The 144,179-nt window shown below is 34.5% G+C and overlaps 8 protein-coding genes, 3 long non-coding RNA genes and 1 pseudogene across 18 annotated transcripts in view; 6 read left to right on the top strand and 6 right to left on the bottom strand.

Annotated features, from left to right (window-relative positions):
• Positions 1–10,341: 10,341 nt before the first annotated feature.
• LOC125664950 (uncharacterized) lies at positions 10,342–17,981 on the bottom strand. The gene is made up of 7 exons (XM_048897734.2): positions 17,878–17,981; positions 16,442–16,489; positions 16,247–16,312; positions 15,768–15,833; positions 12,879–12,950; positions 12,483–12,532; positions 10,342–10,829 (listed from the first exon to the last, which is right to left on the bottom strand). The coding sequence occupies exons 1-7, from the start codon at positions 17,896–17,898 to the stop codon at positions 10,811–10,813; spliced, it is 342 nt and encodes a 113-aa protein (XP_048753691.1). The 5' UTR covers positions 17,899–17,981; the 3' UTR covers positions 10,342–10,810.
• Positions 17,982–19,912: 1,931 nt separating this feature from the next.
• On the bottom strand, positions 19,913–25,356 carry LOC125662809 (uncharacterized). The gene is made up of 3 exons (XR_007365539.2): positions 25,262–25,356; positions 25,098–25,145; positions 19,913–20,075 (listed from the first exon to the last, which is right to left on the bottom strand). It is a non-coding gene; the product is annotated as an uncharacterized LOC125662809 (long non-coding RNA).
• A 7,370-nt stretch (positions 25,357–32,726) lies between these two features.
• On the top strand, positions 32,727–34,590 carry LOC125666269 (uncharacterized). 2 transcript variants are annotated; one of them, XM_056149871.1, is made up of 4 exons: positions 32,727–32,966; positions 33,293–33,426; positions 33,682–33,920; positions 34,264–34,590. In XM_056149871.1, exons 1-4 carry the CDS (start codon positions 32,869–32,871, stop codon positions 34,342–34,344), a joined length of 552 nt encoding a protein of 183 aa, XP_056005846.1. In that variant the 5' UTR covers positions 32,727–32,868; the 3' UTR covers positions 34,345–34,590. The 2 variants fall into 2 exon arrangements, 1 of the variants encoding a protein (XP_056005846.1); XR_008798713.1 differs by lacking the exon at positions 33,293–33,426 and having other exon boundaries at positions 32,731–32,988.
• On the bottom strand, positions 34,498–37,013 carry LOC125647604 (uncharacterized). Its single transcript, XR_008798715.1, has 4 exons — positions 36,795–37,013; positions 36,027–36,185; positions 35,750–35,860; positions 34,498–35,559 (listed from the first exon to the last, which is right to left on the bottom strand). It is a non-coding gene; the product is annotated as an uncharacterized LOC125647604 (long non-coding RNA).
• A 7,356-nt stretch (positions 37,014–44,369) lies between these two features.
• LOC130047792 (uncharacterized) lies at positions 44,370–45,709 on the top strand (annotated as a pseudogene).
• Positions 45,710–47,819: 2,110 nt separating this feature from the next.
• Positions 47,820–75,129, bottom strand: LOC125655334 (conserved oligomeric Golgi complex subunit 7-like). 4 transcript variants are annotated; one of them, XM_048885595.2, is made up of 25 exons: positions 75,042–75,129; positions 72,822–72,914; positions 72,664–72,708; positions 72,370–72,425; positions 72,071–72,155; positions 71,889–71,978; positions 71,563–71,631; positions 71,293–71,328; positions 70,935–71,138; positions 69,362–69,472; positions 69,105–69,260; positions 67,949–68,003; positions 67,651–67,784; positions 67,421–67,495; positions 67,243–67,308; positions 65,854–65,992; positions 65,546–65,660; positions 64,947–64,985; positions 62,051–62,089; positions 53,220–53,323; positions 52,406–52,536; positions 52,022–52,105; positions 49,974–50,088; positions 48,672–48,803; positions 47,820–48,077 (listed from the first exon to the last, which is right to left on the bottom strand). In XM_048885595.2, the coding sequence occupies exons 1-25, from the start codon at positions 75,042–75,044 to the stop codon at positions 47,911–47,913; spliced, it is 2,343 nt and encodes a 780-aa protein (XP_048741552.1). In that variant the 5' UTR covers positions 75,045–75,129; the 3' UTR covers positions 47,820–47,910. The 4 variants fall into 4 exon arrangements, with proteins under 4 accessions (XP_048741552.1, XP_056005871.1, XP_048741561.1 ...); XM_056149896.1 differs by lacking the exon at positions 64,947–64,985; XM_048885604.2 differs by lacking the exon at positions 62,051–62,089.
• On the top strand, positions 61,556–64,454 carry LOC125652942 (uncharacterized). Its single transcript, XR_007361768.2, has 3 exons — positions 61,556–62,003; positions 62,873–62,958; positions 63,063–64,454. It is a non-coding gene; the product is annotated as an uncharacterized LOC125652942 (long non-coding RNA).
• A 202-nt stretch (positions 75,130–75,331) lies between the features above and the next one.
• Positions 75,332–87,157, top strand: LOC125652916 (HAUS augmin-like complex subunit 4). Its single transcript, XM_048882401.2, has 9 exons — positions 75,332–75,430; positions 75,745–75,881; positions 76,717–76,848; positions 77,101–77,238; positions 79,377–79,479; positions 83,500–83,636; positions 85,194–85,324; positions 85,496–85,564; positions 85,801–87,157. Exons 1-9 carry the CDS (start codon positions 75,343–75,345, stop codon positions 85,982–85,984), a joined length of 1,119 nt encoding a protein of 372 aa, XP_048738358.2. The 5' UTR covers positions 75,332–75,342; the 3' UTR covers positions 85,985–87,157.
• LOC125655327 (uncharacterized) lies at positions 86,426–93,758 on the bottom strand. 2 transcript variants are annotated; one of them, XM_056149916.1, is made up of 4 exons: positions 93,234–93,758; positions 91,456–91,522; positions 88,173–88,367; positions 86,426–86,562 (listed from the first exon to the last, which is right to left on the bottom strand). In XM_056149916.1, exons 1-4 carry the CDS (start codon positions 93,651–93,653, stop codon positions 86,522–86,524), a joined length of 723 nt encoding a protein of 240 aa, XP_056005891.1. In that variant the 5' UTR covers positions 93,654–93,758; the 3' UTR covers positions 86,426–86,521. The 2 variants fall into 2 exon arrangements, with proteins under 2 accessions (XP_056005891.1, XP_056005898.1); XM_056149923.1 differs by lacking the exon at positions 93,234–93,758 and adding an exon at positions 92,579–93,100.
• A 601-nt stretch (positions 93,759–94,359) lies between these two features.
• LOC125652901 (SUMO-activating enzyme subunit 2-like) lies at positions 94,360–117,575 on the top strand. 2 transcript variants are annotated; one of them, XM_048882381.2, is made up of 18 exons: positions 94,360–94,519; positions 96,557–96,640; positions 99,461–99,531; positions 99,708–99,772; positions 100,842–100,942; positions 101,781–101,902; positions 104,625–104,692; positions 106,006–106,130; positions 106,243–106,342; positions 106,847–106,989; positions 107,095–107,188; positions 108,044–108,156; positions 108,441–108,596; positions 110,957–111,014; positions 111,190–111,228; positions 111,330–111,435; positions 111,744–111,862; positions 117,118–117,575. In XM_048882381.2, the coding sequence occupies exons 1-18, from the start codon at positions 94,379–94,381 to the stop codon at positions 117,258–117,260; spliced, it is 1,848 nt and encodes a 615-aa protein (XP_048738338.2). In that variant the 5' UTR covers positions 94,360–94,378; the 3' UTR covers positions 117,261–117,575. The 2 variants fall into 2 exon arrangements, with proteins under 2 accessions (XP_048738338.2, XP_048738345.2); XM_048882388.2 differs by lacking the exons at positions 106,847–106,989; positions 107,095–107,188.
• Positions 117,576–122,520: 4,945 nt separating this feature from the next.
• On the bottom strand, positions 122,521–135,118 carry LOC125655313 (TBC1 domain family member 20-like). Its single transcript, XM_048885568.2, has 8 exons — positions 134,889–135,118; positions 130,080–130,253; positions 129,574–129,654; positions 128,162–128,348; positions 127,679–127,780; positions 127,314–127,455; positions 126,842–127,029; positions 122,521–124,898 (listed from the first exon to the last, which is right to left on the bottom strand). Exons 1-8 carry the CDS (start codon positions 134,998–135,000, stop codon positions 124,697–124,699), a joined length of 1,188 nt encoding a protein of 395 aa, XP_048741525.2. The 5' UTR covers positions 135,001–135,118; the 3' UTR covers positions 122,521–124,696.
• A 143-nt stretch (positions 135,119–135,261) lies between these two features.
• LOC125652879 (diacylglycerol O-acyltransferase 1-like) overlaps positions 135,262–144,179 on the top strand; it is a 13,153-nt gene continuing 4,235 nt past the window's right edge. The window contains exons 1-7 of one of the 2 annotated variants that reach the window (XM_048882358.2): positions 135,262–135,426; positions 136,756–136,843; positions 141,646–141,686; positions 142,656–142,741; positions 143,003–143,055; positions 143,229–143,331; positions 143,908–144,054. In XM_048882358.2, coding sequence (XP_048738315.1) covers positions 135,290–135,426; positions 136,756–136,843; positions 141,646–141,686; positions 142,656–142,741; positions 143,003–143,055; positions 143,229–143,331; positions 143,908–144,054 — 655 coding nt within the window. In that variant the 5' untranslated portion in view covers positions 135,262–135,289. Of the gene's footprint in view, positions 136,351–136,755; positions 136,844–141,645; positions 141,687–142,655; positions 142,742–143,002; positions 143,056–143,228; positions 143,332–143,907; positions 144,055–144,179 lie in introns of both variants that reach the window. The other variant, XM_048882349.2, reaches the window with a different exon arrangement.

The raw sequence follows: 144,179 nt of genomic DNA on the forward strand, positions 1-144,179 counted from the left end.
ATCAAAAGAGTCCGTTGCAATATCCTCTACGTCATCTATCACAATAAATGCTGCCGGGGTAGGAACGGTTTCTATATCAACATCACGGGAAAGCTTTGTGGTGGTTGGGGTTTCGTGATTGTTAGCCTTTTTAGTTGGGGGTTTTCTCAATGGCTTTCCCTGGGATGACGATCCTGCAATAACCGGATACGGATATTTCCCTGTAGGATGACCTTCCACAAAGTGCTTGTTGCATACGAAGGCATGTTTGTTTACGTTTTTCACAGTGAATTTTTTCCAATTGCATGCTTTCACCCACACTAAAGTTTCGCGTAATCATGTTTTGGGCGTAGGAATTGGCCAGAAAGTCACATTTCTCATTATATTCCTTGTCCTTGTAGAGCGAATCACTGTTACAAGTGCCCCATGCACATGGTTTTACTTTCTTTTATTTGTACTTTGTATTTACACCGCCTCAAATGTCGGTTATCACGTGATTAGTAGCTTACGTACTTATAAAAAGCCGCTTAAGATATGTATAATTGGAGGAACGACTTTTGAAATATTGTACAAATATCATTACTGATACACCTTATGCATGAGAATTTACTTTGTTTTTGTTTTTTAATCAGCTTGATTTTGTTTTCGTTTTACACATGCCACTTACATTTCTGACATTTTCTCCAAAAGAATTTGGTTCATCTCGATATGAAGAGTTATTGTATGATTTCGGAAATAAATTTTAAATATTGTATTGTAGTAATATTACCATACTTTATATATCGGACTGTGTAGCTTAGCGGTTAGATCATAGAGAGAAAAAGATAGCCTAACAAGTAATGCAGGGGTCCCGGCATCTTCACGAGCCAAGGCTGACGACTTTTGAAAGAGAAAACGTGTATCGTCACCCTTGGCTAGCAAAGATGGGGTCCCGGGTTCGATCCCCGATTGTTCCAAAGATTCTTACCCTTTTTTTGCTAAAATAACTTTTTTAACGGCCATATATTACCGAAGGACCACCCCATTTAGTCGCCTTTTACAACAAGCAAGGGTTACTGAGGACGTATTCTAACACGGGTACCCACTGGATTCTATTTTGAATATTATTATTATTCATCTGTGTGTTAATTGAAGTCAAGTTTAAGGAAGTTAGCTTTTGAACACAACTGCGCAGGGTGCTACAACTAAATATTTTGTGGTTCAATATTGCTCCCATTGGTGCAGACATATTACACATCTATTACTGAACCCTCTCCAATTGAGAGTTTTCGTGATGGTTCAAATTTTGAAATGGTTTTGCAGGGATTATATTTTGCAGCGGAAGGATTGACATGGTTAATGAAAAAGTTCTAAATCTGCATGATATTACAGTTTCTGTTTCATCCAATATATCTTCTATTTTTATACTCCTATACAGTGGAGCCTCGGTAATCCGGACGCCATTAATCCGGACGCTTCACCTTCCGGACGATTTTTCTAGGGAACGGAATTTTTATACATTATTTTGCATCATTAATCCGGAAATTCGCGTTCCGGATCCGGACGGTCACTTTTTACTACAAAACGTTATAATGCATTGAAAATTGTACCGTTAATCCGGACGGTCATTTTGTGTAGGGAAGGTCTGTGTCGGACAATTTTAGCAAGATGTAAATTATAAAGAAAACAAGCCAAACTGTCTAATTGAAGCGATTACCTGTACCCTGTCAACACCTCCCTCCAATTAGGTGGTGTGTGATGATAAGTCCGTTAGATAGCACGTGCCGATCGAGACATTGTATTGCCAATTTTCGCACATAAGATCTTTATTGCGTGTAGTGTTGAATTTTGTAAATAAATCTGTAGCATATTATTTTATAGTCTTGATCAATACCCTAATAGTATTAATAAATTAAACATCATGCCGTAATGATAATTTTTTTAACTGCTACACGTATCAGTTGTACTGATTCGTAAATTCATATCGGCTTATTCAAATCTAAAGAGTGTAGATTATACTTCTAGATTCTGGATTTTATACTGTTGATTGGCGTGAAATATACATGTATGTTCATGCACATGTATATATAGTATGATTTTTTAACGTTTAGAATGTCGCGCATGTAGAATGTACCTGTGTACGATTGATTCTTCTTACGATGTTGTAGAGCTTTATTGCTTTTGATTTTGTTCTCCTGATATTGTCTTGGATAATTATAGAATAAAAAATATAAAGTCTGGCAGATTGAATTTTGGTTAAAGAATGTTGTCAACTGACATGATAAGCACGAAATTCTTATATCAAGTTTGGACGATGAAGATTGTTTTAACAGACCGCCGAACCCGTGAATCGTGACAGATGGAAATTACCGGCCTCTTTAAGAAGTAAAAGTGTGATGAAATGTTTGAAATGTAAATGATTATGTTAGTTACTAAAGATTTAATTACTTATAGTTACATAAAGTGCTTCATTATTTATTTTAGTGCATACGGTACACAGTTTTGTATATTTTTTTTTAGGGGTCATATGTATGTACAATGTAAGCACAGGCAAATACACTGAACACGTACATTAAATTTTAGTGCTTTGAAATACATGTAAATGTTAACATTATCATAATTTATTTACTAATGCAAATGGTTAAATCCAATGATAGAATGTGTTTAATTCACTATGCATCAATAAAGTAGGCACATATTGGCTACTTATGCAAAGCTAGAAAATATGCGATTCAATCATCCGGACGCTTCATTTATCCGGACGATTTTGCTGGGAACCAAAGTGTCCGGATTAACGAGGCTCCACTGTACGTGTATATTTCAGTTTCATAATTTATGATACAAGTAGTTGAGACTTGGAACTACATGTAGTTCAAATGACGTAATTTATCAAATTTAGTTGATTTATTTTTCAAACAGAGCACCGATTCTTAAAAAAGTTTAAATTAATTTACTCGAAATTTTGTGTAAAAATTCAGTATTTTCTCCATTGATTTAGAGATTTGATCTCTAATCCCCACTTTTTTTTTTAGTTAGGGCCCCGCATGAAATGCGGGAAGCCCTGTAGTAATCACATTGTCTGTCCGTCAACACTTTTCTTTGTGACACGATAACTCTAACAGTTTTTATCGTAGAGTTTTCAAATTTTGTACAGAAATAATTTACAAACAGAGAAAGATGCGTATAGATTTTTGGGTCATGTCACTGTCTGTATGTCATCATCTTTGTTATTATGAACACTTTCTTTGTTACACGATAACTCAAACAGTTTTCCTTGTACAGTTTTCAAATTTTGTACAGATATAATTTACAATAAGAGGAAGACACCTATATATTTTGGGATCATGTCACTTTGTCTCTCTGTTTGTATGTCATCATCTTTCTTATTATGACTATCTATATACCAATGTCTAAGGGAAATAATTCAATTTGAATTATGATATGTATTGTATTGATATACAAAAAAATATCTCTACAACATTGTGTAGGGGGGGGGGGGGGGGGGGGGATGTGTGATATAAGAAATGCTTGATGTTCCATGTATATTGAATTAACACGTCATTCCCAGGCAACAACTCTCGATTGAGATCGGAATACGAAATTAAATTTTTTATATCCGGTTCTTTATCCTTCTGCATCCGGTTGCAAAGTGAAACTGCTTCATAGAATTATGTATAATTGCACGTTACACATTAGAGAGCTGTTCCTTTTAATAAAGAAAGTCACAAAATAGATACAAAAGGAGTGTAACTTATTCATTACTGCTACCGAACTTTCGTCGGTGAAAATCTCGAAATGGCGTGTTTCACTGCGCTTGTTGACGGTGAGGTCAACATTTTCTATGTGGGTATTTTGATATTTGCTGATGATTTGTTTTAGCACATACATGGTGTATCTCGGCTAGGAATAATGGAAACTGTCTCGCCTATGTATGTAAAGACATATTCTATAGATTTTTATTTTTAAAAATGTAGAACACTTTTATCAAATGTGTTTGAAAACGCTTAGACCCCCAATGTCAGAATTTCCTTTTCCTAAACATCAATATGTCAAATTCATAATCCTTTTCGATTAGTAAGTACCACATTTTGTACCAGTTATCCATTATGAATCCTCTATTATAATGGGATTTAGTTACACTCTGTTGTGTATGAGTGTGTGCTAAACAGAAGTCTCAGTGCAAGGTGAAGATAACGAACAGTGATCAATCTCATAACTCCTATAAGCAATACAAATAAATAGTTGGGCACACACGGACCCCTGGACACACCAGAGGTCGGATCAGGTGCCTAAGAGGAGTAAGCATCCCCTGTTGACCGGTCACACCTGCCGTGAGCCCTATATCCTGATCAGGTAAACGGAGTTATCCGCAGTCAAAATCAATGTGCCAAGAACGGCTTAACAATCGGTATGAAACACGTTAGACAGCATTTGACCCAATGATAGGTTGTATTGATGAACTAGATCGTTATAACAACCATAGAATTTGCGAAATGCTGACTTCAATTGAGACTGTTGAAACCCCTGTACCATCAACTTGTTTGTCAGTAGCTTACCTCGATTTAAAAACTGACTATACGCAAAACAAGCTCTTGCATATCGAATCAGTTGAGATATGTAAACACCATATGCAGGTGATAATGGAATATTGCTACATAAATATGGGAAGTTGACGATGGAGAAGCTGAAATCATCCCGTTTGTCATACAGTTGAGTTGTCAGTTTGCCGTTAATGTCTACTTTCAGTAAAATATCTAAGTATGAAGCAGAAGTGGACGACTCTGTGGTGTCCTTTATTTCGAGCTCACAGGGATATATCAAATCGACATATGAATGAAAGTTATTGTTAATAAACAAAACGTCATCGATATATCGAAATGTTTTCTTCTCACGTAGAAGTTTTTGAATAAATTCTGCTTCATATGAATATAGAAACAGGTCAGCTAACAAAGGAGCACAATTCGTGCCCATGGGAATTCCAACAGACTGTTGGAAGACCTGATCACCAAAGACCACGAAAATATTGTCAATGAGGAACTCTAGCATATTTTTTATTTCAACTTCAGAGTACTGGAATCAGAGTGGTGTTTAACAAAGTAAGTTTTTGAATGACTGATCACTAGATATGAATATTTCCGTTTTCCATTTTTGTTGAAGAAGCAACTGTCTATGATATCAAAAGGTCTAGTCTTTAATTTATCGTGAGGAATGGTCGTGTATAGTGTTGAAAAGTCATAGGTTTTAATGTTATTAGTTTGGGGAAAATTCTGCGATTTCAAGTTTACTAAAAGTTCTTTAGAATTTTTAGGCTCCACATTTGATTTACCACTTCTTGCATATGTAGTTGCACAGTAAGCTTGAAGTTTCTCCTTCACAGCTGTTAACATTTTCGTGAGAAGCAAAGACAGGGGCTTGGTAGAGCACTTACCGGATCCAGCAATGTATCTTTGTAAAGGGTTTTTATGCAGCTTAGGAATCCAGTACAGGTACGGTAACTCATATTCACTCGACCCATTGACTTTGATATTAAATGTGTCTAAAACTGAAGCATGGTTTTGAAGAATTTCATCTTTTGAAAGGGCAGTTGGAGTATAAGTACGATTACCAAAAGTGGAATTAATGCCAAGTTCGTTGAAAATACAGTTGTAATAATGAACCTTACAAACAAAGACAATGTTGTTACTAGCTTTGTCAGCTGGAACCAAAACATATTCCTCGTGTAACCTATCTAATTCTTTTATCACTTCTGGTTTACTAAACACAGAGGGATAGATAGTACGTACTTTTGTTTTCATATGTCGAATGCGGGATTTTAATATTCCTCTTATGCTTTTAACCCATTCTGACAATGTAACAAGTTCTTCTTTTTCATACTTAGCCCATCGTCTGGCATAATCTTCGACAGAATTCATAATAGAGATGAAGTTCTGTCGCCAATTAAAAGACCGAGGTTCTCTGTATTTAGGACCTTTTAGAATAAGTGATTTGAGGTCCTCATTTTCAACTATTATCAACATCACCAGTAATTACATGTCCAGCTGGACTATAGTTGAAAGAAAATGAAGAACAAGAACACGTTGGTGGATTACGTATAAGATGGTCTATATTTAGGCACTGCAAAGTTTGTTGATAATTAAAAAGTTTGGATGCAATAGTAGAAATATAGCTGTAGGAAATACAGGGTGTAGACTTGAACTTGAAATAAGTTGGAATACACGACTGAACCCTTTTATGGCGAAGAATGTTGCTTATGTTGACGGCATCTATCTACGGCATTTAGTCTCTCATAAAAATGCTTCATGGTTCCTTTTTCACAATTTGCATTCCAATGTATCTTTGAATATTATTAATTCAAACACATATACCAGTCCCACACATTGCTATATCAAATACAGGTGTCACTCTTCTCTAATAACCCTCAGCGGGGCCCTTCCTGACCGTGTATGTTTTCTAGTTCCATTTTAAGTTTTGAGACAAGACCTTGGAAATTATGTGAAATTTTAGAAATTTACATTACTCCTAATACGTCCTTTTAAACTCTGAAATTTGATATTATATCAAGTGCAAAAAGGTCATTATTTATTTCCATTACTTGTATTTAATTTTTATGCCCCCCCCCCCCTTCAAAGAAGAGGGGCATATTGGTTTGCACCTGTCGGTCGATCGGTCGGTAGACCACATGTTGTCCGCTCAATATCTTGAGAACCATTCACTTGATAGTAATGATATTTCATATGTGGGTTGGTTATGAAAGAGGGCCCCTATTGTTTTTTAGGTCTAAAGGTCAAGGGTCAATCTACTTTGGACATAGGAATATACTGTCCGCTCAATATCTTGAGAAGCCTTTGCTTGACAGACATCAGACTTGGTACACTGGTACATCTTCAGGAGAAGATGACCCCTATTGAATTTGAGGTCAAAGGTCAAGGGTCAAACTGGACATAGGAATATACTGTCTGTTCAGTATATTAAGAACCCTTTGCTTGACAAACATCAAACTTAGTACACTGGTACATCATCAGGAGAAGATGACACCTATTAATTTTGAGGTCACATAGTCAAGGGTCAAACTGGACATAGGAATATACTGTCCGTTCAATATCTTGAGAACCCTTTGCTTATTAGACATTAAACTTGGTATATCATCAGGAGAAGATGACATCTATTGATTTTGAGGTCGCGTGGTCAAGGGTCAAACTGGACATAGGCATATACTGTCCGCACAATATCTTGAGAACCCTTTGCTTGACAGACATCAAACTTGATACACTGGTACATCTTCAGGAGTTGATGACTCCTATTGATTTTTTAGGTCACATGGTCAATCCACTCTTGACATAGGAAGATATTGTCTGCTCAATATTTTGAATTAAATGATGTGTGTGTGTGTATAACCCTTAAAGTTTTCAATTTTGCACCGGGGGGGGGGGGGGGCATATGTGTTTCACAAACATCTTTTGTTTTATATGTATTGTTGGAAGACATGATTATGTATCTATTTTATGTAATGATTGATTTGTGTTGACACGAACAGACAAAACAAGTTCAATTGAATAACTTTGAGTCAGTTTTAAGTGCAAAAAGGTCATGTTTAGAACACTGTAGGTCAACAACAAGCATTGCGAACCCAGGTTTTTCTTTTTAATTTCCTAATTTTCCTTCAATGTAGAAATCAAAAACACACTTCCCAAAAAACTGATATTACTCTAGATCTCAGGTGCGAACCTCGTTTAAAAAAAATGAACCTAGATAAGAATGTACACATATTTAGTAAGTTTTTACTTACTGTAATGTAAAACTTATACAGTACCAATTTTGATGCACCAGATGCGCATTTCGACAAATAATGTTTCTTCAGTGATGCTCAACCGAAATTTTTGAAATCCGGAATAAAAATAAACTTTAAGAGCTATTTTAGGGGAAAACAGAGTACCAAAACGTGGAGTTAAATTCGTCCAAGGATAAGAGCTATGCATGAGGGAGATAATCCTTAATTTTGAAATGAATTTCTAAATTTTATCACAGCAATTAAATATACATCCTTATTTTCAAGCTAGTAACGAAGTACTTAGCTACTGGGCTGTAGAGACCCTCGGGGACTAACATTCCACCAGCAGAGGTAAGAAAGGGGTTTGAATAAGAATTCAAACATATAATTTAAGGAATACATATTGCAGCTACATGTAGGTCCTGTAGATTCAGATGGCATATGGAGAGAACAAATATATAATTTGCAAATATGATGTATTATATACAATACAATGATATTCTCTTCAAGTTGATAAAGATGAAAATAATCATAACTTACGTTTGTGCTTTTGTAATTTGATAACAGCCAATAACAATTTTTATTCAAACATTAAATAGAAATTACACACCATAGCTTAATTTTGAGAAAGCATGATATAGATTAATACGGAGAGCTTATCTAAACAAAATTCTAATCACAATCAAGCAATATATACGGTATTAAATGGAACATAATATTTTGATATACTTACATATATTCATCTTGGTATTTATCATATAATAAAGTTAACACTATTTATTGATTTTGTAGAAAGTATATTGTCATTTTGGTGGAGCCAAGTCCTAATCATCAGTGTATGTTCGATCCTTATGTTGCTTCAAAGACATGAAAGGGTGTGGTTTATTTACCGGAACGATTTTTTATCAGGACAGCAGATCACATTATTTTTTATTCGTCTCTATGCCATTGAGAAGACGATTAGCTATGATGACTTTAATTATATGCGCAAATTAGAAGATGAGAAAGATTGCGTGTGATCAGGTTTTGTTTATTTTGTAATACATTTGTATATAATTCTAAAATAGAGGTATGACATATATAATCATGGTAATATGATAGGATTATGAAATACCCATCAGATATTAAAGATATGGACTTTCCCAGCATATCAAATGACTTCAATATAACCATTATTGGTATGTTACAGTTACAAACCAGATCTTCTTATGATTTGAAATGGACTGGTTCAGGATTTTTGAAAAACATGTTTTTCATTTTTTATGTCAAACATTAAAAAAATAACTGATTAAATGTTGACAGCCAAAATTTTGAACTTCTGAACGTAAGAATAAAAGCAATATTTTAACCTTAAATCTGTGTTATGTAAACAAAGACTCGAGTCTTTTTATGTAAACAAACAAACCAGTGAAATATCAATTTTGTAATATAAAGCATCTTAATTTTGCATAGTCACAAATTTTAACTTTTAGATGACACATTTTACCCGAAGAATGCTTGAAATGTGAAAGATATAATAAACTTAGATCGATATCCATTTCTTCTGAAAATTTCATAAACAATAACATAACGCAATCTTTGTGTACAAAGCAAATAATGAACTCTCTAAAAGAGCTTCTGTGATAATGTATAACCTTAATTTTTATGTGAAATCATTTGAACACATTAGGCAGTAGAAGTGAAAAACAATATTTTGGGGGAAATCGTGAATCAGTCCCTTTAATATTTGATGTAAAATTTCAAAAATCAGAAGTCTCTACAGCGTGATATGCAGAAACTATATACATATTAGTTATGTTATGCCAATATATGGAGTGGTAGAATAATTGAAAATTTCACCAAATATCGATCGAATTTGCATCTTTACGTGTGGTTGCTGAATATTGTTGAAGTGTTCACCTATTTATAGCATAAACTGCAAGGTAATGATATTCCCGCTCACTCTTACTCGTTCACCGTGTTGCGTCTAGATTTATCTATATCGCTGTAACCAAGCAAAATATGTCAACTTATCTAGTAAAACACGCTTCGAATTCTGTACCCGATTAGGTCACTATTCCGCACCCCCGAATGTGGGGTTGTATACGCTAGATTCATTTGCGCAGATTTTGTCTCCATTTTACGACACAACTTTAGTTACTACCTCACACAGGGCTGCGTTCAAGATCGTAGCGGCTAGTCTCGGGACTAGGTATGGTGGCTGATTTGTGCCATGTTACAATGTGTTGTCTTTTCGTTATTTTGAGGCGAAAAGTAGCTAATAATATCATCATGAATCCCATAGAAATCAGCCGCATTCTTCCATCTGTGGACAATTTGAGATTACTCCTTTGGTGATCACGATCCCATAACCGGGATATTTGACCTGTATCTTTTGTCCAATCCACAATGCTTCATTTTTTCTGACCAATCTCATGTTGTTCTCAGCAGAGACACATTACATATTCAGAAAATCAGGGTAGTTTTTGATGGGGTGGCGAGGAGAACGGGGCTTTCATATATATATCTAAAAGGATGGCTTGAATTCAAGCATAGTTTTAGAAACATAATTCTAAGATTTTTACCTGTAGGGAAAAACAAGAAAAATTCGATTACATGTAACACATTTATTTCAAGCATTACAAAAATATATTTTTGAGACAACAAAGGAGCTTTAATTCATCTCTAAAAGGATGCAGCAGTTATATTTTCATTCTCTTGGACAGGGACCCCAATTCTTAGTTGCGAAATGGGCATTCCCTAGATGGCCAAAAAGTTATGAAGTGGCATTGCTGTGGTAATTCACCACAGCGATGTCTCGCTAGCCTCGTTACCAGAAAATATCAGCCTAAGTAAATTTTGTCAGCAATGTTTGCCTCAGATGTATTTCTGAAACTTACATTTTGGAAAAATTCCCATAAAATACAAAGATCGAAAGATTAATGGAAAAGAGTTTATATGCAAACCAAACAGTACAATGGCTCGGGTGTTCCCCCTTTTGTTCAAAGGATTTGTGGATAAAAATCAACTTTTAAAAAAAACATACACTGTACAAAATTGTATCAAAATTAAATGTCTGGTGGTTTCAAGTCCTGATCCTTTTCTTTACTCATAATGTTCATCTCTGCAATCAAAGATAAAAGAATATAAATGAAGCTATGAAAGAGAGAGTTTTCATAATTTTGCATTTTTAATACAGAAGCATTATAACAGGCAACAAATGATTATATCTTGGGTGAGAATTGTGCGTGGATCTAAGAATTTTTGAGATAAAAGTAGGTTTACGATTCTATGTTACAGGTATTATTATGTTGTGATTAATATTCATATTGGTAATTTTAGATAGTAGTTTTGTTTAATGTGAAAGGTGAAGATAACGAACAGTGATCAATCTCATAACTCCTATAAGCAATACAAAATAGAGAGTTGGGCACACACGGACCCCTGGATATACCAGAGGTGGGGTCAGGTGCCTAAGAGGAGTAATCATCCCCTGTCGACCGGTTACACCCGCTGTGAGCCCCAAATCTTGATCGGAGTTATCCGTAGTCAAAATCAGTGTGCCAAGAATGCCCTAACAATCGGTATGAAACAAGTTAGACAATATTTGACCCAATGATAGGTTGTATCGGCAAGCTAGATCGTTATAAAATACCTTAGAATTTGCGAAATGCTGACTTTAAACGAGACTGTTGAAACCCCTGCAGCATCAACTTGTTTGTCAGTACCCTGCCTCGATTTAAAAACTGATCATACGCAGAGCAAGCTCTTGCGTTAAGAGATATAAACACCATATGCAGGTTGTAATAGAATATTGCAACATAACTATGGGAAGTTGACGGTGGAGAAGCTGAAATCATCCCATTTATCATCAAAGTTATTTTTATCTTCTTTTTTTAAAAATAGCACTATAGTAATATATCGCTTTAGCGTTCTTCGAATATTTCTCAGTTCTTTTAATGATTTACAAGAAACGTTATGTGATATGCAGGTTCCTGTTTCACCGAAAAGGACAATATCAGGAATGAAACTTCACCTCCCAGAATTCTCTGACGCGCAAGCACATTTGAAATTTGAACTCTTTAATTAGTCAGCCCGCGAAATTGACAATTTCTACAGTGGTCTGCGTCATTGAAATGGTAAAAACATTTATTCAAAGGTAGACCAAAATCCACCATTCATGTCATTTTATTGATTTAGCATGAGATGATGTGCTAAAATTTGATTCCATGTCCGAGTTACGGTCTACGTTTAAAGGGATAATTTAGAATTGTGTAGGTGGAAAAATATACGGGAATGGATGTGCACTATCGAAGGCTAAAAATATCGTGTTTCCTCACAAGAAAAATATATCGATACATAATAATACACAAAATATTACTTATTGGAGATCTTGACTTCGTGGTCCAGAAAAATCTTCATTCGTTATAATTCACTTCTACATATCGCGGATGATTTAGATTCAAATCCCCACAAAGGATTCTGATTTAATGTGTAGATAAACTCTTTTCTTTTTTGTTTTTCTTTTCCCCGAGATATTTTCTTCTTACATGTAATTGTTAGAACTGAATGATAAAGATGTATATGGTGGAAAGAGATCTGTATTAATAATGATAGCCTTTATTTATCCAGGATAACACAAATTAGCATATAGCTAGTTTCCATTGTGGACCTGCATTAAAACATATACACAAACATAAAATTAACATCTAAAATTAGTATCTAAACATGAATACTATATAAAAGGAAAAGGGGGGGAAATTCTACTTCCACTTACCTAACACAACAGAATAGACGTCTAATGCGTCTTTTCATTCTTTTCAATCTCTGAAAAACAAATGATTTACTAATAAAGTACGTGTTAACGTTCTAATTTCTGTAATTTCAAATACTAATGATAAAGCTCCACCGATTAAAATTTGTTATTAGAATTTGAGGAGCCAAAATATGCTCTTTGAAAAAGATGTAAAATTTCAAGTTATCACAAGATATTTCTTACGAAATTGAGCTCTCTCTCTCTCTCTCTCTCTCTCTCTCTCTCTCTCAATTCTTTTCATGATCATGAGGAATTTGAGGAGCGAATGGAACGAACAACATTTTCGGGTATCAAGTCATAATACGTGACACAAATGTTTAACCAGTGGTCCTGATTTTTTGTGACTTCTAAACATACCCCCTCTGGTTTCTTTTTTACATCTACTTTCATCTTATCATACTCCTTCCTTTTTTTCTGTACTTCTTCCTCCTGAAATTTACATAATAAGATACTAGTACTGTAGAATGAATATATTTCACCAAATCTCCGAAGTGGACAAAAACAATTCATATTTCTTCTGTCTTGTTATTTTGATTGGAAAATTGTCCTTTTATGATACTTCACTTTTGTTGATACTCTATACCAAGAAAAATAGCAGTTTGTTAGTGTGTTTGGAGTTGCTCTTTAAGACCGCGAGAGAGAGAAAAATCGGGGCCATTTTAAATTTAGTATATCCGTCGGTCTTTCAGTCGCAACTTTATGGGTGGCCTCAAGAGATTTAAGTGTCCTACATATATTTGTATTGTGATTATTCTAATGAAATATTGGCCTCAATTGTCTATCTCAGGTCCCGAGGTCAAACGCCTCATACTAAATATAGATATTTCAAATTAGATTCTAGAAATAAGTGTTGAAAAGCGTTAGGACTTTGTTTAGATTTGCACCATAGGTTGGCTTAATGCTTGTCAGCGATTTCCTCAGGGGTACATGTCAAAGGGCACGCCCTCTATTACTAAAGATATATATTCATAACAGTATTTCACCGTGTGTTTTGCACGATAAGAAACCCCACTGCTACAGCCATGCATGGGTTTTTGACACACCTAACCTTCAACTAGTGACGTCCCTATATACGTTTTTTCTCCTCGAACTGACGTAAAACAAGAAACAACAATACACAATGGCAAAAAATAATCCCTACATTTGTGTGGGATAAACAGTACTAGTTTTCTGTAACATTTCTCTATACCTCAGCGTTCTATACAATAAAGTCAGTGTGCTACAGAATAATGTAAATTCTATAAGCTCTCTTTATACCTCGGTCACTAGTCGAGTTAGAATACTTGAGAATAATGTAAATTCTATAAGCTCTCTCTATACCTCAGTCACTAGTGGTGTTAGAGTTCTACAGAATAATGTAAATTCTATAAGCTCTCTTTATACCTCAGTCACTAGTCGAGTTAGCGTACTAGAGAATATTGTAAAAACTTGAACTGATATTAATTAACTAGTTTCAATCAGACATGTCTTCGGTCAAATATTTTTGCATATATCTCAAAGATGATGCTATTTCGCCGGATATTTTACCCTTTAATTTTGAGAATTATTTATCATTTTTAAATTTCTTTTTCTTTAATACTTTTTCTTGTTAGTGTTTATATCCAGAATGATATGCATCGTGCTGATCCGCTGCTGAAGGTGTACTCCGGAAATGTGTACAGAATTTAAAATGTTGTAATCAATTCATTGATGGATACGCATAGTATATTCCGTCATTGAACTCAGTACCTGTGCGCAAATCCATTGAGAAAATATAGTAAAAATATTAAAAATTCATGGATCATTTGATGATTAGCTTCTTAAAAATCAGTAACTACGATGAAACAACCACTACCCCTCTCCTGCACCTTCTTTAAATGATCTTTCATATTCTTTAAACCGAAATATTCGTAATATTGACCATATTTTAGCGGGAGAGTGGTGTTTATTTTGGACTTAATTTTTAGTCCCTACTGACGAAATCAAAGGGAACTTTAGGTTTGCGCTCCGTCTGTCGTCTGTCTGTCCATCAGTTTTCCACCCTTTTTATGCACCCGAGATCGAAGATCGGGGGCATATTGTTTTTGTCCTGTCTGTCATTCTGTAATTCTGTCTGAAACTTTAACCTTGCTAATAACTTTTGAACAGTAAGTGATAGAGCTTTGATATTTCACATGAGTATTCCTTGTGACAAAACCTTTCCTTTGGTACTAAACCTTTTGACCTTGACATTTGACCTACTTTTTAAAAAAATTGACATTGGTCATAACTTCTAAATGGTAAGTATTAGAGCTTTCATACTGCACATGAGCATTTCTTGTGACAAGATCCTTCTACTGGTACCAAGATATGTCCTTGTGACCTTTGCCATCTTCGGTATTGGCCATTAACGGGGGCATTTGTGTTTCTCAAACACATCTTGTTTTTCTCTGTTCTTGCAAATATCTATTTGATATTTGGTATATTACTTTGCCATATCAAGTTAGAGATCAAGTTCTAATTTCGTCTCGGTCCGTTGATTTTTCACTTAGTTATGGCCCTTTAACTTAGAAAAATAGCGTGAAATATCAGTTTTCCAGACTTTTTTTTTGTGCTTGCAGATATTCATTTGATATTTGGTACATAGCTTTGCCATAACAAGTTACAGATCAAGTTTGAATTTGGTCCCGGTCCATTGATTTTTCACTTAGTTATGGCCCCTGTATTTAGATAAATAGCATGAATTACCAGATATTCATTTGATATTTGGTATATTGCTTTGCCATAACAAGTTACAGATCAAGTTCGAATTTCGTCTCGGTCCGTTGATTTTTCATTAAGTTATGGTCCTTGGTAGCCCAATTTGTTTGTTTACATCCAAGTTTCTTATTTCTGTAGATAAGAGTATAACACTCATTAAAACTTCTAGCATAGTAATACAACAATATTGCTAAATTATTCATGATAACCTATATTTCACAGTTTATTGACTTGGTTAAAGACCTAAACCTAATTATAAATTTGTCTTTTTTCCTGGTCTAGTCTCTACTTGAATAGTAGTTGATTTCCAACCATTCCTATCCTGGTTCCCCAATTTTCCCTTTTACCATTACCTACATAATGAACTTTGAATATTGTTGTGGCACAGTAATTTTTGCAACCGGTAGGGGACTATGTATTGCCATGCAATACTCTCAGAATGCTTGTTTTCGTTTTGTTTGCGTGTGTCTTGGATGACAGACAAATCAAAGAAATTCAGCCCTCAGTTGATAGATATAGGAAACATACCTCGCCTAGTTCTATTGCCATCCTCTCTTTCTCCTCATCCAAGGAAGGGACGGCCTGGACTTTCAACTGTTAATTAAAAATAAATATAATTTTAGTTTTTCAAATACATGTAAGCTCTCTATACCTCGGTCACTAGTCGAGGTAGAATGCTACAGAATGGAAATTCTAAAAGCTCTCTATACCTCGGTCACTAGTCATGTTAGAGTTCTACAGGATAATGTAAATTCTAAAAGATCTCTATACATCGTTCACTAGTCGTGTTAGAGTTCTACAGGATAATGTAAATTCTGTAAGCTACAATGTATCTCTATAACTATACCCTGTGTTAGAGTACCACAGAACAGTGTAAAAACCTGTCCATATTTTAGCGGGAGAGTGGTGTTTATTTTTGGGGTTGAGTTTTGTTTTGTTTGCGTGTGTCTTGGATGATAGACAATCAGAGAAATTCAGCCCTCAGTAGATCGATATAGGAAACATACCTCGACTAGTTCTATTGCCATCCGCTCTTTCTCCTCATCCAAGGAAGGGACGGCCTGGACTTTCAACTGTTAATTAAAAATAATTTTTTTTTTACACCTTTAAAGTGTTTTCCAAAGGAACAATATACAATGTCAAAATTACGGCAAAACACATGTAGTCAGAAGATCATATAGGAAGATTGAAAATCTACTCACAAGCAATTCTCTTCGAACGTTTTTCAACAAAACGTTCATCTCGTGAGTCTGTGAATACAATGTTTATAAAAAATTATATATCTTTCCATACTAAGAGAGCTTGTCAAAAGGAGTAGCCTCAATAATTCTTGTAAACTTATACGATGAATAGTCATGGATTTATAATGATATTATGCCACGTAAAAGTTAAACTCTGGAAAAAAGGAAAGATTCCATAAGACAATACCAAAGATTTGTTGCACGTATCCATGCGTTATACGTGTATGAAAGACGTGACGTGTTGATAAAATAACTAAAGTTACGATCGACAGAAAGTCATCCGATAGAACCCACTCCAAAAAAAACTGTACCATAGTTTGGTCTAATGCTTGACGGCAATTTCCTTTGGGATACATGGTCAAAAGGCACGTCCTCTATTACTAAAGATACATGTATATATTCATAATGTTATTTCACAGTGTAATTGGCACAAAAAAACCCACTGCAACAGTTATGCGTAGGTTTTGACACACCTAACCTTCAACTAGTGACGTCCCTAAAGAAGTTTTTTTTTCAAGCTGACGTAAAAGAAACACTACAAAATGGCAAAAATAATCACTACATTTGTTTGGGATAAACAGTACCAGTTTTCTGTAATATCTCTCTATACCTCAGTCTGTTCAGTCAGCGTTCTATACACTGTAGTCAGCCCGTCTTTCATAGAGTGTTACAGAATAATGTAAATTTCATAAGCTCTCTCTAAATTTTGGTCTCTCAGTTGTATTAGAGTACTAACAGAATAATGTAAATTCTATAAGCTCTCTACACCTCGGTCTCTGGTTGAGTTAGAGTCCTACAGAATAGTGTAAAAATTGAACTGATGTTAACTAGTCTCAATCAGACATGTCTTTGGTCAAATATTTAGCTTGTACTTCATAGATGATGCTATATTGTCGGATTTCCCCCCTCTAATTGAGAATTATTGATCTTTTTTTTTTCTTGTTAGTATTTATCTCCCATTTATCTATTTGTACAATAATGTAGAACGATGTGCATCCGTGCTGATCCGCTGGTGAAAGTCTACTTCGGAGATATGTAAAGAATTTAAAATGTTGTAATCAATTCATTGATGAATACGCATAGTATATTCCGTCATTGTACTCAGTACCTGTGCGCATATTCATTGAGAAAATAATAGTACATATATGTAGATAATTAAAATAAGCAACTACGATGAAATAATCACTACCCCTCCCCTTCACCTTCTTTAAATGATCTTCCATATTCCTGACACCGAAATTTTCGTAATACCAACCATCCATGAAAACCAGTCATTGACCATATTTTAGCGGGAGAGGTGTTTATTTTGGGGTTTATTTTTGTTTTGTTTGCGTGTGTCTTAGATGACAGAGAAACAGAGAAATTCAGCCCTCAGTAGATAGATATAGGAAACATACCTCGCCTATTTCTACTGCCATTTTCGCTTTTTCCTCATCAAGGGAGGGGACGGCCTGGACTTTCAACTATTGATTATCAATAAACATAGTTTAACACCTTTGAAGTGTTTTCCAAAGCAACAATATACATTGTACAATGTCAAGGTTACGGGAAAAAATATATAGTCAGAGGATCATACAGAAAGATTAAAAATCTACTCACAAGCAATTCTTTAAGAACGTTTTTCATGAAAACGTTCATCTTGTGTGTCTGTGAATACAATATTAATAAAAATTATATAACTTGGCATAATAAGAGAGCTTGCTAATTGGAATAGCCTCATTAATTTTTGTAAACATATAATTTTTGTAAACTTATACGATGAATAGTCATGAATGTATAATGATATTACCACGTAAAAGTTGCACTCTGGAAAAAAGAAACATTCCATAAGGCAATACCAAAGATTTGTTGCACGTATCCATGCGTTATACGTGTGTGAAAGACATGAGACATGTTGATAAAATAACGAAAGTTAGGAACGACAGATCGCCATTAGATAGAAACCATGCAATAAAAATTTGATGTTTAGATATGCACCATAGGTTGGTTTAATGCTTGTACGCGATTTCTCATGGGTACATGGTCAAAGGGAACGCCATCTATTACTCTCTCTCTCTCTCTCTCTCTCTCTCTATATATATATATATATATATATATATATATATATATATATATTCATAATGGTATTTCACCGTAAATTTGGTACGATAAGAAACCCCACTGCTACAGCTATGCATGGGTTTTTGACACACCTAACCTTCAACTGGTGATATCCCTATATAAATGTTTTTTCCAACTACATAAAACAAGAAACAATACAAAATGGCAAAAAATAATCACTACATTTGTTTGGAATAAACAGTATTAGTTTTCTGTAATATCTCTCTATACCTCAGTCAGTTCAGTCAGCGTTCTATACATATAGTTAGTCGTGTTTCATTGTGTTCTACAGGATAATGTAAATTCTAAAAGCTCTCTCCATACCTCAGTCACTAGTCGTGTTAGAGTTCTACAGGATAATGTAAATTCTATAAGCTCTCTCTATACCTCAGTCACTAGTCGTGTTAGAGTTCTACAGGATAATGTAAAATTTATAAGCTCTCTCCATACCTCGGTCACTAGTCGTGTTAGAGTTCAACATGATAATGTAAATTCTAAAAGCTCTCTCCATACCTCGGTCACTAGTCGTGTTAGAGTTCAACATGATAATGTAAATTCTAAAAGCTCTCTCCATACCTCGGTCACTAGTCGTGTTAGAGTTCAACATGATAATGTAAATTCTAAAAGCTCTCTCCATACCTCAGTCACTAGTCGTGTTAGAGTTCTCCAGGATAATGTAAATTCTAAAAGCTCTCTTCATACCTCGGTCACTAGTCGTGTTAATGTTCTACAGGACAATGTAAATTCTAAAAGTTCTCTATACCTCATTCACTAGTCGTGTTAATGTTCTACAGAATAATGTAAATTCTAAAAGTTCTCTATACCTCATTCACTAGTCGTGTTAGAGTTCTACAGAATAATGTAAATTCTAAAAGCTCTCTCCATACCTCGGTCACTAGTCATGTTAGAGTTCTACAGGATAATGTAAATTCTATAAGCTCTCTCTATACCTCAGTCACTAGTCGTGTTAGAGTTCTACAGGATAATGTAAATTCTATAACCTCCCTATACCTCGGTCACTTGTCATGTTAGAGTTCTACAGTATAATGTAAATTCTAAACGCTCTCTATACCTCGGTCACTAGTCATGTTAGAGTTCTACAGGATAATGTAAATTCTAAAAGATCTCTATACATCGTTCACTAGTCGTGTTAGAGTTCTACAGGATAATGTAAATTCCAAAAGATCTCTATACATCGTTCACTAGTCGTGTTAGAGTTCTACAGGATAATGTAAATTCTGTAAGCTACAATGTATCTCTATACCTATACCCTGTGTTAGATTACCACAGAATAGTGTAAAAACCAGTCCATATTTTAGCGGGAGTGTGGTGTTTATTTTGGGGTTGATTTTTGTTTTGTTTGCGTGTATCTTGGATGATAGACAATCAGAGAAATTCAGTCCTCAGTTGATAGATATAGGAAACATACCTCGGCTAGTTCTATTGCCATCCTCTCTTTCTCCTCATCCAAGGAAGGGACGGCCTGGACTTTCAACTGTTAATTAAAAATAAATATAATTTTAGTTTTTCAAATATTTCATTTACCATTGACCTTTATACAATAATTTTTTAAACTGGTCTAATACCTGGGCTATAGATTTTTATGCAAATAGATTTTACTAGAAAGAATATTTACTTTCTGAGATTCAGTTTGGATATGGCGGTGAAGCAATTAATCAACAAACAAAATTCTCATATTCACTAAGACCTACATTTCCAGTCTGATGATTCTTGGTCCAACTACTTTAGTATTAGGTTAAATCTATTTGATCATGTGACAGTTGTTTACTGGAATTTCTAGACGGGAGAAAATCTTGACCCACCTCCTCCCCTTCACACGCCGCAAACAGCAGATTGTGTATATGCCGGTTTCGAGATACGTCCGAGTTATTTCCCTTTGAGAACTCTCGTACATAGTAAGGCGGGAAAGAATTTGTTAACACGCGGGAGTGGGACAGATATTCATCACAGTGTAAGTGAATATACCCTCAGTAAGTTTCTCATACGCTGTTTGATAACCCGAATTCGACTGATACACAAACTAAGTTAGTGATAAGTATTTAGGGAGTAATTAAATACATATAATTCTTATCCTATCACTTTATTTCGCTGGTCATAAGTACCATATCCAAGATATTTCTTGCAAATATGACATTGTTTGTATGTTTCCACTTCGGTAAAAGATTTCTTTCGATAGCATTTTGTATTTCTCACATTTACATATTTAAAGAGAAGCCGCTTTTAATACATTTCATTGTCTTTCTCGTTAGCTGTATATCCACTCTGTCCCACTTAGGCATTCAAAGTTCCACTAAATGCACCTCCTATACAGAAGAGTTCGTATCTCGAAACTGGCGTATTCGTTGAGTGTATCTTTCATGGTATTATGTTAGTGAAAGGTGAAGATTACGAACAGTGATCAATCTCATAACTTAGTCTCATGGCATATTCTAGCCCTTTCTTTTTGTTTTCATTATATAAGGTGTACCTTGTAAACTTGTAGATGAATGTACTTTTTAATTTGTTTCTTAATAGAACAGTTGCAATGTATGTTATTTCCTATTACACTGTTCAGTGATTTCTATTGCTCTTAAACAACATAACTTGAATTACTCTTATCCTTTTGCAAAAAGCAAAGCAGATTTTGGTAGAGAGACTTTATCACTGTTTGTGTTGTTAACTATCTGAGATGATGGTGTAACACACTATTGTTTGGCAAAAGGAACGACTACCAAATACATTCAATTTCAAAAAATTTGAACAGTAAAGTGTAGTTCTTAAATTTCTCGGTATCAATTCTACTCGCAATCATTTGTTAATTACAACTCCGATCAGCTGTTTTGTTGGGTAGTCTGTCCACTCAGTTATATACACATATCATAAAATGATGTATTAAACCAAGTAAAGCCTACGGAAAGGACAACCATTTTGGTATTCCAATGCAAAGTATATTTACATTTTAGTGTCTTCGTCCGTGATAACAATACAAAATAGTATTGCGTCTATGTGCCCAGGGAATACACACTTTTAAATTAACTCGTAGGAAAATGGGCGTGACAAAAATTTTGAACAATGCACGTGATGAAACGGTCTAGCTCAGACGTTACACAAATATGTTCTTATAAATGTACATTTGCCTAGGTAATATATTTACCAATTGGAGACTTTAAGATATGTGCCAAACGACGGTTTATTTAAATGACAAATTAGAATATATGTCAAACGACCGTTGTCATTTGTGGCGTAGGGCGCATACGCAGTATGAAAATTTTAACTGTAATATGAAACTTCTACTAATTTGCCAGTGAGATAGCTTTCCTAGTGATGTCGAAGACTCTCTCTCTCTATCTTTCTCTCTCTCTCTCTCTCTCGAGCTCGATCACGCAAATTAATCAACGGCGAGCGTGTTCAGACTGCTACACGTACAAAAATGGTGGCAGCATAGTGACTCTGGTGTTTAGTGGGAGGCTTGCTTCAGGTAGAATCTCTTTGGAGCTCTGGGACTTTGTGTCCACATATTGACATTGTTTCGTCCGGAGACGACGGTGGTTGTCGTTGTAAACGGTGGATGCCGTTGCTGAAGAGGTGCCGAACAATTGGAGAAGACCCATGCTAAGCTTCGGGATGAACAGGGGGAAGTGTAGCGGACAGTATATATAGGGAACATTTACTGCCTCGCAAGTGAGCTAGCTCTTCTAGTGGTGTGGAAGTGTCTCTCTCTTGATCACGCAAGTTAATCAACGACGAGCGTACTCAGATGGCTGCAAGTTACAGTATCTTGTATGATACACTATCTTGTGACAGCATAGCGACAATTCCATTGTCATCGAAAGCAAGTTTTAAGACTTGCCTGGATGGTCGAGCGGTCAAGCGCTCTGCTCCCAATTTGCTAGATTTGGTTCCGCAAGTCGCAAGTTTAACTCGGGGTAGGAATGAAAGTGGGTATCCATATATAGTCGATTTCTCTCTGGTTTATAAATGTGTGTGTGCGTGCAAGCACGTGTGTGTGTGTGTGTGAAACCCAACACACGATGATAATCACAAAGATTAGCACACTTGTATCACTTGCAAAGTACTAGTAATAAAGACGTAATAGCCAGTTCTGTCGAAGGTTCGTCTCACTATTAAAGGGACTTTCTGAATATTCAGCTGAATTACGAAAATTGATTTTCATTTGAACATCATTTGAACATCATTAATTGTGGTCTTGGATCATGCAAAATAGTTATGAATATTTCATGCAAAAACCTCGACCAAACTGGGATGTCGGTCTGCTTCGCGAAGCTTCATGTACAATAATACTATAACTGTAGTTGGATTACCAGTCCAATATGTTCCATCATCGGAAACCCACAGTTGATTACGCTTCGTTCCTCTCTCCATCAAAGGGCCTCGGTGGCCGAGTGGTTAGAGCATCGCGCTCAAAATCACACGGCCTGTTACCTCTGGTCGGCGCGGGTTCGAATCCCGCTCGCGCCGGTAAGTGAGAAAGTTTCCCAGTTTACTTTCGGAAGGTCGGTGGTCTCTTCCCAGGTACATTGTATCTGGGTTCTCTCTTCCACAATCGTTGAGTGTGGCGAAAAACATCAAAACAATCAATTAATCAATCTTGTCAAACAGTTAATTACATTAATGTGAAAAAAGTCCCCCCCCCCCTTCCTGACCCAAAAAGGTTATTTGAAAAGAAAATACTATGTAAACTGTGGATCCATCATCGTAACGACAAGTTGAGGTTTGAGACATGTACATGAAGAAAAGAGTACCATCTGCCTGGTCTGCGACTCGACTGAACGTCTTCTTTTATTAAATTCCTCTCGCAAAAGAACTCTCAAATCTATACGACTCCAAACTTAACTGTCCATGACTTGTCATGTTTACAGTGCTGCTGATGAAATAAACCGGAACCGAGGTGTGACGTAATAAATTAAACTTCAATAGCCGCTCTCTTAGAGGTGGGTAATTTGATTGATTGATTGTATCTTGCTTAACGTCTCGCTCGAGAATTTTTCATTCATATGGAGAATTCACCAAGTCCGGTTAAGTGCTTCAAATTTAGGCCTATGCTCGGCGCCTACGGCCATTGAGCAGTGAGAGCTCCTTAGCGTGCCACACCTACTGCGACACGGGACATCCGTTTTTAAGGTCATCTCCGTGGACCCGTGACAGTCACACCTGATGCCGAGCGTTTGGCGATGGAACTGTCACTACATATTTTAACGACTTAGGTCTGTCGCGGCCGGGATTCGAACCCCGGCCTTCCGGTGAAGGGCTGCGGGGCGAACGCTCTAACCTCTCGGTCACCGCGGCGGGTCATTTGAAATATGATAGATTAATATTGATTTTATTGTTAAGCAAGGATTTTTGTTGTTAAAGACTGACATTTACGATATCAGTAAGTAAAACTTTATTCATAAAGGCAACAATGTGGTTAGGGGTTACCTTTCCCTTTAAGCTACCGTTAAAAACAGAAGAGTTCCGTTACTATAACGATTACTTTCATAGGACGATATTTTCAAATAATAATTCGTAAGAATTAGCGAGTAGGAATGAATGGACCCACGGGTGATGAAGAGAGGAACGAAGCGTAATCAACCGTGGGTTTCCGACGATCAATAAGTTCAATGCATCAGGTTTAAGCCCCCGTATATTGATTATATATTGTTGCAATGTCCCTCTTGAGAATATTTCACCCATATGGAGACGTCACCATTGCTGGTGAAGGGCTGCAAAATGTAGGCCTATGCTCGGCGCTTACGGCCTTTGAGCAGGGAAGAATCTTTGTCGTGCCATACCTGCTGTGACACGGGTCTCGGTTTTTGCGGTCTCATCCTAAGGACCGCCCCATTTAATCGCCTCTTACGAAAAGCAAGGGGTACAGAGCGACCTATTCTAACCCAGATCCCTACGGAAAAAACCCCGTTGAGAATTAAAACTATTCTTATCGTTCAACGCCTCGAAAAGTTTTTTTTGGTATACAGTATATATGATAAAGGAGATCGGTTTGCGATGAGAATTTGAGGATATCGTCTTTTTTTTTTTAAGCAATCGTTTCGGGAAACCGTGGAGATCACTGCCGGGGGGGGGGGGGGGGGGGGGGGGTACTGAGAGATCATGGCGATGGCTGGGCATCCGTTGAAAGATCGTTAGAGAGACCTGACCAATTTTGCTTACAAAAGTCACCATCTTTGTGTAAAGGGGTCTTTAGTGTGTCAAATTACTGCAAAGTTTGAACAATTTTGAATGAAGAAAATGAAGCAAATCAAGTTCCTTCATCTGCATGGCAAGGCATACATGAGTAAGTTATTTGATAGACAAATGAACAACATAGACAAAGTGAAAAGGATGTTATCAAATCTGTCAAAATTAGAGAAGATGAATTTCAATATCTGTTCAATCACTGATGAAAGCATCTGTAATTTTCCGTTAAAATTATTACATTTCCATTAACACAAACTAAGTACCCTGTACAATACGCCCTGGCAGAAAAGTTTCAATCATAGTAAAAAACTGAACTTACAAGCAACTCTCCATGCATTTTCTTCTTCCGGTGTTGTGTTTTCATTTTCTGAAAAACCAATTGTGAAAATGAAAACAATAATGAATACAAGTAACATAAGATATATACCAAGGTTTTAGAGATAAACGGATTGTTCTGTATGGAAGTTATAATGGTAAGCTTACTGCCATTTCGTTGACTGCCCATTTCCGTACACGGGAGTTCTCCTGCACGGAAAGCTGCTTCTTCACTGATCCAACGACCAGTTTAATTATTACCTACACATTAATATGTTGTTAACTAAACAGTCGTGATAAAAGGAAAAATATACAACATTGTCTTTTCTAATATATTCCATGTATTTACATGTAAATTTGAATAGATATTATAAAAGTAAAGCATTTGATATCCTTCATATTGATAACTATTCTAGATGATAAGTTAAATTTAACTGCAATTTAAGGTCTGTATTCCACACAAAGATGTAGATATTTGTCAGTGAACTTTTTAAAAATAACAGATTCTTGATCTGATGATTAATCAATCGTAATGTAAGAATTCACAAAATTGTTCAATGCAATAGGTGCAGTGTAATACATATCACAGTCACAGAAATGTTTTAAAAATCGTACCTTTGCTCTCTTTAGTAACTTTTCGTCATTTGGCGAAAACTCTGTCTGTCCCTGCTTTTAACGAATATAGTATATTAGTATAATGTATTATTATAAATATATCATCGTGACACACACACACAGATATATATATATATATATATATATATATATATATATATATATATATATAGCCATCTCTGTTATGAGCAGTCTATTTGAGAATGAATGTTTGGCTAATTGGCTGTAATCAATAGGAATTTATTTCTCTTCTTATTATCTCTTGGCAACAGGCGTTGCAGTATGTAACATTCTTTGGTCAGAAAGTTATATTCCAAAATTTATTTTGCGTCATTTAGGATACCCCCTTTCTTGCTCGCAGTAAACTTCCAAGGTAGCTTCTAGAGAACTTTATGGATTAGTCCGAGCTCTTGTTGAAATAATTTTGAAGTTTCCCCTCATAATTTTAGTATAGATCTACCTACCAACAGGATGTCTGTAATATTATTTCTGATCGCTTCTCTCAGTTCTTCAGGGACTCTGTCCTCTTCTTTTGAAAAGCTGTTCAGAACCATTCCCTGCAATTCAAAACATGATATGAGATACAAATGTTTAAACAAGTGATACATAAACCTAAACGGTCTCCTTAGTAATATGCATGACAGTAAAAAAACAGACTGAGTGACTCAGGTGACCTAAAAACATTTTCGGGTAGTGACATTTTGAAGTTTGGGCCACTTCTTTAGTCGCCAGAGAAATAAGGTCGATATCCACAATTTTTCTGCTCTTTCCCATATTAGTCCAGTCAATGAACGCCAAAATTTGCAAAACTTGAAAGAAGAATAGTTGTTTAATATATCAAGTGGTACTCATACGACTTAAAAGTAGACGAACGGCTCTCTAGAATATGTTTTGAAATTGATGAAAGTAAAAGTTTACCAACCTCAAAAGTGGCCATCAAACAGTTGTCATTCTCCTGGATGGCTTTGTGTTTCCACTGAATGAATAGATAAATATATGATTGAGTGTACAGCAATATATGTTTACCTCAGCATACTTGAGAGTCTACCGTATCATATATATATATATATATATATATATATATATATATATATATATATATATATATATATATATATATATATATATGATCTCCCATGCCATGGTTTGATATGATTTATTTTCAACGAGTTGTGTTCCAATCCCCGACCCTTGGCTCGGTGATAGAAAACACCCAGCAAGTTTAACTGGTAAACCTTTACTAGATTTTAAGCCTTTTCTATGTCTTCTCGTCTGAGTTTGTCCCTAACACTAGTACTACAGCCATATTTTTCAAGCTTTTGCTACAGTGTAGCCTAAATCTCTGTTTACAAAATTACCCTTACTTTTTTTTTTTTTTACATTGACCCTTATCTGACATATCCAGCAGGACTGGGTTGCTCAAAACCTTGGTTAAATTTAACCACTGGTTAAGCTAACCACTGGTTAAATTTACTATCCACTGAGTAACTAACCACTGGTCAAAATTCTGTTGCTCAAAGTGAGTTTAGCCCTAGGACATACTAAACAACGGTTAAGTACATTTAACTAGTGGTTTGTATCCCATAATTCAACAATGGTCGTCTGGACATGTAAACAATAATGGCTGCTGCAAATGTTAAAGCTGTATGGTCCGAATTACAATATTTTTTTCCATCTCGTAAAAACGCTATTAAATCATCGCACGTATGTAGTTATGAGACTGTACGACCTATCATAAATTATTTCACCTGTTTTAACCCAAATAATTTGATTTTAAATCGATGTTTACAAATAACCACGTCACTCTGCCATTTCAAGTGACAGTCAAGTGACCAGTTCAAACTTTCAAATCATTGGTGGTCTTATCTGTGTAAAGCTGTGTATTTTGTTATAACAGTACCGTACCATATAAGTTTAATAGAAATAAAAATATTAAATACCTCTTAGTAATTTGTTGTTTTACGCTCTTTCAGCCTTAAAACTAGACAGTTGCGTATGAGTTAATACACCATGTTGGGATTCCCCTGACGCGCGTGGGTCTATTTATAGACGTCTATTCTGGGATGATTTATATATGTAGCCACAATATTTACTTTCTAAATAATATTCGCACTGTTTTCTTTTACATGCAGATGTTTTCAAGCATGTAATTAAGGGAAAGTTAATAACTTTATAAAGTAATGAATCTGCTTTAAAGTAATTATGTACAAAAATAATACATGAACATCGGGTCATACAGCTTTAATGAAGCGGACAGAGAACTTTTCACCTAATGAAACACTATTCTTACAGTACAAGTTATATTCTGAAGTCAACCAAGGCTGTTAACTCGAAAAGGAAAGGGGGGAGGGGGGTAAACAGTTGAAAATGTGAAAGAGATGTACAGGAGGACTTGTTTGAAAGCAAAAGGAGAAGAAACTGTATGCAGAAAACTCACTGAATATAAACTGGAGGGGGTCCACCTCCTTTGTTACTCGACCTTGTCTCATAGAAAATTATTTAGATCCACCGTGACTTTATTCATCGGGATTTCAGGAGGAGTTGAGGATAGAGGCTTCGATATTCACGGTAGGCCTACAGTGTACATTATTGTATTATTTAAACTCAAGTAAACCAAAACTGCACTTTTCCTAATAAAAATACTGAGAATTGAAATACATTTTAGTCAGAGGAAATTTGCAAGTTGAGTATTTCACTTGCAAACTGGCTTCCAAATTGTTTTTCCTCTGGTACACCCAACACGAAGTTGTAACTTTTAATCCAACAATATAAATTTTCAGTGAAGGCATCACATAAAGTAGGCATAATTAAAATAATCTGCACACGTACATGATAATGTTGGAATAGCTAAAACAAGTCGATCTATTCTTAGCCCTACCCACAATGTGAAGGTCACTGTATTAAATTTAAGAAATTAGCTCCTGTAGTGTTTGGGTCCTCATACAATTGATTCAATCTCGACAGTAGAAAAATAATTTGCATAAATTTTAATAGATTGAATTCGATGTTTTTTAACTTAATCCCATTAAATTATTTCTACTTGACATAACATATATGCAATAAATATTCTTCAGAGAAACTATTGCCTCTACCACTTTTGACCCCATAGATAATTTGTCCACATACATGCCAAGAAATCCCGTCCGGTCTGAATTTATAACGGGTTTTTTGTACCGGAGATTTTGCTAAGAATTTCTTGGCATGAACATCATAAATTAAAAAGACATATTGCATATAAAAATGGTGAACAAGATTTGTTTGACACCTGCTGGACTCAATTATTTCACTGAGTGTTTGGGTTTAGTTTTTGTTTAAAAATATATATATATATGTATAAATTTCAATATATATGTACCGGCGTTAATATTAGATGACTGAATGCATCTCTCTCTCTCTCTCTCTCTCTCTCTCTCTCTCTCTCTCTCTCTCTCTCAGAAAGAAAAGAATACATGTATATACATATACCTTTGATAGCTTCTTATAAACATTTTGTACAAGTTTCTTTGCAGAATGTATGTATATATATATATATACTGTATGTATCTTTTTAATATATATATATAAATGAAGAAAAAAAGGACCATTGTACTGTACCCCTACCTCTTTGATCATCATTTAAAGAAATAACTACATGCACATGTAGTTATCTTATATAATATGTGTGTTATTTTATATCAAGTACCTAGGATTTTTAGGGGTGGGGGGGTGTTTGTTTTTTCACAAAAGTAAAAAAATATATATCCCTATGGATTGTGACAGGATTGATGATTATTACATTCTTTCACGTATTATTTCTTTAAGTTTTACTTAACTTAGACAACGACTTGAAATTCTCAAGTTCTCAACTCCACCTGTCCACATTGTGTTTTTTACACTTATAATTAAATGATCACAAGTGTATAACCTGTTTTTAATTATACTAAGACTTGTTTGCTTTCAGTTAATTTAATCGCATAAATAAAATCCTAATATCAATGTTTAATTTTCTTTTTAAAATATTAAAGATAAATAAATGGAACTGATAAAATAAATAATTATCTATGTACAATACAAAATATGTGTGTATATGATTAATAACTCCATTTAGCTTAAATTAATTTAATTATCAATTTATCAAAAAATTGTGTAGTTTTTAAAGTTGTATTTGTTTGGGTTTTTTTAAATAAACAAATAAATATGTGATTTGATATGTTCAATAAGCTGAATGAAATGGGTATATAAATAAACAGCTGACTATAGCGTAGGGGGGGGGGGGGGGGCAAATATAAAGGCATGGTTAGGAATTGGTGCATTGCGGTTAAATATGTTGTTAAAGAAAGAGATGCATTGAATTACATGATAATTATAAGTTTTCTTAATGTTGTAGGAAACCAAACAATATCTTACAATGAAAACATGGTGAGATGGCACAGTTGGGGCTCTATGAGATCTTTTAGAAAATATTCAACTTTCTTTTTACTCTATTTCAGTGAAATCATGATTAAAATGTCTCCAAACTCCCCTTTTCTTGTGTTATTTTCTCATGTTTACATAAAAAAAAATTAATTAGGCAGTCATGTTTAACCACTGGTTAAATGACTTAACCCACCTCTGCAGATTGGTTAAGTTTGGTCAATATTTAACCATTGGTTAGGCAATTTAACCACTGATCAACTTTTGAGCAACAGAATTTAACCAATGGCTAAAAGTTAACCGGTGGACAAGGGATTTAACCACTGGTTAAGCTTAACCAAGGTTTTGAGCAACCCAGTTCTGGTTATGTGTAAAACATATTCATAATTTTCCGTGTTCCATGTTTTATTTTTATTTTATTTTATTTTTTCATTTTTACACATGTCTGATGTTGATTTTACGTCATAAACTGCTTATTCTTTGTGGGGTTTTTATTTAGTTGGTCCACATTGTTTATTTATTTATAAATAATTTATCAGATACTTTATGTGTATATGTGTGAGCATATATTTAAATGTCTGTATGTGTATATACATGTATGTGTATAGATATGTATGTATACTTTTTTTTTTTTTTTTGATCCCCGAAATGTCTCAGTTTTAGTAAAGTAGATTTTTTCCTCGAGCGTGTTGCCATGTACTAGTTTTCACAAAAGCACCAACTGATTCTATTCAATATACCGATGTGAAGCAATCTGGTATTAAAATCAAATGCTTTAACCCCCCACCCCCCGGAATATTATGTTGCTTTGTAATGCGACATAATTTTACCGAAGCAAAATTCTGATGTACAGATAGGCCCTAAGACTGATAGACATTAAATGATTTGTGTTTCTATCACTTCTTGTCAGCAGAAGTGGGTTGGACCCCCAGGTAAATTTTGCATTGAGTGATACAGACCCACTCCCCGATTCTAAATCCGCCCAGATACATGTATACATTATGTACCTGCGCTCATCCTAACGGTAGCACAATCAACATATCTTTGTGACAAAACTTTGGTAGATTACCTCCGACGAGACCTGCATCAACTCAGTCATTACGTCCTTGAACTTTTTCTTGATGTTTCTCCGAACTGTAATTGGATTCAATGACTGAAAGGAAAACAATATACATCTCAGGGAAAATGTCTTCTATAATTGTGATATTCGCAAGGAAAATATTGCAACACTTACATCATACGCCATATTCATAGACTAGAAAATAGGGCCAAGCAGATTTCTATATGTAGATTATAATAAAATGCTTCCTGACAACGTCGCAATGAAGCTTCAGATATTGTGACATCATAGAATGCAGCGTCAGCTGTGGGTTGTGACGTCATGATTGCTTCTCCTAATCAACGCAAACTCTCCCGTCGTGCCCTCATATATAGGAAAACAAGGTGTGTTTGCGAAACACTGATGTCCTTGTGTGACAGCACACGAGTTTTAGTACAATTACATGTATGTTTATATTTGTAAGAAGTACAACCATTTCTTTTCATGACACCTCTCTCAATACAATATTTTTCAGTCACAAATGAAACAGGATTTGATTTACTGACACTAACAAATAAAAACCAAAAAACGGAACAATTCATCACTATCTGTACAAACCAATCATTTAATATCAAGAAGTCAGAACATTCTAAATGAAACCCGCAAGTCTGCCACATTTTACCGACGTTTATACAAGTTAATTTACTTGGACGACGAGAAGTATTGATAAAAAGAGCAAATTAAAATTGCTGTTTTCAAATAATATATATATATACATGTACTTGTTTTCTCTTCATAAAGGTTTCAAGAGCGAAATACACGCGGACATGAAACAGATAAACACATTACTCCGGATTTATCAAAAGAATTCACCACAGACAGCTAAAGAAATACCGAGATTTAATCCATTTTTTAATGAAAACGTTTGAAAGATTATTACAAAAACCAAATTTGTGTGGTACCCCTCTGGTGAGCGAATGGTATGAAATACGTTACACGTTTCTCTTTTGATATGCTGAAACTTTTTTTCAGTAGAATGAGTTAGTCTATGATTAGACTTCCGCAGCGCATGCGAGGTTATCCTATAGTGTATCCGATATTACGGAACAGAACATATCTATTTTTCCAATGAAGGGCCCTCAAGGGCAGCCGCATGAAAATATACATACAAATACTGTATATATATACAATGTATGCATACATAAGTAAAGACAAAAGTGATTACATAACACAAAGTTACATGTAAATACATGTACACTGTTCAAAATAAAAGGCTTCTAGTTATATTTAGAATAGACAGCTCTTCAGAACATAACATGTAAATGAATTTTTGTTAAAGTTAGTAAAACTACATGCACATCTCAGGGAAAATGTCTACTATAAATGTGATATTCGCAAGGAAAATATTGTAACACTTACATCATACGCCATATTCATAGACTAGAAAATAGGACCAAGCAGATTTCTATAATGTAGATTATAATGCTTCCTGACAACGTCGCAATGAAGCTCTATATTGTGACGTCATAGAATGCAGCGCAAGCTGTGGATTGTGACGTCATGGTTGCTACTCTTAATAGGGTCTGTAAGTCTCGTCATGTGATTGCCGAGATTTAGCGAGATTATTAACTTCCGGGTACATCAACATCTCAGATTGCACTGTGTAGAGAGTGGTATACATAGATATAGCGTTATCAATCGATTATGTGGAGGTTTTAACGAGATAAACATGGGAATTGAAGCATTAGTGGAGTGGTCGAGGATTCTTCGCTTCGTGCTTGACGAATTACGTATTAACCGCCAGTGTACAAGCATCGACGAGGCCGGGTACGTCTTGCAGAAAGAGCAGGTTGGTAAAAGCATAATCTATGAACTAGAGAGATGTACGATACGTTTTTATATTCTCAAATCATTCCAATTGAAAGTATATTAATACTTGAAAATAAAAACGGATTATGCATAAAACTTGCTTTGTATTTATACGAACGTACTGGGGGGGGGGGGGGGGGGGGGGGTGAACAACGAAACTACATTTACGCACCTGCAGTGTACAGTTGTATATTCAATAAATAAAGCGCATTAAATATGCCTATCTATATCAGTTACATCACAGATGGGTTAAGATTGTTTAATATTTTTAAAATATTTTATAGATATGCCTTGAATCTGAGGATAAAGGTGTTGTGCATTGTGCATTCATCATTAATGTGGATGTCTGATGCCAGTATGCCCATAATGGGGCAGTATAAGTGTCGATCTTCATATGACAGCAAATTTTCAAAGGCAGGTACACAATTTAAAGATAAAATGATGTCAATACATGTTTGGATCTATATCTATTATGATTATAATAATTATAAGTTTATATGTTGTAAACTTTCTTTCTTTTTAGAAATTTCTTTCTTTATAAACTGTCTTGCTGTTATGCCCTCTGGGCCCAAAATTGGAATAAACTTATCTTATCTATACCCAAAGTAGGTAATAAATGGGTTCGAACTGTGAAGATAAAATTTTTACATGTAGATATATTGGAATTTTTCAGATATAAGAAGGCAAATAAAACTGTTCAATGTAAAATACGCCAGTAGTTGGATAAAACATCCAAAGTCGACACAGTCGAAGTTCACAACAACAATGAAGGAATTAACTGCATCCTCATTCCGCAGGGCAACAGGCCATTTTCAGCAACCCCTGAAATTCTTAATTGAGGCTAAGTGCCCATTTTCAGCTCGAACAATGACAATTAAAGAGGCCTGTGCAAATGTTGGGATTTCCCTCTTGGTAAGTCAGCATTATAGATTGAACAATTATGTGTATGTGTACCCAATACATGTACATAAGCTGTACATATATGTATTCATATATATCATTATGGATGTATCCAAGTTTATTATAACCTTAAAGTAACATTTTATGAATGAAATACAAATACTACTTAGGCTTCATTGTGATGTTGAACTGCTAATGTTCTTTATAAACTTTACTTGCATCAAATTTTGAATACTGCAGTACATCTATGTCAAAATAAGTATGCATATTACAGTATAATACTTTCACCACTAATCAGAGCACTTGTAAATCATGTATATTTTATCAATACATGTAATGACATTTGCCATTTTAGAAAGTGATGCAAGGGATGGTTCGCTGCACCTCAAAACAAAATATGAATATTGGCATCAAATTCAAGGACAACAACACCTGAAAGACACCCAATGCTGTGATTTGCTAGTGTGGATTCCTAGTGACACTCAAATAATTCACATCGACAAAGATGTATTATGTCAACCTTTCAAGCGGGATAGAGTTTAATTATAATAATGAAGTATTTTTGCAGTCTAAAACACACACACATAACCACATGTACATATACTTTATTATGATATCAGTGGTGCATCTATCAAAATTATGTAATTACATGTATATTTATTGAATAAACATTATAGACAGAGTTTTTCTTATTTTAGATGAACCAAAATACATGTATGTATAGACACAGTGTCCAGCTTTACAAAAATCATTCAATTACATGCATTTACTAAAACAATGGATTTTACTTCTTTTTTAATAATGCAGATTTGAAAACCTTCAGAATGAGAACAAAAGGCTTTATGTTTGATTGTATATTGTTTAACATTCCTCTCGAGAATATTTCATTCTGATGGAGACGTTCCAAAGGGCTTTATATTCATATGAATATAAAAGGCTTTATATTTATATAAATATGTAGACAAGTTATATTGCATATATGGTATTCATTACTTTTAACTTTAAAAATTCAATGTGGCAGGTTTGTGCAGATTTAAGGTATATATATACATGCAATTAATCTAATAAGTTTGTAGGATTTATCTGCAATCTCCTTCAAAAGGGGAACCTGCAAATTCACATGATCCACACAAATCTGAAATATTTTGTCAGATCAATATCTTGACTATGATAGAATATGGCTAAGGAATTTAAAAAAAAAAATTATTCTCTCATTTTCCCATCCAACATGGATTCTGCATCTGGAAATTTTATAGCAAAGTTGTGCATCCTCTTTTGAGAAGTAGGATTTATTTGTAAGAAAGAATGGGATATTAAGTGTCATGTCATTTGGAAGTTTGTCAAATATACAAAATCTTTTGTCCGCCAGGAATATATCACCAACTTGCAACTTCTCTAAAATGCCACAATGGTTCACAATTGCCAAATTAGATTTGTATCCAGCATACAGATTGGAAATAAGCTGCATTAGGTGTAATACACATTAAGGTCTTTTCTTTGTGGCGACTCTTGTCATTACTGCATGCGAAAAACTGGCTATTCATATCAATTTGGTCATATTAGGTCACTTCTGTTGCATCCATTGCAATCTTCAATTCTTCTGACTTTTATATTTCAGTTGAATGGACACTCCCAACAGTGTCCATGATCCCTTCAAACAAAATTTCAAGAATATATGAAAAATATCCACAGAAAATGGTGTATACCGCAACATTTATACCCCCCTAAAATTACTAGGTAATTGAATACTGTGAAATCTGCGCTGACCTGTGAAATTGATAACTAGTCAGTGTATAGAAAGTGCATTGTTCATTTTTCCTTAACGAACCGCTAAAACATACCTTTCCAGGGTCTTTCAATTATGATGTTCCCAATTGTCAAGGATGGTTTCCTTTAATTAAGCAGGTATATTTCTCATTGCAAGTTTACAACATCATAGTCTTCAAGGGAAGCTGTAAGAACAAAAGCAATACCATTATAGTATTTGGTGTGCATATAAATTTAGATAACACTGAAATGAGAATGAAGAAAATACAGAAAAACCACCTGACACTAAACTTAACAACCGTTGTAACTTCCTGGTTTGATGTACTAGAATACTTGTATCGTACACTGTACCTTTTTAAATGTTGGGGGTTTGGTGCTGTATACTCGTGATCATGTAGATGCACTTCATTGTTGTCTGGTACAGATATATTGGTAGCAGTATCAACTTCGGTTCCTACATGTACGTTTGAAGCAGATGCTTCTGCTTCAGCAGGTTTCGTAACTTTGTGTCTATGAAAAAAAGTAATATACCATAAGTTGCTGTTTTTATTGACTTAAAGTGGCTCACTTATACACAACAAAGTTGTAGTTTCTGAAATAAGCACAGAATATGAGTGTTACAATCATTCTTTTCAAGGCCATGCATCACTTTTACATAATTATACAATAAAGATATATGCCAGTTCTCTTGAAACACAATACAAAAATTAATCATGCAGGAGCCTATATAAAGGCAAGTAGTATCAAGAGTGTCCTGTCAACCCTTTCCCCTTTTCCTAGCAAGGTTATTTTTCTATATTGATACAATAAATAAGTGTTCCTTGCCCTCTTCAGACAGAAGGGAATTATGTAGTAAAAGATGTTAATAAATGTTGAAATCGATAACGAAGAAAAACTTACCCCCCCCCCCCCCCCCCCCCCCCCCCCTATTTATGAAATTGTAGTACATGTAATTTTTTGCTCTTATTATTTTATTTTTATCAGTTCGTCTGTCAAAATCTTTAGTAGGCCTACCCCCTCTGAAATATCTAAACAACACATCCAGTATATTCTGTCAGTTTATACACACGTGTGTTAATTTGACATGATTATTCGTTGAATTGTGATAATATTACGTACCTACATCTTTATATCCACCGCTTCCTTACTGTAGCATCGACTAGGAACCTAAATAAACTACATGGCAGGGTTTTTCCAGTCTCATGTATGCAGCCGATCGCTTAACAATACACCAAATTACATATTGGCGCCGATTCTCTGTTACGACTTTATATATTCCACATGTTGTTGTACCCGCAAGTAGTAAAACCGAAAGTGAAACCAAACGAGACTTACAGACCCTATCAACGCAAACTCCCCCGTCGTGGTCTCATGTATAGGAAAACAAGGTGTTTGTGAAACGCTGATTCCCTTGTATGTCAGTTTTAGTACAATTACATGTATGTTGAATTAAATAAAGTTGTCAAAATTATGTTTAACGTATGATGACCCCCCCCCCCCCCTTAGGAAGACCAGGTTACTTCAAAAAGTATCAATTTTTGTAAAAAGTACAACCATTTCTTTTCATGCCACCGAGAAGATTTTTCAGTCACAAATGAAACAGGATTTGATCTACTGACATTAACCTAACAAATAAAAACAAAAATCAAACGGAGCAATTCATCACTGTCTGTACAAATCAATCATTTGATATCAAGATGGCAGAACATTCCAAATGGAACCCGCAAGTCTGCCACATTTTACCGACGTTTATACAAGTTAATTTACTTGGACAACGAGAAGTGTTGATAAAAAGAGCAAATTAAAATTGCTGGTTTCAAATAATATATACAGTATATACATGTACTTGTTTTCTCTTCATAAGGGTTTCAAGAGCGAAATACACTGGCACGCGGACAGGAAACAGATAAACACATTACTCCGGCCTTATCAAGAAGATTCACTTCAGACAGCTAAAGAAATACCGAGATTTTATCCATTTTTTAATGAAAACGTTTGAAAGATTATTACAAAAACCAAATTTGTGTGGTACACCTCTGGTGAGCGAATGGTGTGAAATACGTTACATGTTAAATTTCTGTTTTGATATGCTGAAACTTTTTTGCTGTTGTAGAATGGGTTGAGTGGAATAATGAACCTCCAGATATCTATTTCCATGTATTCATTTTTGGGACTGATCGGTTATTACCGTAAGTTTGTCCCCAATTTTGCTGTTGTTGCTTGTCCTTTGACTGATTTAACTAAAAAAAAAAGGCATTCCAAACAAGGTTGAGTGGCGCGATGAACACGAAAGGTCTTTTAATGATTTAGAGTCATTGCTCTTATACGCCCCGATTCTTAGACTCCCAGACTTTAATTTTTAAGGTGGCTCATTACACCCAGAAGTAGTTTCTCAAATAAGTACGAATTGGTTTAATTATAAAAGATATGATGATATACAATAAGTATATAAGCCCAAAAGGCAAAAATATATACAATTTTGGATAAAAACATGATTTTAAAAAAAAAAAAAAATTTCAAGACTGTGGGGGATTTGAACTCTTGATCTGCGGTTCACCAGCCCAATGCTTTTTTTTTTATCCAGCCCAATGCTTTAACCACTGAGCTACGGTGATAGACAAACAAATCGATCGAGTCTTGAAGCCTTTGAAGTAGAGCCAACCCTCTTGCTCACTGCAAATAATTTCACAAAACATTTAAATCGCCATCTTGTGACGTTGTGTCATACAGAGTATACGCTTTAGTGTAGTGAGCTACATTAACAAAGATTTCTTTATCAGAACAGATGCTTCCGAACACGGAATAGGAGCAGTTTTATTGCAAATACATGAGAAATTGTTTCCAATAGCTTATGCAAGTAGGAAGTTGAATGAAAGAGAGAAAAATTATTCTGTGATTGAAAAAGAGTGTTTAGCAATAATTGTGTGGGCTGTAAGAAAGTTTCAAGCATACTTGTACGATAGGACTTTCATCCTTCAGACAGATCATCAACCATTGGTGTATCTGAACAGAACAAAAGTTTCAAATGGTAGGTTGATGCGTTGGGCCATCTTTTTACAGTCTTATAATTTTGTAGTTCAAGCAATCAAAGGTGTTGACAACATTGGTGCAGACTTTTTGAATCGCCATGTTTTGTAGATATTGTCGTTTCATATTAACGCTCATAAATATGATTCCCAATTTTGAAACTTGAAAGGGGAGGTATTGTCACAATTTGAGTTTGTTTTATTATGTTTGTTATGGCGTTCCATAGTTTGTTCTCACCATATAGTCGTTACGGATAGCTGGTCACAGCTGTCAGACCGGTTTGTAAATGCTTGCGTGTTAGTTCTGACCAGGCCGTGGAAGTGGGAAGTTGTTTCCGCCCAATGTGTGAAATGATAGACCCGTGTGGTCGAGAGTTTTACATATGTGGTTTACTGGGCCTGCATTGTATGTACATTTAGTACGGGTGTTCGAATGATGTTCCTGTGTGGAAAGTGAGAACACAATTTTGAGCATTTCGACAGAAGTGAATGTGAACTGTTTATTTTTGTTTAGGTTAGGAAATTTTGTCACTTTTTAAAATGTGTGTAACCAGTTTATTTGTATTACACAAAATAATCGACATATTCAAGTTTTCGGTGTATATAGTGTATACGTAAACACCCCGACTGTTACTGTGTAATTATGGGTGACCAGCTGTGTGTGTTATTGTATGGCTCGAGCAGGTGCTCGCAACATGTATAACATGGCGTTCTGAGATATTTGAACAGCGTTGAAGAACGACCTACAGAAATACAAGAAATACGTTTACGGCTTCAGAAACGTTGAGCGAGTGATGGACAAAGTGTCACCACGTGTCTGAAGACAGCCAACGACTGTTGTGTAAAGTGTGGTAACTCTTTGGTCAACGTATTTTGTTTCGCCATCCCGTGTAACCTATTTCGAATTCAAGAGACAAGTCTGCTGGTTTTTCTACATAAGGCAACACAACTTAACATTTAGCTTTGGTCGGGTACACTTGCAATCGTCTGTAAATTCATATTTTTTTGTTTTGTTATATATATATCGTTGTGGCCGAGTGGACTTGCTAGGCGGTGGGTGCCATACGTCGCTGGTTCGACCCCGGGCTGGGGCGAAAATTTTCAGTACCTAGTTGTGATTATTTAGTGCTTTATATATATATATATATTATATTTGGTTTTGTTTTCTACGAATGTTGTGTGCATGCGTGTGTATGAACGTAGATGTTACTTGCTAAATTAGTGAGCACAATAATAAACTTATTTGCACATACTCTTTATCTTTCTTCAAAGAACGGTTTGCAGCGAGGGATTATTTCCATGCCATTATCACAAATTGTGACAATGTACATGCACATGTCTGTGATTAGACTTCCGTTGCACTCGCGCATGCGAGCTTATCGAATCCAATATTATGGAATGGAACATAATCAAGGGCATCATTAAGTGTAGTAGAATTCTCTATAACATCACAAAAATATTTTCTTTCATCAACAAACTTTTCACATTTAATCAAAAAATGAATCTCATCACCTAATGAACCGGAGTTGCATTTGTTACGAATTCGTTCATTCTTAGTAATACCAGAATATCTACCAACTTCAATCATTTTATGAGCAGATATCCGTAATTTACAAATAGATCTTTTAATGTCAAAATCTTTCATTTTATTAAGATAATTTTCAAAACCAAAGTATTCCTTAAGTTTAGAATAAGTGCACAATTTCCCATCAATTGATTTCGATTATTGTACCAGGTTTCAGTGTATTCAGGTTTTCAAGTCTGTGCCAATAACAAATGATTGATGTCAGAATATCATATTGTGGAGGGAATCTCCGTAATTCTGACAGTACAACGAAATTTGTACTTTCGTATGCACACCAAGAATACATTTAGAATATTTTTGATGACGCTTCTCGGTGATTGATTCATTGTATCTTGTTTAAAGTCTCTCTCGAGAATTTTTCACTCATATGGAGACGTCACCAAGACCGGTGAAGGGCTCCAAATTTAGCCCTTTGCTCGGCGCTTTCGGCCATTGAGTAGTGAGGGTTCTTTAACGTGCCACACCTACTGTGAAAAGTAAGTAAATTTTATTTAAAGTCGGAACTGTATACAATAGCAACAAATCATATGAGTTCTACAGAGCTCTTAAACCGTCTATCACAGACAAAATAAAATATCACAAGGTAAGCATACAAAACAAAACACATATATACATATTTACACGCATACTGTATAGCCAGACAGTCTCAGAAGTTAAGAATTAAAGCTGACATGAATTAATAAATACGTACACCTTTCTATGGAATCCGGATAGGGCCACGTAGTTCACTATCGCACCATCGAGGTTTGGGTCGATGGTGCGATAATGCGATGACGATGGCGCGATAACGGTGGTGCGATACTACGATGACGATGGTGCGATAACGCGATGCTGGCGCAATGACGATGTAGCGTTATCGCATCATCGACATCGTAGTATCGCACCATCGTATCGCATTATCGTACCATCGTCATCACGCTATCGCACCATCGTCATCGCGTCATCGCATCATCGACCCGAACCTCGATAGTGCGATAGTGAACTACGTGGCCCTATCCGGATTCCATACGTTCTTGAATTTTTTCTATTTTTTTTTTTTTTACAATTTTGTTCACTACAAAAGTGCCATACCAAAGGACAATAACTAAAGTTTGACATGATAAAGGAATGGTAGATAGTGAGTTTGTCCAACCTACAAAGATGTTTCCCATATACGATTTATCTGCTTTCTTACAAATATTTGAAATATGGGAATTAAAATTCATATTGAAATTGTGACACGGGACATCTGTTTTTAAGGTCATCTCCAAAAACCCGTGACATTCACACCTGATTCCGAGCATTTGGCGATGGAAATGTCACTACGTGTTTAAACGACTTAGGTTTGTCGCGGTCGGGATCCGAACTCCGGCCTTCCGCATGCGGGACAAACGCTCTGACCTTTAGACCACCGCTGTGGTTTCTCACAGTGAAGTGTTTTAAAAGTTTGTCTGGATCAAAAAGTGGTGATTTTAATTTATTTCATTAACGTATGTATCCACCCAATATTTCAGAAGTATATACATGTATAGGATTGGATTTTATTGTGCGCTCAAAGAGATTAATACATGTTTTAATTCCGGTACTGAATATAGAGGGGTTTTTTCAATTCATAAAATCCTTTTAGTTTGTGTTATATAGTTCAGATTTAACGGTACTAAAACTGTCAGATGCAGAAAAAAGGTACCCAAGTATTCATAATAAGGTGTACATTCAATATGATTATTCTACACTGCAGCCATGTTAAAGACAATAACTTGTTTTCTTAACATTAACTTTCAAACACCAATCATTACATTATGTTTCTAAAATGGATATTATCTATTGTAAAACCTTCTGGTGATGTCGACATTATTACTATATCGTCTGTATACAGTAAACAATTTAGATTTTAATTTTGAAGTGATATGGTATTTATACATTTTTTTTTAAATTTTATAGATAGATAGATAGAGACATAATGGAAATCATTGATAAAGATTTTGAACAGAGAGGGACTCAGATACTCCCCCTGACTTACACCAAGGTTAATTTAAAATGGATCAGTAAGATTATCTCCGATTTTAACACATTATTTGGAATTCCTGTACATATTATTGATGATGTTATGAAAATAACAGCCAATATTCATATTCAACAATTTCAGTTTCAAACCAATATGTATTACACTATCAAAAGCCTTACGGAAGTCAATGAAACATGTATAAAAGCCTACCTTCATTGGTATTACAATATTAATATATGAAAGGTTTGAAGATGAAAGCATCATCAGCAGTTTGTACATGTTTTGTAAATCCTATTTGGGAATTATGAGATAGATTATTCTTCCTGAAGTAGAGATATAATATGTTATTAAGTGTAGCATTAAATAATTACCAATGCAGCTTATATAGTTTGCTGGGTCATTAGCTTTATAAATTGAAGAGATATAGTCTTTAGGGCCACACCAATTTGTAAAATAGTTCTTCGGATTTTCAAACAAAAAAAGTGAGGCGAGAGGGCGAAATCATTTTACAAATATTATTTTTAATTTTGGAGATAAAAATTATGAGGCGAGCGAATACAAGAAATATAAATATTTTTAATTGAATTAAGTATGATTTTAAAAAGCGGGCGCCTAAAAATAAAGATCTAAAATCATCAGATATCATTTGTTTACCACATAAACTTAATATTTTTCAACTTTGTTGATATAGTTTACAATAAATAAGAAGTATTTCAGGTTTCAAAGACTTATTTTCTGTATACCTAATACATGTACTTTGCAACATTAACTGATAAGGTCTTTTTGAAGAATTTTATTATTTTGACCATTGGGTCAAAGCAGTTCAAATTTACATGAAAGCTTCCTGACATGAGAGTAGATTCAAGTTCAAATCATAGTCCCCGGGCGTAGGGTGGGAACACAGTAGGTGATCAAAGTTTTATATATATACTTTTGTGTATGTAGTATATACATACACACATATATATATGGTATTCATTATTAATTTGTATTCACCTGAGGATGGATGATAAAATCCAGAAAGCGCTAGTGATTTAAATGTATTTTGGAACTGTATATTTTCCTGCTTTTTTATTGAATTATTTTGACTGATATCAACTCTTTCTATTTGGAATATATATATATATATATATATATATATATATATATATATATATATATATATATATATATCAATTGCTTTGTTATATATTTTTTATTCTTATTTCAGAAAAAAAAACCATCAAGTGAGACGTACTGGTGGTGTTCCGTTCGTTCTAAATCCAACAGATGGCCCGCAACAGTGGTACAGACTGGAACCTCCGTCGAGCCTGGCAACAGGGACCACAACCACCAAGGAAAACCTGGAGCCATCATTGCAGCCAAAATCAAGCAACAGGTATGGGAAATTAACGTATTTGCATTGGAATTTACAGAAATGAAGAGAAATTTTGATTTGTTAATTTTCAGAATTCATAAAGTTTTAAGAAGAAAGTGTAAACATGATATCATATGCTGAGATAACGTTGCAATTCAGGTGAGGTTTGTTGCCCAGGACAATGTTTTTACATCAGCTCCGTCCATTGTGTGTTCCATGATGCAGAAAAATGTGGATCGTCGGATGTCCGACACTAGTCGACCGAAGACCTCCAACCTGGTGAAGATGGCCAACTATTCAAGACAAAAGATGCGTTCGGAGGAATTAACCGAGGTCACTCGATTTTGAGGTAAGTGACATTACATTGCAATATTTAAGTATGCTCCTCTTATCAAGAAAGAGTTTGTAATTTCAAAGTACTGGTACAAGGTATACCAAAATATAGTAGTAAATATAATTAATTAGAATACATATGATTATATATGATTACACTACAGGGACTGAGATATACTTTTATGGCATGATATTCATTATAGCCCATGCATTCAAAAGTAACAATATTTTGTTTCTTTCAATTTGCCACCGACTTTTCTACAGGGACGACATCCGAGTGGACGATCGTCGACATCTCTTCGCCACAGACGAACAGCTGGGTACCCTTTCAAGAGCTAAAAGCTGGTTTTTCGACAGGACATTTGTCCAGCTCGTATCTATCCATGCCTTCATCCGTGCCTACGACATGATGAAACAGGTCCCTTTGGCATTTGCCATGACGTCCGGCAAACGTGCAAAGGACTATAAGATGGTATGATATGCAAAACTTATTATAACGTACCTTGTAATTACAGATTAGAACAATTTTTTTTTTAAAAATCTATCAATAAAAAAATATATTCTCAATAGAATTGAAACAGTGTTTTGATTTGAAACGACCTACTCTTTCTCTCCCTCTCTCTTTTAATTCATGATTTTACCCCTAAGGTCTTGCGGACCCTCATCCAGCACCTTCCACAGGAACCTACCGTGCGTTCATTTATGGTAGACTTCGAAGCGGGGATATAGAAAGCTCTGAGGCGTGTATTCCCCGACACCTCTATCACAGGATGTGCTTTTCATTGGAGCAAGGCAGTGTTCAAGAAAGTGCTGAACTTTGGGCTCCAAGTATGTTAATCCAAAATTCTTCGCAACGGAAATAAATCTAATTGGAAATAAAGTAAAATATTTGAATAACCAATTAAATATATATAGATTACATTATTTTATATTATTAATGACTGTTTGATTTCTTACAGATTCCATGCCAGGAGCGGATGACGTAAACTAGTTTTCCGTAAGGTGATGATTCCCCCCCCCCCCCCCACCCACACACACTCCTGCCCGCAGAGCACATTCAGGCAGCGTTTGGTCACCCTGTCCTGTCGGACCTCCTGTGCTATGTGGAGGACACCTGGATGACAAACACCGTGTGGCCCATCGAGTTCTGGTCCGTATATAAGTGAACTATCCGGACCAACAACGATACAGAGGGATGGCATACCCGGATGAATGTAGACATGACACTGGTAGTCGAATTTTGAATATATTGGAGGAAAAACAAAGCAATTATTGTAAAGAACACTTAATAAAACTATAGAATATAGTGGAATGCACCCGGCAAAGGGTAACAAACTTGATAATTACTTTCAATTTTATTTCAGGGGCGCGTCAGCCTGTATTTGTTGCTATAGCTTCTTAGAAAGGAAGCCGATCTGCTCCCTCTGCAGAAAAAGTTCGTAAGTGAGGGGAAACTGTCCAGGTACCAACTGAAGTCCGTCAAGAATCTAATCTTAATGTGTACATACATTTCATATTTTCTTTATAAATATACTGAATATTGTTATCATAACGCGCGGAGAAACAAATGAAAACTACTTTGTTAATAGTTAATTATTATTGGTTTTGTTGTGTTCACTATAGTCATATATTGCTTCAATTTTACAGATTCACGCCAAGATCGTCGAAGTATGGGAAAAGTACGAAGAAGGCGGTTTGTCAACGGAATCCCTTCTGAAAAAGCTCGGCCACGTATACTCCCCATGTTAGGACTACTGCTAAACTATATGTTCATTTATATATATATATATATATTGTTACCCTGTAAGCTTAGTTTGTATGTGTAGTGTATACATTTGTCTTGTTGACTGTGTAGATCTGTATAGTTTGTCTGACATTTCTCTAATGATTTGTTTCTTTTATATGTACATGTATATATTATGTTTATCTATAGATATTTATTAAATACATGTATATCATATTATAATATTGTGTTATCTGCTTCGTACTAAAGAAATCTAGGTACAAGTTCCCCAGGTCCATATTTTTTAGACAACCTTCAGTTGCTATTTGAACTGTAGTTTGTTATTATACTTATGTCCTTTCTATGTATTTAATTATTCCTAAGGGTTGTTTTATATGTTATTAGGTAATTATATCATTACATTAGGCGCTATATAATAATAATTATGCATTTTAATTCTGACACTATGAATATTTTATTCACGTGTACTTGCACTTCGATTTTACATTATCTTTCTTGTTAAGACAAATTTACTATGACAGGCCTTACCCATATAGAAATGTCAATATTCAAATGATATTGCTTTCCTGTTGTGTTCATTCATTGTGTTCAACATTGTTTATTATTGAATATATCAGTGAAATCAAAAGTTTCGAGGATACATAAAGACAAAGCATCTATCCACTACATACCTAATGAACAATCAGAATTTGATACAAACTATGCATATGCGATGCGATATACCGGTAGAAGTTGATACTAGTTCCTGCGCCTTGTGAAATTACAAAATTTCCATATTCTTTGGTTGATCGATTTCTACCATTCATTGATTATCAAGAGCTAAGTATACACTGCATGCCATGGCACTTTAAATATGTATCAACTGTGTGATGCTTTATGTTGTAAAATTCCATCATACTAAGTGGTGTTATATATGCAAGACTCTAAAGTGCGATGGTTGCTTCAGAGTGCGATGGTCTGCGCCAAAGTGCAATGGTTTGACGTTACAGATGCCAAAGTGCAATGGTCACGCCAAAGTACAATGGTTCCACTCCTATGGACACGTTACACCAAAGTGCGATGGTCTGTCACGCCAAAGTGTGATGGTCTGTCGTGCCAAAGTGCGATGGTGCAGTAACGTTTGTGACATTACGTTATGACGTCATTCGTAACGTCTTCAAAATAAATCTGAAGAAATGCAACATCAGTTGGCCCCCAACAAAGGTTATTTCTGCTGGTACCAACATCTCCGGGATATTATAGGAAAGCACGGGTGATTAAGATCAACATGGACGATAGCAAGGGCAAGATTTACACTGTTAAGGACTGCAAAAACAGTAAAGTACATTTGTTGTTGAAAGATCTGCTTTGATCGAGCATGCTTTGATTCATGACTTGTGATGTTCATGTAATAAATTCCTTGGGGGATTCTATAACGCAAAACATTCTACACAATTTTGCTTTTGAAATTTTTGTGTTTGGTAACATGACAACTAAATTGTAATGAAATAAGTTCTTATCATTATCATTTTGCATTTATATTTTGTTGAAACAACACGGTTGGTACAGTCCGTACCAAAGCACTGTGTCCATTCAGTTTTGCAAACAAACGGACTTCGGCGTGTCATCCCCATTGCATTCTGGTGCATTGATGTGTACCGTCGCACTCTGGCACTTTGTCTCACACCATCGCACTTTGGGGCATGACTGTGGACTGTTAGAGGTTAATAATTGTGGAGATCATTACGTAAAAGGCAAATTCATATTATTGTTGAACTACTGCTTGGTGAATTACTGAATTTACATCTATGTAACCTGAAATACATATAACCTAGCTTAAATTTCCGATAGGCTTGAGGATTTATCAAAATAATACCCAGGGTAAATTTCCAATAGATTTTAGAGATTGTCAAAATACTACCCAGGATAAATTCCCCATTGATTTTAGAGATTGTTAAAATACTAACCAGGGTAAATTCCCAATAGATTTTAGAAATTGTTAAAATACTACCCAGGGCATCGTCGGTTACACTTCTTTTACCTGGAAAGTGTGACTGACCTTGGGTTTCTGACGATGTGACCAGGGTAAATTTCCACCGGATTATTAGAAATCTAAATAACTAATATCACTATCTGTTGTGTCTGATCTCATTTATTCTGTAAACATTTAAAGTAACGATGAAATAGGGGAATAAATAATTTTACTGAGAGATTCCACACAGTCCAACTATAGTTCAATGTTTCTCATGGTACTGATGGCATGTGACAATCTCTGTGGCATTGACTCTGCAATGTCTAAATAGTCCTCTTGTGGGGCCTTCAGAAGGGTATCTATGTTCTTCAAAGTGTCTGAGGCATGAAGGCCAAGGTCATCCAGCACATTGCACAGGTAATCTGAAATAATTTGTCAACATTAATTCATAATTGATTCTGTTAAATGCAGTAAAACAGAACCACTTAATGAAGTTCATTAATCAACTTTACATACATGGTAACTCTAACATAAAATTTCACTATCAATCTGTTCCTATGATTAATATCGTATCACTTCCCTTGAGATCACTATTGGAACTGACCCCTATGATAAATAGTATATGACATCTTATACCCATTTTGAAACTTCCTAGCAAAGTTTACATAACAGCTATTTCTGTTTCATTCTTACAAAGAAGAAAATTAAATTAATGATGTTTAGCAAACTTAAGAACAGTATGTACAGTGAAAACTGTCTAATCCGACACCTGTACAGTCCATTTCACTGGGCATTCAGACCTTTATTTTCATTCTCAATGTCATTTTTTCATTAATTTTACACTGTTTAATCCAACATCTTGTATACTTGCATGTCAGATTAGACAGATTTCACTGTATCATATTAAAATTGGATCCCCTAATCCAATCCCTGCTTAGTGAATTAAGGACTATGTAAATCAAGGGACCCCAATCTTATTAGACTGGAGAAATGCACGAGTCTCCTGCATAGAATACCTATGTCTGTGATGATCTGTTTTGTTGCATGGTTGGACAGTTCATGGATTTTCAGAATCTGCTCACTATACAAATGCATTGTTCCCCTTGCTATGGACTCCAGCCACAAGTCTGACACATGTTCTGGGAGTTCTACAACATTGACATTTGATTGTCAAAAATCATGCCATTCTAACAGAAGGCCCATGGGCCAAAACAAACACTTGAGTTACCTGATATGCTCTTGCTAAAAATAAAAGAATCTGGAATGAAAACAGTTATTGTTGCCCCATGCTGAGTAAAGCACATACCAAATAAGTATGTTTGTATATTCATTTAGCAATTTGTAGCATACTTGTGCTTTAGATTACATTATGACATAATAGTATGAACCAAATCTGAACTTTACTCCTTTCTGAGGGTCAAATACAATCATATTTACTTTTATTTTTGCCCAGTTGTTCTACAGATTATCAAAAGACCCCATCATATTTATAAAACCCTCCTCCAACAATGGAGAAAACTTGGGAGCCTTTCCTAAGATATGCTCTGTGCAAAGTTTCATTGATATTGGCACAGTGGTTCTGGAGAAGTCCTAAATATGAAAGTTAACAGATGGATACTGCACACACACACAGAAACTGCACACACACCACACACACAGAGACACCATACACACACTACACACAGAGAGAGACACCACACACACACACACACACACACACACACACAGACACTGCACACATACACATGTACCACACACACAGAGACACCACACACACACACACACACAGCAACACTGCACACACACCACACAAACACAGACAAATGCCAAACAGAGAGACTTGCTTAAGCAATCAGCTAAGTTCAGCTAAAGATGCCATGGTTCAATAGCTTAAATTTTCTGCTCATGTTATCATAATCTGACTTTAAAATAAAAATTTCTTAATACTTACTTATGGAAATATTTTTATCAATGAATTAAATTAGAATTCATATATCAACCAAAATAAAGCTAAATTAGAATTCATATATTAATCCAATTAAATGACTAGATTTCTGTCCCCTGGCCTCAAAACCATAAACTGAGAATATTCTTAAGTCTAAATTTCAAATCCAGCAAACTTTTGAAAAAATTTTCATAAACAAATAGAATTTTCAGTATACGTTTGCATTTGAATTTTTCTATAAACCTGCAGTTTTTTAATGTGCTAGATATATCTTAAAATATAAGTAATAAAATTTTTGACTTAAGTCTATTCTCATTTTATGGTCTTGGGGCCTGGTTACACAGACTCTTAGCAGTATGATACACAATGCTACCTGTTTCATCTGTGTATGGTAATTTGCCATGCTTCAGAGCCACCAGGACTGATGGATTATCCTGCATGGTAAATGGCTCCAAGTGCTGGGGCAAGGTCATCAAATACTGCCCCACCTGTAAAGTCAGAAATTGACATGTACATCCTGTATACAGGGAACATTGCACCCCATGTTAATTTCACTCAGTCACATTGAAAAATGATTTTGTCGAATTTCAATTTTCTCACAAACATTAAATTATTTTTATGCTACCCACTTTTAATTAATTTCAACCACTTTGAAATAGGGTGAATTCTAGATGTAAATGGAGATAAAAATTTCCCAGTACAATGTAAATACATATCATTTTAGTTCAATCTATAGTGATTGTACTATTTTTCAGGAATATTTAATTTTCAAGGTTTTCATTTTATATTTATGGCCATGAACTAAATCCCTTTTAAAACGAAAGAAATTGACCAAACATAAAGAACCACAATTCTTCAACCACAAAGTTAATGCCCTGAAGAAAATCTTACCCCACAAAAATAAATATTTCTACCATAGCCATCAATGAGTACATTTAGCTATCTCCAGTAACAACCACCTTTAAGGCAGTACCAAACACCTGTTAAATCAGTTTTCACTAACACCTTAAAATCATTAAATTGATAAATGAAATCTCCATAATACTAAAATTTAATGATATTCAATCTTTAATGCTTTTATTTCATCTTTGTGAGATTTAATTGTCTATTATAAAGTAATGGGTAACTTTTGCTCTGTAGCTAGTAGAGACCTGATATTTGGACACATGTATTAGCAGGCTCAGGGCATGGACAATATTTTGGTACAAGAAATTATTTGGATATTAATAATATGATAGAATTTAATTCGTGTAAAACAAAGCAACAAACCTAAGTTTCAAGAACTGATGCAATGCAAAGATGTATTTGAGACATCTAAATATTTTCATTTTCAAAACAAAGGCACGAGCCTTGTCTATGTTTATATGTCACAAGACTATCAGGATGTCGCCAAACTTGTCGGTTTTGCTGGAAAAAGCTCTTACATATATAACAAAAATTTCATGTTTTCTCCTTTGTGCTAGCTCCTTAAACTGATTTATCATTAGCATATGTCAAAATATTGAAAGCTTTTGCCATGCATCTAAGAAATCTTGGTGTTCTCACCTTCACACATGGTTTCCTAGCGTGTTGATAAACTTGATTTTGGGAGCCAGATTTTATGTAATTACAAAGTATATCCTCTGTAAAAATATTTTTAATCCACTTATTTATAAAAGATCTTTATTTCTATACCAGAAATCTGTCAATTTTGATCAATCAAAAGCCCCTCTGAAGCATAATGAAGGTCAAGGTCATATCCTTAGGTTAAAGTTTAGATATAATGATGTCATTTGCCAAATATGTCAATTTTTTTCTTAATAAAATTTTGAAAAAGTCCAAAATATCTGAAATCCTTGGTTGAATTTTCTTTATTTCAAAATATATCAATTTCTGTGTCATTTTTACATAAGCTTATATTTTTTTCAATATTTTTTGAAAGTATATACAATTCCTTTTAAGAGATATTAATATGTACATTAACATATTTACGTTTAAGATTTGCTATGGACGGGCCATGCATTTTATTCAATGTACATTGTGGTGTACACAAATATATCAATTACAATATTTAGAACAAATAGGTCTGCTTCATAAAAAGTATCATTACTTTTTGTATAATTTCTATATTAGATAAAATTGTCATGAATGTTTAATTTCACACTCTTCTAACTGGGGTCTGATACCCTATATTTGAAACTATGTGGACCAAAATTAATAAGATAAATTTCCCTTATACCATGCACAGTAAGAGGTTTTGCTCTTTATAACAAAATATTAAAGTAAAAAAAAATTTAATTTGAGAATTTTTTTTACGGATCTGTTTAGTACTACCTTGAATATATGTAGCTACATGTATCTCAAGTAACAACCAAATAAACAGTAAATAGGATTATTAGTGATATTTGGTATCATTTGTCCTTCAATTGGTGTTCGACTTACTTTAGTAATATATTCCTGTGGGGAAAGGCTAAATGTAGGAAGGTCGGAGGTCAAAGCACCTCCAGCACTCTTTGATGTCCAAATCTGAAGACAAATTGTTGTACAAAATATTTAACCTTATGATAAATCTAATCATTTTCTATGTAGATAATTCTTTTTATAAATGTGTGGGTCTGCTGAATTTGCAAATACACATTATAGATAAATTCTTCAAAAATACATTGTATTTAACATGTCCTTTAGCAATAAATCTAATCTACTAGTATACTATATTGGCCAAATTTTGTGCAAAATCTACACAGGATTTCCAGATTTTGTCACAAAATCATTCATCTTTATCAAACTAGCATACATGTATGCACATATCTGAAAATAAGGCCTGACCTCCAAGTGGCAAACATCAGCTAGGTATCCCCGAAGTGTTGCAAACACAATATCGAAAGAAAACTTGTGAACATCTTCACTCAGTTTGCATAGCTCTTTCTTTGTATCCTCCAAGACTGACGGCATATCACCTACCAATAGAAAACAAATATTACCTCCTAAATGGAAACAAATATCACACACTAATTAAGAACAAATATCACCTACTAATTAAAAACAAATATCACACACTAATTAAGACTAAATATCACCTACTAATTATAAACAAATATCACCTACTCATACATGTGATAATTTTTCAACCACAAATCTGTAAAACGCCTTTAAAAAGGTGTGATTTTGAGTGAAAAATCTGTAGACACAAGTTTGCAAAATGTGGTACAAAATCTGTACCCAATATCAATCATAAAATAGTTTTATACGTCTACAAAAGTAAAAATGCTAAAAAAAAATTCACAAATTCTATAATTTGATTGTTGTTGACACCATTAAATATTTCATCATTTCTAATTTTCTGATCATATGTACATTGCATTTACAATTAGTCAATATTAGAGAAAATTTTGGCGATCACATCACGTTGAAGTTTTAACTTTTGAAGCAATATATGTCAGTTAGTGTATAATATTTACATATAGTCAAACAAACCATTCTTTTATTTCACACTGAAGTTAGCTGCAAGGTTTTTATGCACTATTTTTTATCTGATTTTTAGAAATATCAAACATGTAGGCAGTGTTTTCTGTCTATACAGCAAGTTCACTACACTTTACTACCCTGACAGATAAACAGGCTGACCCCTGACACAGCTTACCTTCGCCCAGTCTAGTAACCAGGCCCTCCAGGTTCTCAATGTCATGTGGATTACCGAGAAACAGAGAAGCATGGGCCTCCAATGCAGACACTTTTCCAAAAAATCTATAGCACAGAACAAGCCTTGTTTAAATTCCCAATCCCAACATTAAAACTGATATTGTACAGACACATGAAGAATTTGAAACATTTTAATTTTTATTAATTAGGTTCAATATTTTGATTCAAATAAGAAATCCTGTAGTAATTTATTTTTGGGAAAGACATGGAGCTTTTCACCATCCCTAACCCAAAAGCACCTTGCCTTTTTACATCTGAAAACGCAAAGCATTTGACAATGTATACAAAAACAATTTTTATTGTGTAGTAATTTCTAGCTCCCATTCACCACTTAAACATTTGAGTCCCCATACAGGCATCTAGGGGAAGGGGAACTATGAAATTGCCTCCTGTAGACCTGACCTAATCCAATATCTGCATATAACTATGTAATTTTAAGTTTTTAAAATTTTCATTTTTTGAAATTTAAAAGTTCAAAGAAGTAAGTACAGTTTCTACAGTCATCTGGCCCAAAATATTGATGATTTCACTTGGAGCTCAAATCCTGGCATTCAATTAAGGAATTGAAGCATGTTTTTCATCTCAAAATAATACACAATATATATCATTTTCATTTTGCTCAACAAATGCGCACATCTTTTCCTGAGCAATAATTTGTATGACATTTGACAGTTTTCAGGCTTATTTTGAGAAAAAGGCGGGAAATGTCTTATTCATGATGTCATAATGCTATCCATTTAGGACTATTGTAAGGGGAGAACATTTTTTATAAAAAAAAAATAAGTTGTATCAGATGGGATTCGAACCGGGTGCCGAGAGAAGGTCGCGTGTGATGGACGATAGGCATTAACCTCTGCGCCATTGAGACTCTGCAACTACTTAGATATTTTTGGTATTCTGTGTGTCTGATTAGTATTGTAAAATTAATTATAATTGACTTTGAAGAGTATTATATTCTATTAATTTTGGGTAAAAGTATCTCTTGTTGAGTTAAAATAATTTCGTGTAATATTTTTCACACTTATGAAGACGGTCAGTGATTGGTCAGTATGTGTAATAATAGAACCTGCTATTGGCGGTATTTTTGCACGAGATACAGAACAACAAAGACGTGTCTGATGTTGTGTAAGTTTTTGGTGATATATTTGTCATTTTCAAGTACACAATAATTTGTCAGTGAATATTTTGAGTGCATAGATTCACTATATCGTGTGCAAGGTATTGTAAGAGATTCTTTGCTAAACAATGCTGTTAGGAAGCAGAATTCAATATTTAGCATTTGCTTTAATCAGACATATAGAATTGAGAACTAGTTTGTAGCTTAATGTTTTCTATTTATACTTAATGGGAGAATATAATTGAGTTTTACATACATGTACTTCGGTGACACAACGGTGTTTGAGTTATATGTGTGTTTCAGTATATTTACAGTGTTTATTTTATTAATAGGTCTAAATGTAGGTGATCAATGTATTACGTTGACCTTGACCTGTCGTGGTGGCCATTTTTTGGGCCGGATATTGCGTGCCTTGTTTAGGTTTGTGAACTTTGCGTATTTGCAATTGCTATTTGTTCATGTTGCTAATTATGCATGTTTATAATACATGTACTACATATGAATCCTTGCAAAGGAAATATGTTTGTATATATGATTGAGGTCAAGCAAATCTTGTACATTGATTAAGTCAATAGAACAAATTATAATGTGTTTTTATTTATTTATATTTATAGGAGCACTGTCATTGATTCATTCATTGATTCATCATTGATTGATCACATTACACTACAACTGTGAATAAAAGGTGAAAAGAACTTGTGTGTTACAAATGGCGTCGTGGACAGGATTCACTTCGATTTAGTGTTCGTGTGACAGTGTGCAATACTCGACGAGTCATGGAGCAGCTCATCCAAGGCCTCGTTGACAAAGTTAAGGCCTTGGAAGCCAGGGAGACACAGGAACATCAGGCAAATCTGGATATGAAGAAGGAGTTGCACCAACTTCAGAAAAAATTAAAATCTTACGAGGAGAAGGAGTCTAGAGAGAAACCTGCACCAGTTGTGTATGTGAAAAGTGAGAGGAAATTTCAAAAATTCAGTGGACGTCCTGAGAAAGATACAGATCCGGATGTCAACGACTGGATAACCGAAATGAGGGAACACGTAAGAGCAACAACATCCAAAGACGGTCATGCAGATTTTGTGATGGACCATTTGGCTGGTAGTGCTAAAACAGAAGTCCGTTTACTTCCTATAGAGCAACGGAAAACCGGCGAGGAAATCTTAAACATTTTAGAACAAATTTTCGTCACTAAAGATACTGTTTCACAATTACTACAGAAATTCTACCAACGGGATCAAAAAGACAGTGAAACGCTTGAAAATTACTCGCGTGTACTACTGCAGATGATGGAACGAATCAACAGACGAGTCGACAAGAAAATGCAAATTTTGGACATTAATATAACCGAACGTTTCATAGATGGAATCAAAGACAGAACAGTCGGTCAAGAACTTAGAAAGATCGTAGTTGAAAAAGGACCTATTCCATTTCAAGAATTTCGTTTGCGTATGTTGAAATGGGTAGATGACAACCCCCCGAAAGAGCGGAAAGTGTGTGCTTCAGCATCAGTGTCAACAGAACGCACAGACGCATGGAAGGAACTTTTGCAAAAACAACAACTTATGCTTGAAAAACAACAGGAACAAATTAACGCATTACAAAACACACTAGAGAAGGTGAACGAAAAAAAACCATATTCTAGCCCGAATGGACGAGGACGAGGCAAAGGGAACAACAAGGACATTGTTTGTTATACGTGTACTGGTAAAGGACACTTTGCTCGTGACTGTCCCAGTCGTCCCAATAAAAAGAGCAAACCGAAGAGTGACCCAAATGGAAATCCCCCACAGTAGCGAGCCGTCTAGTGGAGGGTCAGGACAAAGGCTCAACAGACAACATTAAAAATAAAATTCAAAATGCAGTCAGGGACTGTCCGGTGACATCAGTGGAAATAAATGGACATAGTGTTGACTGTTTCTTGGATACAGGAGCAGAGGTGTCAACAGTCTCAGAACTATTTTATAATCAGTTTCTACAGAAAACTAGTATAATGGACACTACCAAGTTTTTACGACTTACTGCCGCGAATCAGGAGCAAATTCCGTATTTAGGATATATAGAAGTGACTCTAAAAATACAAGACAGTGTGTTCAGTAACGTGGGCATGTTAGTTGAAACTGTGACAAAAGACCCAAATGCTATTCAAGTGATATTAGGATGTAATGTATTAAAGAACATCAGAACTTCAGAACATTCTTGTTCGTTAATGGATAACCCAGTATGGAATAATGTCATGTCTATCTTAACTTTAGCCGACAAGGAAAACTCTGTAAAAATTGGACTTGTTAAAGTTGCTGGTACAGAGTGTGTTAGAATTCCCGCTAATTCGATGAAAGTTGTCATGGGATCTACAAGACAAAACAAGCGGAACGAACCCTACACTGCAGTTGTACAGGCTGTCACTGCAGAAAATGGATCTCTGCCGAGAAACGTCATGGTGATAGACACTCTTGGTGTTGTTGACAATGGAAGAATTCCTGTTAGGATAATAAACATTGGGCATGAAGACGTTTGGATTCAACCAAAAAGTCGCATCGGTACGTTACACCTTGTTGATATTTTGAAATCCACAGAGGATGAATATGTTGTTGACATTGAGAAATCTGAAATCAACATCCGTAGAGTTTCAACGTCGCCTTATACAGATTCATTTGATGTTGAAAACATTTTATCTGACTTGGATGTGGGACATGAAACATTCACAACAGAACAAAAGGATAAACTACGTGAACTGTTTGTCAAACATCATGATGTTTTCGCCAAAACTGACGAAGACTTAGGATATACACAAACTGTCACTCATCCTATTACCTTGACAGACGATCAACCAGTAAAAATTCCTCATCGTAGGATACCACCAAATCAGATAGTGGAAGTGAAACAACACATAGAAAACTTACTAAATCAAGGAATAATCCGAAAGAGCATCAGTCCTTACGCATCGCCTGTGGTGATAGTTAGAAAAAAGGACAATAGTATCAGACTCTGTGTTGATTATAGAGCTCTCAATACGAAAACGATAAAGGATGCATACCCTTTACCGAGGATAGAAGAAGCATTAGATGTGTTGAATGGAGCCAAATACTTCAGCAGCATAGATCTAATACAAGGATATCATCAAGTGGCCGTCAAAACTGAGGATATTCCAAAGACCGCATTCCGAGTAGGAACTGGAGGACTGTTTGAGTATGTGAGAATGCCGTTCGGTTTGTGTAACAGTCCGGCAACGTTCCAAAGACTGATGGAAGCGTGTCTCGGTGATGAAAACTTTGATATTCTTGTACTGTATTTAGATGACATTTTGGTATTTTCACGGACTATAGAAGAACACATTCTTAGACTGGACAAAGTGTTTACCAAACTTAAGTTACATGGACTTAAAGTGAAAATGTCAAAGTGTCATTTCTTCCAGAAGGAGGTTAGGTTCTTAGGACATATTGTGTCCGAGAACGGTGTTGCAACCGACCCAGATAAAACAGCAGTAATCCGATCATGGCCCATTCCAGTCACCGAAAAACAACTACGTTCATTCCTTGGACTGGCTAGTTATTATCGTAAGTTTGTACAGGGATTTGCCAGTATCGCATCTCCTCTCCATTCTTTATTGTCTAAACCGAAAAACACCAAACTGAAATCCGAACAATTTCAAGCACTATGGACTGAAGAGTGTACTCGGGCATTCGAAACATTGAAAGAGAGACTTACGTCTGCACCAGTGTTGGGATTTCCTGATTTCACTCGAGAATTCATCTTGGAGACGGACGCTAGTCTTGAAGGTCTTGGAGCCGTTTTGTCGCAAGAGACACCAAATGGTAAAGTAGTGATTGCCTACGCATCAAGATCACTCAGAAAAGCAGAGAAAAACATGGAGAAATATAGTTCTATGAAACTGGAATTATTAGCACTCAAGTGGTCAGTTAGCGAAAAATTTCGGGACTACCTTCTTGGATCAAAATTTATTGTGTATACTGACAATAATCCGTTAAGTTATATCCACAAAGCCAAGCAGCGTGTCGACGCAACTACAATGCGCTGGATCGGAGAATTGGCTCAGTTCAACTTCTCGGTGAAATACCGTTCTGGAAGGGTCAATCGAAATGCGGATGCTCTGAGTCGACGACCTATTTCATCGGAGATAGAAAGTGTTGTGGATACACTAAACAGGATTACGCAGAGTACATCATTGGAGGTGTTAAAGGGAAGCATGAACTATATTGGTGAAGAAGCAGCTAACGTTCAGTTGCGTTCCGTGTGTGCGACAGCTACATTACCTGAATTTATCCCAACAGACATTGCGGCACTTCAGGAACATGATCCGGTCTTAAGTAGAGTGCGTTATTGGATGGATCGAGACGATAAACCGTCAGTTTATGAATTGAAACAGGAGCACAAAAGTGTCAGGAAACTACTTAATCAAAGAGACAGACTATTTTTTGAGAACTCTGTGATATTCAGGAAAATTCAGGATGAAACAGGAGAACAGAATCAGCTTTTGCTTCCGGAAGTTCTAAAACAAAAAGTTCTACAGAGTGTTCACAATCATGCGGGACACCAAGGCATTGAAAAGACATATTCATTGCTAAAGAAAAGATGTTTCTGGCCAAGCATGCTACAAGATGTTCAAAAATGGTGCAAGTCCTGTGAGAGATGTTTGATAGGGAAGGCTCCCCTTCCTGCCATTAACCCCCCAGTCAGCAATCTTATGGCATACAAACCCTTAGAAATTCTCGCTATTGATTTCACAGTGTTGGAAAGGTCGTCAGATGGACGTGAAAACGTGTTAATTATGACGGACATATTTACCAAATTTACGCAAGCTGTAGCTTGCAAGGATCAAAAAGCAACAAATGTGGCAAAAATCCTTGTTAAAGACTGGTTTGTCAAGTTTGGCGTTCCAGCACGTATACATAGCGACCAGGGACGAAACTTTGAAAGTTCTGTTGTCCGAGAACTGTGTAATTTTTATCATATAGAAAAATCACGCACAACGCCTTATCACCCTGAAGGCAACGGACAATGTGAGCGATTCAATCGCACCATGCATGATCGCTTAAAAACGTTACCACCTGAAAGAAAACAGAGATGGCCGGAGTATCTTCCAGAGTTGGTTTATATATACAACTCCACAGTGCACTCATCTACGGGATACTCTCCACATTTCTTGTTCTTTGGTCGAGAACCTGTCTTACCGGTGGACTTCCTCCTTGGAACCAGGAATTTGTCAAGTAGTGATGCTAACGTACCTGTATCCTTTGATGATTGGTTAGAGAGCCACAAAAAGAGGATGTGTGAAGTCTACGAGTGTTCATCCGCTAACTTGAGGAAATCGGCTGAACAAAGGAACAAACAGAGGAACAAAAAGTCTACAGATTCATTTATTCCGATAGGAACCCGAGTTCTAACAAAGAACAGAGTTCTTGGACGCAACAAGATACAAGACACGTGGTGTTCCACTCCGTATAAAGTTGTGAAATATCTTGGTGATAATGTGTATTCTATTCAACTCGCGGATGGATCTGGTCCAATAAAAAACGTCACTAGGAAGGAAATTTTAGACACCGGTGAAAAAGTGACCGCTAGTAGTGATGATTCCGAGACGGAGGATTCAGATAGTGATTACATTCCAGAACAAATACAAGAAGTGATCCAGGCTGAGGAGTCGTCGAGTCATCGCAAATCAGACGAAGAGTTCGTTGAACCAGAACAGCCGCGCCGGAGTAAACGAACAACGGCTGGAAAACATTCCAATCCGTTTAAATTACCGCAAAGTGTCGTGTCGTCAAACTCTTGTAATCAGATTTCGGTCCAGAATTCAAACTTTAAGGAACTTAGTGATGCTATTGTGAATCTTGGTGTTACATTAAGCGCAACCCTTAGTGATTCTTGGACTAAACAAAGTCAGAATAGAGACATAGTTTAGAGTGTCTTGTGCAGAAAGAAATATTGTATATATTTTTAAAATTTATTTTGATGTCAATGTTTACATATTTTTAGAGTTGAAGTAAATTTTTCCATTGCTGTGGTAAGCAATGATAAAAAGTTGGGAGATTTGTAAGGGGAGAACATTTTTTATAAAAAAAAAATAAGTTGTATCAGATGGGATTCGAACCGGGTGCCGAGAGAAGGTCGCGTGTGATGGACGATAGGCATTAACCTCTGCGCCATTGAGACTCTGCAACTACTTAGATATTTTTGGTATTCTGTGTGTCTGATTAGTATTGTAAAATTAATTATAATTGACTTTGAAGAGTATTATATTCTATTAATTTTGGGTAAAAGTATCTCTTGTTGAGTTAAAATAATTTCGTGTAATATTTTTCACACTTATGAAGACGGTCAGTGATTGGTCAGTATGTGTAATAATAGAACCTGCTATTGGCGGTATTTTTGCACGAGATACAGAACAACAAAGACGTGTCTGATGTTGTGTAAGTTTTTGGTGATATATTTGTCATTTTCAAGTACACAATAATTTGTCAGTGAATATTTTGAGTGCATAGATTCACTATATCGTGTGCAAGGTATTGTAAGAGATTCTTTGCTAAACAATGCTGTTAGGAAGCAGAATTCAATATTTAGCATTTGCTTTAATCAGACATATAGAATTGAGAACTAGTTTGTAGCTTAATGTTTTCTATTTATACTTAATGGGAGAATATAATTGAGTTTTACATACATGTACTTCGGTGACACAACGGTGTTTGAGTTATATGTGTGTTTCAGTATATTTACAGTGTTTATTTTATTAATAGGTCTAAATGTAGGTGATCAATGTATTACGTTGACCTTGACCTGTCGTGGTGGCCATTTTTTGGGCCGGATATTGCGTGCCTTGTTTAGGTTTGTGAACTTTGCGTATTTGCAATTGCTATTTGTTCATGTTGCTAATTATGCATGTTTATAATACATGTACTACATATGAATCCTTGCAAAGGAAATATGTTTGTATATATGATTGAGGTCAAGCAAATCTTGTACATTGATTAAGTCAATAGAACAAATTATAATGTGTTTTTATTTATTTATATTTATAGGAGCACTGTCATTGATTCATTCATTGATTCATCATTGATTGATCACATTACACTACAACTGTGAATAAAAGGTGAAAAGAACTTGTGTGTTACACTATCATTCTGATTTTCTTAAAACGCTGATTAAGGTAGCGACGGATAGCAACCACGTGATCAGTAAAAATTGTGTATTTTCACGTGAATTCATTTTCCGGAATTCCTTACTCCGTCATAGAATAGTAGAAAAACAAAAAGGGGTTCCGAAAGTGTTTTGTTGCTGTGACTGACTCGCCTACAGAAAATATGCACATACCACATAAGTATACGTCAATGTCTGTAATAATGGTAGATCAAATGTTTCATCTGTGTGAAACTTTTTGCTAATCGAAATGTTAAACCAACCACCAATCCATGTACATAGATGCGCTACGTAAACAAAGTTGTTGATTGATGCATCGTAATGTCCGAGTGCTGCATGCTGAGAGATTAAATACTGTTTATACAGTCATTGAGAGGCTAAACAAAGTTTCTTGCAAGAAGAGGAAGTTGGTGGATGCATTCAACTTGGACAACGAAATCATAGTTTCGTTTGGTGAGTGAAAAAAATGCCATAAATTTGTATTCAAAAGTTCAACTCACATTTCCTCTGCTATTTCACAACGCGATTTATAATAACATCTGTAAGTTTAAACACACGACATACAGTAGATGTATTATTTTGTATGTATATATGTATTCCATATGTGCATAAAATATAACTCCCACCTGTGCATGTGATTGTAAACGAACGGATGTCATGTAAATGTATACCACATTTGTAAATATGGGCTCTCACAACTCTTTTATTAAGAAAATAATAATATCGTTATGAAAATAACCGTTACGAAAATAACATACCTTGAACTACATGTATAAAAGTAATGAAAAACAAATATCTGTATAGACCTACTATCTAGGGGTATGAGGGAACCGGATAAAGAGTGGAAGGGGGGGGGGGGCATGTGTTGAATTATAAATTCCCTAGACTATAGTATACATATACTATTACTTTGAAATTTCAGTGACCTAAGAAATATATCAAACCTGAAGTTTCGCATAAACATGTAGGTTGGCAAAACCTTTTTAAATAATGTAAATTAATCACAAGTCTGCATATGCCCTCTCATAGGCAAATGTATGCACTGTATGTATAAGTAAGATATGTATACTACACGTATGCCCTTCTCTTGACCCACATTTTGTAAATAAAACAGATATGATAAGTCTATGGCAGTTTATGAAAACATATATACATGTCATCTCATTGCAATTTATAATTTTGAAACATCAGTATTTAAATTTTAACTGAATATGTGTTGAGACACAGTTTTAAAATTCACATTGTCTGACGCAATCTAATTACTCAATGGTATAATATAGACCTAACTGTGCAAATATCAATTATGATGATCTTTTTTCTAGGCATCAGCCTGAAGACCGAGGGAGGTTAGATAGGACCAGTGCAGGTTGAAGTGGATTTCGAGTCAACAAGTATAACAGCAAGAGAGGTACTATATTGTTTTTTGATAAACATTTGTAAAGACAATTCTGAGTATATCAGATATTCATCTTTTTTGCTATATTTAAATATATTTATCTATATTTTGAACAGGTACTCCATTTACAGTGATGATGACATATCCCCTGGACCCCCACAACTCCACAAATTTAAAAATGTTTGATCAAGTTCCGAAGATTAAAGAACTACTGCAAAATTTGGGACTGGATGAAAAACATTAATTCACTTATATGAGCTCAGAGCAGTGGATGTTATACAACATACTTTAAACTAAATTGTGAATTTAAGGGAAAACAAGTACATGTACTAGTATATCACAAGTACATGCCTTTTGAAAGACAATAATATTGCATAGATGTAAAGGAAATTTCAATGTTAATTATTCTTTCTTAGATATATTAGTAAAAAATGTGCACATGATAGAATATCAATTTTATAACTTCAATCAATGTTTTTGAATTTTCCTTGTAATTCAAAATTTAGTTGAAACATACATCATAGATACATTAATGTATATCAAATTTTTAGAAAAGTTTGATAATGGAACTAATTCACCCCCCCCCCCCCCTTATACATACAGTGAACATAGACCTTCACCTGGGGAAAACTTCAGTTAGTTAATGCAATATACATGTACATGCATTCTCAGTTATCCAATAGTGAGTTTTTGGTTCCATGTGAAACTACAATTAGAAATCTTAAACTTATGAAAGACACACCTATCTGTGAGGGCAAGATGACTCAGATGGACTTAAATGTAGTGATCCATGGGCAGTCCATGGGTCTCTTTCCATTGATATTAATTATTTATTGAAATATGAAATGGTTATTTAAACATATTTGGTGTATTATACTGTATAGTGATATAAATTTCTATCAAAAAACATGTGTAGGTAATAGATTTGGTCCAGTTATTACAAGAAATTGTATGAAAAATAACTAAATATTTAGGCAATCATTGTGAGTGCGAAAAGGTCAACTGCAATAGCACACACTATATATCATTCTTAAATGGCTCATAAAAACTTCTAGTATTGTGAGTTTGAATGCTCAATATGGTAATTTGGGAATGCTTAATCATTTAAGGTCAATAGTTTATCTCTGCTGACTGTATCTCTTAAAATTCATTTCTAGAAGGGAGGGGGTAGGGTTACAAAATCTGACATAGTTTCAGATTAAACCTCATTTGGTATATTTTTTTCTATTCAATATTTTAGATACTACTTGACTTAATGTAAAAATGAAATAAAATCAGAAATTTTATGAGCAGAATTTTGTTGTTGTCAGAAAATGTATGCCTGATAGTATTTGAGAAACGCCATATTTAGGGTAAATTTGGCCAATTGCCAAGTCGAATCATGCCAATGTTTTCCTTAGATGCATTTTGAATTTCTAATCCATGTTGATTTTTTATCTGTTTGTGTTTAATTTACATAACTATATATGACAAACAATATTTCTGGTGTCAATAAAATTTTTATTGGCTTTTGTGTTAATTTGCTCAATTTTGGCATTTTTTGCCTTTTGGGGCTGCAAAAATGGGGATTTCAATCTCGCTTTCCTCGAAAATTAACCTGATTACTTTTGTTGATTTTTTTATATGTTTTAGGATAAAGTCAAAATGTTATAATAAATAAAATTGAAAAAAATTCAATGAGCGGTTTTTTTGGGGCTAGCTATCAATAGCTACCTTAAGGTTAATTCCAGACACATTTTATAGAGAGAAATTTTTTGGGCCTTTTTATGTATACAACCGTTCCAGTGCAAAATATATGGGAACAAGGACTTTATTCAACTTTTCGAGTAAAAGGTGACATACAGCAATAAACAACTAATATCATGTCAATGTTAAAAATCAGTGGACACAAGTGGTTCTTGAGACAGAGAGGTCAATTACTAAAGACTCAGTCAGTAAAAGAGAACACAAAACAAGCTTCTCTACAATTTTTGACGGTAAATCTTAGCAATATTTCTTACCTGTTTGTATGTGACTGAATATTCCAGCAGTCAATGAGGCTAATATTGAAGAAATTCTAATAATTATCTATTTTAGTAATTACTTCTAATCCCTTATAAACATTAATTTATAAAATCATAATCCTAACAAAGGAAAATCTCAAACTTAAGCAAGAAATTCGACTAAAGTTTTCTTTCTCAAGAAATTGGGCCCTGAGCATGCTCTCTTAAATATTATTTACAGAGGAAATACCATGTTACATTTGACTATTAAGGACCTTGACATACATTTATAGATCCAGAACTTCTATTCACCTGCCCTCTCTATAGCAAGCACAAGATATGGTGTTTGTAACATGGTTCCAGACACATACATGTACCTGCATGCACATACAAATATGCACGTCGAACAAGCTATATGTACAGTATTAGACTCTCTTCAAAAAAGATCATAGCCATTTCCATTTTTTTTTCTTTCAATGAAGAGGGTAATTATCTAAGAAATAAATTTCATTCTAGAAATTACTAGGGCATAAAGTGTGACACTTCATGAAGTGTGTAAGGGAGTGATCAAAGATGAGCTCATCTAAATCCTATTGCCTATAGAGCCTGATCCTTACCTAAGCTTTCCTATCTCCTTGACTGGAGAGCTAGGGTTTGTGTAATGAGCTATTGTCTGCATCATACAGCTCACAATATTTCCATCTAACTCATCCATATGCATAATCAAATCCCCTAAATAAATGAAATTGTAGACATTACTGTAATAGTAAACTAAACCAAAAAAATGACGTATTGATACTCAGGAAAAATATTTTAAAATATCAAAATTCTAAATTTCAAAGTACAAGCCATTTCATTTTTATTTGTCACACAATTTTTCACGGATTTTATGAAATTTCATCCACTTTTGAAATTGTCCCCTCACCACACGTCTGTATGATCCTTAGCGTGTGTTGAAAGTGTGTCCAGTCTTCCTCCTCTCCTGCCCGCCGACTGGTGCGACATTTCTCTTTTATATTGGTCAGTACTCTCCGGAATTCTTTACAGTAATTACTAAAGTATGTCTAAAAAGAAGGATTGCTCAAATTTGTGTATGTGAAAGTTTTCCATATTAAACACACTGCATTATGAAAAAGATTACATCATATTGTGATCCATTAGAGGACTTCTTTAGGCCGAATCAAATTTGCTAGTCCTGTCCACCATTCCAATGTCTTGACACAGACTGTCAAATACTGTACATGGTTGAACAGATATATTGGATGTAAAACAAATGGCCCACAGACCTTATCAGCCACCTGAGTATTAGTTCAAAAGTATCACTAGTACAAAGGGCTAATAATTTTCTAAGTTAGGTAAGTTTAAATATTCATATAAATTAAAATACACAAATGCCCCCAAAAGTGCTATAATGATGAAAGATTTTACATAAAATTTACATTAAATTTTTTGACTATTTTGGACCTACCCAAAAGTCAGACCTCTGTGATTGCAAAATCTACAAATTTGGTCCATGTACATCCTTTTCTGCTTTTCCTAATTATGCATTTTGTTTTTATTTTGTATCAGCAAAATAAGAAGTCTTTCAAATGATAAAGACATTTAATTACTACAACCATTTTGACACCATCTTGATACCAAAACCCTTACCCCTGTAACCATGAAATTTACAATTTTGGTAAAGAGCTCCCTGTTCCTTCTAAATATCCATTTAGTCTCAATTTAGTATCAATAACAATAAAGAGTATGCTATTTAAATGTTTTACACATAAACACTAAATGCCAAATTTGGCCCCACCCTGGAGTCAGAATCTCTACCCCTGCAATCATGAATTTTACAATTTTCGTAAAGTGTTTCCTGATGACTTCATTTAGTTTTTCTTACAGATGTGAGTTGTAGATAAGGTTTTTGGAAAAAAATTTGAGAGTTTTTACCCTGTCTCTAAGGCCCCAGGAGTGGAGACAGGAGTCCTGAAATTTAGAATTCTTGCCTCCCCTCCTCTTCCCCCCCCCCCCCCCCCCTCCCTTGTCCCAAAGATGCTTCATACCAAATATTTAAAAAGAATTGGAAAGGTGGTTATCAAGACGTAGTCAAAATGTTTAAATGTTAATGGACAACACATGACAACAGACACAAAATGTTTAAATGTTAGTGGGACAACACATGACAACAGACACGGACCAGTAGCAACAGGTCACCTTAGTGAATCATGTGACCTAATAACACACCTATTCATAAGAATATAATATTTTAAGTAACACTTCACTAAATTGAAACTAATTAGCTAAAATTCAGTGACCAAACAGAACATACCTTCAATGAATCCATCATAAACACATATCCACATCCATTGGTCAGATTCAAGCATCTGTCATTAGCCTTTTAAAATTGAAACCACTGATCAATATCTGGTACAAATAAATCAATAAAAAATATGTACTGGTACTAAAACAATATAGTAAATAAATCCACTTTTATTTAATACGCTTACCTCTTTTGCAAAATTAAATAATTTATTGACCGATACAGCTAACAACTGAACCGTCTCAAAGATTTCCTCATGATCCTGTAGAAAGAGACACAAATATCCATTTTTAACTCTTCATTAAAACATAAGATTGATTAATGAAAAAAGTCTTGATGCCATTTTACTGCATTGAGTCCTTCATGAAATTGTACATGTCATGCATATGCTAAAAGAAAGATTTTTTTTCTTCTCACAAGTTTGATTGACTCCAGATCTTTCCCTAGTTTATCTTCTTCTAGACTTTGATATGTGCTGATGTACTGACGATAAGGAGCATATAACTCTAGTAAGAGATGATCCAGACTTGTCACATGATTGGTGTTGTCAGCTGCAAATCAAACAACAAATACTATTGAACTACAAGGACGATACAGACATTTCTAACAGTTTGGCATTGAAAATAGTTTGGAAGAGAAAATGGTGTTAGAGGAATTGGATTGAGGAAATTATTTTTGCTAGTGCAGAAAAGGGAAAAAAAATAATTTCAGTCACCTTTCATATTAGATTCTACTGCTTGCTCCATACTTCTGGCAAATCTCTCCGTAATCTGCAAATTATTTCAAACCAACATATATCTATGTGTATTTCTTAAGGAATAGCTATCATTTAATTCATGAAAACCAACTTTTTTTTCTTGAGATGCAGACAAATAAAATTCATTTTAGAATACAAGCAGATTTTTTTTATCCCATCACTGCCTAAAACATTGAAATCTGACAGTTTCAACATATTCTTTTATAATGAAGCTAGTAATTTGTTCATGATAAATGAAAATGCTCCAAAATTCTAAAGAATTTTAGTGTACAATATCTAGGGTCAATATCACAGGACAAATTGTCATGAAATGATAGGATCCACATCAAGAAATTTTGAATAAAACTTAACATTCTTGCACTCTAGTTGTATACAAAGATGGTGGACCAGATGCTGTGTGGGGAGCTTTAATAGTACAATGTAGCAGATGTCGTGTGGGGAGCTTTAATAGTATAATGTAGCAGATGTCGTGTGGGGAGCTTTAATAGTACAATGTAGCAGATGTCGTGTGGGGAGCTTTAATAGTACAATGTAGGAGATGCTGTGTGGGGAGCTTTAACAGTACAATGTAGCAGATGCTGTGTGGGGAGCTTTAATAGTATAATGTAGCAGATGCTGTGTGGGGAGCTTTAATAGTACAATATAGCAGATGCTGTGTGGGGAGCTTTAATAGTACAATGTAGCAGATGTCGGGAGCTTTAATAGTATAATGTAGCAGATGTCGTGTGGGGAGCTTTAATAGTACAATGTAGCAGGTTTAGATGCTTTATTTATTAAGTGGTATGAAAAAATCATTTGTTATTAAATGAATTTTTCTCACACTTGGTAAAATTTTAGTATAGGGGACCCCTATTTGAAAATGTCCAAACCATGTAGATAACTGTGCAAGCTTTCATGTGAGTGTAAATAATGCTTCAGTTAAAGAAGAAATGAATAAACTATCAACATAACACAAATGAAAAATGTTTAGAAATACAGCTGAACTTCCGTATATCCAACACCGATATCTCAAATACCATGGATATGTTGAACCCAATGTATTTCCCTACCCTCTCCATAAAGCAATATATAAATAATGATATGCTCTCCCTGTAGTTGATAAGTAGAATCTAACCTGCTTAAGTTCTATGAGTCCAGCCAATGTGTCTCTGTGCTGTATATACAGATTAACACAGGAATAAAGGGGTGGATCCAGGGATTTCATGGTTTCTGTGATCAGGTCACACACAATGGGGAGAGGATCAGGAAACACTTGTTTACACCACTTCATCTTCAAATGAACAAATAAAAAATATGCTATATGATTTCAAAATACATCAAGAAATCTGTTGTGAATATTTGTCACAGAAAATGGAAACTAATGAATTTTACCTGGGTATGCCAAGTTGATAAAAGTTGGTCATAATATTCTGTCATCCATTCTTTCAAAGTGTCATCAGCATTTGCTTCCATCGTATTCTTCCATGTATTTAATAATGTCACCTGTATTCATGAGAATGTAACAAATTCTGACATGCAAAAAACATATTGGTAATCTGCTCATGTCACATGCCAAATATAGTGTGTCTAACAAAGAAAGGCCTGTATGTACCGAGAGTGATGGCGATTCTGGCTTTCTGAAATCAATCTCTCTATATATATCTACAACTCCAGACTGATGAATTCTCTACATGCACCTACAAATCCAGACTAATGAATTCCTTTACATTCACCTACAAGTCCAGACTAATGAATTCCTCTACATGCACCTACAAGTCCAGATTAATGAATCCATTTACATACACCTACAAGTCCAGATTAATGAATCCAATTACATACACCTACAAGTCCAGACTAATAAATCCCTCTACATGTATCTACAAGTCTAGACTAATAAATCCCTCTACATGTATCTACAAGTCCAGACTAATAAATCCCTCTTCATGTATCTACAAGTCTAGACTAATAAATCCCTCTACATGTGTCTACAAGTCCAGACTAATAAATCCCTCTACATGTATCTACAAGTCCAGACTAATAAATCCCTCTACATGTATCTACAAGTCCAGACTAATAAATCCCTCTACATGTATCTACAAGTCCAGACTAATATATCCCTCTACATGTATCTACAAGTCCAGACTAATAAATCCCTCTACATGTATCTACAAGTCCAGACTAATAAATCCCTCTTCATGTATCTACAAGTCTAGACTAATAAATCCCTCTACATGTATCTACAAGTCCAGACTAATAAATCCCTCTACATGCATCTACAAGTCCAGACTAATAAATCCCTCTACATGTATCTACAAGTCCAGACTAATAAATCCCTCTACATGTATCTACAAGTCTAGACTAATAAATCCCTCTACATGTATCTACAAGTCCAGACTAATATATCCCTCTACATGTGTCTACAAGTCTAGACTAATAAATCCCTCTACATGTATCTACAAGTCCAGACTAATAAATCCCTCTACATGTATCTACAAGTCCAGACTAATAAATCCCTCTACATGTGTCTACAAGTCTAGACTAATAAATCCCTCTACATGTGTCTACAAGTCCAGACTAATAAATCCCTCTACATGTGTCTACAAGTCTAGACTAATAAATCCCTCTACATGTATCTACAAGTCTAGACTAATAAATCCCTCTACATGTATCTACAAGTCCAGACTAATAAATCCCTCTTCATGTATCTACAAGTCTAGACTAATAAATCCCTCTACATGTATCTACAAGTCCAGACTAATAAATCCCTCTACATGCATCTACAAGTCCAGACTAATAAATCCCTCTACATGTATCTACAAGTCCAGACTAATAAATCCCTCTACATGTATCTACAAGTCTAGACTAATAAATCCCTCTACATGTATCTACAAGTCTAGACTAATAAATCCCTCTACATGTATCTACAAGTCCAGACTAATAAATCCCTCTACATGTATCTACTAACCTTGTGACACCTTGAGTAGTACTTGTATAGCTGAGGCACTCTGTCTATATCAGTGAAGATTTGAGTATACATCTGGGCAGTCTCCAGGGACTGGGTGTTGAATGCCTGCACTAACTGAGGACTCAGTATAGCTTCCAGTCTGTTCTTCAGGGTCTCTAGGTGCTGGCATCTGTCCCCATAGTCTGGTGTATCCACCAACATCAACTGTAATCAACAGATTTAGCCAGGTTAAATCAAAGAGCAGCTATCTGCTTTATGTTCTACAGTGAACCTTTGCCTTAAAAAAAAAGAGAGAGAGAAAATTTTCATTGCCAAATAACAATCCTATGCATCCGTACATTGTTTCACATGCACCTACCAAACTGTTTTGCATCCCTTTCAGTTTCATTGTAATCTACAGAAGAAAAATATTGTGGTAACTACGCAAACATATGGTGTTGTCTCAAGGTTTATTAAAAAACTCTTAATGAAACTAGTAGTTTGCTTTTATGGGTGTGTATTGTAGCACTCCTTTGTTTTATAAAGTTTTCATATATAAGTCATAAAACTACTATAAATGAGATATCTTATAGCAAATTCTGAAGTCCTAAATGTTTATAGGTAAAGAATTATGTTTGCATGTATATACAGCTTTGATGTCCTGAGACTGGAAAACTTCCTCTACATCTGAGCTCAGTGTGGTCCAATTGTCAGCCTCCTGTGTAGAAATAACAGGTCCATTAGTCATTGAGAGGAGACTCAGGAGGGTACATTTTAAATTTTAGGAGTTTGTATTCAATCCCATTGTACACATTATATTACAACAAGATATGTTCAAATAAAATCAAGAGTCTTTACAAATGCCAATCTGACTTCATTAAGCAGCTCTAAAATCCCTAAAACATGAACTTTAATTATATGTACATTTATATACAAAGACCTCACACATTTCATACATGTCCATTTTTTACTGACCTTAAGAGCCTCTGCAGTAGATGTCATTAGTGATTTGATTGCATCGAGCTTCAAAAGGGTCTGCATAGACTTCGCTGTGTCATGTTCCACCTGAAAAACCCAATATTATTACATTCTCACCTATCACAAAGTTTAAAAATAACAAAAACACTAGGGGCGTGTTTGTGAACTATCCTGTGTACCTTCTGGATGTCTTCCTTGACCATTTTCATCTGATCCTGAAGAAGGGCTGCTTCTTGTTTGACAGCATCTAATTCTCGCATAACCCTATAATATACACAATTTGTACTGGTTCATGAACCGAGACATAGGATATTAAACTCTCACAGATTCTTACATGCTGTTTACTAATTACACAAAGTCAGACACTGAAATCCTTCAGTTTAAGTGGAAATCCGAACAACTGTAAAACTATATCATGGTCTGAACTAATTCTATAAATGAACATATACAGTATATATGCATAAAACATTTCACAAACCTTGGTAGATTTTGAACAGACTGCTGACTTGTTTCTTCTATGATGTTGTTCACTTCCTAAAATAACACAGTCCAATCCAATATTCAAATTACACTTGTACTCAATGATACACTCCAATACATGCATCAGAGTATATCATTGAGGAGCAGAATTACAAAGTACATGCATGTGTAACACACCTATCAAAATTGTGGGGGTCAAAGACTTGTACACAAATTACCCAAAACATCAAATGATATCTGACATATTGTGCTTAACACTTTGATTAATTTACAGCAGAATAGTTCAATGTACCTGAATGAACATCTGAAGTTTCATAACCAATGTTGTCGCATATTGCTGTAATAAAAGAAATGGATACATTGAAAAACCCGAATATTTCAAAAGATAGTGAATAATCAATATATAAATTAATTACTTGAGACATAGTGTATCAGACTAGTTGAACTCACATCCTTGGCAGCACTTGGATCCTTTTGTGATCTGAAGGCTGAGTTAACCCATTCCTTTGTATCAAAATTATCATCTAGAAATTTTGAGTAATCCTACAGAAACATAAAATGATAAACATTCATTTCAATGTTACTGCTCAATGCCCAATTAACTGTGTAGATATGAATACAAATGTCTCTCATATATAGAAACACAGGGAATTGTGACATAAATATATTATTTTGGTATCAATGTCACAGGTGCTTGAGGACAGGACACAGCACCTACACATCCCCCCCCCCCCACTCTGAGAACGTTGATCCCTGAGTCTCTTGTAACTTTTTTAGTCAATCATTCGTCTATAACATATCTTTTGTCCATCCTATGCTACAACTCCAAATAAAAATGTAAACTAACATTTCATTAACAAATACCATACCTGACTATTATAAACAGAGTCTCTGTAGCATAGGATGGACCAAAAATATGTCAAAAATGAAGGTTTGAGGGTCAGCATCTCAGGGGAGGGGAGGGTAGGGACGAAGCTTCAGAGCTCCAGATAAGGTGTGTATCAGCGTAAATACTCGTTTAATTTGACCAAATACGCTTTCAAGTTGAAAATCATGCGTACAATTACGCATTAGCGAATTTAAATACATTTTACACCCCTAAAGTAATGCGTACTTGTGATATCTGTAGTATAATATAAATACGAATTATCTATTCATATGAATTGAGGTTAGCCCAGGGTTTGATCATACATGAAATAGCACTATGAAATACGTTTCGATGACAATCACAATTTTGAAAGTTTGGAAGAGCTAACTCAAAACAACTATATATTCCTACTTGTTATACTTTTTTTAAAGAGTTAGTGTGCAGTTGAGAGCACAGAAAAAAAATTCTTGTATTATCAATCATGGACGAATGATTGCTGCTAAAAACATGGCACAGAAAATATCACCGGATAAACAATACTTCCACTGTTAAACTTTGACTTAAAGTTTTTATTGAAAAGCCACTCCAGCAGCATTGTCTCAATAAGTATTTAAAAGCATTTGCCAGAATGGGAGTCACGCATTTATTTGATACTTGTATATTTACGGGGGGGAAATCCTTTGTAGTTCTTTTTATCAAAACTCTCCATTGTCATGTGATTTTTAAATTTATCATTGAGGGATTGAAATTTAATATGTCAGACACCCAGTCACATGATTATGATCCAATTCTGTATTAGTGGCAAAACAGCAAAGATAATCAGTAAATTACAAAATACTCTTTTGACTTTTTCTGAAATGCAAAATACTCATTGATTTGAAAATCATTGGGTAAATACTCTTTGTGGTAAAAAATTATCTGGAGCTCTGAAGCTTCCCTGAGCAGAGGAAAGTGTAGCGGACTGTATATAGGGAACATATACTGTACTGCCTCGCTAGTGAGCTAGCTTTTCTAGTGATAGAGTCTCTCATTTGGTCACGCAGATGAAGCAACTGCAAGCCCTTGGATGGGTGACTGCTACACGTTACACTTTTCTGTATCACAAATACTGCCATTTGAATTCAAACTGAAAGTAACATTTGGGTCTCGGGAGTTTTCCAAACAACTGCACTAAGTGGTGTATGTCATCATTTCAAATGGTCTCATAGTAGACTGAGTTTCAGTGCTGATTAATGCTGACCTAAGGCAACTCAAAAGGATATGTTACATACCAGTTCAGAATAAGTTAATGGTCTGCAGAAATAGTCAATGTTCAATCACCGAGAATGCTGGAGGTGTTTTGTGTTTCCTCCCTTATGGTGTCATCAATATATTAATATAAGATATGTCTCTTTCTCCGATTGTAATTGTACATGGGACAAGTCCCTGGGATACAAAAACGACATCATATCCACAATCACTCAACACATCTAATATACAACTGTACATGTTTCTTCTTGTCAGAGTAATTATAAGAGCTAAATATTGCTTTAAACAGTATTTACTCTCATTTATGTGTACTTGGAGAAAATTTTAAGTACATATAACAGGGTTTTGACACAATCTGAGCAAACTATATATACCAGTTTGATCAGATTGTGTCAAAACCCTGTGGTACATAATGATATGTATATTAACTAGATCTATACATTTCATTTCTCATTGGAGAAAGGCAAGTAATGAAGAAATCAATTTTTTGATTGAATAGTTTTGTAAGTTATTTGCGATGAGAATTTTAGACAAATATATAGCAAAAGTAGTACCATGTCGGTTCTCGACCGTGCTACTGTCCGCGTCCACGTCGTTCAATCTGTTTACATCGCTGAAGAGTTTGAAATAAGAGATAAAAAGAGTATACTTTAGAGCTTTTCAATAGCTCGTACATGTATGGTTATCCCGCCGCAAATTCACCCCTTTAGCTTGTAGAATATCAAAATAATTTTCTCTCTTATTTGATTCACATACCATTTTACTTCATGTTTGATCCTTTTTCTTTCTCCTTTTCTTATCGTTTTCCTTAGGAAGTTTAATTTTGAACTTTGTACGAGTTAATAATGTCAATAAATGCGGGAAATTTTGAGCAATTTGAACGTCGTCGGTCATGAAAATATGTCATCACAAACTGGACTTTCTGTTAAAACTGCTGAGAGATGTAATATTATGTTGTGTAAAAATAATTGCTTAACTGTTTTAACTTTGCTTCGTTTCCTCAATAACACATATCCTGAGAGATTCCTTTGCCTCTTTATATATTTTAAGATACGGTAGAGTAAATTCGAAATGTATTTGATTTTACTCATAATTAGATAATATGAATAGAAAAAAATAATCTCTGTATATATGAATATGTATTTATTCTGATAGATAGAGTATTTTTTCCTATATATCAAGATTTTATTGGTTAAAATTCAGATACTACAGTTGATTTTACTGATCTTTGTATGAAGTAAAATTTCTTATTTTCAGTGAATGGCTCCCTTCCTGTAGATATTACAGGTGCCCAGGTTCAACAATATCCAGAACTGGTTCATCTACTGACAGAACTATCACAGAGAATTACTCCAGATGGGGTCAGTCTCCACACCAAGCAGGAACTGGAACAAGTTAGTAAAATTATATATATGTCTTTGTTGAAAGTTGATATAAAGATTTTAACTGTTAGTTACAATAACGTGTGTATTACCTTAAATATGGAAGTAGAATTTTATCAATATTTCTTCCTGTAAACATTTACAGGCTTCTGACCACAGGTCAGGAAGTGCGAGTTTTGTTGGGAACACTTCCCCTACAGCGAGATATTCTCGCTAAAACGCGATTATCCTGTACAACTGAGATAAACACCTGTGGAGTACATCTCTTCATGTTTCACGTGAAAAGAAGAAAAAGTGCTAAAATGTCTGATACTTCTGCAAATATATTAATCAAAACAAAAACACTCACGATTTGAATTGGATTTCAGACTGCTCCCCTCTTACACAGCAACTTTGATATGCAATTTCTTGACTATGTTGTCAATTTCATAGAGACAATTCGCATCATGTTGTGTTGAGTGTGTGTTACACTTATTCAGCGTTGCACGGGATTTGCCATTATTTTCAATAAAGACGTCAAAACACCTGTTTATGATAATGTTTGCTTTCTCGCTAAAGAGGGATAATCGCGTTTTAGCGAGAATATCTCACTATAGGGGAAGTGTTCCCAACCTGTATAATCCAATATTTCAAATTATGGATTCTCTTGAATAAAATGTTGTTTAGATTTAATTTTTAAATTGGAATCAAAAGTCTACCTTGGTACAGTTTTACTGTTGGGAAAAATCACATTTCAATTTGGGGGTAGATTTGGCCTATTTTATAACAGGAATGGGGCCTTCTCTTGGTTTAACTTTAGAGAATCTCAAGCCTTGTACTTGTAAAGTTCTTACACTGATATTTGCAGGCTGAAGAAGAAATGAGGCATGAGAGACACACCTGGTTACTGCAGCACATTTTGTACAAAGAAATTGAAGAATTTCTGTTGGACACGGAGCTAAATAGTCAGAATGTTGCCCTGTCACCTGATGACAAACAAGTAACTATTATCAGTGAAGATAGTGACATGTAAATTACATAGAATTGCAACACACACACACACAATTTCACAAATTGGGGAATAATTTTTTATTTTCATTACTAATATTTACTAATGATGAATTCATCAGGATACTGAACAAATTGTTACACTCCTTCCCAGAATATGCTTCCTTAACTTCATCTCTTTTTCTGTATTCACACATTTTGACTAATATGATTATAATGGTCACATTGTATTGTTGCATTTCAGTTTCATACAATGCTGCAGGAATGTCTGACATTGTCAGAGATAGGGGATTACTTGAGGTGTAGCCCTGACCCCAGCTGTAAGGTCAATCTCCTAGGACTAACCGAGGAAAGCATACATAGTCAGAATACCCACAGAAAGGTGAATATATAATTTTGACAAAAATTTATGACAATGATATGAAATTCATGTGTAACTTTTCAGAACTTATTTAGATTTAAGATATTAATCTGAAAACCCACATTTCAAATTAGCCTTATAAAATCTGTGCATGTCAAAGATTAAGAATTATTTGTTAAAAAAAAGAAATGTTTATTTAGAAAATTTACTACATCAGTAGGCATTGCATTTTAATAATTCTTTTTGTTTTCATCTTATTACATAGTTTTGAATTGATCATTGAAAAATGCCCTTTCTTTGCACTTATAATCCTGCAGATTGAAGCAGCAATTTGAATTGTTCAAACATGGCAGTAAATGATATTCAACAACAAAATTAACCCTACGTTCTTAAATGTTATTCGTGTAAAGTACACTTTTTATCTGACACAAAATATTGTTAGATATGAGTAAATCTTGAAGGTTCAATGTTATCTGGGAATTAAGTAAAGTGGTACTTGGGATGTGGCAGTGATATGCAGATAAAATGGGTAACATTTCTCTAATTTTGGAAATACACGTGTATGATATAAATGGTATCATTTTTAATTCAAGACAATATGTACATTTATAATTATTATATATCCATCAATGTTGTGTTTTTTGATACTGTTGATTTCATAGAGTATGATCTGATTTTCCAATTTTCGTGAAAGTTATAGTGGATCTAAGAAGGGTGGAGGATGTAGAATAGATTGTGAACACTTCTCCTATATGGCTTATCTGATAGATTTGGAACTTTGTACAATACTTCAATGCTATATGTAGATGTGCATATTGTTGGGACAGGAGGATCCAATTATTTTCCTAAAAGTTATAGTGGATCTGATAGGGTGGAGGATGTTGAAATAGCTTGTGAACACTTTTCTTCCTATATGGCTTATCTGATAGACTTGGAACTTTGTACAATACTTTAATGCCATTTGCAGATGTGCATATTGTAGGGACAGGAGGATCCAATTGTTATCCTCTATGTTTTAGTGGATTTGTGGGGTGGATGGTGTAAAATAGTTTGTGAACACTTCTATATGGCTTATCGGAATTCATAATGTCTATGTTTCTGTACATGCTTTCTCCTCCATACTATGCAGTACATTAAGGGGAGGAGGTTTCATTTGGTGCACTTCCAATTTGGGGAGCTGGGGAGACAATTGTTTTTCATAAAAACAATCTCTAGTTTCTTACAATAGTGATATAAATATATGTAGCATTGTTCTGCAAAATTTGCAGACTTAACAAGCACATCACAGAACAGATTATCCTTAAAGTTATTGTGAATATGAGGGGTGGAGGGTGTAAAATAGTTTGTGAACTCTTCTCCTATGTGGCTTATCGGATTTCATAATGGCTTTGTTCCTACTCATGCTTTCTCCTCCATATCATGCAGTACATTAAGAGGAGAAGGTTTCATTTGGAGCACTTCCAATTTGGGGAGCTGGGGAGATATGTTTTTTCATAAAAACAATCTCTAGTTAGTAAATTACATTTTTCCAGTTAAAGATTAATTGTTTGTACAACCCAAAATAAGTAATTCATACCATGCGAAAGAAATTATCTAAATATGTGTAATAAAATGTTTGGAATATTTCTGTAGTTATTTGAACAATTCAAGAGATATTGACAAGTTAATTGCAATGTGCAATAGACACATTACAAGGAATAATCTTGATTTTACCTCAGACCTGAAAGCAAAGATATTGGTGCAATCTTTGCACCAATTAAGGTTGACATGACTTTGTTTTGAACATATTTTATTGATGAAATCAAAAAGATTGGGAATAAGTTCTGACAACTTACTAGTCCCTCTCCTGTTTATAATGAATAAACATGCCATGGTGGTGCACTTTATTACCAATATGCAATTGTGAAAATGTATACAATTATATTACTAAGGATGAAATATTAAGGGATGGATTTACAGTATTTTAGCTGCATACCCTCGTATTGTGATCAAATCTGATATTAAGTTTCATAAATGTTTTCAAAATGATACTAAGGATACTTGTAACTAATTTCTTAATTGGAAAACTTTCTTAGTTGTATTGTAATTGTAATATTGTATTTACATAAACTAGTACTCTCATCATGAACTATATACATGTATGTATGCTGAATCTTTAGAACCTGCCTTACCTCCAACAAAAGTTGATTCCCCAGATCGAAGAACGCCTGGCTGCTAAATGTGAAAATTTACAGAACTACCAGGACACAGACAACATTTTAGGTAGCCTATTAGAAAACTTGATGTGAACATATCATACATGCCAACTTTTGAAAATCCCCATGGGGGATTTTGCGCACGGCGACCTTTTTTCAACACTCAAAATTCACGACATTTTACCTTGAAAATAAATGTTTGTCTTTTCATAACAAAACATCAAGTGTGTTTGACCATTGACTTGAACAAAACTATAAAAAAAAAAAACACTTTGAAAGATATACATAAGTATTTTATTAAATCATCTATTCAGCAAAAAATCCTCTCCAACAAGTCGCATACAAATATCAAATAATACTTAAAGTTGCATCCTTTTACACCATATACACATTGGCTGGTCTATATATCAAAATTTAAATTAAAGCACATGCATTTAAGGTACGACTACAAAGGCGATCTTGGTTGTCTGTAAACATGAGCTTGCAGAGTCTGGTGGAACAATCTGCATTGCAACCAGAAAAGGAGTAGTCTGCCCTGCTATGAAGTTTGCGAACAAAACCTTTGCAACCATGACATCTGAAATAATTACTAGGAAAAAAGCACATCAAAATATACGTTTTTACTTGTAAATTAAGGCTACTTGCTAATATAAAATTCAGTACAGACTTGTGCGAATTACCCATCACATAGTCTATTGAATACTACACTATATAGACTATGCAAATACATCGCTATAGACAGATAGATTCGGATAGCCTACATTATTATAGTTGGAAAAACATATATTTTACGTACCTTATTGCAAATTTTGGATGCTGTCAGCGAGAGGCAAAAAATCGGGAATGTCCGATTGTTTGGTGGTGCATGGTGACACTATTATCGTTGTCATTCACGTTTGTATAAAGGATATGTCAATTTGAAATCCGTCTTCCTGATTAATTACTATCAAAACATGCTTCGCACTGTCCAATAAGCACCCCGACACAGGCAGACCAGGTAAATTACATCACCCTGATACCATACGACACAGGTAAACAGCAATGGCTGACTATTTTCCCGATTTCTGATTGGCCAGTTCAGAAATGACGCGGGATTTCAAATTCCGGTTGGAAATGGGGGTTTGTTGTCGTAAAATGGGAGATATTTTTAGAGAATCAGGACTTTGGGGTATTTTTGCAATCCCGATCGGGATATCGGGATTTGCCTTTTCAACTGCTTCAAATCGGGAGAATCCCGCACAAATCGGGAAAGTTGGCATGTATGACATATTTCATTGTATAATACATACAAATGGAGTGGATACAAGTTCTTGCAACTTAATGATACTCTCCAAAACTTCAAAAATACATGTGTGTAAAGAAGCTTGTCGAATCCAGATGTTTTGCATTCTGGAATGTTAGACAGCGTTTCAGTCCCAAAATGTTTTATCTTATTTAATGTCAGATAGATATGATGCATTCCAGATCTTTTCTTTTTTGTACACTCAACTACTATGTTTCCTTTAATCTCTGATCATCATTTATGTGAATGTTTTGGAAGATAGGCAGGGCACTGACCACGTATATGTAATGTCAGAGACTTTACGTCATAATAGTGGCTGTTGTCGTTTTACTATGACATCACAGCCTACTAAACTATGTTACATCTCTTAATAGGTACATTGTGATATCACATTGATAAGGTTCTGAAATTTGAGCAAATCAGAATGTTGCTGAGGCATGGTTTCTTTTATTTCTTTTTTTATTTACTTTAATTCAATTTAATTTCTCTGCGAATTCTCCTTTGAATATGATGAAATACTCAGAATAAATTTAATTTGTATAGTCCATTGAAATTCTTGTGTCCTGTTGAGTGTTGAAGGTAATCTTTAAGTATATATGATGATAAAAGGTACTTACATGTATAGTAGTGCAAAAGCACCGACTTAAATGTCATTGAAGTTTAACACCGAGGTAAGCTCAAGTACTTGATATTCCCATCATGTATTAAGTGTATAAAACTATTCTAATTGTGTAAATTCTTTCTTCTTCTAAAAACCATTGAGTTAAAAAATCAAATGAAATGAGTGTGTTTGTAACCATAATGAAAACAGTGTTTACATCTATTATAGAATATATTTTTGCTTAAACCACAAAATCTAAAAATATACAGAAAATTTATTGGAAGGGTATCCACTCTGACAGAAATTCATTTCAGAGAAAGTTTAAGAGGACTAAGAGGTAATGTTAATCAGTTTTTATTGATTTTCAAGGAAGATAACTCTTCCATGCCCAAAACTTTCTGGTGACGAGAACCCTCATATGATTTGGACATATTTGCATTGATAACAGATACTTTCTTGGGTGTTAATCTTTCTGATCAAGTGCACATGTGAGGACAAAATAATAGTGTCATTGTCTTAATTTTCATGCCTATCACAGTCCTTGCAGCAGGTAAAAACAAATGCTAGGGCCATATTTAAAAGAATGTTTGTTTCCCCTCCCCCGGGTCTGACTTTTGAAACAGACCAGGCAGGCAGGTTTTTTTTTTTTTTTGAAAATTTTTGTTGGAAACACCTATGAAAAAGCAGCTCAGAGCACTGATAGTCATTTTCAATACTGTACATCAGAAGAAGAGTATGCCATGTATTGGTCGAGCTTGTTTTTATGTTGGTCACTGGATTAACATGTCTGCTGGCATTTATAATTCATATTCTTGGACATATTAGTGTGAATGCACTCAGTGGATGCAATATGTTGGTTTACTTTACGAATAGCTACATAGAAACATTACATCTTTTCAAAGAAAACATTCAAAACCAAAACATTTATTCTTGACTTAGTAGAAATAGATGTACTTAATAACATATCAGAACGATTTTTGTTCCGGAAATAAAATAAAAAAAATTAAAAAGCACGCAATTTTTGGGTTAAAACAAATTTGACACGGGCCCTTTTTTTTAGACCCGGCCGGGCAAGGGGAAACAAACATATTTTTATTTTTAGCCTAGGGCAACTGTCCTATAAATTTTCAAAATTAACATTTGACGAATTTATTGGACATGGAAAAGCTTGTTTTAAAAAAACCTTACATCTTGTTTTAACTCTTTAACAGATATTTATATGCCATGGAAGTTCTTTTTCAATATTTTTAAAAACTTTAAATTAGAATATCATTTCTGTCCTCAGCTACATATACTGTAGATCGTTGTCAAGATCACTCCATCTTCGTATCATACATAATGTCCAATTATGCTGTTCCAGACTACTGCATAGCTTGACTGAGAAACTGATTCTTCAGTTACCTCTGAGTTTCTCTTATATCACCCATATTCTGCACAACATGATCAAGCTACAATAGTCCGGTATTTCCCCTGCAGATTTGGATATTTTCCTGATATTTCCCCTTGCAGATTTGGGTATTTTTGTGGTTGATATTTTTTATCAGAGATGACTAGTATCGTTATGTGTCAAGAAAAACAAAAAAGGCTATGAAATCCTCTTTCAAAGACAGGATAAACAATGGCATAAAAAAAATAATTTCTTCATGAATTCTAAAGTCAATCCTTTTTTATTCAAAAGTATGATGAAATAACAGTACTATCAATATGAAATCATGGAACTAAATTGTTATTTGATTGTTTAAAAAAATGTAACATTTAAATTTTATTAAACAGATACCCCATACACAGCCTTAATATATTTATCAAAGAATAAGGTATTTGTCAATTGGATATTTAGTTCTCACTATAATCATTAGTATATGAAAATGGGGATGATCCTGGAACAGCGGTAGAAATGGGGGGGTGAGTTGCATATCATTTTACTCTTGTAAATAATCACTAGGGAACTTTGGTAATGTGAAATCTCCTTAGTCTTATAAATAAAAGAAATTACTCAGTTGCTAATATATTCTGATGTTGTCTAATCTGACAAATGTCTACAGAACCAACAGCAGCTTTAGACAAGTGTGACGTTATTTAGCATTTCCATCTTTAATTTTGATTATTATTGACCATGTGTCAATGTTGTTCGAAATACAAATTGGGTATCAGTCATATGATTTGACAGGGTACAACTTTAAAATATATAATATTTTCCAATACAGATGGCAGTCCTAGCTTGGCAAAGTCTTCCCAGCTACCGGCTTTAATGGAAGCACAGAAGCGAAAGTTAGATGAGGACAAACATCAGCTGGAGAGACTGCATACTGCTAGAGAAAAACAATTCCAGACTTACTATCTTGTAAGAATTTGTTGTTTGGAAAGAAAGATATTTTTCAGAGTAACTGGAACATATCAGACTGTCTCCCCTTCCATTAGTCGTATTGCAGTATATTGTCTACATGCAGAAAAAAAAAATTCTATTTAATCCAAATTTTCAAAGAAGGAAAATATCAAGACAGCAGTTTACACATACATCTTCTGTATATCAACTACATGTGACATAGTTAAAGAATTTTGGGGACAAGAGTCAAGAGGACTAAGTATAAACATATTTCATTGCATTGTAATCACATATATAAACATAACAATCATTATCATAGTAGCAAAAGGATTAGGAAACAAGTTTTACAACTTTGTATGCTAGTCCGTCTCCCTATGTTAAACTGCAAACAGTATTGACAACCATGGTATGAGTATTTATATATCAAATGTGAAAAGAAAAAAGAGACAAAATTAATATCATACAATATTCAGACAATATGAAGAAATGATTTTAAGCAAGTATATCATCTATGCATCTAGTCGCTTTACCTAAGTCCAAATTGTTGTAGCATAAATAAAAATAATGTAAAAGAAGGGATAAAATACCTTATTCGTTTTTCTTAAGAAAACGTTTACTTTTTGATATGAAATTTTGAACGGCTTTGAATATTTCTTTGTCTCTTAGATTTTTGTCAAGGGACTAAATAACATTAGCCAAAAATTCAATTTAATTATAGGCAGGACAGTGGCATGAAAATTATTTTTTAATTCATACTAATGCATGTAAAATGTTAGTAATGAGGACCCTTAATACAAATATGTCTAAATCATGTGGAGGTTCTTGTTATTGTAGGGAGTTATAGGCATGGAAGAGTTATCTCCCTTGAAAATCAATGAAACTTTCCTGAAATTAATTTTCATCTGAAATTCACACGGATTATAGGGAATCAATACCCTTTCAAGACTTTTTCAGAATATTGAGTTTAAATGAAAATGTCAATGATAAAGAAAAATGTACTATGTAAAACCCTATTTTCAGTGTTTTTACAGACATGTTTATCTAATTCGGGGAGGGGGGGGGGATTTTCAAAACCCATCAATTATTATTAAAATATTTCATATACTTTATATCATGGCAACACGAAGTACTATAGCTGACCTCTCTGTTGAACTAGGGCAACATTGTACTTGCATTCTCACTACTATAACTGCCTTTTATCTAACATCATGTATACTAAGCAGTACTGTCAATGCTTACAGCCGACTACAAGACATAATATTGTTTAGCAGGCTATCATGTCATATAGCTAAAATTTTAGGGACGACAGCTACTATTATGACATTGAATCTCAGACATAGAATATATTTCAATCACATGATCAGTGTCCTGCCTATCCTAAATGTTATTCAGATGAAGTTCACACAGGTCTGCACTGATAATCAATTAAATAGCATGGCAGTTGGATTAGTATGAAGCCAAAGTAAGGATTCCAATGTTGGTGAAATTCTTTGAGATCAAGGTGATCATAATTGCTCATGAAAAGATTTTTTTCATCAGCAATACCCAGTAACATTGGTTTCTTCATTATGGTAGACTATTCTGGATTCCCTTAGTCTGTTGGAAGAGCTGATCTCTAAGTATAGACTTCAGAACCAAACAGAACATGACACCATTTCTGCTGAGTGGCTGATGGGAAAATGTGATGGACTGTGTCTCAAAATCAAGTAAGTGATGCCACTGGTCGAAAAATGTCTTTCAAATCTGGTTCTTTTAATCAGATGTAGATTATAAATGAAGCAAGTGTGCACAATATATTATTTTTATTACAACTGGTTAGATTTCTAGTCAGGTATAGTATGTACAGTATTTATGTAAACCATTCTATTTATATGTAGGTTAATTGAGCTTCAAATTTTGTGTGATACCTACACCGTTGAAACGACAAAAGCTCTGCAGCAAATCAAGTAAGGATGTTTTGTTTATTTTTTTTAAAGTATTTCTTTCTTTAAGAAAAATATTGATCTACCCAGCCAAACAAACAATACCATGTACATATATGTACACATAATCTGAGAGACAAAGTCAGATTAGTTTGAGAAGTCCAGGATACCATTATACAATATCAAAAAATATGTATTGTTTCTATACCTTTGTGTGTCATTTATATGCTACATTGAAAATTCTTTATCTAATATCACAGGGAAACATTACACAGTGCCAAAGTGGAAACAGACAAAAGTCAGACGTATGTGACAAAAACTTTACAGGCCTACGAATCGCTGGGGAGTGAGTTTGATGAACTGGTCATGGAGTACCAGAGACTAAAGGAGGAAACTGACAATAAGGAATGGGCGTTGTCAGAGCTACAGAAAAGTGATAGCTAGCATTGCTTGTGGCAGTTCTACTATAGATCTGTTTGGCAGGATCAGTTCAATGTTAGATGTAACATGTAGTATTTGATATTGTTTCACTTCTGTTGTTGTTGTATACAGCAAAGGATTCATATATTCACTTATTGGTGTTACTTAAGTTAAGTCTTTTGTTTTGTATTTGTGTGTTTGTCTCGGGCAGATACCTTTTTGTCAAAATCTTGTGGAAAACAAAAAAAAAACCAACACACAAACCTGTCTAAAGTTTGCTTTTGAATGGCTTGGGGATGTGTATGTAAAACAGAGAAAAAGCATGCTGTTGCTCTATTTTGAAACATAAATCGTGCTAAATTTAATTTTCATTTTAAAAGACAAAGGGTGGGAATATAATTTCTTCATTCATTTGAAGAATATATTCCTCCCTTCACCCCATTAAATGGTCTATTAGGGCACTATCCAGTCTATTAACACAACAGTTGTCCATGAAGAAAATGTCCATAGACTATGTATATCACAGCTTTTCTTCTGATATTGCTTGTAGAGCTGTCTGCTTCATCCAGTTGAAGGGATGGTGTCATCTGATTCACTCTCATCTAAAGGAATTACAGATTTTTGTATTACTAAGGAACTTCTCAGATAAACCTAGTAGTGTACAGTTACAAATCATTCGTCCTTGTATAAAATATTAGAAGAAACCAATTTCAGCTGTAGATTAAAATAATGTGTGTCATTTCATAATCACCCTTTCATGAAAGGCATAGCCTCTAATCTGGATTGTGTTTTAAAATTTTAAATAGTACTTGAATATAGCCTTTTTAGCTATATTCACAAGATAGGCATTGTACTAAACACAATACAGGGACATAACTCTGTCATAGCAATGATGCTGGTTGTTTTGCTTGCTGATCTGAATGTTAGAAGACTTAGTGCTATTGACATAAGCCTGATTATTTTCTACTTTTGCTGTCTTAAATCTAGGTCAGTGTTCATAAATGTTATCATTTAATTTAAATGTTACCCAAGTACCAATAGGTCAATACTCTCAGATCGTAAATTAATCAACATTGCTTTTATTGTACATTGAAATGTTGCCCATATTTAACAAAATATTACATTCAATCTCATTCTGTGCATACATTACAAAATTGATCGTTTAGATCAGGTACTAGTAAAAATGATGAAGATATGGCCAGACTTATCTGTCTCTGCACGTTTAGATCAGGTACTAGTAAAAATGATGAAGAGCCTGAACACTGTAGATACTGTATTGATTTGAAAGTTCAGGGAGAACAAGGTTTACATAGGGCTTTATCTTGTAAGTTTTCCACAAAAAAACCCACCTCTAAATGAAACAAGATGTGTTTGTAAAACACTGATGCCTCATATGGTAGCAAGGTAATTAGGTTACCCAAAGAAAGGTTTTGTCACACGGAATACCCATGTGAAATATGAAAATTCAGCCATCCGACACTAACCATTCAAAAGTTATGGTCTAAGTTAAAGTTTTTCAAAGGTAGATGAAAATTCCAGGTCATGGTCATTAGGTCAAAATAAATTGTACCAAACGAAAGGTCTAGTCACAAGGAATACACATGTGAAATATGAAAGGCATATCACTAAACATTGCAAAGTTATGGCCTTGATTAAAGTCTTTCAAAAGTAGGTCAAACTCCAAGGTCATGAGGTCAAACATTTTGGTACCAAAAGAAAGGTATTCTCAAATCCAATATATACATGTCAAATATGAAAGCCCTATCGATACCCATTCAAATCTTGTGATTAATTATAAAGTTTGTCAAGAGTAGGTTAACTCCAAGGTGAAACATTTTGTTATCAAAAGATAGGTCTTTTCACAAAAAATATATGTGAAATATAAAAGCCTTATCATTAACCATTCAATAGTTATGACCAAAGTTAAAAAGTTTTGTGGAAAGACTAACAGACCAAAAACTGTTCTTGAATAAGGGACATAAATATTTCAAGGTTATCATGATTGAAAGATCTATGAATTACTTGCATTTCAAAATGATTTCTACATCTTAATGTCAATGCTCATGTTAAAATTCTTTATAATGTAAATATCGAGAACTTTTTTATGTCTTGTAAAAGAGTTTTGAATCTCAATTTTATCTCTATGACATTAAAGACCAAGTGATCACTCTTTAAATTAAAATTATTGGGGGGAGGGGGGAGACTTCTTTACTTGTTTGAACCAGTGGCGGCCGATCCATAAGTTGAACAGTGGACTCGTGTAACTTGGTTATCATATGGTTATTTGGGTCACTGTCGGATGGTTGTGAATAGTTTTCAGTACTCGAACCCAAATGAGTGTTTACTGGTATCAGAATTCCATCTCTGCCAACCACATACAGCTGCACTGGACATGATGCATCTACAACTAAAGAAATGTGCATGGTATATTTAGGTAATAGTTTGACGAAAAACTGTACAGGTGCAGTCATGTAGATTTCATTGCAGATTTATATTAGTCATCAAAGGACTTCAAACTAAGTTAACTTTATTCTGATGAGAAGTACATAAACGCACAACTTTCTAATTAATGTTATTGATGGGGGGGAGGGGGGGGGGGACGAAATGGTTTAAGTGAAATATGTATGCTCCCGTATGGCAGAAAAGTTGATAATGGCCAAAGTTAAAGTATTTCAAATGTAAGTCAAACCACGAAGTTAAAAACTGGTACCCAATGAAAGGTCTTGTCAAGGAATCCATATGTGAATTATAAAAAGCCTTAGCGCTAACCATTCAAAAGATATGACCAAGAGTAAAGTTTTTCAAAAGTAGGTCAAACCCAACTTCGAGGTCAACAATTTTGTTACCAAAAGAAAGATTTTGTTACAAGGAATACACATGTGAAATATGAAAGCCATGTCAAAGTTATGACCAGGGTTGGATTTTTTTTAAACAGACAGACCTATAGAGTGCCAACTCAACATAAACTCATATGAACATATCTTTAATTATTTAAAGATATCAGTTATTGCGCACAATAATTGAATTGATGCGCACATCAATTCAGTTATTGTTAATCAATTCAATTGATGCGTGCACTGGTTGCTTACAAAATCTAATTTGGAGCCGGTATAGATGATAATCTCTTTAGTTCGATTGAAGATATCTAATAATTCGAAGATATCAATTATTGCGCGTAATAGTTGAATTGATGCACGCATCAAATCAACTAATGCACACATTATATCATTTATTGCGTGCATCAATTCAATTGTTCTTATCGAGTCAATTTATGCGTGCATCGATTGTTTGCAAAATCTAATTTAGAGCTCGGTATACATGATTTGATGATCTCTTAGTTCAATTGAATTATTGATATTGAAGAGAGCAATAATTTATAAATTATGCTTGTATAGTGCACATCAATTCAATTGATGATATCGTCAATTCATTTGAAGAGAACAATAATTCAATTAATTCGCACAATAATTTAGAATTGAAGATATCATTAATCATTTGAAGAGATTTTTACTTCCATTGTTGTGTGCATCAAGTAAGTGGGGTGATATCTTCAAATAAAAAAGAATTCTTCAATTATTTGAGTTTGTGAATTTGGCACTCCATACAGACCAAAGACTATTTGCCCCAGAATCTCCGATTACAGAGGCATTTGTATGTAGTAATACAGGGATATGTTACGAAAATGAAACATCTTTTGTAGAAGAAACGGGAAGCCATTGTGCACAGCTGTGTGATCTTTCTAAATATGCAAACAATTCCAATTTACAATAGAAAAAAAAGATATGTTTGAAGGGGTACCTGTAAAGTGCGAAACAAAACGAAATCTACCGAAACGAAACAGATTGTATGATCGAACTCTTTTAATTATAATAATTGAAAATGATGCAATTAGCTTCGGATCCATAAATTTCAGAACGGAAGGTTACAGTCTCACAGGTCAGAGGTCTGGGGAAACACACTAAACGAGGGATGGGGTCGTCGGCGTTGAATCCGATTTTGGGCATAAATACATGTTTCAGTATTTTTTGCTCTAAAGACAAATATATGTATACATGTGGATATTGTGTATTTGTATACTATATCAAACGGTGGATTCTGAATATGTCCTCCCGTTCTCTTTGTGATTTCTGCTTAAAATCCCCTTGTTCATAAGCCTTTTCAGTTTACAAAATGCCGACCTCCTCCTAATATTATTGCATTAAAAAAATCCGTTTTCCGTCCCGTTTTCAATTCCCCGTCTTAGCAACATCCCAAATGTATAGAGTTTTTCTATTATTGAAAGTACTCGCACCTCAGCAGTTAGAGATAAAATAAGAGGTTAAGAGCTCTTCCTGCTTTCAATTTTCTCAGACACCAGCTTCTTCAAACAATGTATCTATGCCCAAAGGCGGATCCAACGTCGGCGACCCCACCCCTCGTATAGTGTGTTTCCCCAGATCCCTGAGACTGTAACCCTCGGTTCTGAAATGTATGAATCCGAAACTAATTGTACATGGCATTTAATCAACTACGGATATGTACTTTGTGCTTACTCCCCCCTTTCCAACTTTTAAAACTTTGTAACAGTCAAGCCGAAAGCCTACATCAAAGGGGAGGCGAATTTTATTTATATGTGGTAACTTTCACAGGGGCCTAAGATACCATTTTTAATTATTATAATTAAAAGAGTTCGGTTATACAATCTGTTTCGTTTCGTTTCGGTGGGTTTCGTTTCGGTAGATTTCGTTTCGGTAGGTTTCGTTTCGGTAGATTTCGTTTCGCACTTTACAGGTACCCATGTTTGAAGCCCTATATGTAGCTTCTCCTCTAAATGTGTATTAATCTCTCATTGAACATCATAAGAACAAAAATAGATTTCTTAAGCATTATATACCCCCCACCCACAAGTTTCAACTAACCTGACCATTAAGGCCATGAATATTATTATAATCATTATGCACAAAAATAATTGTCACAATAAAAACAATTTGGAGGAAGATTTGATACGTGCTCACAATATAGGCTATAGTGATACTGGACCCGCTTAAAGTCTGAACCAGGGACGGGGCAATGCATTAATAAGTACATGTAGATTACGGCTTCATCAAAATCGTAACCATGCATTCAGTTTGTCTTCTACTGCAGTGGATTGATTGAATATTGTTTAACGTCCCCCTCGAGAATATTTCGCTCATATGGAGACGTCACCATTGCCGGTGAATGGCTGCAAAATTTAGGCTATACTCGCCGTTTATGGCTACTGAGCTGGGAAGGATCTTTACCATGCCACGCCTGCTGTGACACAGAGCCTCGGTTTTAGCAGTCTTATCCGAAGGACCGCCCATTTAGTCGCCTCTTACGACAAGCAAGGGGTACTGAGGACCTATTCTAACCCGGGTCCCCATGAAATTCCACTATAGTGGAAGTGATGAAAAGGATTTAATGCATTGTAAATGTATATGGCCATATTGGCCCCACTCTAGAATTTCTTTCTAAAATGTGTTGTAATAATTTACCTTCTTTTGATATATGTTTTATACCACAGGGCTGGGATCTCCTAAACGGTAGCCACGTCCCAAAACTCTGAAAATATGTCAATTTTTACAAAATTAGATAGGATAGATTCAAAATTACTATCTATATTTTTTTCATATTTTATCATTAAAAGGGGGTAAGCAAAGTAATGGATATAAATATCGAAACCTTTGCGATCAAATATTATTGTCTTCAATGACAAAGTAAAATTAGTTCAAAATATAGTACCATTATATATTTTTCTAATCAGAATTTGAAAAATAACGATGTAGAATTTGAATAGCGACCCGAGCATGTACTGTCCATAGCCAAAAGTTTGTTCCCAAAGAATTTTTCCTTGTATACTTCATTAAAAATAATATCTTGTTTCTGAAATTTAACAAAATGATAATTAAAAAATCCATCGAAGTCATTTCTAGTTCAATGCTGATTTTCAAAAATCAAAACCACCGATCCCAAAAATGTTCACAGTGTAGTTTATCAACAATTCTATGACCATCTCCTGCAGAGATATCGTAATGTCAACACGAACTTTAGTCAGACCTAGAGTACCTATTTTTATATAAACATGAGATGTTCGAATGAGCATTGTACATTTGTGTACTTTCTGATGAAAACTGTTATTTTTCTGAAATAGTTCGTCATACGATTATCTATAAATAATTAAAGGCTCTTACCCACTTTCTGAGTGGAAAAGTTACAAACTTGGGTCGTACACCACCCCACCCCATCATAAATTTTTGGACCCCCCCCCCCTCCGAAAGATTATAAAAATTGGTTAAAAATAATTTCAAACGATTATTCCGAATTTTAAACAAATCAAACCATAAAAATGATAAGATAAACAAAAATAAATAAATTTTACAAAAACCAATGATATTATTTTTAAAAATTCCCAAAACTACATCTTTTGTGAGTTAATTTTTATGCTTTCTGGCTGGTACTTTGTCGACTAGCCTATCGATCTGCCTATCCATGTTTTTAAATTAATATGCATGATCTTGATATTTCATAACTGCAATTACACTGTCTGACTTACTTATCAAGTATATATATCTTTGATAACTTTACACTCAATCAATCATAATGAATTCTTATTTTTACCGTGACCATCATCGGCTCTACCTCCTCCCTGACTAACCCGAGGCTATTATGATTGTGATATTATCGTCGAACTTATAACTGAGTATCTGTTTAGATCTTCAAGTGGTGACCAATCCGCATGACAATATAACTCTTCTCCATTTACGTTCATATTTTAGCTTCCTTTCTGAACAACCACGGCGGGATATGCATACACATTTCTAATTTGTGCATTTTCGTAATTGTTAGCAGGGATTTATCCAGCTTTTATATGTTATTACCCATTTCATATTTTAAGGGGAATTTTGGAGAATTCAATCATGAACTTCCTCCAGGGGAGGGGAGGGGGACATTCTCAGATCATAATATCTAAAAATAGGCGCATCAATTGATTGATTACTGAATCTTGTCTATATTGCAAGAATTTGATAATTATAGAAAAATACTTAGATTATACATGTATAAAATGATTTTTGTTAAAATTCCCATACATTTTAATGTAGTTTATACATTTCAAGGGGAATTTTTACCTGTGGAAGGGGAAATATTCATTTGTTTTCAGAGGGGGAAAGGTACCCTTTATCGGTAGTAAAAAGAATCTCAATAAATTCCTGGTTAGCCTTCATTAACGAAAAATGGATGAGACAGAAATACTATGGAAGAAATAATATGGAACCTTTGGTGATGGTTCTATGATCCTTGCAAATGCATCATCAAAATTCCGTGGTCTTCTCGATTTGTTCTTCCTTTGCACTAGCGATAAGTCTGCGCTGTTCCTTCTGAAATGTGGATGTCGATAATCAAACACGTTTGGATCCAAATTAACGCTACCCTCAGCAAAGGTTCTTTGGTTAACTTTTTGGAATCCATAAAAGTTAAGTTGACGAATGAAACTACTAAAGCTCGTTGTTTGAAACGGTCTGCAGTCTTTTGTTAGGTATTCACGCTCAAACAATGATTTGTTGATGCTAATGATAGTTCCATCTTGGTTCCACCTGATGGCTCCTGTTACACACGTATCGATTATTCTTCTCAGTTTTACTGGAAACCGCAGTACCTGGAGATCAGATTTTGGAAGAAGAGGTTCCAAGTCCATGACTTCTACATCTACACCAAAAACCTAGTGAATATTTCCCTCTTAAATTTCAGCATTTACGAAAAAGAGCATTTGCACATGTTTCTTGTAATAACGAACAACTCGAGTATCTGTTTAACGTTATTATGACGTCATCACATGACGTGAATAACGTTAACTTTTCCATCTACTCGTCCGTAACCGTAATCCGATTGACTTTTCCTATAGAGTCTGATTAAAACCACCCCCTCTTCTTACACTGACGTGTAAAGAGAAAGGGGGGGGGGGGGGGATCAGACTGATTACCTATGTATCTGCAAGGATATAACAATGAACTAGCTTTCTCCGCCAGGTACAGCAGTTTTCACGTTGTTGTTCGCTCCATTTTAATATTTAATCGTTAACAAACACATGTATGTGCGTTATTGTGTGTTATCTAAACTTTTTGTTTAAAGCTAATTCAAGTAAAAATGAAATTGATCATTATTTTTCATGCAATCTAATTAAAATCAGATCTTTGATCCGCTCCGTTATTGTTATGTCACTACACAAAGCTGTTGGTACAGCAAGTGTGTCTTCACTTTTCATAGTCATAGTTTATGAAATGCAGACATGTTAAGAGGACTGTACATATCTGTGTAGCGACATAATAACAACGGAGCGGATCAAAGATCTGATTTTAATCAGATTGTATTATTTTCATGGGATATAAAGAGTCGGGTTCGGTATACGTAATTTAAAGAGCAATGGCGGCAAGTTTAGGTGTGCTGGAAGAAAAGACCAGCAAAAACATCCTGTTTTGCAAAATACTTGTCGTTGGAGCTGGTGGAATTGGCTGTGAATTACTTAAGAATTTAGTACTTACGGGTTTTCAAGACTTAGTGGTGGTAATTGATTTTTAAATTACAACTTTATGCGCGTCGAATTTTGAATTTCATCAAAAGGGTATGAAAACATTCATTTGTTCTCAATGAACAGAAGTAAAGACTGTAAAGTATTGAAATTATGGTTTTTATTTTAATTGTAACAGCCAAAAAACCATTCTTGCATATATATCCAATTAGTGAGATCAACAGCAAGTGTGTCTTCACTTTTAATAGTCATAGTTTATGAAATGCAGACATGTTAAGAGGACTGTACATATCTTATAACGACTCAAGGCGAGCAATCATATATATATATATATATATATATATATATATATATATATATATATATCTCAAATGCTGTGTATCGGTATATATTCTATATCTGAAAATTCCCCAAATGTTTATCGTGATATTGGCCGGCATACATTACAATGTAGCATTCATACAAAAGATGTTTTATATCTTCGTCTACATTACAAGCTTCGCATGATGAAGACACATCTTTTTTCCATTTACTTACATACACATTATTGTTCAAAGTACCGTTAAGAAGTTTATAGTTAAATTTTGATATTCAATACTGGCAAGAATAAAAGCGACTTTTTTAACAGCAAATACAATTTTCAAAATTACAGTCATATTGCATATAACTATTATTATTGTCCGACATGGAAAAATATAAGTGCATAGCTCTCTCATCTATTAATTATCATATGAAAAATCTTTATGATTTCGAGTATGACGTTTTAATTATTGCGATGTGGTGCAGATTTCTTATTTATAATATGTCGTTATTTATTCCGTGTGTAAAATTGTATGTATCATTGTGCAATGGTATATAAGAATAAATAATCACTTTCCCTGGGTTGGGGGTTGCCATCTTGATGCAAAGGATGTTTTACCCAAGACAGAATTTTGTAGTAAAGTAGCAGAAGATGATTTAGTATAGGACATCTTGTAATGTGTACAACCAAAGACTGACCACTTTACATGAATGCATTTTATATGTTAGTGTCAGGCTCCGTGTCATAGTTGTGTATTATATTTTCTTATATGTGTAGAAGAGTGTACTACCTTAGAAAGAGCAAATTGCATAAGGTCCCATGTTATTCAGGTTGGTGTACATCAGATCCTTACAAGGATCGCATCGTTGGTTTGTGGGTGGTAGATGACTCTGGCAGGGAATCATGAGATATTTACATACCAAAGACAGATCATATTTCTATGATTATGTATAATTATATAATACAGATTTTATGTGTAAGGGTGGTGTAGAGTTTTTCTCCTATCTATACCCATTCATATTCAATGGAGAATCTTCACACGCACACCTAGCTTTTTCAAGCATTTTTTAAAATGAAAATATTTTCCATTATTTTTCAGATTCACTAAATTAGATTTAAAAAAAAAAAATCAAAGACAACAAAGAAACAAAACACAAAACATTAAATAGATGAATATAAAAAAAGGGGGATAATAGAAATACATTAACCCTCAAAAAGGAAAAAAACCCCAAGAAAGTCAAAATCATATGCTTAAATGTATATCTCATACTTGTAACATGTTATTTGGCTGAAACAACTTTACAATATGAACTATCGTTGATTGAAAAGTATTGAAACTTTAACAAATGCAGATGTAATCTCTCCTCATTTTGGAGGTTTGGGGATGTAACTTTTATGATCCCTCCCTTTCATGGAATACAGCAGTGAGCTTCTTTTAAAAAATAGTTTTATTTCTCTTTGACCACAAAATGTATGTAAAATTCAATGTTTGTGTATGCCTTTACACAATAAGCTGTAGGGATTTCTATCAAATCTGATAATTTACATGCCAGTACACACTGAAGCAATTATAATAGTGGATTTGAAAGTAGAATAGGTACATGTAGCAATATGATATGACAGTCATGTTCATAATAAAAAATCATGATTTATTTCAAGAGTTTTAAAAAAAAAGGTATAATAATATCCTTAATATTGTTTATTTGTAGAGTTTATGCCAAATCTGTATTTGAGCAACAGTATATTTTGGCAGTGTTTTTATGCCTTTTAGATTGACTTGGATACAATTGATGTAAGCAACTTAAACAGGCAGTTCTTGTTTAGAAAGGAGCATGTTGGAAAGTCCAAAGCACAGGTAAGTGGACAGAATGCACGAAGTTCGAGGATTGACAATAACAGGGCAAGTGAAATATCTGTTTGGGCGTGTCGAAATCTAGACATACTTGTCCGATTGGGCAAGTAAAAAAGTGATATTGAACATAAAATTTTGGATTTTGTTCTTTATTCCAGGATTTCATACATTTGAAAAATCCCCATTAGCATTTCTACCTTGGTGATTAAGTTGTACTGAATATAATTTACTCTCCGGTGTACGACTTAACCTGATCATGATTTCATAGCAAAATCAGACAGAAGCTTTAGATAAAGGAAGCATAACTTCCCAGTCTCCTGTTTTGCATATTTTTGGGAGAAACAAACAGGAAAGACAAGTCAGATTGAAAATAAACAAAAATATGAATTAAAGAAGAAAGAAAAACCCAAGAGTTTTAAGCTGTATAGCAATCTGAATTTTCTGGGCTGACTGACACTGGTGATACAAGCACCAGTATCCATCTGTTTAAAATTGAAAACAGTTGCTAGTGCCAGTGTTTGAAACTTGCTGGAAAATTAGCTAGACATGCAGGGCTGACTGTAAAAGTTGTCAGCTCTGCCAAAGTCCTACCAGCCCTGTGGAAATAACTGCCATTTTTAGCTCATCTGAGCCAAAGGCTCAAGTGAGCTTTTGTGATCAAAATTTATCCGTTGTCTGTCGTCGTCGTCATTGTTGTAAACTTTTCATATTCTTCTCCAGAACCACTGGGTCGATTTCAGCCAAACTTTGCACAAAGCATCTTTTGGTGAAGTGCTTTCAAGTTTCTTCAAATGAAGGATCATGCCCCCTTCAAAGGGGAGATAATCACTAAAATGCAAAATTAGGGTAGGGTCATTTAAAAATCTTCTGAAGAACCACTGGGTCAGAGGAGCTGACATTTACAGGAAAGCTTCCTGACATAGTGCAGATTCAAGTTTGTTCAAATCATGGTCCCGGGGGGTAGGATGAGGCCACAATAGGGGATCAAAGTTTTACATAGAAATATATAGGGAAAATTTTTAAACTCTTCTCAAGTACCAATGAGCCAGAAGAGCTGACATTTACATGAAAGCTTCCTGACATAGTGCAGATTCAAGTTTGTTCAAATCATGGCCTCACAGGGCAGGATGGGGCCACAATAGGGGGTCAAAGTTTTACATAGAAATATATAGGGGAAAATCTTTAAATATCTTCTTCTCAAGAACCATTGGGCCAAAGAAATTGACATTTACATGAAAGCTTTCTGACATAGTGCAGATTCAAGTTTGTTCAAATCATGACCTCCAGGGGTAGGTTGGGGCCACAATAGGGACTAAGGTTTTACATGCAAATATATATGGAAAGTCTTCAGATATGGGTCAAGTTGACTCAGGTGAGCGATATGGGCCACTTGTTTAGAATACTTTTAATATTATCTACTAATAAGGATGACAGGCCTAATTTGTTTCTACCAGACAGATTTTATTCAAATTTTGATAAATATGGTTAAAAAAAAAAAATGCATTAATAAATTAAAATGAATGGGGGTGGGGGGTGGGGGGGGGTGGTTAAATACGGTCATCAATTTTGATTTTCTGTGGGGTTGCTTTAAAAGTAGGCAGTAAAAATTATTAATCAAACGAGAAAAACGGAAAATAACCCTGTACAGTATAAAAGTATGACAGCCAGAAGATAATCTTCAAAATCATAAAAAAAAATATAGGTTATCAGCGTATTGAATCATCGTATGATATTCCAAGAGTGGTGTCAAAATATGTCGTGTATATGAAGTGTCACAAATTCAATGATTCCAGTACAGAACTCAGTATTGGGGCTTGAAACGACGGCTTTTTCTTCTTCTTCTCAATAACAGAATAGTGTAGATATTCTTTTATTTTGCTGTACACACGTACAACTTTGATTCATGATACATGTATGGCTTTATCCGCAGAAGTGTGAAATCTGTAGTGTTTAAAGCAATTTAGGTGACTTGGGCTGTATTTGTTTGGTTGGTTGGATTGCTATGTGACTGATCCAAATTTACTCGTTTGCAGTACAGAGATCTCCAGTAGATTTCTATCGTCTATTTCTCTAAGAGCAAGTTGAGTCTGGAGACATACTGGCAATATCCTGGACCAATTGATAGTTGTGGAGATGGAAAACAAAATAAACCCGAGGACTTAGTTCCCATAATTTCACTCTCGATCATAAAATTGATGAGGTCTGTTCTTTGGCTTGTTACAACTTTGTTACCAGTACGTTAAAATAGATTTGATTCACCTAAATTTTATTTTGCGGAAATTTTAACATGTCCAGTGTTGTCCAGTCTATACCAGGAAATTTGTTCTCCCGTGGCAAAATTTATGCGTCTCAGGCAGTTGGACATACAAGCGATGATCCACAAAATCTAAGCAGAAAAATAACTTGTCCTTTAATTTTGATACTGCATACTATGTTATACATCCTGAAATGTCATATACTGCACATCGTACGCCTTTGAAGTTGTTTATTTCTTGTTATTTCAATATACTGTTCTTTGGCTATTTACATTGAACCAAATTATGATATGTGATAAATTTTCAATAAAACTCTTAATTTTTTTTAGCAACTAATATTAGAATCTGAGCAGGTCAGAAGTGTTGTTTATAGCAGTATAGTTCATTGTGTGATTAAAAGAAAATTTGTACAACTGTTGATATTGTATATGTATATTTTCTTGTTGCCAATTAGAATTGTTCACATCATGCTTTCACTCTACTGGTTTTTTTCAGTGACTTCCACTCGCCAATTCCTGTAACACAATGCCAAGCATTGATTTAGTATTTAATAATGTCTCTGTTTTAGGTTGCCAAAGCCAGTGCCTTGACTTTTAATCCAAATGCAAAAATTGTGGCACATCATGACAGTATTATGAGGTGTGTGTGTGTCACTGCTTAAAGGTGGTTAAATCATGCATGTATATTGCCAATATTTTTTGTGTGAATATTACTTATCTTATTAAAACTGCCTTGCCCAAAAGGAGTTTAATGCACTTTGCCAGAAGATAAAACTGCAATTATGATTTTGTAATCAATTTTTATCTCCATTCCAGCCCAGATTATGGAGTTGATTTCTTTAGAAAATTTGACATGGTTATGAATGCTTTGGACAATAGAGGTAACTGCTTTTACAAACTTTCTTGTATTTTTAATAATATTTAAATAAGACATCCAGGAAACTTGAGATTACTTAAACCTTGATAAATCAATTTTAGTGTCCTACTGGCAAAACCAAAGGGGAACTTCTAGTTTCCTCTCCACCTGTTTGCCCATCTGTTACAACTTAGTTTTTCAGACTGTTTAGCTTCCCTGAGCTGAAGGCTCAAGTGAGCTTTTCTGATCAAAACTTTCTGTTGTCTGTTGTTGGCATCATTGTTGTAAACTTTTCACATTTTCATCTTCTTCATTAAAACCACTTGGCCAATTTTATCCAAACTTGGCACAAATCGTCCTTGAGTGAAGGGGATTCAAGTTTGTTAAAATGAGGGAAAACACCCTTCTCCAAGGGGAGATGATACTGGAAATACACTGACAAATTAAAGAAAATTTTCTTCTCCAGAACCAGCGCGTAAATTTCAATCAAACAAATTATCCTTGGGTGAAGGGGGTTGAAGTTCGTTCAAATGGAGAGCCATGCCCTCTTTAAAGGGGAGATTAAAAAAAAAATAGGGCATAGTCATTTTAAAATCTTCTGAAGAAACACTGGTCAAGACAAGTTTAAATTTACGTGGCAGCTTCCGGACATAGTGCAGATTCAAGATTATTAAAACCATAGCCCCCAGGGGTAGGGTGGGGCAACAATAAGGGATCAATGTTTTTCATGTACATATAGGAAAATCTTTAAAAATCTTCTCAAGATCCATTAAAACCACTGGGCCAGAAAAAAGTTCATGAAAGCTTCCTAAAATACAGTAGGTCCAAGTTTGTGCAATTCATGGTTCCCGGGGGTAGGGTGGGATGACAATAGGGGATCAAAGTTTTACATATGCTGATATACTGGAAAAATCTTTAGAAATATCTCTTGAACTATTTAAGCTAGGGTTTTCATATTTTGTATATACATTTTTTACAAAACGACTTTTCATGTGATGTAATGGTGTGTTATCTTGTGATCTTGACCTGGAAGTAATGTATGATTGAAATAAGTATTGTATATAAAATTAGGAATTTTTTCCCCTTCATAACAGCTGCCAGGAACCATGTCAACAGAATGTGTCTGGCCGCAGACATCCCATTGATAGAAAGTGGTACTGCAGGATACCTGGGACAGGTTACCGTCATCAAAAAGGTAAATACACTGAATTAGCCACTAAACACACTGAATTCGTCAGTAAACACACTGAATTAGTCAGTAAACACACACTGAATTGGCCAGTAAATACACACTGAATTAGTCAGTAAACACGCACACTGAATTAATCAGTAAACACACACTGTATTAGTCAGTAAACACACACTGAATTAGTCAGTAAATACACACTGAATTAACCAGTAAACACACACTGAATTAGTCAGTAAACACACACTGAATTAGCCAGTATACACACACTGAATTAGTCAGTAAACACACACTGAATTAGTCAGTAAACACACACTGAATTAGTAAACACACACTGTATTAGTCAGTAAACACACACTGAATTAGTCAGTAAATACACACTGAATTAACCAGTAAACACACACTGAATTAGTCAGTAAACACACACTGAATTAGCCAGTATACACACACTGAATTAGTCAGTAAACACACACTGAATTAGTCAGTAAACACACACTGAATTAGTAAACACACACTGAATTAGTCAGTAAACACACACTGAATTAGTCAGTATACACACACTGAATTAGTCAGTAAACACACACTGAATTAGTCAGTAAGCACACAATGAATTAGCCAAGATCATGTTTATACCAATATGATTTAAGAGAAGGCATCATCATGCAGAAAAAGTGTTTAGAATTTTTACATTCATGAAAACAAGGGATAGAACAGTCATACAAAATCTTAAGTTAGATATGTCAATAACTTTAAATCGCTTTTCCCCCTCCTTGTAAATTTTAACTTTATATTCCTAGTGATATTTCCCTTTGATTAATACTTTATCATTTGGTCTGTTTCATTGCAGTCGCTGACAGAATGTTATGAGTGTCAACCAAAACCACCTCAGAAAACCTTCCCAGGATGCACCATTAGAAACACGCCATCAGAGCCCATCCACTGTGTGGTATGGGCTAAACATCTGTTCAAGTGAGTATGCAGTTTGTGAAAATGTCCCATATAAAATACACCATTACATGTAATGTAATCTGCCTCGTCTGCATTACAGTTGAACCTTTGATAATTTTTGCTAACAAAACCATGAAATGAAAACTGCACAGTGAATATAATCTTGCCATAACATTCATATAGAATGAACATAAAAATCTTTGATTTCAAACTGCATGTAAATGGATTTAGAACTGTGTACTGTGGGGATTCATATTTTGGCGTCTTTAGTCACTTCTGGTAATTTGTGATCTGACTTTGCCAAAATAAGATTGTTCATACATGTACAGTGGAGCCTCGGTAATCCGGATGCCATTAATCCGGACGCTTCATCTTCCAGACGATTTTTCTAGGGAACAGAATTTTTATACCTTATTTTGCATCATTAATCCGGAAATTCGAGTTCCAGATCCGGACGGTCACTGTTTACTACAAAACGTTATAATGCATTGAAAATTGTACCGTTAATCCGGACGGTAAATTTGTTTAGGGAAGTTCTGTGTTGGACAATTTCAGCAAGGCGCAAATTATAAAGAAAACAAGCCAAACTGTCTAATTGAAGCGATTACCTGTACCCTGTCCACACCTACCTATAATTAGGTGGTATGTGATGATATGTCTATTAGATAGCACGTGCCGATCGAGACATGGTGTTGCCAATTTTCGCACATAAGGTTTTTATTGTGTGTAGTGTTGAATTTTGTAAATAAATTTGTAGATATTATTTTGTAGTCTTGATCAATAGCCTAATAGTATTAATAAATTAAACATCATGCTGTAATGATAATTTTTTTTAACTGCTACACATATCAGTTGTATTGATTTGTAAATTGATTATAGGCTTATGCAAATCTAAAATGTGTAGAGTATACTTCTAGATTCTGGATTTTATACTGTTGATTGGCATGAAATATACATGTATGTTAATTCACATGTATACGTAGTAAGTTTTTAACGTTTAGAATGTCACGCATGTAGAATGTACCTGTGTACGAATAATTCTTGTTACGATGTTGTAGAGCTTTATTGCTTTCGAATTTTTAAACTCTGGGTAGAAGTGAGAAAATTACCATTTTAAGGAAAATGACGATTAAATTTTGTATGTACCCGTAATGTTAGTTTCACCGAGTTTTGTTCCGTTATTATAGCATCATGAAAATAATAGGTGCGCGTGGCTAGATCAAAGCAGTAGTAGGCCTTGATATTATGAGCTTAAATGATTTTGTTCTCCCGATATTGGCTTGGATAATTATAGAGTAAGAAATATAAACTCTGGCAGATTGAATTTTGGTCAAAGAATGTTGTTAACTGACATGATAATCACGAAATTCTTATATCAACTTTGGACGATGAAGATTGTTTTAACAGACTGCCGAACCCGTGAATCATGACATATGGAATTACCGGCCTCTTTAAGAAGTAAAAGTGTGATGAAATGTTTGAAGTGTGAATGATTTATGTTAGTTACTAATGTAATGATTTATTTACTTAGAGTTACATAAAGTGCTTCATTATTTGTTTTAGTGCATACGATTCACAGTTTTGTATATTTATTTGTAGGGCTCATATGCACAATGTAAGCACGGGCAAATACACTGAACACGTACATTAAATTTTAGTGCTTTGAAATACATGTAAATGTTAACATTATCATAATTTATTTACTAATGCAAATGGTCAAATCCAATGATAGAATGTGTTTAATTGACTATGCATCAATAAAGTAGACATATATTGGTTACTTATGTAAAGATAGAAAATATGCGATTCAATTATCCGGACGCTTCATTTATCCGGACGATTTTGCTGGGAACCAAAGTGTCCGGATTAACGAGGCTCCACTGTATGCATTATGTTGTATAATGATATTGTATAGTATATAGAGAGAATATTACATGCTAAACTCCACATCATATGTCATATCAGCCCGAGTGGCCTCATATCAGCCCGAGGGCCAAAGGCTCGAGGAATGATATGGGGCCCCGAGGGCTGAAATGATATGGATTTTAGCATGTAATCTATTTATTATATACTGCACTTTTCCATACTTAAATATTGTATACATATGTGTGGTATAGTGTTTTGAATTTTTTTTTTATATTTGATACGGAGTCCCAGAGCTGAATTTATAAATTTAAATATTATTCTTTTTATAACATTCTGGTTACTTTTTACGACCAATTTGCATTTTAAAGAGTTGATACATTACTTTGATAAAAACCTCGATATGATTTACTCTGGTAAAAACTTTGGTGCATTGATTCACTATAATGGTGAACCTTTGATACATTGATGGTAAAATTTGTAAATACCTTGATACATTGATTATGATACTTTGATTTACTCCAGTAAAAACTTTGATACGTTGATTGTTACGAGCGAATACGTAATTTTCGGACTGATATGCATTTTTGCATGCCGGTCTGATATGTGATATGGGTTTTACGACCGGTCGTTAATATTGGCTATTGTGATGTCATTCATGTCACGCGGTGCAGAATCGGCATAATCATTACTAAGTATATGATAAAGAAAAATATTATTAATAATGCTAATTCATGAGTACTTCAATTTATTCCTAAATGCAATTGCAATTGATTTTAAATGCACATGTAGTATTTGTAAGTGTACTGGAATCATTACAAGGTGAACAGTAACAATCATCACTTATTCTCCTTTACATTATGTTTATAATTGTTTTTAGTCAGTTATTTGGGGAGGAAGACCCGGACCAGGATGTATCACCTGACACTGAAGATCCTGAGTTAACAGGTGAGTACCTCAGCACAATACTGTAAAAGATGTCACATGTACCCAACTCAGCACAATACTGTAAAAGATGTCACATGTACCCAACTCAGCACAATACTGTAAAAGATGTCACATGTACACAATGGTGGCTACCTCAGCACAGTACTGTAAAAGATGTCACATGTACACAATGGTGGCTACCTCAGCACAATACTGTAAAAGATGTCACATGTACACAATGGTGGCTACCTCAGCACAATACTGTAAAAGATGTCACATGTACACAATGGTGACTACCTCAGCACAATACTGTAAAAGATGTCACCTGTACACAATGGTGGCTACCTCAGCACAGTACTGTAAAAGATGGTCACATGTACACAATGGTGGCTACCTCAGCACAATTCTGTAAAAGATGTCACATGTACACAATGGTGGCTACCTCAGCACAATACTGTAAAAGATGTCACATATACACAATGTGGTGAGTACCTCAGCACAATACTGTAAAAGATGGTCACATGTACACAATGGTGGGTACCTCAGCACAGTACTGTAAAAGATGGTCACATGTACACAATGGTGGGTACCTCAGCACAGTATTGTAAAAGATGGTCACATGTGCATACTATGGATGGGCACCTCAACATCACATAGTGAAACATGACTACATATACACATGGTGATGGGCACCTCAACATCACATGGTAAAACATTGACATATACACATGATGGGTACCTTAACATACATGTAACATGGTGAAACATGGTCACATGTACACAACATGGTGGGCACCTCAAAATCACATGGTAATACAATACACATGATGGGCACCTCAACATCACATGGGAAAACAATACACATGATGGGCACCTCAACATCACATGGGAAAACAATACACATGATGGGTACCTTAACATCACATGATAAAACATGATCACATGCACAATATGATGGGCACTTTGATATCACATGATAAAACATAGTGACATATACACATGGTGGTGTGTACCTCAACATTACGTGGTAAAACATGGTGACTGCCATGTATATACAATTCAGGGCATTAACTGAAGTTTTTCTCTGCACTCAAATGAAATAAATCGCACACATTGTATGAAGTACTCTAGAACAGAGACCTACAGACAGGGATATATATATATATATATATATATATATATATATATATGTCCATAATATGAAAACAACAAAACGCAGATCTCCACAAACGTTCATTATTTTTCAGTGCACCAGTGGGAATTATGATGAGATGTAATGACTATAGTATATTTGTAAGATTTGTACATGTGTGACATAATCTTATGAACTTCAGCTGAAGCAGGCCAGACAGCCCTGGACCAGAAGGAAAAGGCAAACACAGCAGGGGGGATAGAGAGGAAATCCACAAGGGCATGGGCAATGGAGACGGGATATAACGCAAAGAAAATATTTAATAAGGTAATTAACAGCACTGTAATATAAATCGTTAATGATATCAGTGCAATCAGATTGTGCTCCTATGTACCTCTTTGTGTTGTGCTTGTCATTCTTTGCCCCATTTCCTTTCCAGTTATTCAGGGATGACATTAAATACTTATTATCCATGGAAACTTTGTGGAAGAAGAGGCGGCCCCCTGTTCCCCTGGATTTTGATAATCTACCACATACAGGTTTGTTCTTTATCTTTTACTCTGATTGATTGTACAATAATCTACCACATACAGGTTTGTTCTTTATCTTTTACTCTGAATAATCTACCACATACAGGTTTGTTCTTTATCTTTTACTCTGATTGATTGTACAATAATCTACCACATACAGGCTTGTTCTTCATCTATTCCTCTGATTGATTGTAAATATCACGCAATGGACCCACTGTACATTTGTATCAGAACCATTACATCATTAGCATCTTTGCTAGCCAGGGGTTCCCATCTTGATTGAAATTGTCATCTTCTCCCTGATTTAATGGTTGCCAGCATTTGTTGCAGTAGTACACAGTCTCTCGTCTCATGCTGCAAGCTTTGAATGATGAGAACAAGTAAAATTTAGACTAAACCCAGGCATTACTTGTACATTTATATACATGTAGTACATGTGTAATGCCTGTATGGTGATGTCAATAAATGTAAGAGTAATGAGACATTCTGTCAGAAAGGCTCTCTTAATTTCAGAGTCTGCCGAGTCGTCCTCTATGATGAGGGATCAGAGAATTTGGTCAATGAAGGAGTGTGCGACAGTCTTCAGTGATTGTCTGGCCGGTCTCAAAGAGGAGTTTGCCAAGCAGGGGGAGAATGGCATGCTGATCTGGGACAAAGTAGGATATCTCACACTCCAGACTCTGACATAACCATCAAACAAATATTTCATTTGTGAACTATGCCACACTGTTGTTTAAGTTGTTTCCTCGGTATGGTTTCAGGATGATGAACTAGCCATGGACTTCGTAGCCTGCACAGCTAACATCAGATGCCACATATTTGGTATCAACCAAAAAACCAGATTTGACATCAAATGTAAGATGGAAACAGAATTTGAAGAAAAAATACTGCTGTATTTGTTGCTATTTGATGAAGTGCTTTGTAAGGTTGGATGAAGTCATGGAATATATTTTCATTTATCCGTTTTGCTGCACTTGAGAATTTCCATATTTTAAGACATTCTACCTGTAAGCATTTGATATTTAATGCACCCATAAATTTTATCCATATTTAAAAACATCCTACCAATTAATATTTAATGCACCCATAAATTTTGTCCATATTTAAAAACATCCTACCAATTAATATTTGATGCACCCATGAATTTTACTCATATTTAAAAGCATCCTACCAATTAATACTTGACACACTCATAAAGTTTACCCATATTTAAAAACATCCTACCAATCACAGGCACTTGTTTCTGTAAAACACTTACGACCTCTGTATACTAGTAATAACACAAGGCACCTAGCTTCAAATGGCACCCCCTGAGAATGTCGGCCTTTTGAGCTTCCAGGGAATATGCTATGTAAATGTACTTACTACCGTTCTCTAGTACAATCATTCAACTAAATAACCATGTATGGCATGACTGCATTTATTGCCTATTATCTCCAAAAACTGCAACAAAACATAGGTCTACCTTTAGACTTTTTCCATATTTAAAAACATCCTGTTTATTATTAATATTTGATCCATCCTAAAAAAAATTATCCATATTAAAACTTAAGACATTCCATCAATTAATATTTTATAGTACACCCATAAATTGTATCCATATTTAAAAACGTATTACCAAATAAATATTTGATGCACCCTTAAATTTTAGCCATATTTGAAGACTTCCTACCAATTTCAATAGTATTTGATGTTCTCTTTAACTTTTAGCAATGGCTGGAAACATTATACCCGCAATAGCAACAACAAATGCCATCATAGCAGCACTGATAGTCATGGAGGGATTGAAGATCTTAAATGGAAAAATAGAGGAATGCAAACAAGTAGGTCTGGTTTATTTGTATCTGGCTTCAAATATAATTCAGGCTAAAAAAAAAAAGTAATGGTGTGGTTCCTATTACATGCTTTTCAGAAGTAGAGTAGGTAGGTCAGAATTTTTGTTGACGTCTTGAATTTCATGCATCATCAATATTAGATGGGGGGGGGGGGGTAGCCAATTAAAAAAAAAATAGGTTAGGTTGGGAACCCGAAACCACACAATTATTTCTTTGTTTACGCCTTACTAATCTTATTGTATTTTAAAATATTTCGATATCTTTGTTGACAGATATATTTAAACAGACAACCCAATCCTAGAAAGAAACTTCTAATACCATGTGCTCTTGACAAACCTAGTCCAAAGTGCTACGTTTGTTCCTCAAAGCCAGAAGTGACAGTCGTGCTAAACACAGGCAAAATTACCATAAAGACATTGGAAGACAAGGTAATGCTACATCTGTGTGAAACAAAGATGCAATTTTAAAAAATGGTAAATTGTAAGGAAGTACATTTGTACATGTATTGGCCCCATTTTTTTCCCCAGGAGAACTGAAAACTGCTGGTTTCACATTTTTCTATCACTATTTGTCAGTGTAAGAGTTCGCAACCGCAAGTTGATAACAGAAATTGATTATCTCTGCTCACATTTGATGACATCATAGGGAAGCTCAAAATGAGATTCATTCATTGTCAGTACCTAATGGATTTTAAGATTTATTGTATTTACATCAACGTGTGCTTAATATTGTATTGAAATATCATTTTGGTACGGATGTTCTACAATAGAATGATAGTAGATTTTAGAAGTATGCTCAGACACTGTACACCGTAGTTTAAACATTTCTCATATTGTAATATCGTAAAAGTGCTTATTTACGCTGGGGGTTAAGTATGCGTTTTTCCACGTCCATCATTACATGTGGGGTAAAAATACGTGGTAACTATACACTTGGGGAAATTTACATGCTTATTACATGACCGCATAATTAGTGTAAATTTCCCCCATGTGTAAATAACTACTTTTAGAGTAAGGTCACTGTTTGATATTGGTTTGATGTCGCTTTATACTATGGATGTTAACCAATACCTTCATTTACTGGATACTTAGTTGAACATTCGATTGTAGAATAACAAATTAGGTACCAGTTCTCTGCTACTTGTACTTGAAAAAAATATGAAATATGGTATTATGTCGTCTGAAAAAGAGGGGTATATTAGTTTACACCTGTCTGTCAACTGTTTGGTCAAGTTTTGTCTGCTCAGTATTTTGAAAACCTTTTACTTGGTAAACATTAAACTTTGTATACTGGTAGGCCCTAAAGAGTAAGTATATTACCCTTATTGATTTTTGAGATCACAAGGTGAAAGATGAGTCTTATTGTATTTTGAGGTCACAAGGTCATAGATCAGGGTCAAACTACTATTGATATAGGAAAATATTGTCCACTCAATTTTTAAGAACCTTTCATTGATATACATCAAACTTGGTAAGGAGTAGATGACCCCTATTTAGTATAAGGTCAAGGTCTAACCACTCTGGCCATAAGAAAATTTTGTCCACTCAATATCTTGTGAAAATCTTGCTTCATAGACATCAAACTGCTACACTGGTATCCCCATTTTCCCCACTATCAGCATGGACAATCTAGATTTAAGTTGACCCTTTTCAATATTGCCAAATGGGGGGATGCATATATGTTTCTAAATCATTTAATGTTTTTGAATTTTTTGAACAGGAAATCAAATTGATACCTGAATAATGCATTTACTAGATAGATGTACAATTACAAACCATCTACTAGTAACCAATGTGCTTTGTATTTGTTAAATTACAATTAGAAGATAAGGCATTTAATCTTCATGTCAAATGTTACTTATCGCTGTGGACCATTAACAAGTCTATCATATTTTTAGAATTGACAAAAATATCCAGTGCAGATACTTTGCCTGAACCACATTGAAAGAAATATTTCTCCCAGATGTCACAATTTTGATGCCCTGATCTTTTTCCCATATACAGTTCCTTGCTTTCCCATAAACTATTTCAATATGTATTTGGACTTCCTAGTATCACTTGTATTTGGATTAATTATGTTGCGTGTTAGTTCTTTTAAACCTCTGCATTTGTGTTTAAAAGGTAAACAGTGATCTGTATTGGGAACAATTTTAAGAATGACAGCATCAGGGGGAAATGGGTGTTATTAAAATGAATTTTCATTAATTCATGCTTCATTTGAGATGTATTTAGAATCTCTGTAAACTGTTGATGAACCACATGCAACAGACATTTCCTCCTCAAAGAAGTGAATGCTAGTGGTTACTTTCATACTAGCAAATGGTTCCATTTCCAATGCAAAATAGCTATAGCTAAATGTATATTTATACACTTGTGTATGTATTACAGGGATTTTCAATTCAAGAGCAAAGAATGACAGTCGTGTATATATAATATAGATTGTAGATTATAAGGAAGATCACAATAAACTGTGATGGATAAATACTAGTGATACTGTTCTGTAGAAAGTGTAATGTTTAAGACAAGTACATTTAGATTTGACAAGTGTAAGTCTTAGACTGATGATAAAGTAACCTTAATTTTTATCATGAAAAGTTGGGGTCTATTTTAGTCCTTTTAAAAAACCTGACTTCTTTTGGTTATCAGTATGTGTGCCTGCTACTGTCTTGAGAAGAAATGCATATTGATTGTGCTTTTTTCAACTATAAAAAGATCTGATTGTACATTTATACAGTATTAAGGTCTTTTAATGGTCATCATTATTTCAATTATGCATGTGACATTTCCAGATTTTGAAGAGTGCTCTTGGAATGGTTGCGCCAGATGTAGAGATTGATGATGGAAAAGGTATGATTTCTAAATTAAAACTGTTCATGATTTAATACAAACATATGATGATATATCGATACAAAAATGTAAAATTAATGCAAAACACATGACTCTGTTACTAAAATTGACCTACTTTTATTCTTGTATATGACATACATGGTACCTGTAACTTGGTTATTGCTATATTTGACAGGAACTATTTTAATTTCAAGTGAAGAGGGGGAGACAGAAGGTACATATCATTTCTTGTCATTAGTTGCATTTAGAAAAGAGACAGATTTAATTGTTGCTATTGGATGACACATGTAGTACATGGAACTCCTTTACTTTCAGAAAACAATGACAAGTTTTTAAGTGAATTCCATATAGGAAATGGCAGTATTCTTAAATGTGATGACTTTTTACAAAGCTACGAATTAAAGGTGATAATAGCCCATGCGTAAGTAGATATGCCTCTTCTTGTCCAACTCATGTTCTGTGTTTACAGCTCTTTCTATTGATCCCCCCCCCCCCCCCAAAATCTTCAAAAATTAAATGAATAACAATTATGAGGTTTAACTTTAGAACTTGAAAAGATTAACCCAGAAAGGATGTCCCAACTTACCAAAATATTTGTTGCTATTACTCTCTAAAATTTCTTTCTATATTCAAAATGTTTTCTAACTCAAAACCTTACTTCTCTATCACTTTTACTCTGACTATCAAAGTGTTATGCTGTGTAGATACTGGTTGTGTTTTGATCAATAGAGACAAACTGGAGGAAGATAAGGAGTTTGACGTGGTAGGAGATTTATCAGAGCTCCAGGCCAAACCTCAGGAGGAGAAATCAGCCGATCAAAATGGGGCTACTACGGACCACCAGGACGGTGAGTACTGTTACCAAGTGAATACAGTGTGTGTTCACTGAAGGGCTGTATTTGTTTGGTCGGGTGGAGAGCTACAAGAGTGAACTTAATTTGCTCGTTTGCAGTTCGGAGATCTCCATTAATCTCAATTGTCTACTTCTCAAAGAGCAAGTAAAGGCTGGAGACATACTGACATACTGGCTATATCCTGGACCAGTTTTGGAAATGGGAAATAAATAGACACCATCAGTATAAATTATCCAGATAAGTGGAGTTAATCGGGTTTTACTTTGGGTTCTGTCATTCATCCAAATATTTCACTCTCACTTTTCATACTTGCATTGTTCACAACTGCTGCAAATTCATGAAGAAATGGCTATCATTACCGTGGGTAGATATGTCAAAGGCAAAACCATTGGAAATGTACATGTAAATACATGTTGTCACCCTTGATGGTCTGGCCTTTGCACATTCACAATTTGAAGACAGTAATACAGTGATGTGTTTTAGTGTGAGTGCATTCATTCCCTTGGATAATTTTTATTAGCCGAGTTGCAACGAAGTTGAACTCGGCTATTGGTTTGGTGATGCGGGCGGTTGGGCGTCAACAATTGGTTTCCGGATGATAACTCAGAAAGTTTAAATCCGAATCAAATGATACTTAAAGATATTGTTATGTACCAGGTAAGGAAGACCCCTATTGATTTTGGAGAAAATGGGTCAAAGGTCAAGGTCACAGTGACCAAAAATAGATTTAAAATTCCCCCCAAAAATTTAGTTTCCGGAGAATAACTTGAAAATTTTTAATTTGAATCAAATGAAACTTGGTTATATTGTTGGATACCAGCAAAGCAAGGCCCCTATTGATTTTGGAGAAAAAGGGTCAAGGTCACAGTGACCAAAAATAGATTGAAAACTTCAGACAAATATGGTTTCTGGACAGTAACTTGAAAAGTTTAAAACTGAAATTAGTTTTTCACAATTATAATTATGCCACATCATTCCTGACTTTACAATGTATCCCATGCAACTCGGCTTATGCACCCCTGGGTGCATATATTGATTTTTCACTCATATTGAGACATCACCAGCCGTAGGTAAAGTGTTGCCAATTTAGACATATTTACATTCATTGAATCTTTTATCTTATCTTTCTTTTAAAATTGACATTGCTTTCAACATAGACAATGAGTACATGTAGCAAACTAGTTTGATCCGGGATTTTAGCTCACCTGAGCTGAAAGCTCAAGTGACGTTTTCCTTTCATTTTTTATCCGCCATCTATCTATCCATTCGTAAACATTTTATATTTTTGACTTCTTCTCCAGGACTGCTGGGCCAATTTCAAGCAAACTTTGCGCAATGCATCCTTGGGTGAAGGGCTTTCAAGTTTGTTAAAATGAAGAGTCAGGCCCCCTTCAAAGGGGAGATAATAACGAAAATGCAAAACTTGGGTGAGGTCATTTAAAAGTCTTCTTCTCAAGAACCACTTGACCAGAAAAGTTGATATTTACATGAAAGCTTCCTGACATAGTGCACATTCAATTTTGTTAAAATCTTGGCTCCTTATGCTGATATATATAGGAAAAATCTTTAAAAATATCTCTTGAACTATTTAAGCTAGGGCTTTTATATTTTGTATATACATTCTTTATGGAAAGACTTTTCATGTGATCCTATGGTGTACGATATTGTGACCTTGACCTGAAAGTTTGACCTACTTATAACAAAAATGTGACCTATTCAATATGTCCTGAACTATTCATTTAAGATAGATCTTTCATATCTTGTATATAGATTTCTTTTGATAAGACCTTTTATTTCATTTTATGTCCTTTGATCCTGTGACTGAACTCTGAGTTTGACCTACGTTTCAGATAACATAGCCTATTAAGCACAATATATATATGGAACTATTTTAGGTAGGGCTTTATATTTTGTGCATTGATTCTTTATGACAAGACCTTCTGACGCAATGGTGTTTGATCTTTTGACCTTAGAGTTTGACTTATTTAAAAAAAAAAAACCTTACCTTTATGGCAAGACCTTGTTGTACTTTGGTGTGTGACCTTGAACAATGACAGGCCAAGGTGGCCCAGGTGAGTGATGTGGCCCCATGGGCCTGTTGTTTAGTTACCACTGTCCACGTAATTATTACCAAATATGGAGCATTGTCAAGGCGAACGGTTGCATTGGCTGTTCCTTTTAAACATGAAAATATAAATATGAACAATAAAATATCTTTCCTTGTTTCATTGGGTGATGAAGGTAAGCAGTCATTGCAGAAAAAATACACAATCTGCTTACGTTATGTCAAAAATCTTTACATGTCGTCTTCTCGGGAATCATTTGATTAATGAAATGCTTTCTTTGTTGTTTTATCAGGTGATGAAAGTAGCACATTAGCTGGTTATGCAATTTTTTTGGGCAAAGAATGATTACTTTATCACCTGATAAAACAACAAAGAAAGACATTTTATTGTTTATTTTTATATCTTTGTGCATTTTTTTAAAAATATTTAAACTGAATTAAAGTGCTAAAGTATCATTGATCTTGATGACGCTCCATATTAGGTAATGATTATGCAGACATGTGGTATTTAAAAACCAGATCGAACTAGTCTGCAACAAACGTATTCATTGTCGCAGATGAAAACAATCTCAATTTCAAAAGAAATACAGGTGACTCGATAGCTCGAACTTCGATCTCTCGAAGTGAAATCATGGTCCCGATTTTTTTCTCTATATAACAAAGCAAATTTACTATCAATCTCTCGAACGTTCGATCTCTCGAAGTGAAGTTGGGTCCCGTAAAACACATTTCATTGTTTTTCACTCTCGATCTCTCGAAGTGGTAGTAGCATATACCCACCGTTACCCAAGCGTGTAATAATTTCTGCTTGGGCCTTACTTGTATTTTGTTGAATGCCGGAGGGGTGAAACGATGCATCGCGATATGGCCGAATCGCGATGTAGTGGTCTCGATTCGATGTTCGATTTATTCGGGGTCTGTTTCGGTTCGATACGGTCTTAAAATCATAGCACACATTGCTCTTGATAACACGGTTTCTGATTAGCCAATGGAATTGAAAATTGCCCAATCAACATACGAGTAAACTTTGCTGTATCAAAATGGACGCAGTCGAGTTAAAAAATGCACCCCCAATGTATAAATCCTGGGTATGGCGACATTTCAGCTTTAGGACAAGTGATAAGAGTGTTGCTCTATGTTAAACGTTTTTACATTATGTAGAATTTATTTGCAGAGAGCAATAAATACAACGAAACATAAAACAATCTTAGCATTATGAAGAATTTGGTACATGCTATTGTATCAAATCGAAAATCATCGAATCGAGACTAAAGTATCGAAAATCGAATCGAGAAGGTACTATTTCGTTTCACCCCTAGTAATTAGGTGTTTACATAGTTGAAACATCACCCGTGCTTCTTTGTGGCGGTGAGACACTTGAGTATATAATTGGCTAATTGGTCAGTTCACACCTTGCACTGGGGTTTTGTGTCGTGATGATTAAAATTATATATAACCCGGCTATGAATAAAATCTATAATTTGTTTTGACGTGACAACGAGAGAGTATGTTTTATACATAATTTAGAGATCTACAGATTGTTAAATTTCTCGAGTTTGTTCTTTGTATAAAGTTACCCTAAAACATCGTTTTACACATTCGTTAGAATTTTTGCTTTGGGTAAAGCGACATATTGTGCTCTGTTTAGTTTGTGATAGTAAAGCTTCATCGGAACTTGGTGTAGTATGCCTATCTAAGCATGATTAAAGAACAAATAAATACATAAACTTTGAAATGTTTTTATTAATGCAAAATAAGGTTTTTTTAAATTTTGATATGAAACTACCTGACGAATATGAAGGAAAACATGTCAAAACGATATCATATGATCTTGATGGTAAACATTTCCGGTTACTGTAAAATCTTAACCATACCGGCAGACTTTCAATTTCCGAATTTCGAACTCTCGATTTCTCGAAGTTTTATCAAGGTCCCTTGAACTTCGAGTTATCGAGAGTCACCTGTATAAGTGAAAAGATTCAATGAATGTAAATATAAGGTTACAATGTATCAAATGGGTTGAATTAAATTGAAAGCATCCTCTTTGGAGTGTTCATTTAATGTTGTTGTTCAGATCATGAACCTTGGGGTTATGTTATGGCGTGGTCCGTCTGTCTGTCTGGACCTTGTGGACAGGATATAGACCAAACCTTAAGCTCCAGAATTTTACTACTTTGTACATTTAATCACCATGAAGAGAGGAAGATGCCTATTGTTTTCCAAGATCAAAGGTCACGGTCGTAGTATCACTTAGTAGGAAAAGCTAGTGATAAAATCTTCTGGGCAGAATACAAACCAAACCATAAGCTCCAAACCATATTATTACTTAGTAGGAAAACCTTGTGGGCAGGATACAAACCGAACCATAAGCTCCAGGATATTGCAACTTGGTACATTTGATCACCATGATGAGAGGAAGATGCCTATTATTTTTCAAAGTCAAAGGTCAAGGTTGCAGAATCACTTAGTTGGAAAACCTTGTAGGGATTATACAGACCGAATTGTTGGGGCCAGGACCGTCAAACTTGAAACACATACACTTTATGCCAAGTGGAGGATGCCTATTGTTTCTCAAGTTCGTAGTAGTAGGATACAGACTGAACTGTTGGGGCTAGGACCATCACACTTAGTACACATACATCTTATGCCAAGTGAAAATATTACATAGAGTGTACATGATTTGTCTGTTTTTATGATGCAAAGAAACTATTATGTCCCACCCTGATGATTGCTGATACTACCTGAAGCCAAGTTCTACAAATCATGATGCAAGAAAAACACTATATTAGCTTTTCACGGGCATATTATGTTTCGTTGGCAGTACTTTTGGGTTTTTTCAAGTTTTATGCTGGAATATATAGAGGGAAATCTCCACAACACTACCCCGGAGTCAGAAAAAGTCCTCAATATGGATTAAAGAATTTATACTTTTGATGTTCCATACTGAGAATTCTTTATTCCTGTATAAGTAAGGTGATTCAGTTGAACATTGTGGTCCCTGGGGCTCTTGTTTATTCAGCTCTAATATGAAGTTAGCTTTTTCTCACATTATTGTGGACATCGGTGTCAAGTACATGTGCAGTTTGAAAAATTGGGTGGACTGATTTGATAAAATGTTGAATTTATATTCTACACAAGTGCACTAAATGTGTTCATGCTCTAGTTGTTTTGTTTTGTTTTTTAGAAGAAGATGACCTTATGGTGGTGGAGGATATTGATGTGGTGAAAACTGGGACGAAACGCAAAGCTGATCAGGATATTGAGGAGATCAAGGCCAAACGAACGAAGACCAGCAGTGAAGAGAATGATGATATTGTCGTCCTCTGATTAGAACAGCTCCGGATATCTGAATTGGAGTTTTGCAATATTCATACACATTGAACATAGATATATCACCAAAAGCACATAATTTCAGTATTTTTGTATGTCTTATGAGAACTTCTAACCTGACAGCCAGAAGATCCGATGTGTATGAATTTCTGTGTCTCGTTCATGTCAATCAGGGTTTCCATCCGTAACAATTTAGTCAGGTGTTATTGGACTTTTAAAAAATGTTCTGTGTTGTGTGTTTTGTACAAGTCAATGACAAGTTGAATGTTGTGTGAAATATAAAAACAGGAACAGTAAATTGAATAATGAGATGTTTGTTTTTAATTCTTTTATATTAAGATAAGATATGGTTAAGCAGACTGTCTCACAATTTAGTTCCGGGGGTAACCTGGGGACACTGATAAGACAAGCCGCTGCCTTGACATTGTGGTATATACATATTGTTATCAGGTGTCCTCAGATTACCACCTCTTGGCTTTGTTCAGGGTCGCAATGTAAGCATTTTGGATAACCTCTTTGTGGAAGAAATCCTGTGTAGTCTCATAGCTTGCTGTATATTAATGGCAAGAGAACATGTCAGTGATTCTCCAGTATTATAAATCGTGCATTTTCTGTCCATTACCAATCTGTATATGTATATATGTATGTATCCTCTTTACGGATTGATAAAGCTAGTATTAACTAAATTACTGTCAATCTGCCTCATTAATTTCACTCTAGAAGTACATGTAGACTTTGAGATCCACAAATAAAACTTGTATATACTATTATAGTATTTAACCACCTCGAAGTCGGAGTATGCTTTTTCACACGCTCACCCCTTTCTGTTATAGGTGATTTTGAAGCACTTGATTAAAGGTCAAGGTAACAAAAACACTCATGATTGAGCAGGTAGCACACCAACTTACAGCAGAGCCCTGCGTGATTTATTTCTAATCCGGATAAGTGACCAATCTAGCTTTAGACGCTGGTCAATTCCTGAAATATTCTGTACCTTTTATTGTTCAAACTTCTACCAATCATGGCTTGAATGTTCTATATATGACCGATTATTTTTAGTTGCTTCAGCTTTTTAGATTAAAGTTGGTACATTATTTTCACATTTTAATCTCAAGAACTACTGGTCCAATTTCAACCAAACTTGGTTCAAAGCATTCATAGAAAATTGGAATTCACATTTGTGCAAGGGAAGAGTCTTGTGTCTTTACAATGAGAAAGTTATTGAGAAATAGGATGCAGTGTTATGATTAAAAATTCCTGATTTCTAGAATTGAATTGGAAAAGTCGAAACTCTGGACAGAGGCATTCATATATATATATAAGTAAGGATTCATTAGCGTATTATCCCTGAGGCTACAATAAGGGTTTTTTGAAAGGAATACATTGAATTTTACACAAGGTCAGAAGGCCACAGTGCTAACCTGAGAAATTGCAGTCTCTTGTAAGCAAATTTCCTGGTATGAACAAGTTGATTTTAATACAAATATGAAATTCAGGATTATTTTAATAAATATTTTATCATTGTGGTTCTTCAGTAAATTTTTTTTATGAATTTTCTGTATATCATACGTCAAACTGGTTTCAGATGTAAGGGGTCTTGGATTGAAAAAACCTGAATTCCAACTACATTTGAAAGTTTGCATATTTTGAAATTTTATATTCCATTGATATAGGTTGTATTATGTTAAAGCGCATGCCTGTTAGATGGGCAGATAAAAAGTAATAAGCAAACTTTCTAATATGGTGGGGATTCAAGTCTGGTGCACATTTCCAATAATTAGAGGAAAATTTGTAGTGTTTTTCAAGATCATGGCCAAACTTGCATGACTGCAAATGCATTAAACAGACAATTGCTATCCATCTTAGCTACATATATATATATGTGTGTACATGTATATATATGTGTGTGTATGTACATGTATTTAGAAAATGGTGCATGGATTGAGGTATTGCAAACTAGGTTAGTCTTTATCTACAGGTACAGTATCGGTGCAAGTACAGACAAAATTCAACAAATGAAATGCGTAAGTTGTTTACAATGGTACACAAGTCAACACTGATGATAATCCTGTGTACACTGGTGACTGTTCTTGGTCTGTAGTGTAACCCTTCAGCAGATCAGGTGTTTAGTTCAAATGAGGACGTCTCCGTTTCACAAACATAAACCGGTGCTCTTTATATACTTTAGATATGATAAAATAAAAATCATACCATAAAACTTCGAATCAATGCTGGGGTTTCAAGAAGTTTGATGCCCTTTTAATTTCTGGTCCAGTGATTCTTGGGAGAAAATTTAGGTAACCCACCCCCTTTCAGTTGCAGCGGGGTATCCCTTTTAACAAGGTGAAGTTGACGTTGGATAAACCCCCTTGACCAAATGAATTGGCGAGAAAACTGAGCTAGTGGATCTTGGAAAGTATTGTACAATTATTTTAACGTTTTGGAATTCCCATAGAAATTATTGAAAGTAGAATGTAAATATATATTTTTAAAAAATGGAACTATTGTGATATCGTTAAGATAATTAGAAGTATCGTATAATCGCGTCGAACATATTGAGCAGCAATTATCTCGGCGATCGAAGTAATGATATCATTAACAATAGAATTCAAAGATGGAATTAATGATATCATTAATTATAGATAGAATTAATTCACACAAGGGTATAATCGGTGGTGAATCATTGATTCATGATAATTTTGTATGTACTAACAATAGGATGGGTCTATACCAACCACCTTCTTATATGAAATAAAGATAAATGTTTTTTATTATAGGGGTGGTATGGTTAAGACCCGTACTACATCATTATAGCTGCAATAATGTAGCCCTTTCAATTTTTTTTATTCTAACGTTTGAGAGCCCCCCCCCCCCCCCCACAACAACAAAAATTAGGGGGGGGGGGCTACATTATTGCGGCTATCATTATTACACATCTGTGGTGAGAGACGCATGTTCAAAATGTACAACCATGTTCAACACAAGCAACTTACTCCTTTAAGCTTGGTTCTTCTAAATGGAGAACCCAGGGGATCTTTGGTTTAGTTTGAACATATTTTATTGTAACTGAATTTACAAAAGGATTGAGCACCAAGTTCTTACAACTTAGAACACTCTCTCCCATGTACATGTATAACCAGTATATAACATTCTATTTTGGTATGCATGGTAAATCTAAGCTGTCATTGTTACTAAATATAATCTAGCGCATAGTGATCGCTTATAAAGCAACGTAATGATACATACATGTACTAATTAATTAAAAAATAACAATTTGTTTGAAACAAGCTTGTATGATAATTAACAAATTTTCGTTTTAGGAATTGTTGCCCCCAACGAAGAACATGAGTATTGAGAATATGCAAGTTGCTAATTCCAAATATGCCATTAACAAGAATATTTCTGGCTTCTCTGTACCTTGGACATGTAAAAGAGTAATGATTAATACACAACTGCGCCTAAACCTTGTATAAATAATATTCAATCGATGTTGCCACATGCGAAGAGGAGATCTTTAATTAGGATGTCTGATTACCTTGATTATTGAAGACAGTGCAAATAATAATCCTGCTAACAAATTTCTACTCTAACCCGTTTTATTCATTTTAATTTGAAGAAATACACTCGCCCTTAATTCGGCACCCTTGAATTTTCTTCTGTATTCATACATAAAATCGGGATCTGTCGAACATCGCAATTTGTCAAGATGCTAGGCTTTTTCATATTTCCCAAATAAAGTAATTTGATAAATAATTGTATAGTGAATACGAATTCTCAAGGAAAGTTCAGTTCCTTAACTTAATGTTGACAGGGATCGAAATAACAGAGAAGAGAAAGCATTTTCCTATGAATAAAATGGGTTTTAGATGAATGGAAAGTCATAAGTCTGATTAATATGTGTACTATCATTATTAATATATGTAGTCAACGTTTACACACTTGTAATAACTAAATATCCCCAGGGTTCTCTGTTTAGTTGAACTCGTGCAAACCTTACGCCAATATATTTACATGTATAGGAACAGTACATATATACATGTATAGGTCCGTTGGGTCGGATGTAATGGTTATATTATGATCTTGATGAACTGCAAACTTTGTATACCTACATCATTATGATAAAACTACTATTTACTTACAAAGTTACGATATTGGCCTTGTCACCATGCAACAGATGATCAAGGAGCCCCATCGGTACGAAACTTTGCTTCGTTTTTTTTAAAATCCTTTGAACAGAATTCCAGGCAGGGTTATTCGTTATACATTAAACTACTGATAATCATATCTAAGTATTGGTCTAATAACGTTAACATGGAAACAATATGTACGTTAAAAACCGCAAATAAAGCACCAGCGAAAATAAAATAGTACAAAGGATATCGATACGTACACATCCGTATGTAAAATAATACCATATCTATATACATGTAGCACCCTTTCCATACACTATGTACGCTCAAAGGTGCGAATATACTAGTTAATTACTGAATACACATTTGAAATCAAATTTGTGGTTTTTAAATCCTTAAATGGAGCATCATAACATTTTTTTTTTTTATTAAAGAGCAATGAATGTGAAAAGCTTATCAGTGTAGCAACAAACACGAGGTATTTGCCAACCGTAATCTAAAATTCAAATGCACTTCACGTTTCCTTAAATTGATATCCCTGACCTTAGTGACTACCTTCGCCTTCACATTACAATAATAAACAAGGACAAAACACTCGTCCACTTTTTTAAATTTGGTTTAAAAATAAACCTTGCTTGTTCTTTTCTCTCTCAGCCTTGACCATTTAAAGTGATTGTTGTAAACAATGAAACCTTGAGACACTATAAATATAAAACTGTCAAATATCAAGGTTTTTGCAAGGCACTGTCTGTGTTGTGTTTGTTTGATAGGAAATTCATCATCAAAAAGTCATAGATTAGATAAAATCCTTTGTTTAAATGTACTGAATCAAGGTAATTAATGGTAAATGTTGATTTACGAGCATGTCTATTTCGCTCCCTGTACCATGATGAAATGCAATTAATTATATATATATATATATATATATATATATATATATATATATAAGTATAGAAATATCTACACAAATATCACAAAGCCGATTGAGCATACTCTATAATATATATCAATCATCATTAATCGGCTTTGTGATCTTTCACTCTCCCATTCACCCCCTTCAAACAACACTCTATCAGTGTTGTACCATATCAGTAAACAGGTAAAATAAAAGTAATTTAACAACCAAATCAGCAAATATCTGAAAATTTAATATTCAACATCAACAAGTTTTAATTTGCACCATACATCACTGATAACAACAACATCGATGTACAAAAAGCCCACATATTACCTACAAAAAGTGTACAAATAAACACAAGTCTTTAAATCATCATTATAAAATAAAATGAAACATTGGAGGTTCACTTTCATACTTAAAATTTCATGAAAATTGTCATAATTTTAGATCTGCTGATCTAAATTTAGACCCATGCTTCCTTGAATGTAATCAAAGGTTGAACCAAAAAAAAACCCCTGTATTTTCAGATGCATGGATCTAGACCTTTCTCTTTTAATATCATTAAACATTTAGCAAAATTGACACAAGAAACATTACACTAGATATGGTATACATTGTATGTGTGAAAAAGGAAAAGTAATGTGATCCTGAAATATTGACTCGGTTGCTGCCCTGAAATCTTAGTATATGTACAATTAAATGTATTAGTATTACATGTAAAGCGACTAGAGCAACATTACATTTAAGAAATAAATTCTATTTTTGAAAATACATGAGGGTATGAACTGTGACACTTCACGCTGGCATACTTATCTAAAATGAAGTTTTTCTGTCAGAATTCTCAGTTTTTAAGAGTAGACATGCGCTATATTTAACAAAAGATTCATAGGACTGCAGTGCATTCATCAGAAAATGGCTATCATTAAATTTGGAAAGCTATCAAAGGCAAAAACATTGGAAATGTAAATACTGTATAATGGGTATTTTCTGCGGTTGGAATTTTTGCGATTTTATCTATAAATGGTAGCAAATTATATCCTGCACTTCCAATATCTGCAGTTGCATTACACCTATATGTACCAATATCCATGTATATGCATTTGCGATTATATAATTTTTGTGAATTTTTCCTATCCGCAAAAAATGGACAACAGCAGAAAATACCTGTTATGTGGTATATACTTATACAGATAAAAGAATGACCAGTGGATTGATCAGAAATATAACATGTAAACTTTATAAAGATCATCTTTAACAGCAGTTTTATTAGCCATTTTTGCTGAGGAAAATATTAGTGCTGCATAGGAATTTATTTTGCAATTTACTTATGATCTACGAAAACAATTTGTTGCATTTCAAGATTTCTGTATTAACAGTTCACATAATGATAATAATAATGTTTACAGTCTGAATTTTTAACCAAAATGAGCATATCCTGTAATTTTGATTAACAGTGATGCTGAATGTGTAGTAGCAGCCATCTCAACGCAATGCATAGATACACATGTATTAATGTATTGTTAAAATCTTAACAAATCTATGAATCTATAAGACTTTCATTGTCATATCATGTATAGGCATACAATACAATGATAGAGAAACAAATATTGCATGAATTCTACAAGCATGATAAACACACAGAAGAATAACAATTTTTCCACTCCAATGTAAATACATGTACAAAATGGAAAACGACTAAGGAACTGATCACAAGTATCATGTATATGCTATCAGCTACACATATGAAAAAGTATTATCAACATGCTTTAATCTCCTTCAAAGGAAGACCTGCTTACCTCACCATCAAAGTTTCATTGAATAAATAGCTATACCTGTATATGTACAGATTCAGAGTTCCCGAAACTGGTAAAGAAATCTGCAGAACAATTGTCTGTTAAATACTCAAAATTTACCAGACATTTGGGAACTTTATTGAACATAATACAAACCATCTCACACATTTAAGAAAAAGGTATGTTTATGAAACACTGATGCCCCGGATTACAAAAAAGTGGAACTGTAAGACATTGTATTTTTTTTTTAAAATTTCCAAAAACTATGTCAATGGTCAAAGTTACAAGGTTAACAAACCTGAATACACATACCAAATATGAAGGTGTACCTCCTATGGTGGAAAGGATATAAGTTTTTAGAAAATGTCCAAAAACTAAGTCAAAGGTCAATGTCACAAGATCAACAGAATTTAAATTTTAACCAGACTTGCTTAACATCTACCAGGAATGCTTGGTGGATCAGCCCTTTTTGGGAACTCTTGACAGATTTTTTCTGATGATTTTCTAATACAAAGAATAACAACAACATTTTCAATGACTTGAAATGATGAAAAACTTGCACGTGTCATACATACATATATAATAATAACACAATGTACAACATCATCACTTTCATGAGTGATAATCATGAACATAGTAGCTATTGAGCCAGGACAGGCCAGCAGCTGTGATTACTCCAACAAGAGTCCACAGGGTCACCTTTACAAACAATCGGTTTCCATCATTGTACAGCAAGTTTTTCACCACTCCCTCTCTCTGGTGAATCTCCCTCTTCTTCCCCAATGGTGGCCTTTTATACTGAGACAGAGCACGTCTGTAAAAGTAGAGAAATACATTGTGTTCATATCATCTAAAGGCAATTGGATATAAATACCACTTCTTGAAATATTGTTGAAATGATGGTTTCTTTTTCATATATAAGGTATATGTTGAGTGACATTGACCTTTACAAAATGACCTTGAGTGACATTTGTCTGAAAATCATTTCCCTATTACTTATACATGTATCTATGATATATGATCAATACCTGCTCAACAACTGTTGAAATAGGGCACTTTTTCCTTATATAAGGTTTATGGCTTGAGTGATCTTGACCTTTCCAAAATGACATTGAGATATAATGGCCCAAAAGATCAATAACTGATGAAATATTGTTGAAATGAAGTTTTTTTGTTTTTTTATATAAAAGGTATATGTTCTGAGTGACCTTGACTGTTACAAAATGACCTTGGGTGATCTTTGTTTGATAGCCATTTGCCTATTACTGATTTGTGTGATATATAATCAATACCTACTGATAAACTGTTGAAATAAAGAACTTTTTACTTATATCAGGTATATGTTCTGAGTGACCGTGACCTTCCAAAATGACCTTGAAAGACTTTGGTTCAAACGTCCTTGTCTCAAGGAACAACTGTGATCAACTATATCAATTTATGATGAAAGGTTTAGGAGATATGAGCTTGGTTGGACAGACAGACATGATGGCGACAATATGCTCCCCTGAAATTTTTCCGGAAACATAAAAATGGATGATTCAGTTGTACTTGAGCAGAGAAGGGTTATAAACTTTTATACAGAACTTGGAAAATCTTTTACAGAAATATACATTGATCTACATAAAGTTGATGGCGATAAAGGACTTGACAAAATTTCATTAATTAAGCGGAATGGATGAAGCACTTTAGTGAAGGAAGAGAGATGGGTCTGGGTACCAAGTTAACATTAGTACGGAAAGGAATGTGTCTCATGTTGAACAGTTTGTAATGAAAGATCACCAAGTCAATATTAGAGATCTATATAGTTGATGATCTTAACATGTTTTATGGTACTGTTCAGGATATTTTGACCAGTACGCTTGGAATACAGTGAGTTTATGCAAGGTAGGTTCCTCGCCTCCTTCTGCCGGAGCAAATGAGCATGCAGGTAAATGTTTGCCAGTCTTACGTCAACAGATACACAAAAGCAGGAAATTAATTCATGAATAGAATAATAACGTGATGAAACATGGGTAAATTTCTAGTTCAATTTAGAAGCATCCATCCTCTCCATTGAAGTCTTCGGGGAAGGTTATACTCATTGATTTCTGCGACATCAATGGAATTATTCTTAATCATATGGTTCCCTCTAAAACCTCAGTTACTGAATACAACTATGCACATGTTATCGAATCAGATTTGACGAGAGTCATAATGAGAAAGTGCCCAGATATGATCCAAACTGGATTCATTCTACTCCAGGACAACCCACATAACCGTAAGAGTCAGGTTGTGATGGACACCACGGGAACATTGGGTATAGAAATCCTAACCCACTCCCCTTACAGCCCAGATCTGGCAATTTGTGACTTCTAAATATTTCCAGTTTTGAAAGATAACCTTCAGGGAAAGAAATATGAGATCTAGGAAGATCATGGTAATGCTGTGAACAGTGCAATACAGAGCATGTATGGCTTGGATCATTTGTTTTGAGCACAGGCAGATCAATAGCAGTAGTGCATCAAAGCTGGAGGGTCTTAGTTGAAAAAGAATAAACTCAGAAACCCACTTCGATTTGTATTATGTAAGCTATTCAACTAGTTTGCGAAATTTTTGTGATCACCCCTCACATATCACATTGCATATAATTTAGCCTGCTGAACTGATACTGTCAACTCACTTATACAGTAGATGTATATCATACTAGGGGTGTGCGATTTAACAAGGAAATGTAAAAAATATAAAAATTGAAATCACTTATACATGACTTAAACTTACTTCTTCTGTTCATGAATCTCAGCTGCCTCTTCAGCAATTATCTTGGGAGGGAACTTTGAAAACAGATCTTTTGCCTTTACAATTAATTGTTCATATGGCAGATTGTCAGGTATTTTTGACAACATTCCATGCAATGTGCACATTTCACACTCGCTTGAAAGAATTTCCTTTTCACGATAGAGCACAATCTACAAGCATTTTAAACAAAAAAAATATTTGAACAATATTGTTTGAGTTTTATTATATATATATGTTATATATGTGCGTGTATATATCATACTATTTTTGTGGGAATGTTTACATATTTTGGATTATATATATATATACATTACTTCATATCAATATAATATTAATATTTGCTAGATATTTAGATATTGACATATTTAGGCACAATTTAATTTACATTACTAAACGGAAGGAAAATTCACACTCCACATGCACGTTTGCAATGCAGAATTTGAATTGTACTCACAGAGGCTGCCATGTAAATTGGCATCAGCGGATCACAAGCAATGAAAAAATCATACAGTCTCACGATGGAATCTAGGTCACCGAGAACATGACCAAACCAAGTGATCAACCAGCTCAAACTGAAAACAGTTCCTACTTCAGATCTACAATAAATCAGACGGCAATGTATGAAAAACACACTAAAACACTGTACCTGATTACTGTTACTTTATCTTATATTAATTTTCTGATGGGATTTTCTTTCTTTGTTTTTCAGATGACCTAGATTTTATACCAATTCTAGTTTCAACAATCTGCAATTTCTTTCCCACCCCTTGTCAGAAAATGAATGAACACTGCTAATATAAAATAAAACGAGGATCCTACTCATCCATAAATTGTCTCAGTGTGGTATTCGCCCTCCCGACGATTGGATATAGGTAATTCAGTATGTGTTTCGTTCTGTCCATGTTGGAATCCATAAAATCCCTGTAGTAAAATAACAACTATGAAATACTGTCGAATCATCTTCAGTTGTGATAACCAGTTTTTGTGGCTTGTAGAAATTTTATGATTTTGTTGGAATGTAATTTCACGAATATGATTTTTGTACATTGAAACATATAAATTGCATATTTCATTGTAGTTTCAAATTCATGGGAATGGGGAATCCATCAAATCCACAAAAATTGAGTCTCCACAGAATGATTCCCAAGAAATGCATACATAAAGTGAAGCAATCTGTCAATTTCTACATGTGATTTGCTGCACAAATATAAAATGTTACAAAGACATTCATTCTGTACTCTATAAGCAACATTAGAAGAAGAGCACATAAGAACAACAGAATTCTACTAGATTTTGAAATACCTGAGATGCTGTAATGACAATACATTGAGAGTGGCAAAAGCAAGATCTTCTCCTAGAACCAGCAAAAACGTGACACAGATATCATGATAGCCCTGATAGTAGTGAAGTTCATCATGTTCCACCAACACCCGCATAATCAAGTCTACCAGCTGATCCTGGTATGACATCCTCACCTCCTCCTCCATGCCTGAAATGTTTGACAAGTCTTATCGAAACAGATTCAATAGTTTAACATTCATCTGCATATATAATACATGTATATAGTAAGTCTAACAACAGTCTACATTTGTTGATGATTTAAAACTATACAAACAATGGAAATGTATGTAAAAATGTGTTGCTGAATAAATGAGATATACATAAACAAATCATAATTTTAATGATTAAATTACTATACAGCTAAACACCTTATAATGAATATGCTTATAACAAATTCACATTTTTTGCGAAGTGATATTTATTCCCCTATGATAGGAAAATAACGAAAATATTATTGGATATAACAAATTTGGTTATAATGAATGTGTTTCGCTGGATCTGGAGGTTTGCTATAATCATGTTTTACCGTAGATGATGGCACAAACATGTCTACTCTTTTAGAAACAAGAAATGTTTGTAAAACATGTATGCCCCCATGATGCAAAATTGAAAATGGTTATACACATGCATCATTTAATTGATAGTAGTGCCAAACCATTTCAAAATATTGAGCAAATAATATCTTCCTATGTCCAGAGTGGATTGACCATGTGACCTAAAAATCAATAAGGGTCATCTACTTTTTATGCTGTACCAAGTTTGGTGTCAATCAAGCAAATGGTTCTTAAAATATAGGAGACAATATATTACTATGTCCAGTTTTGACCATGCAACTTCAAAATCAACAGAGGTCATCTTCTCCTAAAGATGTACCAAGTTTGATATTGAGCGGACAGTGTCTTCCTATGTCCAGAGTGGATTGACCCTTAACCTTTGGACCTGAAAATCAATAGGGGTCCTCTTCTACTCATAACCAACCCACATAAGAAATATCATTACTATCAAGTGGATGGTTCTGAAGATATTGAACGGACAACATGTGGTCTACCGTCCAACCGACAGGTGCAAAGCAATATGCCCCTTTTCTTTGAAGGGGGGGGGGGGGGGGGGGGGGGGCATAAATATGAGCTGTATACATAGACCATGTTGAAATAAAGAGATGTTATTTTCTTACTAAATCTTTATATGCAAAATACATGAAAATAGTTTTGGTTGACACATGAGTTCTATCTTAAAAAATTGTGTGAAAAGTTTGCATTTTTGAGATTTGCACACAAATGTACAAATAAATATTTTGTGACATCATACTTCAAATTTGTTATAAAAAGATGGCTTTTTTCTTCTTAAAATATTTCTGAGAGCAATATGTATACCTGGAGGAAACCTCTTCAATGATCTATTAACATCCATAACAACCTGAGTATAGTCTCTGTGTCCATGTAAAACTTCCACAGCTACAAAAAATATTGCCAGGTAATTAGACTTTTGCTGGTAATATCTATTTAAATGTTCAATAAATACAATAAATACATGACAGTGCAATTCTATACCTTTACATTAATTTACTGTCACTTGCATCTGAATATATTTTGATAGTGAAATGTAATATCGCATCCGACAGATTGTGCTAAGCAGAGGTCTACTATCTATCTTCTAAATTGCAAGTTTAAAATTACTTTTCACTTGGTACTACATGTATACCACAACATTGTTCCTGTAAACATGTGCAATTATTGTATATAATATATATCAAATATATGGAACTTATTTTGCTCATTTTTACTTTTCCTACTATTGAGTTTTCTGTATGGGTAAAACTTCCTCTAGTGTCAGAGGGACGACTAAAATAAAAGAGAAAAGAAATCACGGTGTAACTTACAAGGTTTCTTTGGAATGTCTGTGACACTGACATTAAGCAGTCGAGGCCACACCTCCTTCCGAATGTCATCATTTAGTAGTCCCCCTGGACTGATAGCCAAATTTCTCAATCTTTCAACATCAACATTGCTTCTAGACAAAATTTCTACGATCTCTTGCTCCTTTTCAGGGAAATCTGAAAGCAAGTGAATTCAATCAAAAGTTATTATGAAAAGTTTTATACACTAGCTACATGTATATTTGTTGATTGTACAATTTTCATTAAGTAATAACAAATTTCTTTGAGCATCGTTTTTTGTCTGATAAATTTTCTTTATTACACACTAAAATCCACATCATACATCATCATGGTCATATAAGCCTGAGTGACCACATATCAGCCCTAGGGTTGATACGGGACCACTTAGGCTGATATGAGATATGATATGGATTTTGGCATGGCATGTAATATTCCATTTATTATATACTGCATTTTGTCATGCTTAAATATTGTATATGTACGGCATTGTGGTTTTTTTCGTGTGTGTGTTTAATACTGAGTTCAAGAGCTGAATTCATAACATATTCTTTTTATTACATGCGGGTTGCTCTTTTACAATTTTTTTGCATGTTAAAGGTAGATCAAGGATTGACACATTAATTACTTTTCCATGGTAAAACCTTGATATAATGATTTACTCAGGTAAAAAATTTGGTACATAATTTACTATTATAGTAAATGTTTGATACATTGATCAACTATGGTAAAAATAACAAAAGGTCCATGGGCCACATCGCTCACCTGAGTCACCTTGGGCCATATCTGAAGACTTTCCATATATATTTGCATATAAAACCTTAGTCCCTATTGTGGCTCCAACCTACCCCCAGGGGTCATGATTTGAACAAACTTGAATCTGCACTATGTCAGAAAGCAATAATGTAAATGTCAACTTCTTTGGCCCAATGGTTTTTGAGAAGAAGATTTTTAAAGATTTTCCCAATATATTTGTATGTAAATTTTCTATCCCCTATTGTGGCTCCAACCTACCCCCAGAGGCCACGATTTGAACAAACTTGAATCTGCACTATATCAGGAAGCTTTCATGTAAATCTCAGCTTTTCTGGCTCAATGGTTCTTGAGAAGAAGACTTTTAAAGATTTTCCCTATATATTTCTATGTCAGCAAGCTTTCATGTAAATGTCAGCTGTTCTGGTCCATTGGTTCTTGAGAAGAAGTTTTTAAAAAGATTTTCTCTATTTATTCCCATGTAAAACTTTGTAATATCCTATTGTGGACCCAATCTACCCCCGGGGGCCATGATTTGAACAAACTTGGATCTGCACTATGTCAGGAAGCAATAATGTAAATTTCAGCTCTTCTGGCCCAGTGGTTCTTGAGAAGATTTTTAAAGATTTTCCCAATATATTTGCATGTAAAACTTTGATTCCCTATTGTGGTCTCAACCTACCCCCAGGGACCATGATTTGAACAAATTTGAATCTGCACTATGTCAGGAAGCTTTCATGTAAATCTCAGCTCTTCTGGCTCATTGGTTCTTGAGAAGAAGACTTTTAAAGATTTTCCCTATATATTTCTATTGTAATTGTAATTAAAAGATTTATATAGCGCCCTATCAACATTAGTTCTCTAAAGCGCTTTACAAATGTGAAAGAAAAGATAATATAAAATCGATGTGCACATACATGTAAATAAAATATTCATAGTGTCAGAATTAAAATGCATAAATATTATTATTAATATATAGCGATATGATATGATTACCCTAATAACATATGAAACAATTTAAAACAATCCTTAGGAATAATTAAATACATAAAAAGGACATAGGCATAATAACAAACAGCAGGGTTTTTTTTCCTTTTTTTAGCAGCACTGTAAGAGCTGTATGTAAGAGCACTAAGTATATAAAAAAAAACTTTGATCCCATATGTGGCCCCATCCTACCCCTGGGGGGCCATGATCTAAAGATTTTCCCTATCTATTTCTATGTAAAACTTTGATCCCATATTGTGGCCCCATCCTACCCCGGGGACCATGATTTGAACAAATTTGAATCTGCACTATGTCAGGAAGCTTTCATGTAAATGTCAGCTTTTCTGGCTCGGTGGTTCTTTAAATGACCCTACCCTAATTTTGCATTTTTGTGATTATCTCCCCTTTGAAGGGGACATGGCCCTTCATTTGTACAAACTTGAAAGACATTTACCCAAGGATGCTTTGTGCCAAGTTTGGTTGAAATTGACCTGGTGGTTCAGGAGAAGAAGATGAAAATGTGAAAAGTTTACACCGTCGACGACAGACAATGGACAAATTTTGATCAGAAAAGCTCACTTGAGCCTTCAGCTCAGGTGAGCTAAAAACTTTAACACTAAATGTGGTAAAAACTTTGATATATTAATATACTAAGTACCATAGTAAAATCTTTGATACATTGACTGTTACGAACGAATACATAATTTCCGGATTGATATGCAATTTTGCAAGTCGGTCTGATAAGTGATATGGGTTTTCAGACCGTGACATCATCCGTACCATGCAATGTAGAATACCAAGTATATGATAAAACTTCATATTTCCCTCAAACATAATATTTTCTCATCCTATCTTATTCCGTCAGGGACCTTGTGAATTTTCCACAAATTTTATGTCAATTAAGGTAAACATAATTATATGTTTATTGTGACATCACAACAAGTTCGAGTCATTTCAAGGAAGTTTAAAGGGATTCTGTTTATAAAAGGGTTTCTGATACATAGTTAAATCACTTGATTTTTGCTAGACCATGTAAGTAATCAGCATTCAAGGAGAAAATAAACACGCGAAATGGTTACCATATCACTATTACTTCTTTGCTTGTATACCTTCTAATATATTGATGGTGTGGTGTTACCGTTAGGGCGATCTCAACGACATACCATAATGAAAAATGAGCGGACCCCAATTTCAAATGCAATTCTGTAGTCTTGCTTTGTTTTGGTATAATAAACAACTTACTGCATGAATGTTTGCGAGATATGATGATCTATTCACCTGAGAAAAATCATGATTTTTCTTGGGTGAATAAATTTTCATATCTCCCTCACCATCTTGCAATAAATGTATAAGATTGCATCGGTATATCAAAACTAACAATCATTGTAAAAAAATTTAAATACCTACTGTATAAAGTAAGTGATAATAACTGCCATTACAGTTGTATGGTCCGAATTTTGACAATTTTTTCCACATAGTAAAAACAATGTTAAATCATGGCATGTACGTATTTATGAGGCTGTACGACATCATACATTATTTCATCTGTTTTAACCAGAATTAATTGATTTTAAATCGGTGTTTATACAAACAACCATCACTCTGCCATTTCAAGTGACAGTCACATGTTCAGTTCAGACTTTCAGGTCATTGGAGGTCGTATCTGTGTATTTTTTTTTACATGCCATAAGTTTAAAAGAAATAAAATTAACGATCACCACTAAGTAATTCATTGTTTTACGTTCTTTCAGCCTTAAAGTTAGACATCTGAGTTATATACATTATGTTGGGATTCCCCTGACACACATGGGGCTATTTATAGATGCCTAACAGACAAATGTATAATTTATGCTTACCTACTATATTTACCTTTTAAATAATCTTGTTTTCTTTTACATGCAAATGTTTTCAAGCATGTAAATAAGGAAAAGTTAATAACTTTATAAATTAATTAACCTGCTTTAAAATAATAATGTACGAAAATAATACATGAACATTGGATCATACAACATAAATTCTATGAATCAGATGTAAATGAAATTTTTTTCCTTTCTCAGCATTATTGAATGACACCTCTCTCTGTGTATATTTGGTGGGTATAAGCTACCTTTAAATATAATCTATTGTTATTATTTTATCATATCATAATCATTTCTATTATGTACTATCATACTTCACTCTGCCATGCCTCCATATGGATCATAAAACTTAAATAATGAACAAAGCTTGCATCGCAAAGCGACAAGCTTGCTCCATTGATTACATAATTGAGTCATGTGATTTGCTCTTCATCAACTGAAAAATGATGGGTATTACCCGTAATGCTTCTGGAAAAATGTTGCTGTCACAACGGTATACTTGATGGACAACCCCGTAGATAAAACAATTAAATAGTTTGGAAAGTACCATAAACATTTTTAAATTTCAGACAAGCTTTCTCATACCTTCATAGGTTTTGTTGTTGATTGGTTTGAAAGAAAAGAAAAAAAAATCGCAGCTAATATGTCTGCTTTCATTGACCATATTTCCCCGCGATAAATGAATAGTCAGATTAAATGCATAAAGGTGTGTTGTAAGATATCGTGGGTCTTCACTTGCTCATCTCAATCGTCACACCATAAAACATATCAATCCTATCATTTACTTCATCTAATTCCTATCTGATTCCCGAATGTCACTCTAAAAATGTTTCCCATATGTATAGTGCTCTTACTTGATTTGGTTCAACTTGAAACAGAAGTTAACAAAAACTTGATACAAGTTTATCATGGTAAAAAAGAAATTACATTAATGCCAAAACATAAAATAAATGTCATTAGTGAATGAAATAACAGGAGAATATCCATGATTATGACACATATATATATCAATACTGCAATCGAGTATCACATTATGGCACTAGTGTATTTCATATTATTTATGTGTGATCAGTCTGAGAACTACAAATGACAATATATATACATGTATAAATAGTTATGAAATCAATCAAACGGGTATATTATAAATCAATTAACAATATGCACAACGAAATACTGGACCAGGTCAGGTATATACCTTCGCCATCATTTACACTTTGAATACACTCAATATTTGTTTCTCCGATCGAGTTTGTTCTCCTTGCTGTTTTTTCTCTTTTTGAGCGACTCACTCTTCTTTCAATTACCATATCTGCTTGTAAACATTATTCTTACACGTCATTTAAGAATACCATACACGACCCAGACACGATCTAAGCAGACAGCTCTCTTTTGACCTCCTATATCATTGAAAAATCACAAGATTGTGTACAGATCATAAAAGATAGATAAAATAGTCATAATATTTTGTTTAATAAATCAATATAAATAATAGAAATATGCTAACAAAATATGATGACGAACAGGGAATGAAACACATTTATTATTATTATTTTTACATGGTTTAAGTGACATATATCTGAAGTGCTTCCGGTTAAAATGGCAACAAAGTCCGGGATTATCAAAAAATCAAAAACAGAAGGAAGTGCTCGTCTTCGACGGACAATAAGTGTTAATCATGCTGATGCCATTAATAAAGAACAACAAAGGCATAAGGAGAATGAGCCGGATAAACCGTAAGTTGTGCACACTTATTTTTTCTATTTGAAAAACACCTTGTTTACGCAGCCGGTGTTGCATGATTTTGACACTTGGCCTTGCGTCACGGTTCAATTGCAGCAGAGGTAAATCCCACGCATTGACCATTCTAGACTATAAATAGCTCTCACGCGTATATCATGTATCATAAGAACCAATCGCTACAGACTGCACGTGCACTAATCCGTTTCTCATTGAGGGAACATTTTCAATTTAAAAAACAAATTATGTGCCAACATTAAACTTTGTTCACTTGTGCACTCCAGTTGACAGTACGAGTATCTTATGTGCAATATGTAAACTCTATTGAGGTGCTTATTCAAAATTGTGCAGGAAACACTATTTGCAAGTGTTTTAAACAAAGCGTGCAGTTCATTAAGCAATTTTAATCCTTGGAATTAAGGGAAAATGTTGATTGAAGACCAGGGAATTTTGGATGATGTCCTCCAAAAAGGACTTGGAAAAGAGTCCAATAATTTTATTGAAAGAACAGACAATTACAGATTCCACAAAAAACCTTCTTTTAGTGACATTAACAACAATTCTAAAAATGAGAAAATTTCAAAAAGTATTTTCCAAAGAAGATCTAATGAATGTGATTCAAAAGATGTGGACAGTGTCGATTGTTTGATTGCTTCAAATCTAAACCCTGTTGCAACTTGCAAAAAGTGTGATGAACAGAGTAATCACAATGATGACAAAGTTGGAAATATTAAGTGTGATTGTGGCAGTCTGTGTGAAAAACAGATACAAAGAAGTGAAAAAACACCAAAAATAATTAAAGCTGAGAAAAGAAAAGATGAAGATCATAATGCTAAAGACAATGACTTTTGGTCACAGTGGATTCCATCTTTTTTACAAGAACCAGAGTACACATTGACATCACTGAAAGGAAAGGGGTTGTAAGTCATTTATCTGTGACATGTGAATTGTTGTTATTTGTCACTCGTTTTTTTCTGTGTTTCGTAATTAACAACTTGTTGAAACATGACCACAGCCTTGTAAATAATGTACAATGCATGTTTTGGTACTTTGGAATAAAAACAAAACCAAATATTAATGCAGTGCATCAAGATGGGGGTATGGTTAGCTTGCTTCAGATTGATGTGTTTCATTGTTAATGTGCTGGTTTTTATAACCTTGTAAGATGCACAAAACCATTATTTTCAATTTTTATATTTACCCCCACCAACCATGTCACTGCATCATTAGAATGAAAATTATGCTGCATGAAATTATTACCATTCTCTTGGCTTTTCTCATGGTTGAATGATTTATAGAGCTGTTTTGTGATTGTTCTTTTCCAGAATCCACCGACATGCTGACTCATTGTTTAGTACAGACAGTGGATTCACAAATTATAGAGGACTACTGAATCTTTGTATTCTTCTGTTGGTAAGTGGATCTCATTCACTATGTTTGGCCATTGAATATATTATTTGTAGCTGTGTTTTTTCAATTTAAAAAGGAATAACACCAGATCTGAACACATCATCATAATGGCTGACTTTGTTTTAAAACATAAATTAAAATTTATGTAAAATTATACATGTATTGGTAGTATTTTAGATGTAAAATTTTGCCTAGCTGGGTTGCACAATAGGTTAACATGTCAACTGCAGATCTGTAGATTTAAGTTCAAGTCTTGTAGGCCTAACAGTTTTAATTTTTTTTCCAGTTTACTTTCTACTAAAATTGTACTTTTTAACTATAAATAAGATAAATTTGAAAGTGTTCAATTCAAGGTATTATTGTACATCCTCCACTTTCCATCCATATCAATTTTAGCTAAATTTAAAGAGAATGAATCGATTTCTCTGGTGTTATTTCTCCTTAAATATTTAAACATTTGTCATATTACATCAAAGGTAATTCTTGAAATTGATTAGTGTCTTAGAATGGTATACTTAGACATGCTACACACTAGATAAGCATGTATTTCAGGATCACAAAGAGTTCATGACCAGGTAGAGTGTATTATTATAGACAATTGGGACAAACAATCATGTTGTGTAACTTTTAAGTTACACAGGTTATCAAGTCTTGCTGTGTATTCTCCATCAAATTGAGTTTAATAATAAATATACTGTCAGTGTCTCATGTTTTGAAAACAAAAATCAGGTTTATAACATAATCATTTAACTAGGTTAAAAGTGTGGCTATTAGATAAACACTTTCTGACCACTACCTTGACCTTCACCATTTTGAAGTTGCTGGTATACTCATGTTACTGTTATGATCAATGTATCAGATATGATACTCAAATTGTTTCTAAGTTATTCTTTGATTAAAATTTGGCCTGGATAGAAACTTATTGTATTATACTCTGTAAGGGTTTTATACTTATTGAATTGAAGGGAAATTTTAAAACAGATTGAAAATTTCAAGTTTTCATTTATAAATTTGTGGGGTTTAGAGTGTAGATTATGAAGAGGTCCAAAGGAGTCTTGCTATCATTTTTGCCAGAGTGATAAAACATCTTAAAATTAACTTGCATTTGTAGTACATGTATTTGTAAATATAGATACTGATATAATTTGACCCATTATTATTGGTTTATTATGGACTCATAGCACATTTGATAAAATTTTGTATCAGTAGATAGACCAATGATTTTTCAACTTTTTTCAAAAGGGTCCTGTGGCTTTTGAATTGGGAAAAATTGTCATAATTTTAGTTAAATTGGGAAAACCCAGACATTTTAGTAAATTCGCTAAATATATCATATCAAACAAGTAATCAAACACAAATTTATGTCATTCTTCTTTTATTTTACTTATCTAAGTTAACTTTCTTTTCTTTAGCTCTTAAAATTTTCAACTATAATTATATCGAAATCATCTGGACCTGATGTGTCTTTGTCATGTCGTACATAAACTATTCACAGTGAATTTATTTTTTAACACATACATTTACCGCTACTTTTATTTTTGGGGGAAATGCAAGTTAAATTCGGAAAAAATTGGTAATTTTTGGGAGGGGAAATGGACGATGTTCAGACCTACCATGGGTCTTTAAAAATGACTTTTACTGAACACCTCAGAGAATCCACATTTTGATCATAAGTTTATTTTCTGTATAATTATAATTATTACTAAAGTACCATAATGAACCACACTTTTCGAAAACATATCACCATGCTTCCCATCACTGTTTTTCATGCATAAGAATTACTACTTTATTCAAGCAGATTTGTCAACAATTCCAAAAATGGTACCAAAATTTTCTCAGGAAATTAAATGATGAAAGCTATGTTTCAACTTTGGAAAAATAAGGATTTTATGATGTGCATTCTAGACTATGTTGCTTAAGAAATTTGAAGCATTTACATGTGAAAAGGTTGCAAAAACAAAGCTACAGTTACCATGGTTACAAAAATCAATATTTATATATGTATGTAACTTTTCAAACTTCGAAGAATATAGCATTGAAAAAAATTCCCCATATCCAAAAATGTTGATATTTTCCTCAAATCAATAGGGCATAAGGTAGAACATAGACCAATATCAACAACAGGGGGAGGGGCTAGTGTCGGATTAATGTGGGATGTGGTAAGAAAAGGGACAGGGAGGGGCTAGTGTCAGATTAATGTAGGATGTGGTAAGAAAAGGGACAGGGAGGGGCTAGTGTCAGATTAATGTGGGATGTGGTAAGAAAAGGGACAGGGAGGGACTAGTGTCGGATTAATGTGGGATGTGGTAAGAAAAGGGACGGAGAGGGGCTAGTGTCGGATTAATGTGGGATGTGGTAAGAAAAGGGACAGGGAGGGGCTAGTGTCGGATTAATGTGGGATGTGGTAAGAAAAGGGACGGGGAGGGGCTAGTGTCGGATTAATGTAGGATGTGGTAAGAAAAGGGACAGGGAGGGGCTAGTGTTGGATTAATGTGGGATGTGGTAAGAAAAGGGACAGTAAGGGACTAGTGTCGGATTAATGTGGGATGTGGTAAGAAAAGGGACGGAGAGGGGCTAGTGTCAGATTAATGTGGGATGTGGTAAGAAAAGGGACGGGGAGGGGCTAGTGTCGGATTAATGTGGTATGTGGTAAGAAAAGGGACAGGGAGGGGCTAGTGTCAGATTAATGTAGGATGTGGTAAGAAAAGGGACAGGGAGGAACTAGTGTCGGATTAATGTGGGATGTGGTAAGAAAAGGGATGGAGGGGCTAGTGTCGGATTAATGTGGTATGTGGTAAGAAAAGGGACAGGGAGAGGCTAGTGTCGGATTAATGTGGGATGTGGTAAGAAAAGGGACAGGGAGGGGCTAGTGTCAGATTAATGTGGGATGTGGTAAGAAAAGGGACAGGGAGGGGCTAGTGTCGGATTAATGTGGGATGTGGTAAGAAAAGGGACGGGGAGGGACTAGTGTCGGATTAATGTGGGATGTGGTAAGAAAAGGGACAGAGAGGGGCTAGTGTCGGATTAATGTGGGATGTGGTAAGAAAAGGGACGGGGAGGGGCTAGTGTCAGATTAATGTGGTATGTGGTAAGAAAAGGGACAGGGAGGGGCTAGTGTCAGATTAATGTGGGATGTGGTAAGAAAAGGTACATTTTGTGTTTATTTACTTGAATTTGTCATGCAAGTTAGCTTTGTTGACAGTTTAATTGGTTTTGTTCCTGACAAAGACAGATTATACATGTATATGCAACAATAAGGAAAGGCGTTTTAAAACTTTGAAACCCTGTTAACTGGTCTCCATGATGCATATATTAAGATGTTTCTTGGAATTTATCTGAATCAGCTGTTTATGGAGACCTTGCAGTTATGCAACAGCTAGAGCAGGAATAATTAATTTAAATCAAATCTGATAGTATAGAATCAGTATTAGAAACTAACAGGAAAATAATATATTGTCAAGGTTGTTTATCTTTCATCAGAAAAGGGTTGAACTGTAAGTGTATAAGTTGTATTGTTTTACAGTTCAGTGGCCCAGCATGGTAATCCATTTGCCTTTCAGTAAACTTGATGCTATATTTGCAAATTATATTTAGAAGTCCTTGAAAGGATATTGAAAAGTTCATACTAGAAACGATATTGAAAAGTTCGTTATAGGTTAAACCAATAGACTGATACCTTACTTTCTATAAAAGACAGTGAAGATCTTTTACCTGGAAAGTGTTACTCAGAAAAATGCTGATAAACTGAATAATGGAAAAATTAAGGTTGTTGTCTTAATCTGAGCAATGAAGATACCTGTACATTTCCATGTTTTTTTTTATTGCTATATTTAGCCATTTTTATCTCTCCCTCTATAATGTTTGACAAATTGATAAACAGGTTAGTCAGACAGATATTTGTTTTTAAAATTGAGAAAGACTTGGAAAGGGAGGGGGTGTTGTTATAACTGCATTATATAAACTTCAACAAAAGGAACATTTCAATTATGGTATAAAATATGATATATTTATGGTACATACATGGAGATGTTTGAATGTATGCCAGTATCATGATAGCAAAAAATTAACAGTGCATGTACTTTGATATTCTCACAATAAAAATATTCAAACCCAAAGTGAGGTAAATGTCCATGCTATATAAAACATATGCTCAATGATTGAATGAAACTTCAGTTAGTATTTTAAAATTTTTGACCAAGCAAAGTGTGATGCATGTGTAAAACATCATTGAGTGAATCAAAAATTAGAAATAAAACTATTTATATATATTTTTTAGGATTTCAAGGATATGCATGTTTTGTAATCTTGAACTTTTGAAATGCTTACTCTATTTGATAAGATTTCAAGGTGCCAGGCATAGTCCTTGACAGTGGGTTTGTTTATCAGTGCAATGTTCTACCTTGAACCAGATGATATATACAGGTTCAGTTTGACAAAGGAGTAATTTTACAATGAGAAGGAAAAAAACCTGTTTAAACTTCCTCATGATCTCTGAACACAACAAGACTTCTGTCAACACTGCTGTGTACGGAGTCACCCGCAACAAATGAGCAAGCATCTCCAAGCCAACGGTTTCCGATTCGAACTTCCTCGGAAACTTTTGGTTTTTGAAGATGGTGACAGAGTGACTCCCTGTTCATTAGATAGTAGTGATTTAGGTGCTTTGTTTTTATAAATTAATATTTTGAAAATTAGATAAGAAAACCAATTGATTCCAGTTGACATTTATTCATTAGTATGGATATTGCAAAACAGTGATAGTAAAAGCACTACCAGTTTTAACACTATTCATTTTATTTTTCCAGGCACTTTCCAATGCCAGATTGTTCATTGAAAATTTAATAAAGTAAGTATTTAATTTAATAAAGTAAGTATTGAATTTAATAAAGTAAGTATTGAATTTAATAAAGTAAGTATTGAATTTAATGAAGTAAGTATTGAATTTAATAAAATAAGTATTGAAATTGATAATGTAAGGAAGGAATTTAATAAATTTAGTAGGGAATTGATAAATTTATTACAAAATTTCATAAAGGAAGGAGAAAATTAATGGAAGTAAGAGCAATGTTTAATTGATAAATAGTAAATTTAATGAATAAGTAGGAAGTTTCATAAAGTAGGGGATTTAACAAAGTACATGTAAGTAGGAAATTATACAAATTAACTAAGGAGTTTAGCAAAGTAAGAATGGTAAGTGCATGTAATTATTTCATAAAGATGGGGAATTTAATCAAGTAATTTAAATGGTAAATTTGATGATTTATTAGTTAATTTGTACAGAGTTCGATATCATGTAAATACTGAATTTAATAAAGTAGGAAATTTGATAAAAATAAGTAAGGAATTTAATTAAAATCAGTACAGAATTTAATTAAGGAAGGAATTTAATAAGTGGGATTCAATAAATTAAGTGGGAAATTTAATAAATCAAATTATGAATTCTCCCGTGGGAATCCGGGTAAGAATACTGGTCTTTAGTACCCCTTGCTTGTCGTAAGAAGCAACTAAATGGGGCAGTCCTTTGGATGAGACCAGAAAAACCGAGGCCCCTGTCACAGCAGGTGTGGCACGATAAAGATCCCTCCCTGCTCAGGGCCTAAATTTTGCAGCCCTTCACCTGCAATGGTGATGCCTCCATATGAGTGAAAGATTCTCAAGAGGGACGTTAAACAATATACAATCAATCAATCAACAAATAATGATTTTATCAAAGTAAATAGGGAATTTGATAAAGTAGCAGAGGAATTTTTGGTGTTTTACTTAATACTTGTATTCAAAATTGATGTCTATATAACTGTTTTTCCCTTATTTCCAGATATGGAATTTTGATTGATCCTGTCAAAGTCATTCATTACTTTCTACAAGAGCCATACAGTTGGCCCAATGCATTACTCCTGCTGTGTAAGTACTGATACTGTTTGACTTTCATTTTATGACTATCCAGTGTCTTTGATATATGTGATGGTCATGCAGTTAAAAAGCTTTACACAGCTTGTGTTGATTTGTCAAATGCAATATTGTATGGACTTTAAATAAAACTTCACTTAGTACTTACTATAGATTTACTCAAGGGAAACAATATGCCAACACATCAAACTGTGTTTTTGTTCACAGAGAAGAATACGTACATCTATTTATACACGGTTATTGTTGTTCTTTCAGCCGTTAATATCTACATACTACTTATATACGGAACAGAAGTGTTATTATCCAAAGTAAGTACTGTACATGTAATGTTTGTCCTAATTAAGGAATTCAAAACAGTTGGGGGAAATTTCATAAATCTGATACTTTTGGTATTGATCAACTTTTAAATGGTTTGCATTTTGTGTATGATACAAAAAAAGATTGGTGTACAGTAAATAAATTATAATGTGTCTTCTTTTAGGAATGGCTGACAGAGAAGATTGGGTTGATTTTCAATGTTATCAACCTCCTCTTATGTCTGATTGTGCCAGCCACAGTGATTCTGTATCTCCACCCCAACCCAGGTATGTGTCAGGTTCTCCACCCCAACCCAGGTATGTGTCAGGTTCTCCACCTCAATCCAGGTATGTGTCAGGTTCTCCACTTCAATCCAGGTATGTGTCAGATTCTCCACCCCAACCCAGGTATGTATCAGATCCACCTCAACCTAGGTATGTGTCAGATTCTCCACCCCAACCCAGGTATGTGTCAGGTACAACAAGATCAGATGGTGACACAGCTTAATTTAAAATGTGTACATGTTTCTGGAAAAGTTCTAGGCAACACATTAAATTGCGAGAGAATCAATAATGAATCTTTTTAAAGATGAAGTAATAAATTACAAGGAAATTTCTTTATTGAGGGCCAGGGAATTATTTTTACAATAGATTGGTAGTTTATTATGCATGCATCCTCTCTCTGAATCTGCACAATTTTTTATGAACCCACAGTGTACTTGTTTTATGCAGTGGAACTATTAAATGATCATGTAAAAACAATTAGAATTAACATACATATGGAAATTTTATTATATCATTGTATTTAAAAGTTTTATATATCCATGATGAAATTTGTGTCAATTATGCAATTTTTTGTTGTAGGATTTTCTGTGGTGACATGTGGGATCTCTAGTGTGGTTTTCTTAAAGCTAGTCTCTTATGTCTGTGTCAATAAATGGTGTCGGCAAAAGAGGTCGGAGGTCAGGAAGTCCCATCGCAGAAAATCTGTCAGCATGTCTGAACCAGTCAGTATGTATCAGTGTTGCATGTCAGAGACTTTGTTCTTAAACATTTGAACCCAAATCTGGAAAATATCTGAATGGTTTTGTATTTCGTATGGAAATTGTCAACTTTTGGAAAAATAGTAGTTTCAA

This window comes from Ostrea edulis, chromosome 1, assembly GCF_947568905.1.
Source record: "Ostrea edulis chromosome 1, xbOstEdul1.1, whole genome shotgun sequence".
In the NCBI taxonomy this organism is placed as follows: domain Eukaryota; kingdom Metazoa; phylum Mollusca; class Bivalvia; order Ostreida; family Ostreidae; genus Ostrea; species Ostrea edulis.

What these genes read in the sequence shown, in the direction of transcription:
- LOC125652901 (XM_048882381.2), top strand. Translation starts at nt 94,379, where the DNA reads ATGGCGGCAAGTTTAGGTGTGCTGGAAGAAAAGACCAGCAAAAACATC. An exon ending in CATCATGACAGTATTATGAG is followed by an intron (nt 99,532 to 99,707) that starts GTGTGTGTGTGT and finishes TCTCCATTCCAG; the next exon opens with CCCAGATTATGGAGTTGATT. An exon ending in TGATAATCTACCACATACAG is followed by an intron (nt 106,343 to 106,846) that starts GTTTGTTCTTTA and finishes TCTTAATTTCAG; the next exon opens with AGTCTGCCGAGTCGTCCTCT.
- LOC125664950 (XM_048897734.2), bottom strand. Translation starts at nt 17,898, where the DNA reads ATGGCAGTAGAAATAGGCGAG. An exon ending in TGGCAATAGAACTAGGCGAG is followed by an intron (nt 12,951 to 15,767) that starts GTATGTTTCCTA and finishes TGTAAATTTCAG; the next exon opens with GAGGAAGAAGTACAGAAAAA. An exon ending in TAAAAAAGAAACCAGAGGGG is followed by an intron (nt 12,533 to 12,878) that starts GTATGTTTAGAA and finishes TTTGTTTTTCAG; the next exon opens with AGATTGAAAAGAATGAAAAG.
- LOC125655334 (XM_048885595.2), bottom strand. An exon ending in ATCCAAGTGCTGCCAAGGAT is followed by an intron (nt 72,709 to 72,821) that starts GTGAGTTCAACT and finishes CTTTTATTACAG; the next exon opens with CAATATGCGACAACATTGGT. An exon ending in ACCATACACAGATGAAACAG is followed by an intron (nt 48,804 to 49,973) that starts GTAGCATTGTGT and finishes TCAATGTTGTAG; the next exon opens with AACTCCCAGAACATGTGTCA.
- LOC125666269 (XM_056149871.1), top strand. Translation starts at nt 32,869, where the DNA reads ATGGGAATTGAAGCATTAGTGGAGTGGTCGAGGATTCTTCGCTTCGTG. An exon ending in CAGCAAATTTTCAAAGGCAG is followed by an intron (nt 33,427 to 33,681) that starts GTACACAATTTA and finishes GGAATTTTTCAG; the next exon opens with ATATAAGAAGGCAAATAAAA. An exon ending in ATGTTGGGATTTCCCTCTTG is followed by an intron (nt 33,921 to 34,263) that starts GTAAGTCAGCAT and finishes TTGCCATTTTAG; the next exon opens with AAAGTGATGCAAGGGATGGT.
- LOC125655327 (XM_056149916.1), bottom strand. Translation starts at nt 93,653, where the DNA reads ATGGACTTGGAACCTCTTCTTCCAAAATCTGATCTCCAGGTACTGCGG. An exon ending in TCATAGAACCATCACCAAAG is followed by an intron (nt 91,523 to 93,233) that starts GTTCCATATTAT and finishes ACATATTTTCAG; the next exon opens with AGTTTTGGGACGTGGCTACC. An exon ending in GCCGCCACTGGTTCAAACAA is followed by an intron (nt 86,563 to 88,172) that starts GTAAAGAAGTCT and finishes TAATTCCTTTAG; the next exon opens with ATGAGAGTGAATCAGATGAC.
- LOC125655313 (XM_048885568.2), bottom strand. Translation starts at nt 135,000, where the DNA reads ATGGTAATTGAAAGAAGAGTGAGTCGCTCAAAAAGAGAAAAAACAGCA. An exon ending in CTGAGACAATTTATGGATGA is followed by an intron (nt 127,456 to 127,678) that starts GTAGGATCCTCG and finishes GATTTATTGTAG; the next exon opens with ATCTGAAGTAGGAACTGTTT. An exon ending in CAATTTACATGGCAGCCTCT is followed by an intron (nt 127,030 to 127,313) that starts GTGAGTACAATT and finishes AAATGCTTGTAG; the next exon opens with ATTGTGCTCTATCGTGAAAA.
- LOC125652916 (XM_048882401.2), top strand. Translation starts at nt 75,343, where the DNA reads ATGCGGGAAATTTTGAGCAATTTGAACGTCGTCGGTCATGAAAATATG. An exon ending in GGACACAGACAACATTTTAG is followed by an intron (nt 79,480 to 83,499) that starts GTAGCCTATTAG and finishes TTTCCAATACAG; the next exon opens with ATGGCAGTCCTAGCTTGGCA. An exon ending in GGACTGTGTCTCAAAATCAA is followed by an intron (nt 85,325 to 85,495) that starts GTAAGTGATGCC and finishes ATTTATATGTAG; the next exon opens with GTTAATTGAGCTTCAAATTT.